At 45.0% G+C, this 144,179-nt stretch overlaps 3 protein-coding genes across 10 annotated transcripts in view; 2 read left to right on the forward strand and 1 right to left on the reverse strand.

Annotated features, from left to right (window-relative positions):
* Window positions 1-767: 767 nt before the first annotated feature.
* On the forward strand, window positions 768-99,334 carry DDC (dopa decarboxylase). 3 transcript variants are annotated; one of them, XM_054991480.1, is made up of 14 exons: window positions 768-865; window positions 29,401-29,620; window positions 32,394-32,507; window positions 33,987-34,106; window positions 39,732-39,866; window positions 55,007-55,150; window positions 60,027-60,093; window positions 64,438-64,532; window positions 66,775-66,842; window positions 67,296-67,372; window positions 81,859-81,878; window positions 83,279-83,377; window positions 89,217-89,318; window positions 96,446-99,334. In XM_054991480.1, exons 2-14 carry the CDS (start codon window positions 29,420-29,422, stop codon window positions 96,650-96,652), a joined length of 1,449 nt encoding a protein of 482 aa, XP_054847455.1. In that variant the 5' UTR covers window positions 768-865; window positions 29,401-29,419; the 3' UTR covers window positions 96,653-99,334. The 3 variants fall into 3 exon arrangements, with proteins under 3 accessions (XP_054847455.1, XP_054847457.1, XP_054847456.1); XM_054991482.1 differs by having other exon boundaries at window positions 29,401-29,605; XM_054991481.1 differs by lacking the exon at window positions 768-865 and adding an exon at window positions 16,850-16,895.
* A 7,463-nt stretch (window positions 99,335-106,797) lies between these two features.
* Window positions 106,798-110,649, forward strand: FIGNL1 (fidgetin like 1). Of its 3 annotated transcripts, none has more exons than XM_054991521.1 (2): window positions 106,798-106,804; window positions 108,549-110,649. In XM_054991521.1, the coding sequence occupies exon 2, from the start codon at window positions 108,552-108,554 to the stop codon at window positions 110,583-110,585; it is 2,034 nt and encodes a 677-aa protein (XP_054847496.1). In that variant the 5' UTR covers window positions 106,798-106,804; window positions 108,549-108,551; the 3' UTR covers window positions 110,586-110,649. The 3 variants fall into 3 exon arrangements, with proteins under 3 accessions (XP_054847496.1, XP_054847495.1, XP_054847494.1); XM_054991520.1 differs by lacking the exon at window positions 106,798-106,804 and adding an exon at window positions 106,867-106,944; XM_054991519.1 differs by lacking the exon at window positions 106,798-106,804 and adding an exon at window positions 106,891-107,163.
* Window positions 110,650-141,394: 30,745 nt separating this feature from the next.
* The window catches only part of IKZF1 (IKAROS family zinc finger 1), a 92,865-nt gene continuing 90,080 nt past the window's right edge, over window positions 141,395-144,179 (reverse strand). For all 4 annotated transcript variants that reach the window (XM_054991927.1, XM_054991926.1, XM_054991924.1 and 1 more), the window contains one exon: window positions 141,395-143,307. In XM_054991927.1, coding sequence (XP_054847902.1) covers window positions 142,601-143,307 — 707 coding nt within the window. In that variant the 3' untranslated portion in view covers window positions 141,395-142,600. The remainder of the gene's footprint in view (window positions 143,308-144,179) is intronic.

A 144,179-nucleotide genomic window follows, 5' to 3' on the forward strand; every position in this document is an offset into this window, starting at 1 on the left:
ATTTCTGCCTGAAACTGGGGGGCTGTGGGTGATAAAAGAGCCCTGTTTATATGTATTTTTCATTGACTTAATGATGATTTGTTTTGACTGTTAGTTGCCTTGGTGACCCTGACTGGGCAGAAAGGCAGTGTACAAATGTTGTAAAGAAAATGAATCAATGGGAAATGCTGTTTTAGGTATATGGGTTTTGAAATTAACCACAGGCGCAACTCCTGTCATAAGCCTTCAATTATTAATCTGTGCCCACCATACAAACGTGATTAGGACTCAGCTAATTTGCCAGAATTACAGATTCCCTCATGGTAAGAAGCTAAAGCGCTACTCCATACTGTTATGCCACATAGAAGGAAGCTACTCTAAATGGAGTTAAGACTAGAATTATGGTTTTAAACTGGAGATGAATGACATAATGCTTTCAGTACATTGGGAAAAACTGGCACGGTTTGTTACCCGTTTGTGTATCTATCCCACTATTCTCTGGTCAAAGAGTTTTGCAGGATTTTTCAATGTTTTAAAAACCTGTTGCATTGATTTGACCACAGATTACAGTAGCACAACAGGATTTAATACATGAACTCTGGGATCAATGATACCTTTGTCATGTCACTAAGTTACTCTGAAAACTATTTTCTATTTCCACCTTTGCTCTATCAACAACAGAATTTGGTGCTCTGTGTCTATAAATGCCAGGAAGGCGATTCTGGGTGCTGCAATAAGTTAATGATTGATGTCCAAAGCAGATTCCATTGAGTGGTTCTTCCCGCTGACCAAAATGTTGCCCGTTTCTTGACACTTGGCTTTTGTAGCTCAAGAACACTTCAGGAGACCAACCCAATCCTCCACTTCTGAAGGCTGTAAGAAAAAAGTAAGGAAAAGTGGATGGGAAACTGGAATGTGTATCTGAGCATTATCAGTGAACCTTTGTACCATTCTTTCGTAGTTAAGGCTAATTCAGCACTTTATATTGAATTGGTTTAATACAGTGTTTTCAATATTGCTGTTTTATACAGGGCTTTTTTTCTGGGAAAAGAGGTGGTGGAACTCAGTGGTGGAACTCAGGACCGCACAATGACATCACTTTGGGTCAGCTGGAACAAGGGGGGAGTTTTTTTAAAGTTTAAATTGCCCTCGGCAAAAATGGTCACATGACCAGTAGCCCCCCCCCCCCGATCTTCAGACAGAGGGGAGTTTAGATTGGCGCAAAGGGCAATCTAAACTCCTCTGTCTGGAGATCGGGGGTGGGGCCACTGGCCATGTGACCATTTTCAAGAGGTGCCGGAACTCTGTCCCACCACGTTCCAGCTGAAAAAAAGCCATGGTTTTATATAAGAATTTATTAAATATATTTTGGTATTTTTTAAACATGATGTATTTAAACTGCCCAGTTCCAGATATTTTCCACAATAGCCCTCACCCATAATAACTAGCTTGTCCTTTTAAATCAAATCACTTGAAAGCATAAATGTGTACATAGATAATGCTGCATTTATTTGCAAGGAACTGATCTCTTTACACTTGGGCCGTTTCCAGACGGCCCCCCGCCTCGCGAAACGTCGCGCGTCGTCGCGCGTCGTTGCGCAGAAAACGCGAAATATCGCGTTTTCTCGCGCGAGTTTTGCGCGACATCGCGCAAAACTCGCGCGAGAAAACGCGATATTTCGCGTTTTCTGCGCAACGACGCGCGACGACGCGCGACGTTTCGCGAGGCGGGGGGCCGTCTGGAAACGGCCTTGATCTTAGCCAAAAGGCCAAGAAGAAAGGCTGCATGTGCGGGATGGGAACTGATGAAACGTTCGAACATGTTATTTTTGAATGCAGCCTATATCAAAATATTAGGGAAACTAATTGTCAGTTCTTATCTTGGTCGCAGCAGAATGAAACTTCTGTCAATTATGCTTGCAGGTGATAATCAAACGCTGACTAAGATGGTCGCCAAATATGGTTGGTTGGCTTACCAAATTAGGGAACAGACAAAGAAGCACAGATAGGGTCATTTGACATTTGATATTAACTTTTAGATCTTAGAATTTTAAACTCTTATGTACAATTTTAGATGGTATTCTATTTTATAATTGTATTTTTTTTACTCATTCTTTTTTTTATTAAAAATTTTTATTGGTGAGTACATAGTTATTACATACACTCCCCATCATACCTAATTTATTTCAACCCCCACCCTTTCCCTCCCCCCTCCTTATAGACTTCCAACATCTTCCCAACCCTTAACCTATCTTATTACTTAACTTATTTTCCATTAAATTCTTCTAAATCATATATGTATTATATCTCTTACTCTAAGCATATTCAAATTCTCTTATATATACTCTATCAAATCCACTAATATATCCATTCTCTACATCACTGTTTAAACTGTATATTTTTGATAAAGTCTCTTAATAGTAATACTAGCTTAGGTTAATTAATAGCTAAATTTTCCCATTAATGGTAAAGTTACTTCTCTCTTCTATTTAAGAAATCACAAATTAATAGTTCTCAAACTGCCACAGTCCTCCTTTCACATCCCTTTTTTTTCTAGATATTGTTTCAATTTCCCCCAATCTGCAATATATTCTCCTGGATCAAGGTCTTTGAATTTTCTTGTCATTTTGTCCATCTCAGTCATGTACAGCAATTTGTAAATCCAATCTTCTGTAGTTGGTATTTCTTGTACTTTCCATTTCTGCGCATATAAAAGTCTTGCTGCTGTAGTCATGTAAAATAACAATGTTCTGTACTGCATTGGAACATCTTCCATTCCCAAGTTCAGTAGCAGCAATTCTGGGTTCTTATTTATTTGGGTTTGCAAAACCTCATTAATTACTTCAATTATATCTCCCCAGTATTGCTTAGCTACCTCACAAGTCCACCACATGTGGTATAACGAGCCTTCATGCTTTTTACATTTCCAGCATCTGTCTGACATATTAGTATTTCCTCGCGCAATTTTCTTTGGTGTTAGATACCACCTGTACACCATTTTATATACATTCTCTTTAATATTTGTACAAGTTGAAATCTTCAGTGTATTTTCCCACAAATGCTCCCAAGCTTCCATTGTTATTTCTTTATGAAAATTTATTGCCCATTTCACCATCTGGACTTTAACTGTTTCGTCTTCCGTGTGCCATTTTAGAAGTATTTTATAAATTTTCGAGATTTCTTTTTTACCTTCTTGTAAAATCACTTCTTCTAATTCCGACTTTTCCAATCTTATTCCTCCTTTTGAACAGTCCGAGTTGTAAAGATCTCTGATTTGCCTATATTGAAACCATCCATAATGAGGAGATAACTCTTCTTGCGTTTTTATTTTTAACCTTTTATGTTCCATTATTGTTATCTCTTTATAAGTTAAACATTGTTGTTCATTATAAACAGCTCTCGGATCTATTACTTCGTATGGTACCACCCATGAGGGGATACCATCTTCCATATAGTCCTTGTATTTCTTCCAGATTGTGAAAAGGCTTCTTCTAATATAATGATGCAAAAACATAGAGTCCGCTTTTACTTTGTCATACCACAGATATGCGTGCCATCCAAACAGTTTTTTATGTCCCTCCAAAGCCAGCAATTTACGGTCTTCTAGCATTATCCAGTCTTTTAACCATACCAAACATATTGCTTCGTAGTATAATCTTATATTTGGCAGTTGCGGTCCACCTCTTTCTTTCGAATCTTGTAATACTTTCATTTTCACACGGGGTTTCTTGCCTGCCCACACAAAGTCTGAGATTTTCCTTTGCCATTTATCAAATTGTTTGAAGTCTCGGATAATTGGGATTGTTTGCAACAAAAACATCACACGTGGTAACACATTCATCTTGATTGCTGCTATTCTTCCCAACCATGACAAGTTTAATTTATTCCATTTTATCAAATCTCTTTCTATTTGTAGCCACAGTTTCTCATAATTATTTTTAAATAAGTCTATATTTTTCGCAGTCAGCTCAATACCTAGATACTTCACTGTATTGGTTACCTCACAATCCGTTATCTCCATTAGTTCTTGCTGTTTTTGCTTTGTCATATTCTTACACAATATCTTTGACTTCTTTTTATTCACATAAAATCCAGCCAAGTCTCCAAATTCCTTTATTTTATCTATTATTTTTGGCATGTTGTCTATTGGATCTTCTACTATTACCATTACATCATCCGCAAATGCTCTGACTTTGTAGGAAAATTCCTTTATTTTTATGCCTCGAATTGTATCGTCCTCTCGTATTTGAATCAACAATATTTCCAAAATCAGAATAAACAACAATGGAGACAAAGGGCAGCCCTGTCTTGTACCTTTGCTTATTTTCAGTTTTTTGGTCAAATCATCATTCACTACAATCGCTGCACACTGGTCTTTATAAATTTCTTTCACTGCTTGTATGAACTTTTCTCCCATTTGCAGCTTTTCCATAGTGGCAAACATAAAGTCCCAACTCAGATTGTCAAATGCTTTTTCCGTGTCCATGAAGAAGAAACCAACTTCCCTATCACAATGCTTGTCATATTATTCAATAGCGTTTATTACTGTCCTTAGGTTATCCTTAATTTGTCTATTAGGTAAAAATCCAGCCTGTTCTTCTGCAATAAATTCCGACATCCATCCCTTTAACCTCTCCACCAAAATTTTTGCAAATATCTTGTAATCATTATTCAACAACGAAATTGGCCGATAATTTTTAACATTAGTCAGATCTTGTCCGTCCTTCGGAATCAACGATATGTTGGCTTCGTTCCATGAGTCAGGAATCCTTTGGCCTTGCAAGATTTCATTCATTACCTCTCTTTAAAAAGGTGCCAATTCATTAGCCATCATTTTATAGAACTTTGCCGTTATTCCATCCGGACCTGGTGCTTTCCCTAATTTAGTTGATTGTATAGCTTCTTTTATTTCTTCCTCTGTCACTTCTCTGTTTAACTTCTCTTTCCATTCCTCTGACATCATTGGAAGCTTCATTTTCTCCAAATATTCCGCTATTGAATCTCTGTTCACCTCCTTTTTTTGGTACAATTTTGCATAGAATTTAAAAAAAGCTTTACTAATAGCTGGTTGATCCAACAGTATTTTATCCTCTTCTCAGATTTTAATTATAGTTTTCTTCTCTTTTTTCTTTTTTAATTGCCAAGCTAGATATATCCCAGGTTTGTTTGCACCCTCAAATAGTTTTTGATTCATTTTTTTCAAATTCCACTCCAATTCTTTATTATTCATTGCCATCAGTTGTTGCAGAATTTTTATGTCCTGGTATATTTTCTTCTTCCCTGGTCTTTTCTTAAGTTGTATCTCTTTGGGTTTAATTTTTTCCATAATTTCATCTCTTTTCTTCCTTTCTCCTTCTGTCTCTTGCATTTAAGTCCATTAATATTCCTCTTGTCACAGCTTTGTATGTGTCCCATACCTTGTGAGTTGGCACATCCTTATTCATGTTATATTGTATAAAGAACTTGGTCTCTCCTCGTAGCAACGCCATATTATCTTCTATCTGCAGCAAATCCTCATTTATCCTCCATCTTCTTCTTTTAGTATTTTTCCCAAATTTCCACATAACTGGATTGTGATCTGAGCCTACCTTGGGCATTATCTCCACATCCTTAGTCCATAATGCCAGTTCCTTGGAGGCCCAGATCATGTCAATTCTTGATAATGTAAAGTGTCTTATTGAATAAAATGTATATTGTCTATTTTGGGGGGTTTGTCTCCTCCATACATCCTCCAGACTTTCTTGTTCTTTAAGCGCAAAAAAAGATTTTGGCAAAAGTCCTCTTTTTTTGTGCACTTTTAGATTTCTTGTCTTCTTCCAAGTTTGTAACTCCATTGAAGTCACCTGCCAGAATTATTTGATCATAGGTCAGTTCGTTTAACTGTTTCTGTAAATCTTTGAAAAAAATTTCTTTTGCACCGTTAGGTGCATAAATTCCAATCACCAAGGTCTTCTTTGAATTCCAAATTATTTCCACTGCTATAAACCTGGCTTCTGTATCACATAAAACTAATTTAGGCTGCAGCTCTTCCTTTATATACAATACAACTCCCCTCTTCTTCTTTTTGGAAGCCGCTGCAAATTCGTTTCCAAGTTTTGCAAGTTTTAAATATTTTACATCCTGCTTTTTAATATGTGTCTCTTGCAAACACACTATATTACATTTTTGTTTTAAAAGCCAGTGGAATATAATCTTGCGTTTAGAAGGTGAATTTAGTCCATTTACATTCCAAGATATAATTTTACACTCCATGATCAAATTTTAGCACTCTTTGGTAAGTCTTTTTCATTGTCTTTAATAAACGTTTCCATCTCCTGACCAGATCTGATATTCCTCCTAGTTCCACCAAATTCGAAAGCCAGCCCTTCAGGTATTTCCCATCTATATCTAATTTTCAAGTCTTTTAACATCTGGACCAGCTCTCTGTACTTTTTCCTCTCCAGCAACACCGATCTGGGCAGCTCTTTCATAATTCTCACCGCTTTCCCGTCGACTTCTAATGGATCTTGAAATTGTTTACTCACGATTGACTCTCTGATGCTTCTAGTTGTAAATTGCACAATCATATCTCTTGGTAGGTTCTTTTGAGCCGCAAATTTTGAGTTAATCCTGTATGCCACATCCAGAAGAGCTGCTATTTCCACTTCCTCTTTGTCCAGGTAACCTGCCAAAATTTCTGTAATATGCTCTTGGGTTGATTTTTCCAAAACTTCCGGGATTCCACGAAATCTGAGTTGTTTTTCCATTTGTTTACATTCAGCTACGGCCATTCTTCCCTTCACTCCTCTCATCTCCATTCTGTGCACATCTGCCAAAGTATCAGCCGCGTTTTCTACTGCATTAACTCTCTGCTGTGTGACTTGTAGGTCTTTTGGGACTTGGTCCATGTTTTTAAATAGCTCTGCCATCTCCGATTTAAATGCCTCTTTAAAGTCCTTCAAATTTTTTGCCATCTCTTGCATCATATCTTTAAGCTCTTTATTTCCTTCCATGACTTTTTTCTCCATCTCTTTTTTTTTACTCATTATTCAATACTTTTATTGTACTGTTTGCTGGTCTCGGGCCATGACAATACATCTAAAACTAAATTGATCCCCTTTGTCTGCCTTGTCCTTAACTGTTTTACTAAAGTAGGAGATACAAACAGGCAGAAAGGTAATTTATTTAAATTCTTTCTACCCTGCCTTTCCCTATATGGGCACAAGGCAGATAAATTATGATGGGGAAATCTGTGCTTTTTACCTGATGCTTGTTTAACCTGATGCTTGTTTAACCTGATGCTTATTTAAGTTGGACAGAAATCTGGCATGCCTGCTGTCTTCTCCATTCCTCATACATGGAACAAGATTGAGGACTTCCTTGATTTGGAAGTCACCTATCCAGTTTTCTATGAATACAGGTGCCTGGACAGATTGTAGTTAGTTTCTTTCTCATAGATCAGTATTCTAAACACTCATTAAGTAGGTGATAGGGTTGCCAACGTGGCTTTGCAAATTCCTGGAGATTTGTGGGTGGTAGTGCCTAAGCTGGGTAGAGTTTGGGATGAGGAGGAGCTCAGCAGGGATATAATTCGATAGAGTCCACCCTCCAAAACTGCTGTACCCTCCAGGGTTAATGATTGACCTAGTTGTAATGCAAGGAAACGCCAGGCGCCTCCTGGAGGTTGGCAAGCCTACCAGTTGTCCATATTCCAATATCATGACAAATTGGATTATTTCTCACACCAGGGCTTTCTTTCTGGGAAAAGAGGTGGTAGGAATTCAGTGGGTTGACCTCGGAGAAAATGGTCACATGGCTGGTAGCCCCACCCCCTGATCTCCAGACAGAGGGGAGTTTAGATTGCCCTCCGCACCGCTGGAGCGGTGTGGAGGGCAATCTAAACTCCCCTCTGTCTGGAGATCAGGGGGCAGGGCCACCAGCCATGTGACCATTTTCAAGAGGTTCCGGAACTCTGTTCCACTGCGTTCCAGCTGAAAAAAAGCCCTGTCTCGCACCAAGGTAAGCAGGGCAGCATGCACAAGCCAAGATCAGGCTCCTCGTGAATAAAACCTCAGTGTTTGGGGGATTGTTATTTTGTGTTGTCTGAATAGTGGGAATGAAGGATGCAAGGGAAGTACATGTTTTCCAGGGTTTTGACAAAAGAATAGGAAAAAATTACTTGGGGCTTGAGATGGCACATTTCTTTGTCTCTTATCATTTGATGGGTGTTTCGTTTATGTCACCTCAGGGACTGGCTATAAGACTAAAGGGAACCCTGAGGAGGCCACAGCCTGATACAAGACAGAAGCAATGGACAGACATGAGGGCTTGGAGTGTTTTAATTGTACCTGCTGATTCAAAAGAACACAGATTAATCGTTTCAGCAAATCAGGTTTTTACTGAGTACGGTATGGGATGGGCTGCTGAGCGACTGCTGGTTTCTGGCCCCTTTTATCGATCTCGGATTTCTCCTCCCTCCATTCTTGGAGCAGCCTTGGCCATTTTCACACGTCTTACTGGCTGCGCAAAATCGTGCAAAACTCCCGGAACGATGGCGTCTTCCTGGCACGATTTCCCGTCATGACTCTAGTTTGTGGTGCGAATTGGAGGAGCCTTGTCCATTTTCACATGTCTTGCCGGCTTGGCCATTTTCACACATCTTACTGGCTGCACAAAATCGCGCAAAACTCCCAGAACGACGGCGTCTTCCTGGCACGATTTCCTGTCATGACACCGGTTTGTGACGCGAATCACACCACAAACCAGAGTTATGATGGGAAATCGCGCCAGGAAGACACTGTCATTCCAGAAGTTTTGCACGATTTTGTGCAGCCAGTAAGATGTGTGAAAACGGCCCTCTTCTCCTGTCCCTTACTTCACAAATCTGGCGTGATCTTTGCTGAACATCCTTGCTGATGTGGGAGGATGATATGACTGTAGATTTGGATGCATTATTGCCCTGGCAGGTAATGCTTAATTAGTTAGGAACCACAGCTTCACAATCCTAAACACAATTATATGCTTCTCAGCTCAATGGGCTTAGAGGGTATAACTTTGTTAAGGACTGTACTATAGTGCAAGCCAGAGATGAAGCCGTGGGAGGAAACATAAGAGAGATTAATTAAATGTATAATAATGACACTAAATACACAAATCAAATCAAAGGAATGCCTGAGAACGATGGAGGGATGAACCTTGAAATGGCTAAAATCAGTAAGTAAAAGTTGTATTGCTTTGAAATGTAGAATGAGACAGGTAACAGATTTAAATGGTCAAGAGGAGCGTAGTGGTAGTGGAGAGATTAACCGTATGCATTTCAAATAAATCTACTAGACAAATCATGCAATGAAAATCAAACTCTGTCTCCAAATCACCTCCTGCCCTCCCAGGCATGATAGCCATCAGGGCTGGACTGTGAGGCAAACATTTGGGGGCTCAGTTCACAAGCACAGCAAAGAGAAGCAAAAAGCAAGCTGTAGCCTTCCCATTTGAAGGACACGTCATTTCAAAAGGGGTCCCGAGTATCAAAGGACTGGATTAACAAAGACGGCCAAGAGAGAAGCAGCCGGCTGAGGAAAGGAAGTGTGTAGACATGAGGAGCTAAGGGAAGCTTGAGTGGCCATGCACTTCCCCACCATTTGGGCACTTTGCCAGTAATAAGCCAATTTCATTCCTCTGCAACACGCTTGCCCGATTTCTAAGGAACAAAAAAAGAATAACAAGTGGTATTTCAAAATAAATATAGCAGCAATAACTACCTATGTGCCTTACTAACAACCACAATGGTGTATTTAATCATACAGTTACATAAACCACATTACACAGTAAACACATATACAATAAAACAACTATTAATACAAATGATTCTACACTTCACATATGGAAAACCATTAATACGATTGCTAAAATACAGGTACCTCAGGATAATAAAGTGCTGGTGCTACAATTTGCTACATGAATTCATTGCATGTATAATTATTAAAGTGCAAGTGCATAGTTACAACTCAGCATATTCTATTTCATAGTAACAACTCAGCATGTTCTATTTCTATATTCTATTCTATTCCTGGATAGCAATAGTCCAATTGGTGAGTGAGAATATCCAGTAAAATAAAGTCAATTCTTGTTGTGTATCATTTCATAATAGCTGTGTGGAATCCAAAAACAAGATCTGGTCCTCCGACGGGTTATCTAGATGCGACCCGTTTCATATAAATCTTTGTCAAAGAGCACACAGTAGTTAAAAGTTCATCAATCTTATTCATAAGTACTTATTCACAAAAATCATTCAATAATTGCTGATCACTGCAGTGCTGATCACTGCAGTGTTCAGCACCTCGGAGGGAGAGTGCATTTCTTACATTTTCGGTAGCTGATCTATCCCTCCTCCCTTTCTAACATCCTGAGAGGGCCTACAGCCCTTTATACTAGGATGGTTCAATCTGCATTTTTACTCAGAAGTCCCACTTTATTTAACGGGGCCTCCTGCTAGGTAGATTTGCACAGGGTTGTCACCATAATATCTTTGCTGAAGTAGCACTCGAGTGCATAGATTATAGTAGCATGACATTATTGCACTCACCGTAAGTGGCAATAGAGATAAGATGAGGGGGGCGAACCTTTGGCTGTGTAAAGGGTTGAGAATATCTATTCGCGAGCGGTTGAACTTTGGTACTGTTCCTGGAAAATCCTTGTTATGTAAAGTTGCTCTAAGAGCCGAAACAGATGTTACATGCAGAAATGTGTAACTTAACCCAGTGCCCTTTTCTGGATTGAAAAAGCCACCTGGGGAGTGACTTAGAACAGGAGGGTGAAGTGCTTATTCATTTTGGTGGAGAAAGTGTCTAACTGCTGCTTTATTGCTTTTGGTTGCCCCTGCACCAAGCAGCCCTTCAAAGGAACAGGTGGTCTACAGTGGTATACATGAGTGTGTGATTTGTGATCTTACTGCTGGAGAAACTCATTGGATCCTAATTGCTATAGGAAATAATGGACCCCATTTCTATAGCAAAGGCATTAACAGGGACACTGTCCGAGGTGTACATCTTGCAGACAGGTGTACATCTTCACTGCAAGAAATACTGGCATAATATCAGTGTTTCTTCCAGCAGTCGTAATATGTAGAGTGGGCCTTATGAAGAGTAAACAGTGTCCTCGATAGGCTGTGTGTGTGTTTAAGGCACCATCAAGCCACAGCTGTCTTATGGCAAACTTTTGTGGGATTATTTATTTATTTTATTAAATTTGTATTCCGCTCTCCCCACAAGCAGGCTCAGACAGTATACAATAATAAAATATACAATAATAAAGCTTGGCAGCATAAATATAGAATCAGCAATTAGCAATACAGTTTATAAGACATCCACGCACATATTGCACTACCCATTCAGCCTAAACAAAGCCATGGGTAGGATGGCCGGTTATAGATGGATACATAGTCAGGGGGGATACCCCTCATGGCAGGAAGCCAGTGTGGACAGTTTAGATAGCTCACTTGTCTCAATCACCGAATGCCTGGCAGAACATCTCTGTCTTGCAGGCCTGGCGGAAAGATAGCAAATCCGAATAAGCCCGGGTTGCCAAAGACAGAGAGTTCCATCAGGTTGGTGGCGGGTCTGAGAAAGCCTGGTCTCGGCTTGAGGCACGGTGAACCTCCTTGGACCTGGGGACCACCAGTAGATGTTTCTCTGCCAAGTGAAGCAGCCTACGGGGAACATATGGTGAAAGCCACTCCCGCAGGTATGCAGGTCCCAGTCCTCTAAGGGCCTTAAAGGTTAGAACCAAAACCTTGAACCTGATCTGGAATTCCACTGGGAGCCAGTGCAGCTGGTGCAAAACCGATGTTATATGGGACCCGAATCAGTTGTCTCTTCTGGTGCAGACTCCAGGGCAGCCCAGCGTATAGCGAATTGCAGTAGTCCAAGGCAAGAGATGAACAGAGGTAGTTTACCATTGCCTGCCTCTGCATGGTGACCTTGGACTTCCTTGCTATTTTGCATGGTTAGTCCCATCCAAGGACTAACCAGTGTGGATGCTGCTTAGCTTCTGAAATCAGATGGGATTGGCTAGCCTGCAACATCCAGGTCAGGGTTAGGGGTGCCAGACCCCCAGTGGGGGCGGGGAATCCCCTGCCCTCGCCCCCACACCCTGCCCCCACTTACCTGGCCAGCAGGGGGGGCGCACCCTGTGTGTGCACTCCCCTGCGGAGCTGCGCACTCCCATGGATCGGCCCCGTTTTGGAGTGCTGTGGCATGCAAGAGCTCTCCTGTGCACTACAGTGCCTCAAAACGGGGCTGTTTTGGCCCGGATTGGGCCCGTTTGGAGGCGCTGCAGAGCACAGCACCCCAAAACGGGCCCAGTCCGTGCCGCAGCACCCCAAAACAGGACCAATCCACGCCAAAACAGCCATGGATTGGGCCCATTTTGAGGCGCTGCAGAGCGTAGGAGCGCTGTGCATTCACTTGCGCCTGTTGGCACAGCCGCCAACAGTCTGGGTGATGGAGGGAAGGAACGCTTTATAAGAATCATAGCGGAAAATGACGCCCCTGAGGAAGTGGAGACACGAAATCTGAGTTTTTGAGCCGGCCCCAGATAGGGCGTGGAACTGTATTCCATCCGTTCCATTTTCTGTCGTTTAAAGGATAAGAAAAAGAGAAAAGAAGACACATCACTGAAAAAGATCTTTCTCTGGCCTTTATTGCCGTTCCCGGTTGGGTTACTTCCATACATCCATATGAGTGTTTACAAGAAGGCAAAAGAAGTTATATACTGAAGGAGATCCTCTTTGGACTTTATTGCCCATCTTGTTTGGGTTATTCTTGTATATATATATGAATGATTGTATATGGATATATATTTATTGGATATGAATTTGATGTATGATTATAGCACATTGCACTTTTGAAATAATTGTGATAAGTTGCAAGGTTGTGGTTGATTTCTCCCGAGAGTTTTCTCTCTGGTAGTTCTGGGGGGTTACAGACACGGCACCTCACGCTGTCGGGAGTTGCTTGCTATGACTTCCATAAAATGAAAGTATGCCATACCTCTAGTAATTTTTACATCTCATCTTGGTCTTGATTTTTATCTCAGATCCTAACCATCTCTTCGAGTCTTCTGTTTGTCCCCCTCCCTCACCCTAATTTTTTAATTTTGTTCTAGTGAGTTTCTTCTCCCTGGCATGATCCAGTTTTTCTTCATTATCCCTTCATCCCTCTTAGGAAATATATATTTCAGGAAATACATATTTCATGCTGGCATCCATCCATGATTCTTTCTTTCTTTCTAAGGAAAAACAGACATAGTCAATAATTTAGTAAAGTTTCTCTTCTCATGCTTCAGATCCCAAATGAATACATGGCCGTTTTCATACTACTAACCTCCTTCCGTAACGTTGCGCAAAAACTGCAGAAGATAGTGTCTTCTCGTGAGAGTTTTGCACGATGTTGCGTAAAACTCTCGCGAGAAGACGCTGTCTTCCGTGTTTTTTGCACAACATTACAGAAGCAGGTTAGTAGTGTGAAAACGGCCCATGTTGCAATTTCAAACAAGCATGAGTTTTTGTGTGTGTCAGGTTCCTTTAGCAATTCTGGCTCTCCCCGTATCTGTCCTCTACTGCATATAAAGATGCCAACTTGCTTATTCTTGTTACAGTTTGGTGTAGTGGTCTGGAGATCAGGGGGCAGGGCCACCAGCCATGTGACCATTTTCTAGAGGTGCCGGAACTCCGTTCCACCGCATTCCAGCTGAAAAAAAGCCCTGCTTATAGGAAACCTTCTGAACTTTCTTGGGGGTTTTCCACATTGCATTATTGCATTGCTTCTGGCCCCATACTACTTCAGTTTATTCCCTGTCTTCCACACGTTCTCTTGAGGCATTAGCTTTCACCTTGCATTTTTTTCTGGTTCTTTTGGGACCACTTTTACCCTGACCTTTTCCTAGCAATCAAGGTTGAGTTGCATTTATTCACATGTGTACTGTTTCTTGTGCTTTCGTTGCTTCTGCCCACTTCCTGCCCACTTTCCACTTTCCACAGACTGGACTGTGACTGTGGGACAACTGGGCCCTGTGCTGTCTTTCCCATGCCTCAGTACCAAAGAACTTTTATCCCTTGTGTGGGTAAATTTTCAAGTATTTTTTTAAATACATGGTGGGCTGTACTGTAGGGAGCTAATCTCAAAGAGATGCTTCTGTAACACGTTAAGGACCATAAGCTTCACCACCATGTTGCCTTACGCCATATCTGTTGCTTTAAGTATGTGCTCCTATGTACTACTAGTTGCATGACCTGTGTGACAGACTGCACTTTTTAAAAGCTTAAAAGCTCTGTACAAACAGCTGAAGGACTGTTAAGTGTTAATTCTTCACAGAGAGCCTTGAGTGACGGGCTACTCTAAGGAATCCGACTGGGTAGCATGAGCTGAACTAAGGGCCAAGCTACAAGTGACGAATGACACTTGAACGGCAAGTGGATTGAGTGGAGGGCAAGTGAACAGGGAGAAATACACTTGCCGTTCAAGTGTCATTTGTCACTTGTAGCTTGGCCCTGGGAAAGACTTCTGAACAGGATGCTGGAAAGAGAGGCGTCTGATTTCAGCCCTAGGTGAGTGGTGGGGGGGTCGAATACTGACAGTTTGGAGTTTCAGCCCTGACTGACAGCAGTTTAACAGACAGGAGAACTGGGGGGAAATTGGCAAGGAAGTTTGGGAAGTAGGTAAAGACCTCCATTCCGGTCAAAGAAAGGGGATAGATTTTCTAGTGAGAGGAGAATTTCTCTACCTCATCAAACGGGGAGGTAGCTCTGGAGAGTGAAGAGCTGTGGAGAGTGAAGAGACTCCTGGTCGGGTGTGGTAATAGAAACTGCCTATGGAGACCTTAAAATTCAGTTAAAAACTGAAGATGACTACTGATGTTTCAAGAGAAGGGGTTTGGGTGATGGAAAGAGGGTACCAGCCTTCTTAAAACCAAAAGAGTAAGAGATTGGGAAAATATTGGGACAAAAGCATCTCAACATGAAGATTTAAGTAACTGTGAAGAGCTTAAGAAACGCTCATCAGTCTGAACATTAGAACTAAAGTCTGTGCACGTACTGATTTTACCTCAGAGTTATCTATATTGAGTTAACTTAGAAATGTTCAATCCCTGATTTCATCTGGCCTTTCCCTTCTATGTTAAATAAAATATTTAGTTATTTTTAAATTTTAAAACACCTTTCATGCCATTTAAGTTGTTTAAGACCGGGGCGGGGGGGTCATAACCTGCCTCATGATTTTATCCGTCTCTAGAATTGTATGCCTCTTTCTACAGGCATCAAGGAAGGCCCACTCCATAGTCTGAGAAACACTGCATCATTTATCTTCTGCTTTAAAATGCAGTCAAAATCAACAAATTAATTACAAATGGCCATAACAACAACAACAACAACAACAACAACAACAACAACAACAACAACAACAACAGTCGGTTTATATACCGCCCTTCAGGATGACTTAACACCCACTCAGAGCAGTTTACAAAGTATGTTATTATCTTCACAACAACAATCAGCCTGTGAGGTGGGTGGGGCTGAGAGAACAAGAAGCTGTGACTGACCGAAGGTCACCCAGCTGGCTTCAAGGGGAGGAGTGGGGAATCAAACCTGGTTCTCCAGATTAGAGTCCTGCCCTCTTAACCACTACACCAAACTGGCTCTCATAAGTGCGTTATGTCAAATGACTGCTTGTGTCCAATATTGTAGCAATTCTTAATGTTGCAAGTATTATACAGTATCTTGCTTCTCAAGGGTCTTCTTTGGCTGGTTGGTTGCACCTTCAGAATTGTTTGCAACCTGCAGATGCCCTCCTCTCCAGGAGCTTCCTAAACTAGATGGCAGAGAAGCTGTGAACTCCAAATCTTCTTTCTAACCCAGCAGAGATTGGAACAGCTTCCATACATGTTGGATAATGCACTTTCAATGCTCTTTAGTGATCATTTGGAACTGGGTTTTCGTGTGTGAAACAAAAAATCCACTTCCAAAGGATTTCTAAAGTGCATTGAAAGTGCATTATTCAACGTGTGTGGAAATGGCCACAACAGTCTCCCCAATTCAAGTCCTACACTTATACCTTGCAAGCACTCTTTCTCATAGTTTTCTTCACACAACAGTAATAGTAGTCTTTGGGGTCAAAGTACCCTTTGAGGTAGAGGATTGATAAGTGGACTTAAGCCAACCTAGAGATAATTACTGGAGGCATTCTCTCCCCCACGCCCATGCTTCCACAGAGAGACAGAGGTAAGTGATATTTGAAGACCCAAAGGAAGGGAGGAAATAATCCACAAGGTGACAAAAAGGGGTTGAATTGTCTGCTTGCTTCTTGTTTTCTTGTCGCAGTGTTTCCATGTGTATACAGTGGATTTAGAAAAGAGAAGCAGCTCTTATAAAGCTCAGCGCATGAGTTACTTGCGTTAATCCTCTACACACAGATACTGATGTGTACCTGGACAAGTGTAAGGAGAGAAATTCCACGCCGTCTCAAACCTCTGTTAGTGCTGCAATAACTTTGGCTATATCAATTACTCCTCTAATTGTGAGGTGTAAAGAAAAATACGTGTTAGAGACAACCACAGTGATGAAAGTCTGTGTCAATATATCGAGGGAGAAGGCTGCATTTAGCCAAGCACGAATATTCAGCTGTTTTTAAGACCGGGGTTATCTTGTGGGGAGGGGATGGAACTGTGGTTTCTTTCTAGATATATTTAAAGTGGTGTGTGTGAATGGAAAGGGGGAGTGTGACTGTGACGTGCAGAATGTTAAAATGCAAAGCACCTTTTTCTGATTGGCTACCGGGAAGTGGATACTCTTTATATAAATGGCAATTGCATCCTCTGTTCCTCGCAACTGCCACAAAGAAAGCAAGAGAGGAAAAAAGACGAAGAGAGAGGAAGGCATCTCAACAACAGTGAGTAAGGAAGTCGTGATGTTCTCAGTTTTGTGATTATATTAATATCATACTAATGCAATAGTTGGTTACACTGTACTAGAACTTTACTAATATATTCAGCAGGTAGCAAAATTTCTGGACAATTTCTGGACATGTGCACAGGCAAGTCAATATTTAATGTAGGGGCCTCCTTGGTGTCATTTAATATATATGCAAATACATGGGGTATCATAGGACAAAATGAACTTGAAACCTTCTCGTTCTATATACATTATATGAATGAAAGTGTTATTAAAACAAACACCAGTGTAGTTTTGGGGGGATTTGGATAGCAATATTGGCTATATACAAGACCACACGTTTATAAGTAAAAAACAAAATTATTGCTGATTTAGTTACAACAGCACTAGAAATTAAGGACAGAGTTAAAACAAACATGGAATTATCAGTTCTGTCTCTCCAGTAATAAAATCTCTTGTTTATTCCTGTATGAAATGACCTGAAAGACCTGTGCTGAAGGAACGTAAGCAGAGTATGTGGTCCATCCAAAGAAGCTGTTAAAATGGCACAGCAAAACTTTAAAAGATTAAGCTAGTTGAATTAGTATTAATTTAGTGTTTGTTTCAACAAATCTTATAGGGCTACCCGAAGCAGAATTAGGTCCTTGTAAGTCCATTTAAGTCAATGGGTTTGGAAGGATGGAGCTTGGGAGGGCATGGACAGACATTATCAAGTTGCTTTTCCTTTAAATGTATTTTTATTATCTTAATTTTAAAAATGAATTTGACTATGTACGACAGTTACGATTGATTACAAGAAGTAAAAATATTTGTATGTGTTTGAATATTATCTTGAAATTTGCTATGCTGATGCAAAATGTAATCCATTTAAAATAATTCTATCTGAATATAATTTTTCTCTTCCTTTCCTGTAATATATTAGTCTGATCAGAAGAGCAATAGCTGAGAATAATTTTTCTGGTCTCTTGGATTTTCAGTAAGAAGTAAAATTTAGATCTGATGTTGATCGTAAGCAAGTGATTAGTTCAAGGCAATCATAAATATTTCAAAAGTGCTGATTTTGGGTTGGAGGGAATACCTGTCATATTTTACTTATTTCTAAAAACACTTTCACAAAAACATCCTCAAAGTGTGTAAAATGTCCAGAATATATTAGGTAAATGGCATCCCTAAGGGTTATCCTGTACATACATAAACAGTCATCAATATTAGGGGCAACTGTAAAAGTTTTCTTTCAAATTAACATCAGTTAACATCAATCAGCTGTCTATATTCTTTTGATCATATATAGGAGATAGGTGGCTCCATAATAGTTTTTTATTTTAATTGACAACTTAGATGCTGCTATATTAAATTGCAACCAAAGTGTATATGATCCCCCCTCCCCACAAAGACCTCTAATTTTAGTTGAGCTTAGTAAAAGGGGAATGTAAATGTGCTACTGATATCAATGGGACTGTTTAAAAGAGTTTAACTTTAGTTGCAACATGCTCTTAATTTTTAATTCCTATATTATTATTTTAATTTGACCATTCTGTATAATGCTTTTAATATGCATATGTAACCCTGGCCACAAAAACAAATTTATGAAAGAAAAAATATGCCCCAAAGGATAGCATGCTAAGGGCATCTAGGTTTAGGATTAAAGCATTTGCGGAACATTAATTTCTTTAGAATAGGAGCGGGGGTTAGAGATGAGTGCTGATAATACCTAGCATCGAACTGACATTTTAAAAACATTTCTAGCTAATCATAAAACAGGAGCACTGAGAGTGGCTCCCTGTTTGACCAAGCCTTTAATTGCTGGTAGTTGGAGCGCCGTCCTGTCAATTTATTCATGCACACAGTTTGAGTTAGAGTTTTTGTGCACATTGCGATGTTTCTATCCAGAGATAAAATCCATGCAAGAAAAACTTGCTTGCCACGAGACGTGCAATGTGGCATGAGTAAGGTTAGGTATTTCCTCCCCCCCCCCGCCCCCATGCAGTGAGAATATCGGTCTGCTGCCACTGTACTTGCTAGCCTGCAGTCAAAGGCCCAGACAACCTGTTCTGCTTAGAGTTGCCAACCTCCAGGTGGTGGCTGGATATCTCCCATAATTACAACTGATCTCCAGGCCACAGAGATCAGGGTCGTTTTCACACGTCTTACTGACCGTGCAAAACTCCCAGAACGATGGCGTCTTCCTGGCACAATTTCCCATCATGACTCTGTGGCGCAAAATTGCACCACAAACCAGAGTCGTGAGTGACAGGTAATCATGCCAGGAAGAAGCCATTGTTCCGGGAGTTTTGTGCAAATTTGCGTGGCTGGTAAAACGTGTGAAAACAGTCCCGTTTCTTGGAGAAAATGTCTGCTTTGGAGGGTGGACTGTATGTCATTATACTCTGCTGAGGCCCCTCCCCTGCCCAAACCCCACCCACTTCAGCTCTACCCCCCCAAATCCCAGGAATTTTCCAATCTGTAGCTGGCAACCCCAGGTCTGCTGGTTCAAAGGCTGAAGGCTCCTTATACAGCAGCTATATCTGAGACTGAAGGGAATATCCTAAGCAGCTTGTGGTATGACTTTGGGTGGGTGGATCTGTTGTTCCTGGCCAAGGGTTGCCTGGATATGGTATTTATAATTTTTCACAGCATGTACTCTGCCTTGTCAGTGGCTGCTATAGTGCTGGAGGGGAAGGTAGAACTGGCCGTCAGTGGGCAAAGGGTTCCCCATGGGCCAGCACAGGGGTCTAGTACCCCATTGATTTAATCTTACTTAAAACCTTTTCATTCCACCTTTCCTGAAAAGATCCAAGATGGTTCACAGCAAATGCCTTCAAGACGGAAAAAAATTCGTAACCTGGAGTTGGCAATTGTAGACCACAAACAAGAACCGTTGGAGGCAATGTAACTGGTGCACAAGTTCATACAGGGAGAGGCAGTTCTTCAGATAGGAGGGTCTTGGATTGGGAAGGACTTTAAAGGTTCGAAACAACTCCTTAAACTGCACCTGGAAACAGAGTTGTTCAAACAAAGGCGTAATATATTAATAGAGGATTATCCCAGTCCAAAGGTACATGGCTGAACAATTTATGCACTGTATGCCATGTATAAAATGGGAGCCTTACATTTTAAAATATGTATTTAAAAATTAAAGAAAAAATACACATTCAAGGACTTTGAAGTATTTAAGCTTTGGTGGTCCTTTATGAGCAAGACTGTACCAAGGACTTTACAGACTGGGTGAATTCAGTGGACCAGAATATTAAGTTTACTTATCAAGGGAGCCAGCAATCTGTAACATTCCTGGACGTTGTAGTGTATAAACAGACACCGACTAAATTGGGGGTAAGACCCTTCCGAAAAAATTTAGACCATAGCACTTATTTAGAATATTCATCCTATCACAGGAGTAATTTAAAGAGAAATATACTGTACAGTCAATTTCTTCGCTTGAAACGCAACTCTTCCTTACAATCTGATTACATTAGGGAATCCAATAAATTGAGCAGCTTTTTTGTATCTCGCAGGTATCCAGCACACATGCCAGGGATAGAGCCAGTAAAATTCTGAGGAGGGCTTTATTACAACCAAAGAATAAAAATCAAAATAATATGAACAGGGAGATTTCATGAGCATTGGATTTTTCTCCTCTATCAGGAGAAATAGTGCAGATTATAAGAACTAATTGGCATATTATTCAAGATTTACCTGGCTGTAATGCTTTACCCAAAATTGGCTATAGGAGAACTAAAAGCTTACTAGATAAGGGCCGTTTCCAGATGGCTTACCTGCACCCGGAACGTCGTGCCATGTTGCGGGGAAAATGCGAAATATCGCATTTTCTTGCGCGAGTTTTGCGCGACATCGTGCAAAACTCGTGCGAGAAAACGCGATATTTCGTGTTTTTCCCGCAACGTGGCGCGACGTTCCGGGTGCAGGTAAGCCATCTGGAAACGGCCTTTCTGGTACACTTGGATTTAAAGATACAACATCCACAAGGAAATCTGCTGCTTTGCCGTTATGCAGGCGACCATTGTAACGTTTGCTCATTAAGCACTAATATAAATTCATTCAAACATCCATACATGGGTTCCCCTCTCTACTCTAAAATTTTTTCAACATGTGCTACCTCCAATGTTGTTTACATCATTGAATGCACTTGCACTTTATTATACATCGGAAGCACTACACGCCCGATCCATACCCATATCCAGGAACATATCTCTAAGATTCGGACTAAAATCAGAGAAGCACCCCTTGCAAAACATTTTGAGTTACATCATAGAAATAACGTGAATTCAGTTATTCTGTATTAGAGGTTATTAAATCAACTGACAATATCACCAAAACATTACAACAGGCTGAAGCCCAATGGATTTTTAGAATGGACAGTCTTGCTCCTAAGGGTCTTAACAATGAAATTGATTTTATGGTATTTTTGTAAATTTTTATTTATATGGAAAATGACTTATTTACATGAATTGGCTCCTTAAATTATTTTGAATTTGTACATCTTAACAGTTCTTATGTACAATTGGTCTTTTACAAATGTGTATATTTCTTTAAATCAGTGAGTAATGTTAATGAACGTGAGGTTATATACCAATTAGCCCACGGGGCCGTATACATCAGATAGATGGATGGCTACCAATGTGATGTGTATAATGGATAACCAATGAAGGCACCAGTAAGTCTGTTTTATATTAATTTTATTAATTTTATTATATTGATAAGAGTATGGTTAATAAGTGGACAAGAGTATGGTTAATAAGTGGACAATTGTGATTTGTAGAATAAATATTGGCCAGGAAGAAGAGACTTCGAAACGAGCAGGATTACAAACTGGCAGGCTCGTTACATATTGGAGCTTTTGGCTGCCAGGCTAACCAACCAAATTGAAGCCTTGTTTCACTGACAATACGCCCAGGGCTTTTTTTCTGGGAAAAGAGGTGGTGGAACTCAGTGGGTTGCCATCGGAGAAAATGGTCACATGGCTGGTGGCCCCACCCCCTGATCTCCAGACAGAGGGGAGTTGAGATTGCCCTCCGCACTGCTGGAGTGGTGTGGAGGGCAATCTAAACTCCCCTCTGTCTAAAGATCAGGGGGCGGGGCCACCAGCCATGTGACCATTTTCAAGAGGTTCCGGAACTCCATTCCACTGCGTTCCAGCTGAAAAAAAGCCCTGGATACACCTATCAAATCTCTGCTGGCGTCCATCTCTTACTTACCTATTTAAAAGAAATCAGAAAATTGACGTTAGAGACTGAATACTGACTTATCTTGGACTTACCTTGTTATATTGTGTAATGTTTATTCTTGTAATCATTGGATATTATTATTATCAATAGAGTTTCACTGTTAGGTTACACTATTCAGCACTTGCACTTTAACTAATATAGATACTTCTGATTAACACCTGGTAGTGTTTTGGGTCTCCTTGGGCAGTTCCCAGTCAGTATCAGTTTTTATACAAAAGAAAACCAAAGGGAGAAAAATACAACCACATATTCCTCCCCCTCGAATATACTATTGCTGGTTCTCAAGTTGCAGTTTAACTCTGTATATTTACATACTATTCATATATGTTGTAGAATATCACTCTTCCATTTTCCTCTAGTTTAACCTTGTTCCGATATTGAATATAGGGTTGCTGTATTTTGATAAAGTTATCTTGGGCAAACCGTTTCCTTTCCCCCATTTGCTTGTATACAGTAATGTTTTCCATATGCATAATGAACCAGTATTTGTTTCCAATATTGTGCTATATAATAATAATCTCACTGCAACTAGTAACCTAATGGCATGGACAACCAGTCTCCTCCCCTCCAAAAAAAAACTTAAAAGAGCAACCTTGGGACCATACAGGATTTTCTCTTCTGCTCAGCAGATTTGCACACAATACCACCAGTGGCGGACCTACGTTTTTGGGACCCTGAAGCTTGAACTGCAATGGGGCCCCCTTCTCAACAGCAACTATAGGGCAACAGCTGGGGATTTGGGTGCTGCAAGCCCCCGAGAAAATTTTGAAATTTCACCAATTACAGGGGCATTTTGAAGCCATATGAAATGGTTATTAGAGCATAGTCTAAGGTCAATAGTAAGTACTTGAACCCATTGACTTATAATGATCCTGTCACTAAAATAGCCTTATTTTAATAACACTTAAAAAAAACCTCCATCAATTTTGTTGAAAAATTCACTCATTAAAAAAAAAGTTGCTTCAGGGCCCTGAAGCTTAAGCTTTATTAGTTCCATAGTAGATCCACCCCTGTACACCACTGTAAACTGCTGGGGAAAGATCCAGTTGTGCATCCCAGTAACAACGTTGTCAATCTGCCGTGCGATTTTCCTTATTAGAATCCACATGCCTTGACTTCCCAAGAATTTCTCCTGTGGACACACCCCTCCAGCTAGTCTATCATCTAAGTTATTGATCTGCCTGAGAGTGAAGAAGCAAAGAACAAAGACATTATTAGGCGATCACTATATCTAATAGTGAAGGTCTGTCCCCATGTAGATAACCGAATCCCCACACTGGAGTCAGCTCAGACTATCGCTCGGCCCTCTGCAAATCTGGTTTCTAGAAATGTCTTTGTTTAAAAGATCAACTGGGGGGGTAAACCCCTCCTCCCAAAACACTTCCCAGCAACATTTGTGCACTTACAAGCAACATACAAAAAGAAAGCCCTGAAGTACGGCTGCCATCGTGGGTTGCTGTGGCACTCCAAAAAGCCACCCAAAAATGTAGTACTGTTGAGGAGGTGGCGGAGGGAATGAGATTTCCTCTCCCCTCCTGGGTCCAAGCGACTTTGATACTTCAATTACATTTTGATTCAACTTTCAGGAAAAGCGGATCCCTCCACAGAAGTCAGTGGTCCAGAAAACAGGAGAAAGATAACCCAAATACTGAAATTAGTCCTTGTGTTAAATTTTCATTGACCGTTATTGCCTTGGAAGGAAAAAGATATGATTATTTCAAAAACTGAAAGGTTGTACTGTTTGTTAACCTGCCTTGGCCAGTGTTACACTGCTGTAGGGCCGCATCAGTGCAGGAAGCAAAGCTGAGATTAGGAAAACAGATTCAGCACGGAAGGGTTAAATCCCCTCTTCCCTTTCAGTACAGCTCCAAGCCAAATCGGAGCTGTGTGCACATCCACCATTTGTCTTTAACAGACTGCTGGAGATCGACAAGTTCCTTCCCATCCATTTTTCCCCTCAGCAACATCCAGATCACATGACTGGAAGATGCGCTACGTGAAGCTGCCTTTTCCTTAAAAACACACCGTACACAGTGACAGGGCAGCTGGAGTTCACTGCACAGAGTTGGGCATATTGCTCTAGTACTGTTCAGTCTTCATTGGTTGCCACGCCCAGTTTGAAGCACTTGTTTAAAGACCTATGCCAGGCGTCTGTTTTTCCCCTGGACAGTTTGGGTTTTTGTTGGACTGTCTGGGGGAAACAGAGGTCAAATCCACATTACTCATTCTAAGTCGCATGTTCCCCGCATTCCCCACGCAATCCCGAGTGCCGGTCACATTACTTCATTAAACAGACGCATTTCATTCGCATTTCTCCTGAATATGTGGTCACAGGTTTTCAACGGAAGTTTCACGGTGGCCGTGAACGGGCCAATGCACAATTTACGTGTTTTTTTTAAAAACCACCCCCCTTCCTGTCTCTCCGGCCGTTCCGAGAGTTCCTATTGGCTGATTCAACTTGCAAGTGCTCCGTAGTCTGCAAAAGACTGTTTTTGACTTCATAGCATTGGATTTATTGATTATGCTGTTTCTGAATCAAATCTGGTAGTTTGAAAAATCATTTTGGGGTGAATCCATCCTCAGAATGGACTTGCAAAACTTCCTTTTTAACTGTTTTTTATTTTTTTTATTTTATATTACTGTAATATTGACATTATGAAATATCGAAATAATGACACTCCAAGGAAGTGAAACTTCAGTAAAATTCAGGCACTGAACTGTCCTGCATAGGAAATGCCCACAAAAGCTTCCCACATGCTTCCAAATTTCCAAAAAAAGGGAGAGAGCCATCAGTGCTGTCAGTGGGGGAAAGAGAGGCATCATTATCTTCAATGATGTTTCTTTATAAGGCAAGATCGAAATAACAGAAAAGTGCGCTCAAAATTTTTTTAAAAAATGGGTGGGAAAAAAGGTCCCGCCCAAAAAAGCGGTTTTCGAGCGGCCGTGTGACCGGAGGGACGTGCGAGAAAGACGGATTGGAAGCAGGAATGTGAACGAAGAGGAAAAAATCGCGGATTGGAGGCAAACGGAAGATATCCGATAAACATGCGAGTAATGGGTGAATGTGGATTCCACCAGAGTTAAAATACTGGAAACCTGCCAGCCTATCTTCCCAGCTTCTTGCAGGCTGGGTAGAGATGGGCACGAACAGAAAAAAACCCGAACATGATGTTTGTTGTTCGTTGCCATCCACGAACAGGGACTCACGGACAACCATGAACATGGCCCTGTTCACAAACATGTTCGTGGTTGGCTGTTCATGGGGCTATTCCTCCAGCCATTATCCAAGTCAAGATCCCTACTGCACCACTCCCAGAAACCTTACCTGAGCAGGCACCAGGAAAGGTACCAATAATAAATAATAGCTTGGCCCAGAGCCTAGCAGCAGCCCTGGAACTTAAAGGGGTAGGTCCCTACTGCACCACTCCCAGAAACTTGACCTGAGCAGGCAGCAGGAAAAGTACCAATAATAAATAATAGCTTGGCCCAGAGCCTGGCAGCAGCCCTGGAATTTGAAGGGGTAGATCCCTATCCCACTACACACAAAGAAAGTTCAAGCTCCAATGCACTCTATCAAAATGCCAACAGCAACTGTCTCTCCTTCTCCACTGTCTGCAAAATCAGACCAGGGAGCCCCCCTCCCCCCTGGTCTTTGCTTCCTTGTAACAAATTTGGAGCTCCACACTTAAAAGGAAGACCTGCCTATCAAGCTAAATTGGGCTTAGATTGGGGTTTCCAGGGCAACAGCAGGAGTTAAGACAGAGTTCAGACAATCCCTGCCTACGTTGCCAAGGGAATTGATTGCAGGTGCCAGACTGTCTGGCTTGATGAACAACAAGATGAACAGCAACGAATGTGGCTTGCAACAACCACCTATTCATTTAGAATGGGGCCTCGCGAACAGCTTGTTTGTGAACAGCAGATTGGGCTGTTCGTGGCTTTTTTTTGTTCGTATTGCTGTTCGGGCCCATCTCTAATGCCAGGAAGCGGCTGTTCCACTTGCTCATGTGGTCTTTTATGCTCTAGAGAAGCTGCCAGCTAGCCCACTTGCCCAACCTCCTGCTCACTAGCTATGATGTCACTTCCAGAAGTGACATCATCACACTGGGGCTGGGAGTGTGTGCACATTAAATAAAGGTAGGTGCCAAGGCCCCCATCCTGTTTGTTCGGGGAAGCCATCGGACAACCCTATGTGAGGAAGGTGGAGTTTCAGGAGGAAGTGACATCTAAAAAGCCTATAATAAAAAGGAAAAATGATTACATATATGTTTGAGGTAGTCCAATTCTGAAGCATATGGGGTGGGACTTTGAATCAGATAAGAGTTGGTTTCACATTTTGGCCTGTGCCTGTTTGTAGGGAACCAACTCAGAGAGCAGGAGAGGGGGGGGAGAGGGGAGAGAGAGTCTTTTTGCAAGTTTTCTTGTGCCAAAGTATAGTGTGGTATTTTATACTTTATTATCCCTTGAATATGTTTTGTTCTGTTTTGTCTATGTTGTGTGTGTGCTGTCTTCTTTCTTAAGTACTTTACTGTTTTTACTTCTGGTTTGCTCCCCCCCCCTCCTTCTTCCCTTTATTGTTTGCCTGGATTTCTGTCAATCTTTCTGCTGTCATTTCTGGCTCTTTGGAAGGCAATTTTTTTAATTTAATCCCCTCTCAGTCCGATTTGTTTCCATTAGTTCTTTATTAATGTGTGACTTGCTGTGTTGCCCGATTGTGTACTGAGTATGTACTGAACTCTTTTGATTTCTAATTGTGCCCCCCCTCCACTGAAGCTGCTGCGGTTCTTTAGGAATTACAATTAATTTGGGACTTGTCTGTCTTGTGTAACTCAGTCTGTGTTGTATATCTGGGTGTCCTAAGTGTAACCCAACCACAACACTTTTACTTGTTAATTTTATCAGGCACAGTCTAGTAAATAAAGTACATACATTTCATACACACATTACAGCATGTCATCTGACATCTGTGCACAAACTCAGCACATCACGACTGTCAGGTGGGAGCAGATCTGGCAGAGGGAGGAGAGGAAGAGGTGATTTGGAAAAAGCAGCAGCAGCCAACAGTAATAGAAGCCTAATTCCGCACACGTTGGATAATGCACTTTCAATGCACATTATCAATCGTTTGAGGTGGAGTTTTTGTTCCACACACAAAAAAATCTGTTCCAAATGTTCTATAAAGAGGATTGGAAGTGCATTATCCAACGTGTGCGGAATCACTCGGTGTCTCTACCCAGCACTGGAAGTCCTCCCTGCAAGTTTAAGTTGCTGTTCTTCAAGCTAAGCAGCTGCAGTGCCAATTCCTCAAGCTGCTTTATGTGTTACTGTTTCCTATCAATTCTCCCATAGACTTTAATGGTAAACTTGTGCATTTATTCATTGCCTCAAAAAGGAGGAACTCTTTATTCTAGCTGTCTGATATTTGGTGATGTCCTAGTGGAGTAATAATAATAAAAACATTCGATTTATATACTGCCTTTCAGGACAACTTAACAACCACTCAAAGCGGTTTACAAAGTATGTTATTGTTATCCCCACAACAATCACCCGTGAGGCGGGTGAAGCTGAGAGAGTTCTGGAAGAGCTGTGACTGACCCAAGGTCAGCCAGCTGGCTTCAGGAGGAGGAGTTGGGGGAATCAAACCTGGCTCTCCAGATGAGAGTCCTGCCGCTCTTAACCTCTTAACCAAGCTTGCTCTCAATACTGCAATCCCCTTTAGTTTTGTCCAGTTCAGATAGAAACCCAGGAAGGCAGAAACCCAAGAATGGGGTGTTGGGGGGTGTGTGTCTTCCATTGAAACTAATGGGAAATAATAATGAAATAGAATTCTAAAAGCAAAACAATAACAAAAGAGACAATAACAAAACAAAGCAGTATGAAACAGTCCAATAATGAAACAGTCCCTATGGGAATTAATAATAAAAATGAAAGAAAAGAAACAAACTCGCCATGTACAAGTTACCTGGGAAAAAAAGTATCGAGAGGAAGGGAAACAAAAACAGGTGAGCTGTTCTAATCCATGCTGTGTGGTTGGAAGCTCCAACTGTGATTTTGGTCTAATTAATGGTTAGTGCCAATTATAATTTTATATGATGTCTGAACTGAAAATGTGTTTCTGAGGCCAGTGAATGAGATGAAACATCAAAGCCTTTGGGCATTGTTTTATTGAATTACTTCCCATAAAAATGATGCTCAAGGCTTACAGAAAAAAACAAATACAAAATAAAACCAGTGCCACTGTGTGGGAACAGCTGTACAGCGACTTGATACGTGGTCCTGGTGGTTGTATCCATAGCTTTGGAAACTAAGATTTTGCCATCTCCTGCTTGGGAAATTCCTGGAGATTTGGGGGATAGATCCTGGGGAGGGCAAGGTTAGGGGAGGGATCTCAACCGCGTATAATACCATAGAATCCATCCTCCAAAGTAGCTGTTTTCTCCAGGGGAACTGATCTCTGTAGTCTGGAGATCAGTTGTAATTCCAGGGGATCTCCATGCTGCTCCTGGAAGGTAGCAATCTTATTGCAAACCATGAAAACGAGGTCTTCAGAATCAATGTGGCAATCTGCCATGCAGAGCAGCAGGACCAGGGCTTTTTTTCTGGGAAAAGAGGTGGTGGAACTCAGTGGTGGAACTCAAGACCGCACAATGACATTACTTTGGGTCAGCTGGAACAAGGGGGGGAGTTTTTTAAAGTTTAAATTGTCCTCGGCGAAAACGGTCGCATAGCCGGTGGCCCTGCCCCCTGATCTCCAGACAGAGGGGAGTTTAGATTGCCCTCTGTGCTGCTGGAGCAGCGCGGAGGGCAATCTAAACTCCCCTCTGTCTGGAGATCAGGGGGCGGGGCCACCGGCCATGTGACCATTTTCAAGAGGTGGCGGAACTCCGTTCCACTGCGTTCCCGCTGAAAAAAAGCCCTGAGCAGGACTCCAGAGAGCCAGGTTTGGTTCCTCACTCCTCCACTTGAAGCCAGCTCGGTGACTTAGAGTCAGTCACAGCTCTCTTGGAGCTCTCTCAGCCCCAGCCACCTCACAGGATGATTGTTGAGAGGAGTGGTTTACACTTTGTAAACCACTCTGAGTGGGTATTAAGTTGTGCTGAAGGGCTGTATACAAATCAAATTTTGTTGTTGTTGCTATTATTCCAAGAAGCTGTACTATCTTTGTTGCTGTACCTCAGGCTTTACTTGTGAGGAAAATAGACCCATTTTCAGATTTCTTCTGTTCTTCCCCTCCCCTCCAATACTGTCTCTTTCTTTTAGGTTGATCTGAAATCTGAATATGGATACCATAGAGTTCCGAAAAAGAGGGAAAGAGATGGTCGATTATATTGCAGATTATCTCGAGCAGATAGAGAAGAGGCAGGTGTATCCTGATGTGGAGCCAGGCTATCTGAGGCCCCTCATCCCAGATTCTGCCCCCGAAGATCCAGAAAGCTTTGAAGACATCCTTCAAGATGTTGAAAGGGTCATTATGCCAGGGGTAATAACTGAAGATAAGCTTTGAAGAATATATGCTTTTTAAAAAAGTGATATAATTCTTATCTGCGGTGATTTGACCAGGAGAGAAGAGCTCAGCCCTGTTCTCATCTATTTCTGAATTTTTATGAACAGCCATTGCATATGAAATGCACAGAACCCCTTTACATTTGGGATTTGAGGTCTAACAATCAGTGCACAGGCTTGACATTTGGACTTGGATATGTTTCACCACCATATATAGGAAACATAACCTGCACTGGTCTAGACTCAGAAGGTCATTCTAAATGTTACTTCCTTCACGAGTTCTCTACGGCAGGGGTCCCCAACCCCTGGGTCGCAGACCAGTACCGGTCCGCGGCCTGTTAGCAATCGGGCCGCACCAGCGGTGTAGTGTAGTCTACTCTATGGCAGCACTGGTGAAGGGGCGGGAAGGTGAGCAGCGAGGCAGCTCGCTTCCCCGCTTGCCGCACCACGGCATCATTAGATAATGATAATGATAATGATAATGATAATGATAATGATAATGATAATGATAATGATAATGATAATGATAATGATAATGATGATAGAAATAAAGTGCGCAATTGTATCATCCCGAAACCATCCCCCCCCCCAGTCCATGGAAAAATTGTCTTCCACAAAACCGGTCCCTGGTGCCAAGAAGGCTGGGGACCACTGCTCTACGGAGCCAATATGGTCTGGCACAGACACACGTCAGCTTTGGGCAATGACTTGCATAAAAAAGGGGAGCCCAAACGGGCTCCGAAAGCTGCTGCTGGCAGAGGGAAAGCACCTGCCTTTCTCCCAAGCTTTTTTCCCTGTGAAAAAGCATGTGAGCGAGAGAGTTTCCCATTTCGTCTGCTCCACTGAAGGTATCTTGTACACATGAGGCAGCAGAAATGAGACAACTGTCCCCCCCTTGCTATTTTGCATGGGGAAAAAATATTTGCGAGAACTGCAGAAGCTCTTCTTCTCCCGGTAGCTGCTTCCCAAGCCCGTTTGGGCTCTCCTTTTTTAATGCAAGCCATTCCCGAAAGCTGTCGCGTGTCTGTGTGAGCTCGAGCTGGCTCTGTGGTGAACTCGTGAAAGAAGTAACATTTAGAATGACCCAAAGACACACCACCAGTATTAAAATAATTGGGTCATTGGCTTTCTTTGCCATGTGCTCTTTCTCTTTGTTTCATCAAGCAAATAGCCTACAGGAGAGTGGCAATTTAACTTGATTAATCCTCGATTTAAGCATAGGATTAATCAAGCTCTGATGCTAAGCACTTTCCTCCGCGAGTTCTGACTCATCAGCAATGCCATCCTGATGAATCGGAAGGATCTATGGCCATTCTCTGATTCCGTACAGACTTGTCCTGGGTTTCTTGTCTTAATTGCCCTTTGCCCATAAACATCAAGAGTGCAAGAGTGAAGACTTGCAGTCCCCAATCCCTCAAAAAGAGCCCAATCCATCCCAAATATCATTAAGTTATAAATTGAGCCATTTGCTTTGCACTGTGGGCGTCAAATAGGAACTAGCCACAAGTATGTTTAATGTCTCGGGGCAGATTTTACTCAGAATATTCGTGATGGATATCCCTTCTTCTTCTGCACATTGCTTTAATGTCATTTTTTTAAAAAGAAAAATCTGTAACCTTTTCTTCAGGTCAATTCTATTTCTAAATCATCTTATCATTTATTTCTTTTGTGACATGTTCAGAGACAAGTTGTTCCTGTTTATAATTAGACTATTGTTAAAGGAGCCGACCTATCACTGGCTGTTTTCTCACTTGCTGATTCGGGGCAAAGTGATCAGAGAATGCTCTTGGATTACTATAAAGTGCTCTGCAGGGGACTTCCCTTGTAGACAATTTAGAAACTGCACTTAATATGGAACGCAGCAGTCTGTTGACCGTATCAAATTGTTCTACGCATTTGGTATCTACGCATTGGTGTTTTTCGCTTACAGTTCAGAGACCTTCACCATTGATCTCTGCATCCCGTCTTGGATTATGTTTAGTATTCAACCATCTTAAACAATTACAATATTTCTGTAGCAAACTGGCTTGGGTTTAGAGAGCAGCCAAGTTGGGCAGGGCTGGCAGAGACCTCCCAGTTTCACTACTGCTGCAGCAACCGGGTGTGCTGCTGATTCTGAGGCTACAGACTCATTCTCAGAAATTAGAGCGTTCTGCTGAAACTGCACAATCGGTTTCAGTGAGAACCCGTGTTTGTAAGTGAGGGAAAGGGTTACCAGCCCCTGAGTGGGGTCTGGAGTTCTCTCAGAATTACATCTGATCTCCACGCTGCAGAGATCTTATTCCCTGGAGCCAGTTTGGTGTAGTGGTTAAGAGAGCGGCAGGACTCTAATCTGGAGAGCCAGGTTTGATTCCCCACTCCTCCACTTGAAGCCAGCTGGGTGACCTTGGGGCAGTCACAGCTCTTCCAGAGCTCTCTCAGCCGCACCCCCCTCACAGGGCGATTGATATGGAGATAATAATAACACACTTTGAAAACTGCTCTGAGTGTGGCATTGTGTTGTCCTGAACAGCAGTATATAAATAGAATGTTGTTGCAGCTGCTGCTGTTATTTCAGACAGCAAACTCTATGGTATTGCACCCCCACAGAGGTCCTCCCCTCTCCAAACTTTGTTCTCCCCAGGCCCTGCCACCAAATCTCCAAGAATTTCCCAAGCCCTAAAGGATGTTTGATAGGTGTCAGGTTGCATATTTTCTGCACTGCTAACCTCTGGATCCTCACAAACATTTCCTTTTCTTCATTGCTGCAGGTAACTCATTGGCACAGCCCTCGCTTCTTTGCTTATTTCCCCACAGCTAGCTCTTTCCCAGCTCTTCTGGCAGACATGCTGTCTGGGGGCATAGGATGCATGGGCTTTTCTTGGGTAAGTTTCTCATCGGCCTGCAGCTGGGAAGATTGAGCCAGGCAACAGAATAGTCAGTTTGAGCTTGTGGCTTCAGAGCAGGGTTGCCAGGCAACCAGAGGACGGGTTAGGGGCGGGGACATGATGGGAGGGTGGCAGAACAATTGTGCTGATGCCACTTCCTGGTAAAATCATAGAGTTTCCAGTGTTTTCTACAGTTACCACCACGGTTGTTGGGATTTTTCCTGGAAGTGACATCATCATACAATGGTGAGGGTTTTTTTTAAACCCCGCTGCTTGGAGATACCCTGCCTCCACAGCAACCTTGACCTGGGACACCTTAAAGAAAGAAAAAAAGAAATTGATTTTCTAGTTCAGACACATCTGCTGACCACGTTCTGGAAGGCTTTTGGAACTTGTGTTCAAAGACAAGCGTAATGAAAGGGCAGTTTGGGAGTTTTAAAATTTATATTAGTAACCTGAGATTTTTTTTTAAAGTCTTAATTTTCACTTTGGGCGGTGGTAGCATTTCCAGTTGAGGGTAGACGTTCACATGACTGAATCCACACTCAAAAATTACTTGCACATAGAAAACAAAACCACGTTTTCCCACAGTTTGAAATGTGACAGCCCAGGTACAGGTTCATCGCCTCAAGTGAGGCCAGATGCAGCCTCCCTAACCGATCTATAGCAAAAATGTTGACCAGCTACTGAGTCTGGCTTAACTCTTTACTTTCTCACAATCAAGGGAAGAACTTCTGTTGTATAGCACATTTTAATCCAGATCTTACTCCAAGGAGCCCAGGATGACACACAAAGTTTTCCCACAGCTATTTTATCCTCACAACAATCCTGTAAGGTAGGCTAGATAAGGCCATTCAAAAACAACTGAACAGACTAAGAAATGCTCACTTAGCACATTTTTAATACCATAGGTCCATAAATCATGCCTGTTAGCTTCATAGCAAGCCATTTTAGTCAGGTTTAAGATCTAATCCCATTTACAATATCATTGTAACAGTAAGATCATTCCTAAAATATTAGTACCTTCTACTGTGTTAATAAAAGGCAAGTAATTTTTGTAACTTAATTTTTTTGTAAACAATAGGAGTTTGTGTTGATTATTGTATACCCATGGTGGGCAAATTTCAGGTTTTGATTTGGTTTTAAGTTTTTTTGGGGTCGGTGGGGAGGTTAACTAATTCATTTCTACATTATCAATATATTTAAGGGTGTGATGTACTAGGAGGCCCACGGCTACCATCATTTGGGCATGAAGAAATCTTTTAAGGCAAACTTTCAGTTATTTTGGTTGTTGTGGGTTTTCTGGGCTGTATTTCAGTTATTTTGTCTGTCTTTCTAGAAGTGAGCTGTGACTCACGAAAGCTCATCCCCTACCGCAAAGTTTGTTAGTCTTAGAGGTGCTCCTGGACTCTTGCTCTTTTCCACTGCTACAGACAGACTACCACGGCTGCCCATCTTGTTCTTTCTTCTTTCTAGGCGTCTAGCCCAGCGTGCACAGAACTGGAGACAGTGATGCTGGACTGGCTAGGAAAGATGATCAATCTGCCTCCACAATTTTTGTCTGGGAAAGATGGAGAGGGAGGTGGGGTGATCCAGGTAAGCTAGAACAAAGGAATATCTAGTTGTGACCATTTTGTGTTCTTAGCTACTGCTTGCTGCATATTCTGTTCCCACTTCATAATCAGCAAAATTGCTTATCTTTAAGTGTGCTTAGTATGGGCAACCAGTTCCACAGATGCTTGCACAAGATGAGTATTTATCAACAGGAACTTAGCTAAAGAAAGGAAGAGAAAGGCCCGTTCCTTCTTCCATTGGTGCACAGCCAGATACATTTCAGCTGATGTTTCAGGTAGTCACAATTAATTTCAAAGTAACCGTTGTGCTGTGAATGCTCCTCTGATTTGTCATTTGCATGTTGTAATATGTCATCATGTGAGAATCCTTACAGGAGGGGCTGTGACTCAGTGGTAGAGCATCCGAAGGTTCCTGGTTCGATTCCCAGCACCTCCAGTTAAAATTGTATGTGACATGAAAGACCTCTGCCTGAGAGCAGAGCAAAACGGGATGGCACGGGGTTCTACCTCTGTCAGCTGATGCCAAAATTCATTTATAATCTTTTAACACAGAGCCACGTGAGGCACCCTCCAGAACAGGCTTGGAGCGAGGCAACTCTAGCGTGGGAGCTCACTGGCCGGCCAGCTAGCCCAGAGGTCTGGCGTCACCACCCCTGGGCCAAGATTGGGGGGGGGGGAGGGACTGCCCCTCAGTGCTCTACTCGGCTGCAAGAGCAGGAAGAAGGGGGTGGCAGGCCGTGCAGACTGGCCAGCCAGGTCACCGTCGTTCTCCTGTGAAAGGTGAAAGCGGGAGGAAAGCGGCACCGAGGCAGCTGGGTCCCCCAGACACTCTGGCTGGTTTACTGTCTTTCTCCCGCTGCCTCTTCTGCCAGTATTAGGAAGCTTTGCAGAGCCTGCATTCTGTTTTTAAAGATTTGTTCGTTCAACACTAATCCAAGCACCAACTTACTGCTTTTCATGTCAGAGCTAGATCTTCACAGCATTTTAAAAAGGGCAATGGCAGCCATACAGGGCCCTGATTCAAGTCAGAGACATTGTATATAGCAGGGAGGGGATTTTGCATCTTTGCATGGCTTTCTTCATTGAGATCTACTATCAAACTGGAGTAGTGGTTAAGAGCAGCGGGACTCTAATCTGGAGAGCCGGGTTTGTTTCCCCGCTCCTCTGCTTGAAGCCAGCTGGGTGACCTTGGGTCAGTCACAGCTCTCTCAGAGCTCTCTCAGCCCCACCCACCTCACAGGGTGTTTGCTGCTGTGAAGATAATAATAACATACTTTGTAAACTGCTCTGAGTGGGTGTTAAGTCAGCCTGAAGGGCGGTATATAAATCTAATGTTATTGTTATTGTTATTATTATTATTATCTCGAGTGTTTATTATTCCTGTAAGACAGGGAGACAGGTGCCCTCTCTTTGACTGCCCCCCCATCATGCAGTGCTGATAACATTAGTGGCATACACAGAACCAGAATCGTTTCCCTTTTAAGAGCACTGGAGAGGCCCGTTCACAGATATCCTGGTGTCATATTTGTTTGGGCAACGGTGCCACTGGTCGGGTTGCCATCTTTCTCCTGCTACTTGTTCACCCAGCTCCCCCTCTTCCCTACACTTGATATGGCAGTGCAGTGGCAGCCGCTCATCTAGGGGTACAGGCAGCTAAGTGCTGCCACCACTTCTCTCCTGCTGTTGCGTCCTTTCGCAGGAGAAAGATGGCCAGGTGGCAGGTCCAGGCCAGCAAGCTCACGCACTAGAACTGCATGCCTGTTTTGCGCCTCTATGTTAAAAAACTACTAATCAATTAAAAATGGCATCAGCGGACACAGGTACAAATGCATGCCAGACATCATGTCTGGCTCTGCTCTGAGACTCTGGAAAGCTCTGCCTGACAAAGCAGACTACATAAACAACAACAACAACATTTATTCATTGCCTGAAAAAGGAGAAGCTCTTCATTCTAGCTGTGTGATATTTGGTGATGTCCTAGTGGAGTAATAATAATAAAAACATTCAATTTATATACTGTCCTTCAGGACAACTTAATGCCCATTCAGAGCAGTTTACAAAGTATGTTATTATTATCCTCACAACAATCACCCTGTGAGGTGGTGGGGCTGAGAGAGCTCTGAGAGGGCTGTGTCACCCAGCTGGCTTCAAGCGGAGGAGTGGGGAATCAAACCCGGTTCTCTAATCTGTCCTACCACTGTTAACCACTACACCAAACTGGCTCTTGTAGATGAACAGGCTAACTCAGCATAAGGCAGTTTCATGTTCTTGTGTCTGTGTTTTTGAGCAGAACCACAAGTGACAAAAGGCACAGATTGGACACTTGATGCTTCCCTCAAGTTTTGATGGGAAATGTAGGCAGCTTGGCGGAATGTTGGACAAGTGACAGTTGAAAAGTCCATTGGACAGCAGTCGGAGAGCCAAGCTGCGAGACCAGGATGCCTACATTTCCCATCAAAACTTGAGGGAAGCAGACAAGTGTCCAACCTGTGCCTTTTGTCACTTGTGGTTCTGCTCTTTGTCTCCCAAGCTATTTCTTTAGTGTCTATGAGCATCCCGACAAGCTGCAGTGGGTTCAAGCAGCTCCACACAGCTTTGTGTTGTGAGTGTGAAAATAACAGTCACAACTCTAACTCATTTATCAGCCTGTTGAAATCAGTAGGTGTAAGTGCGCTGAACTTCTGGATGGATTGTGGCCAACATGTTTCTAAAGATAGTGGCTTAGTTCAGATATCATGCCAATTCATTATAAAAAAAGATTAAGCTATTTCTTTTTTTAAAATCTGGAATAATTTTTTTTCACCTGCATTGTTAAAGAAGAATTTTTTCCCAGACGGCATAGTACCAGTTTGGGGCTGATAACAGTGGGAAATTGTGTCCATTTACCATCTGGAAATGTCGCCTTTCTAAATTAATAAATCATTCATAATTTTGGAAGACACCAATAATTGTTCTGTTTAGAGACTGGAGGGTGGAAGACGGACTCTAGGCAGCTGGTAGAAATGAGGCAATTTGTCTCGTTCCTCTCACCTCCCACTTTTAACCAGAATGATAAGAACACGGACATGAACGAGACGGGCTTTATATTAGACTGGTAGTCATTCCGGGATTGAACACCAAACGAATATTGCGGCATTGGCCTGCGGAAATTGGTTCTTAATTACCTTTGAAAGACAAAATCAATATGAAGCCCTTTATTGCCAATTCAAAAGTGACAACAGAAAATTTTTGAAAAATGAAAGAAAATTTGCGCTTGAGGCTGTGGTGGATACAGGCAGCCGTTCTCACCAATAATTTCTGCCTGCTCTTGGAGCCACCTCACCATGGTAACCTTTGTTTGCTTGCAGTGAAGAGGAAAGGCTCATAGCCAGTTCACTTAGTATGTGTGTCCTAAAAACCAACTTTCTCTCCGGAGTTTTCAATATGTGCACTTCATGGTTTCCCCCCCCTTCCTTTTGCTCTTTATCATTTCATTAGAGTTGAATTAAGTTACATTAAAGCATGTGAGATCTATGGATTCTAATAGGAAATACTTATACACAGGGCTTTTTTTCTGGGGAAAGAGATGGTGGAACTCAGTGGGTTGCTCTCGGAGAAAATGGTCACATGGCTGGTGGCCCCGCCCCCCTGATCTCCAGGCAGAGGGGAGTTGAGATTGCCCTCCGCGCTGCTTGGCGGTGCGGAGGGCAATCTCAACTCCCCTCTGCCTGGAGATCAGGGGACGGGGCCACCAGCCATGTGACCATTTTCAAGAGGGACCGGAACTCCATTCCCCCGCGTTCCCCCTGAAAAAAAGCCCTGCTTATACAAGTGCTTAATTCACCAACTGAGATCAGTTTAAGAGTGCTTTACTTTGACCGAATTGTGCCTTTAATTTACCAAGCTATGTGTAAAATGACCCCGTCTGTCTACCTTCTCCTCTTGAAGGAGCGTCCACATAAATACATTTGCAGATGATTGGCTCTCTACATCAGAGCACTGATAATCTGCAAGATGCATTTTGAGGTGTATGTGGAGTTGCCAGCCTCCAGGTGGGCTTAAAGATCTAGAAATACACTTGATCTCCAGACCATAGAGATCCATTCGCTATGGTCTCTCCTGGAGAGCCAGTTTGGTGTAGTGGTTAAGAGTGTGGGACTCTAATCTAGAGAGTCGGGTTTGATTCCCCACTCCTCCACTTGAAGCCAGCTGGGTGACCTTGGGTCAGTCACGGCTCTCTCAGAGCTCTCTCAGCCCCACCCACCTCAAAGGGTGTTTTGTTGTGGGGATAATAATGACATACGTTGTAAACCACTCTGAGTGGGCATTAAGTTGCCCTGAAGGGTGGTATATAAATCAAATGTTGTTGTTGTTGTTGTTGTTGTTGTTGTTGTTATTCCCCTGGAGAAAATTGCTGCTTCAGAAGGTGGATTCTATGGCATTATACGCTGCTGAGGCCCCTCCCCTCCACAAACCATGCCCTCCTGAGGTTCTCCTCCCCCCCACCAAATCTCCAGGAATTTCCCAGCCTAGAGATGGCAACCCATGCAAGTGTATATAAAATGGCTATTCAGATCCTGTTAGACCACATGAACTAGCAAGATTACGTTGTTTGTATTTGATGTGTTTATTAAGCTGTTGCTGTTGCGTTCTCTAATTTTATAATCCAGTTTTTAAGCATTGCTTTTTTAATTGTGCAAGTCTCTTGAAGTCACAGTGAGAAAGGTTGATTGTTGTCAGTCTCTGAATGATGAAATACAGCAGACAGATCCCTGGTTCATTGTAGCTAGACACATGTTCTTGGTTAAATGACTTTTATTCAGAAATCAGTTCTTTCCATATTCAGATCCAAAGGTCTACTTAGAAGTAAGGTAAGCAACTAAGCAGTTCTAGCAAAAAGTTGACCAGAATGACTACACAGGAAAAGTACATCCCTTTTCTACCCCTGTTCCTTCCTGCTCCCAATTTCCAAACAACCTAGTGTTTTTTCTGTGTGAGAACAGTATGCATATTTGTGCTATCAGGCTACATGGAGAGAAGACATATCACAGTCAGGAAGAAGGCTTCAAACTGGTAAACACCCGGCTACCTGGGAACGTGTGAGAACTCACTGGAATGTTAGCAAGAAGAATATATCTAGCAATACAACATGGAGCCACCCTTGACAGAATAAAGCATACACTTGACAGCAAAAATTATTGGCATGAATGAATGGGCACAGTCAGACATGACAATTATAAATGAAGCAAGCAAGCAAACAAATAAATAAATAAATAAAGGGACATAAGAGAGGTGGTAGTTTTGTTACAAGAAGTACCTCTTCAGTGAGGTACTTACCATTGCCCTGTTTGGAGAAGGGTGTGGCCTAGATATCTCCCAAAGTTACAATTGATCTCTAGGCTACAGAGATCAGTTCCCCTGGAGGAAATGGCTGCTTTGGAGGGTGGGCTGTATGGCATTACACCCCCTGAAGTCCCTCCTCTCCCCATACTCTGCCGTCCTCAGGATCCATCCTGTAATCTCCAGGAATTTATCAACTTTGAGCTGACTCCAAAATGATCCTCGTTCTTTAGCGTATTCATCAGTGCAATTATGAGTACCACTGTTTAGAGACATTTTCCATTGGATTACAACCAATGTGGCTAAACGTGTCTCTTCTTCACTACAGAGCACTGCCAGTGAAGCTACCTTGGTTGCCCTGCTTGCAGCTAGAACCAAAGCAATCCATCGAGTCCAGTCAGAAAACTCAGAATTGACTCAAGGAGACATCCTTAGCCGCTTGGTGGCTTATACGTCTGATCAAGTGAGTACTGCTACTTGTTGGAGTACGGATTTGGAGAACAGTTATACTCACGGGACAAAAATATTATGGCAATCAGCTTAGCAAAGGGGCAAAACTCACAAAAATAAAGTATGCAAATGCTTTTTGCACGATAATTAACTTCTGGGGTCTAATTGATTATCCTACCGCAGTTTCTTCTATTCAGTTATTTGAATCTGTGGAGTCTTAGCTGAGGTTTATAACTTGTATATCTCTTTGAAAGTATACTACACCTATATAGTTATGTGAATAAGTGTAGTACTAGCTTAGGTTTAGTGTTTTTCACCAAGCTGCTTCTTTTTGTATCTATGAAGCAGTAAACTAACCTTGCAGTATAATTGTTTATAGAAATAATATATAGGATAAACTTGAAGCTCTATAGGAACTATTTGACCTATTGGAAGTTAAGCATTGTACCTGTTTAAGTTGAACTTTAGGGATTGGACAGTGGAAATATATATATAGAAATAAGATCAATAATGCCAAGGAAAAAAATCTCAATCTCCAGAACACGTAGTAATGGATTCCCCCTCAGTAACCTTGACTAGTATCTGCCAGTTACTTGAAAGCAAGTTTTGGATTTTTGAAGATAATATATCACAGAAATCGGAGGAAATGAGTAGATTTTGAAACGAAACGTACTATCTTAGAAAAAAGGGTACAAAATAATGAAAAAAATCAGGAGACATTTTAAGATCATTGCAAGAAGTAAACGAATTCAAGCTATCTATAGACAAAAAGATAGGAATAATAGATCTGAAAAGCAAGATCAATTAAGCTCAGGTATTACAAACAGAAGAAACACTTCCAGCGCAATCCTAGGCAGAGTTACACCAGTCTAAGCCCATTGAAATCAATGGGCTTAGACTGGAGTAACTCTGCATAGGATTGCACTGTTCATGATCTTGAGGATAAAGATTTGGACAATAAGAACCATAGATATGGAGTTAAAATTCGAGGCCTAAAAGAAAAAATAGAGGTGGATAACTTAGCCTAGTATTTGGAAGATTTATTTACTGACACCCTTGGTGCAGATTTTGATGAACTTGTGGTAACAGAGAAAACTTTGTGTTAATTTTGAATTTACGCATAGTAGAGATGTGATTGCAACATTCGAAAAACTATACATTTGAGATCTAGTGTTGACCGATATTCAAAATCACCCTAAGAATATTAATGGCGATTTATTACAAATATTCCCAGATCATCCCCATTTACCCTGCAGATGTGATATAACTTAAAATTCTTTACAGAACAACTGAGAAATAAAAACATAGACTATAGGTGGGGCACCCCCTAAGGCTGCGGTGAGAAGTGTTCACTGAGCTTGTTTTTGATTGTGTCGAATGCCGTACTTTGCAGCTGGACGGGCGCCATTAGAGCCCGGGCAATGTCAAATGTGGACCACCCACAGACGCTGAAGAACGTCACTCTCGCGAGATCTGCGTCTTCTACTTTGTTCGCTTCGAGGTAGAACTCAAACTGTGTGATGTAGGACTCCCAGTCCTTGGCGTTGGAGTCGAACGGCTCAAATTGGCCCTTGGTAGCCATGTCTACCCACTGGGATGGAGTGAACGGGTGCCGGGTGGTTGAGGTGACAATTCCTCCTCAGCAAGTGATTCCGCTCTACTTCTTGGGGATGCCTACCCAAACTTAGTAGTTCAGTTCTGGTCTCGAGGCTGCATACCCAAGCACCTGTTAGTGATTTCGCTCTGATTGTGGGGCTGCTTACCCACTCCGAAATCCCATCCTCGTCGCCAGTGTTAATTAGTGGGTTCAGACTCTAAAGTGATTTCAACAAGCTCTTTATTCAGCAGGAACATCTCTGAAACACAGGCAGCAAGCTGCAAATATTTATAAACAACTTCAACCCCCAAACCATGCCCCAGCTTTGTTAACACCCAATAAGAATCACCTAACTAGAAGCCCTTGTTTGCATCAACTACATACATTGTAACTTATTTGCAGCATAGCGATTGGTCTTTATTGTGCTGTTATGATTGGCTGCTGCCAGCACTAAACAACCAATGAAAATGCAAACTTCAGTAGCCTTGTTTGTGATAAACGCTTGACCAATACATAACAATTAGGACTCCAGAAGAAGTGGAAGAATTTGTGGCTCAGTTTTTCTGTGAAAAGAAAAATGAAGATTATCTAATAAAGCTTTAATATTTAAATTATAATATATCTTCTCTGAAAATACTATATTGGAATGGTAACGGCTTGAATGAACTTTGCAAAAAGAAGAGCGTTCATAATTTTATTTATTTATGTTTATTTATTTATATCATTTGTAGTCCACCAGATTACACAATGTGAGTCAGTACAGTCAAATTCAAAGACATTTCAGTAAACAATGTAATAGGACAAATTTGCAGAGATTTAAAGCCAGCAGAAATCCAACACAGTTCAAGAACTGCTGAACAGAGCATAAGCAGTTCTAAGACTGACCTAGTAAACAACAAAGAAATTACCCAGTAGGATACTTACAGCAACTTACAGCAACAGATAGTACATAGTAGTGAAATCTATAGTCCCTGTCTCTTTACTGACGTATCTCTTTGAGACCACTTCCTTATAGTACATCTCTCCTATCTGAATAAAATGCCCTCTTGAATAATAATTTTGCGTAGCTTGCAGAAAGCCAGAACAATGGGAGCTTTCCCGACCTCTTTAGGTAGGCCATTTGATAAGGTGTGGGCACAGAGAATGCACATGTATGGGCAGCTGTTGATTCTGACCACGTGCAAGGGGCACCTACAGAATGTCTTGTTCAGATGAGTTTAATTTAATTTAATTTATTATATTTATATTCCGCCCTCCCCGCTTTCGCAGGCTCAGGGCGGATAACAAATACAAACACCATTAAAAACATTTAAAAACATTTAAAAACATTAAATAATACATTTAAAAACATTTAAAAACATTAAGTATTACAGTTCATGCTGCATAGTGGTTCATACATGCCTCTGTGTTCGCATAGGGGTGATGGTTTAACCCCCCCTTCACGGGGGGGCAGGCACTGCCTGGCGTCAGCCATATGCCTGGCGGAATAGCTCTGTCTTACAGGCCCGGTGAAATGCAAGCAAATCTTGCCGGGCCCTTGTCTCGCAAGACAGAGCATTCCACCAGGTCGGGGCCAGGACCGAAAAGGTCTTCCCAACCAGCATCACTGCCATCTTGTCCGGGTTCAATTTCAATCTGTTTGCTTTCAGCTACTTGACCACAGCTGTCAGGCAGCAACGATCTCTACTGCATCCTGTGTTTTTGGATAATGAGATGTAGAGCTGGGTGTTATCTGCATATTAATGACATCCATGGCTATGAATTAGTTCTCCTAAAGGCTTTACATATAGGCTGAATAACATGCTCCTGGTAAAATGCAAACATCATATTATTACAAGTAACACATATAAAGACCTCTCCGTCACTTACTGCAATATACCAAATTAGGCGTGGTATAGTATATTCACCTTCTTTTAATTGCAAATCAAAAAGGGATACCATTTATGTTAAGAATGTGCACTATCAAATCAAGGCTGGTTTATCTAAAAGATATCTTTAGTAATCAGCTACTAACTATAGTAGACTCTGGAAAGCTGCTGCCTGACAGAGCAGACTACATAGACGAGGACAACAACAACATTCGATATCAATACTGCCCTTCAGGACAACTTAATGCCCACTCAGAGCGGTTTACAAAGTGAGTTATTATTATCCTCACAACAATCACCCTGTGAGGTGGGTGGGGCTGAGAGAGCTCTGGAAGAGCTGTGACTGACCTAAGGTCACCCTGCTGGCTTCAAGTGAAGGAGTGGGGAATCAAACCTGGCTCTCCAGATTAGAGTCCTGCTGCTCTTAACCACTACACCAAACTGTATGCTGCTTTAAGATCACCGAAGGGAGACTGGGATAAAACTATAATAGGTAGACACCCCAACATCTCCATAATACACACAACTTCCTATTCTATCACCAGTTGCTTTTTTCCAGCTGATTCTTTATCTCCCCTGTTACGACCCTTTCTTTCTCTTGGGTAGATTTGGTCTTTAAGCCTTTTATTCTTGCCCCCTCTTGGTAGATTGCTGCCACCAGGAATTAAATTCCAGAATAACTTAAATATGTCCTTTTAGTAGCGTGACCAAGGGACAGGCTTTTCGTGGTACTATGTGACCCTGAGGAAAGGAATGGGATACAGGAATAACTCTGGGATGAAAAAAAACAAAATAAATTTTTATTTTTATAAGAAGCGTATCAGTTTCATATTATTTCTAAAACTTGATGGTTTCAAAAGAGTAGTTCTCCATTCTTAAAGTTACTTTACTTAAACTCAGTCACACAGATCTTCTCTCAGGCTTCACACACAGATTGCCTGCTTTTGATATTAATTTCTCTCTGTTACAAGTAAGACCTTTTCTCAGGCTGCACACAGCCTGCTTTCTCCAGACTGAATCTTTTCTCTCCCACAGTAACTAAAAACTGCATTCACTCCGCCCACCCTCTCAGTCATCAGCCAGTCATCTCAGAGCGGAACTACAAGTGACAAAAGGCACAGGTTGGACACTTGTCAGCTTCCCTCAAGTTTTGATGGGAAATGTAGGCAGCTTGGCGGAATGTTGGACAAGTGACAGTTGAAAAGTCCATTGGACAGCAGTCGGAGAGCGAAGCTGCGAGACCAGGATGCCTACATTTCCCATCAAAACTTGAGGGAAGCTGACAAGTGTCCAACCTGTGCCTTCTGTCACTTGTAGTTCCGCTCTCACTCACTCATCCCTCTCTTTCACCCCCTACACGTCATCTGTATCACAGTAAGCATTAAAGACACACACACACACACACCGCTTGGCACCGATCCAATCCGGGCCGTTTTGGCCCCAATTGAGGCTGAAACGGCCCAAAATGGCCTCAAGTCAGGTGGGTGAGGCCACCTGACTGTTGGAGGAACTGCCGAAACGGCGTTCCAGCGTGTTCCCCCTCCAAATGAGCCCTGGTTAGTCTTATAGGTGCTACAGGACTCTTGCTCTTTTCTGTTGCTAAAAGGAGATGACATTTCAGACATATGAAACATCATCTCCTTATAGCCTGTTAAGCTTTGATCAGTACAATCTAACCCCATATAGTGTAGTGTTTGTTTATGGCAATTCTGGGCAGCAAGTAACATATCCGCTGGTGCCAATATCATTTGATGTAAACCGGCCTCATTTTGTATCAGAGCAAATCCTATTTCCTTCAATACGATTAGCATTTAGCCACAACTTGGTGTTGTGTACAAAGTCTCAGTAGGGTTGGGATCAGGAAATGTTTTGAACAAAAGCAAACTTAACCTTGTACTTTTACCTTTTCGATATGGAAAGATTTTAATCCTACCTGAGGAAGCCTGTGACCATGGCATCTTCCAACAAAGCTGACATTTTATTATCCAAATGTCAGTGAAATGGCAGAAGTGTTTCTTTCGTTTGAGATTTTGATTTTTTTCCCCTAAACAGCCCCCTGGTTCTGCAGCCTCTGATGACATGCTTTCAGACAGACACAACCATCTTTTCCTCTTTTTAAACCTTTAAAAAATGTAAAAGCCAGAGAGCCAGTTTGGTATCATGGTTAAGAGCAGCAGGACTCTAATCTGGAGAGCCAGGATTGATTCCCCCACTTGAAGCCAGCTGGGTGATCTGGAGCTCTCTCAGCCCCACCCATCTCACAAGGCGATTGTTGTGGGGATAATATTAACACACTTTGTAAACCACTGAGTGGGAGTTAATTTGTCCTGAAGGGCAGTATTGAAATCGAATGTTGTTATTAATAATAATAATAAAAAAATATTTTGAATTTTGGCAGTGAGCATAAATCAAATGTTCAAAAGTGCATACAAGACAAGGATCAGTACAAGCAAGGTAGTACTTTCCCCTTGAAACTCAGAACCAAAAAGAAAATCTTGACCAGGGAAATATATCAGACCCAATCTCTTTGCATATTAACAGATATCATAGTTGTGCTTCAGATGTCAGCGAATTTTGTCATTGGCAAATGATTGAGCTCAGAATCTGAAAACATAATCTTGGAACACTTCAGAACAGAATGTAGCATAGATTAGATTAAAGGATTTTTTCAACTAAATGTGACGTGTTATTTATCCTACATTCAAACTCTGCTACTCAATACCCACAGGCAGGGCTGGCACCACCATTGAGGTGCTGAGGCGGCCGCCGCAGGTGCTGGGGTGCCAGAGGGGGCGCCGGGGGTGGAGGCGCATGCTCACAGAGCTGGTGTGGTTGGGCCACAGCTGCTGCAGCCAGCCAGCCCTGCGCCGCTGCCACACGCCCCCGGCCGGGCGCAGCAGCTGTGGACCGCGGCCTACGTGTGGAACGTGGACAGCCTCCACGTGCCACCTCAGCCACCCGCTGGCCAATGGGCCCGGCTCATGCTGCATGATGACATCATCACGTGGTGATGTCATCACACACAATATTTTTGTATTGAACTCTTGATTCGCATACTCTTTATATATTAATTGTTGTTAATGATTTTTCATTGTGGGTTTCAGTTTCACTCCCTGGGAAGTCTTTTGGGTATTCTAGTATATTTTCCCTTTGGGAATGCCTCTGTAGTTTGGTATAATTATCCAGTTCAGGCAGGTTCCATCGCTTGCTCTGGCCATTACCTTGAAAAGAAGGATGATTGCAAGAGGGAAGGGGATTGCACAGGAAATTTTGTGTGCTGCCATCTTGAGACAGAGAATTTAATGCTGGCTGAGATGACTGGTCAGTCAACTGGCTGCTGGGTGGACGCACAGAGAGGAGAAGGGAGGAGGCAGGGTGGTGTGGCCGGAGTCCTGATCTCCTCGGTGAGAGCCTGCCCTTGCCCACCCCTCCTACCAGACGCTGAGACACTAGCCATCCTGTCAGTCCCTGGCAGGTATATCCCTCAAGCCCAACTGTAGTGAACACACGTTGGTTCCAAAAGAAGTAGTTTTTATTAGAATCCATACAGTTCAGGTCTGCACTCCATCACGGAGTTTGACAGAAGTGGCCATTCAAATCAGGCAATCTCTGTTGTACTTCATTTTCCCACGCGCACGCTTACACAAGTTCTGTGAGAATCAACTTAGTTATGCCTATGAATCAGATAGACAACAACTTATTCCCAGCATCTGGGGATAGTAGCTGAAATTGGCATTTAGATACTTCAAGGTTACAGCTAGCCGAGACTCGCGTATTTCTCTAAGATAAGGGAGAGGCCCTTGCTTGGGTCTTCAGTAACATCTGCACTACAGCTATGCAGGAAGAGAGAGAGAGAGAGAGAGAGTGCATATTAATTAATACACATTAATACAGTAGCATGACTTTAGCATAATGTCAGCAGCAGTAAACAATAATTATCAGCAACACAATGATGGCATGTGTGTAGACAGACAGACATGACACAGCCACATGGTAGCAACCTGCTGGCACCACCGGCTGCCACAAGAATCCTTGCACGCCCAGGCACAGCAGCAGCTGGTGCCGCTGCTTATCTTGCTTGCCTTGGCTGCACCTCTTCCCCACTGCATGAAAATACAGGACATTTAAACGTCCTATTTTTTTTCTGAAATTTTTCCGGACAGTCCAAGAGAATACTAGACTGTCCGGAGGAAAACCAAACGCTTGTCAACCCTAACTCTTAACAGTAATTCTTCAGCATTTGAGTCAGAAGTTTAACAGGATTTTGAAATGAACATATTGTTTAAAAATATTTTCTTGCATACATACAGCTTACCTTCAGTCACACAGTGAAGATCTTTGTACTGTGGTGGCAGCTGATGCTGAAGCAATTTTTTTTAATTTACACAACCAATCACATGTCCAATGGTCAGACAGAAATCCCCCTGGGCAACAGCTTCATCTGGCCCTGCCCACTTTTCTAAGAAACACTTTGTGGGTACCAGGAGTGGTGTCCGCAGATACCATGGTGCCTACAGTTACCACTTTGGGGACCCCTGATCTCAGCTTTAACAGGCATCCGATTCAATCAGCATTTTTTTAAAAAAATGCCACCATATCTCATTGACTTATGTGTAATGTACGGATTTGTCTCACAAGCCCCTGTTCAAAAGCTTGTTCGATGTGTAGAAGGTAGGGGGATACATAGCACAAGCAGGAACTCAGAGAAGTAATTTGGGGGCTAGAGCTAAATGTAGCTTTGGGACAAGGCTCCTACACATACACCCAAATGCTGATGGTACATTACAAGGTATATTTATGCACATGGATTAATGTCATAACAGATGTATTATATCTTTTAACTAGCAACAGTTGTGTGGAAAAATACAACAGACTCTAGAAAAGTGATTCGGTGGAGCCCCATCATGGGGCCTTGGGAGGGCTGCACAGCTGCACTGGGCCCTCCCAAGGCTCCTCAGAGGCTGTGCCTTCCCACCACTGTAGTGGACTCCTCAGGGCCTCTGAGGCAAGCCATGTTGCTGACCACTCACTTTTGATCCCAGCGGAGGGGCCTGCAAGTGTGCCTGTGTGGGGATAAAAAGTGAGTCGTCACCAATACGGCCTGCCTTTTATATAGTAGGATATGCAGTAGTTAATGAGGATAAATTTGTTAATAATCATGAATTTACTAGACAGGCCAATAGACTTCCAATTTGACTCTGAAAGTCCACTGTCCTGAAGGTCAAAGTTGGACTGGTGCTAACCATAGCCAATGTGGGCTAATACATTGGGGAACCCTCATCCCTGTGAGACTCCATGGCACTTTGCCCTTAATCTAGGCTTGCCAGGTGCCCACTTACGGCAGGCAATCTCCCGGAAATTGTTAATGAATTGGCAGTAGAGTTTTTTAGGAATGCCAGAGTGTCCCCGGTGATGCATCAATATCATTTATGAGCGCATGGAGAGTGACATCAGCACATTACCAGGAGGTCAGAATAGAGTTTTCATGTGCACAACTATGTGGATGTGTACTGGGCAAACTGGACCTTTAACTTCACAGAGATGTTCCAGGTGGGCTGTTTGCCTGGAGGTGACAGGCAACTAGGATCAAATGGAGCCCACAGTGTCACAGGGTCTACTCAGCCCAGTCTGGCTGTGACTGTGAAGGCAAAGAGGCCCAAGAGGTCCAAACTAAGTGGATCCTGTACTGCTGTCAACACTCTAAGTTCCACTTGTCTTCACTTGCTCTAGGACTGTTTTAACATCCCAATAAAACATGGCCATTTTCACACGTCTTACCGGCCACGCAAAATTGCTCAGAACTCCCGGAATGACAGCGTCTTCCTGGCATGATTTCCCGTCATGACTCCGGTTTGTGGTGGGAAATCGTGCCCGGAAGATGCTGTCGTTCTGGGAGTTTTGAACGATTTTGCGCAGCTGGGAAGATGTGTGAAAACGGCCCATGATACACAGAGAGAAGATTGCACATGTAATCCTGCTCCTACAGGCATGCCATTTTGCCTCCTTGCAACAGGTAACCCGCCTCCCTATCCTCAGCCCCATTCATGAGCCCTTGACAAACTGAGAAGCACGAGAAAAAGTCGTTGGGGAATGGCCTCCATATTGACACTCTAGGAAGTTCTCCTTGTCTCTATGGCAAAGGCGATAGGGGAAATTCCTGGAGTGTCCTCCAGAAGTGATATCACCTCATCCCCAAACTCCACCGCACCTCGAGCACCACCCTCAAAATTTCCCAGCATTTTCTAAGACAGGGCTGTCAACCTTGCATTCCCCACCTTCCAAGTATTGAAAGAAAATACGAAAGACTCGCTTTCAAGGAAATTGCTTTTCTTTTTTCCTCCTTAGGTCAGGCTTCTTCACCAACAGATATTTCCTTTTGAATATTTTTAGAGCCCATGCCATGGGGTACGACAAAGCAGTTAATTTGGGTTTAATATTACAGAACAAGTACATTAATAATAATAAGCCCCCAAGCATTTCAGTTGGCCTGTCTGGAGTCTCCGAATTCCTGTTGTGTGCCTGTTGCTTCCCACTCACCACCTCCACTTTGGGTTGCGTCCGATTTTCAATGAGGAATGAAAGCCCTTTATGTCTCTTGAAGGTCAGTGGATTTTCTGTCTGCACAAGGATTCGCCTTAAGACGTTTCTGACCTTTCAGAGCAGCCGGTGGCTGAGCTTCCTCCTGCATTAAGTTCATAGCTGGGTGACTCAGTAATCCAAAAAGAGACAGAGAGAAAATCCAGGCTAAAGAGAAGGATCAGATTCAAAGATGGATCATGCTGGCTCGGACAGTAAATGGCAAAGGGTTTATGTATTTATTTATTTTACGACATTTAAATCTGGCTTTTCTGCCCAAGCCAGGTCACCAAGGCGGCTAACAATAAAGCGAGCATAATAAAAATACGTCAGAACAACCAACTTAAAAACACAAAGCAGTACTGTTCGAAAACGAAAAGGTCTTCACCTGCTGGTGGAAGACAATGATAGAGAAGGACAGATGACTATACCTAGGGAGTCCCATAATTTTGGTGTCATGACCAAGGAAGCCATCTCTCAGGTGGCCTTTGTCCTTCTCATTCCCTCCAAAGGTAATTTTTGTCTATTGTTAAAATGGGCAACACTGATAAAAATGAGAAAAGTAAGTATGATGATCAGCTACTTGGCTTTGTAGAGATCTTCCAGGAGTCTGCTCTAACATACTTGGAATCTGCATTCTCTAAAACATCGAAATTGTTTAGCAGCAAGCCTCCCCACCCTAGGCCAATTTGGGCCCATTTAGGGCCTGTTTCAGCCATTTTGGGCCTGTTTTGGCTCAATTCAGGCCTGAAGAGGCCAGGATCAGGATGCTACTGGGCAGCGGAGTGTTCCCCCGCTTGGCAGCAGCCCAATCCTGGCGGTTTAGGGCCCGATCCTCGCCATTTGGGGCCTGTTTTGGCCATCTTGGACCCCAGACGACCAGGATTGCACCCAAAACGGCCAGGAGTATTCCCCCACCTGGCAGTGGCCCGATTATGGATGTTTGGGGTCTGATCCAGCAGTTCTTAAAACTGCCCCTCCCCGTTCCTGTCCATTTTGGGCCAGAAATGGGCCCAAAGTGGCTAGGATCGGGCCTGAATGGGCCAGGATCGGGGTGCTGCTGGGCAGGGGAGTGCTCAGTGGTCCATTCCAGGCCAAATTGGGCCTGATCCTGGTCATTTCAGGCCCATTTCTGGCCCAAAACTGCCAGGAATGGGGTGGGGCAGTTTTAAGAACTGCTGGAATGCTATTCCGGAGTGTTCTGGCAGAAAAAAAGTCCTGGATGGACCATTGTTAAGGTTCCTTAACAATATCTTGGAAACTCTGAGATGTGTGTCAGGAATAGCTTTGAGAGCCGAGACTGAAGAGATGTTTTATGAAGCAAAGGCATGGTGGAGAGCATTTAACTTAAAAATTAGGATTTTGAAATCAAATTTAGAACTAAGTCTCCTTGGATTAGTTATGCTGGATCATTGTACAAATAATTGGGATATATATTTGGAATCCAAATGATCATGTTTGGACATCACCCATGATATGATAGAAACTATGAGTACTAGTTAATCAAAGGATGTTTGAGATCTTGATTATAATAGCATGTTGGTTAGAGCTTGCAGAGTATGCTCTTCTCTTTCAGTTGTCATTCTTCCTCCCAAAAATGCCAAATTATTTGTCTGAGTTAACTCTCCCAAAGTATAGAAGGGCATTTATGTTTGTGCATTTGAACACCTTGCCATCGGCTGTGTTGTTTGGACGGTTTTATGGTATTCCATGTTCTTAACAGACTCTGTAGATGTATTACTAACCACATTGATACTATAGATTGTACCAGGGGTGGCCAAACTTGCTTAATGTAAGAGCCACATAGAATAAACGTCAGAGGTTTGAGATCCACAAGACATGGTGCATTGAAATGACTTCAGATGAAGAGGTGGGTTTGGTGGGAGTGTCTTGAAATTGACATCACAGGAAGGGGTGGGGTTTTGGCACAGTATGCTGGAAGTGACATCATCGGAAGTGTTGGAGCTTGGGAAGAGCCATCACCTGACCTTTGACTTGGAAGTGATATCACAATAGTGATGCCATGTCTTTGCTAGGCTTCACCCCCAAAGTCCCCAGGTATTTTCCGAGTCAGACCTGGCAACCCCAACATTTTTATAGAAAATATGAAAGACATGGAAAGAAAGGAGGAAAAGGGAGGGAAAGACATGGAAAGAAAGAAGGAAAGAAGGAAAGGGAGAGTGGAAAAGACATGGAAAGAAAGGAGGAAAGGGAGGGAGAGAGGGAAATAAACTAAACTAAAATGTATGGCCACAGCAATAGAGACCTCTGGGAGCCGCTCAATAGGTCTAGAAGAGCCACATGTGGCTCCTGAGCTGCAGTTTGGCCACCCCTGGATTATACTATTTTGAAGTGTCCTGAACTTTTAGATTGGAGAGGTAAACTTATTCTTCTTCCATTTAAGAAGGATTTTATTTCACTTGAAGCGAAATCTTCTTGGCTATTAAGCAATGAAGATAAGCAAGTAACTTTGTATGTGGCAAAATTTTTGGCAGCTGTAGTAAAGCCATGTTGTAACTCTGGCAGTCAACTCTAGGTTTCCCTTTTAGTAGGTGATGGCTTGTTGTTTATGACTTTTTGTCATGAGAACAGTAATTAAGAAGAACAACCAGCCGCAACCCTGAATATCCCACCACCATCCTACTAGCATCAGGGAGGAAGTAAAGGAGACAGATATGCTAAATGACTAATATGGTCTACAACCTGGGTGGGCAGCAGTTTTCTAAGAGGGATCATGTTTGGATTAAAAAGGGACAGAAGGACAAGCCATAGCGCCTGCTGATTCACTTCCCACACAATGATTCGTCTACATGCTCTTCCCTGCTGCAAACAGTGACAGAAGCATTAGCAAAATCCTCCTTTTGGGCTTCTCAGCTTTTCACTATCATTTATTGGTGTTACACCTGCAGAAAGTAGTGAGCAAATGAAGTGCATAAAGGGAATGCTCCCATAGTGCTGACACAGTGACGAACACGTGTTGGGAGAGGCAATGGTAGCTGGGAAGGGTAGTTTAACAAGACAGAGCTGGCGGCAGGGCAAGGGCTTTGCTATACACTGGAGCTGTGTGAAGGGGCTGTGAAATACCAGAAGGGAAACTTCAGCTATTATAACCTCTCCAGGTCCAAGCCCGGCTCTATAAGGCAGCTCCAGCCCATGTCCATTCCTTGCTGCCCTCTGGTTGCAATCCCACACAGTTTTAGACTGGAGAGGTGAAATTGAGAGCTTTCAGGAGACAAAGATGAAATTAACAAACCCTCTGAGGAGCGATCTCTGCAGGCTGTTTTTTTTTTAAACTATGCTTCCTACACTTGACAAACATGTGCCAAGGCGTCTCATGTAGAGAGGCTCTGACTCTGCTTTGGCAAAAGTACATGAGTGTGTGTGTGTGTGTGTGTATCCTTAAGGCTAGGGGCTATGTAGAAAGCAAGTGTTGTTGCTGGGAGATCCAGGATTAAATCTTCCCAGCGTCTTTAAACAGTTGTGCAGGTCACAGTTGTGTAGGTCAGAGGTGTGGTGCAGGATAAAAGAGCTATATTCAGTAGTTCAGTTCAGAGTGCTGTTTGTACCATCACTACCTGGGCCTTGCATACGGGAAGAACTGTCTATCCCAGAATGAACCCATGTGGCAACTTGGATCAGTTGTCATCTTCCCATCTGCTCCTGCCACTGCTCTATCCTGAGCTTTTTCATTGGCGGCTCCTACACTGTGGAACAACCTCTCTGAATTTGTTAGTTCCACACCCACTCTTTTAAATTCTAGACATTTCTAGAAGCCAGAACTGTTTGCCAGGGCCTGCCCTGCCAGTCTCATGTCACTGCTGCTGCATTTTAAAAACAACCTGTTATACCTCAGTCATAACCTGTTTCCAATCTACTTGATAATAATTCGAGGAATTTTTTTGTGAGCTTGTGGATAGCAGACTGAAGGAGACTGTTAAAATGTGGTCGGAAATTAGCCTGTGAGAGGCACAGAGAACCAGGGCTTTTTTTCAGCAGGAACGCGGTGGAACGGAGTTCCAGAACCTCTTGAAAACGGTCACATGGCCGGTGGCCCCGCCCCCTGATCTCCAGACAGAGGGGAGTTTAGATTGCCCTCCACGCCACAGCGCGGAGGGCAATCTACACTCCCTTCTGTCTGGAGATCAGGAGGTGGGGCCACCACCCATGTGACCATTTTCTCCGAGAGTAACCGACTGAGTTCCACCACCTCTTTTCCCAGGAAAAAAGTCCTGCAGAGAACCAATATTTATTTCCATAGGAAAACAAAAATATTATGAGATTATTAAAGGACAAACCAAAGCCAGTGATGCTGCAAAAGAAAATGACCTATTAGAATGGGCATCTAGCTTTAGTCCTGAGCAAGTTGCCTTTTATTTCATTTAAGCTTGGGCTTTCCACAGGCACCTGAGCTCTGGATACTGCACACTTTCACTTTGTTGAGTTTTGTACAGGCAAAGTTCTGAAAATGTGATCTTACAGCAAATCTTCCCTTCCAGCAGTGCAGCAGAGTTCTATTCAGTGAAAGGTCATTTTGGGAGCAATCCTAAGGAGATAATTGAGTGTTAATAGTAAGAAAATGTTCTTAGGATTGTGACCTTGGAAACCTGACCTGCTCTTATATTCTGATCCATATGGAGGAGGGTAGAGAGACCCCGAAGGACTAGGCAACTGGAAGAATGCTTCCCGTGATGCAGGGCTTTTTTTCAGCTGGAACGTGGTGGAACGGAGTTCCGGCACCTCTTGAAAATGGTCACGTGGCCGGTGGCCCCGCCCCCTGATCTCCAGGCAGAGGGGAGTTTAGCGGTGTGGAGGGCAATCTAAACTCCCCTCTGTCTGGAGATCAGGGGGCGGGGCTACTGGCCATGTGACCATTTTCGCCAAGGCGATTTAAACTTTAAAAAACTCCCTTGTTCCAGCTGACCCAAAGTGACGTCATTGTGCGGTCCTGAGTTCCATCACCTCTTTTCCCAGAAAAAAAGCCCTGCCATGATGATACACAAAGGACTAGTACACTTAGACCGCACAGCCAAGATTTTGTTGCATTCAAATAAAGGCAGGGTAGTTTCCAGGAGATAGCATTTTTTGGATGAAGTTCTTCCTGTTCACTTGCAGGCTCATTTTTCTGTAGAAAAGGCTGGATTAATTGCCGGAGTGCGGATCAAGGAAGTCCCCACCGATGACAAGTTTGCTGTACGTGGATCAGCTCTAAGGAGAGTTCTGGATCAAGACAAAGCTGCTGGTCTTATCCCGTTCTTTGTAAGTACCAACCGTCTTAGGATGCTGGGAGGTCTATGATTAGATTTCCCCTGCATCTTTAAAAGCTCAATAGCTGTCTAGGCTCCTAATCCAAATCAGATATGTTGTGCAGGATGGGGGAAAGGTTATAACCGTTACACTATTGCATACTTTCATGAATTGAAATTAATCGCCCCTATGCTGTTTCAGCCTTGGACAAGAAAAAGACAGGCACACATGGCCTGTCTTTTTTCCTGTTCCAAAGGTAATTACAGCCCTGCACAGTCAGCATAGATTGGCCAATGGTGCAGGATAAGGATAGTTAAACTCCTTTTCCTATGCTACCTATCCCATTGAAGTGGGGCCTCGTATAGTTTAGGAAAAACAGAGAAGATCTGATCATGCATCTCTTGATGGCTGGTCTCGTTTACATACAAGTTTTCATTAACGGTTCTGAAAGTCAATGAGCAAGTGACTGGCAGGCTGCTCTGTGTCGTTAGAAGCCGTTGGATATTCAGCAGCCATATTTATTGCCATGCTCCAAAAAACTGCTAATTCCTATAGATAAAGCCCTTTTCCCAGTCGAAAAGGTGGGAACCGAACATACAACTCTGCTTCCTTTCTTATTAGCTTGCACTAATTTTCATCAGGACCACCACTTGCTACCTGCTCTGCCAAAACCAGATATAAACAAGTTGGATCCGAACCTGAGGTTACCCAGTACTATTTAATAAAAGGAATGTGTGATAGGATGTCATCCAGCATTTTCCTGATCTTTTCCTGTTGGATACGGATTATGGATCCGTTTTGCAGAAGGCAGGAAAATGGTCTCAAAACCATTCTCAAAACCATTTTGGTTCTGCTGTGCTCTGCTCTTATCAAATGTGATGCCGGAGAATAAGGGTGGGGTTGGCAATAGCTACGTGCAAAATGTAAAACTAGCCCAAACGGCTAGTTTAAAAAACATTTCTATCCACTCTTCCCTTGACCTCGCATGGCCTATTTAAAGGCTCTCCTAGCATCAGGGCTTTTTTTCAGCTGGAACGTGGTGGAATGGAGTTCCGGAACCTCTTGAAAATGGTCACATGGCCGGTGGCCCCGCCCCCTGATCTCCAGACAGAGGGGAGTTGAGATTGCCCTCCACAATCTAAACTCCCCTCTGTCTGGAGATTAGGGGGCGGGGCCACCGGCCAAGTGACCATTTTCAGGAGGGCAATTTAAACTGTAAAAAACTCCCCCTTTGTTCCAGCTGACCCAAAGCGACATCATTGTGCAGTCCTGAGAGCATACACACACTTTGCACGCGTGCATGTGGTACCAGGGGCACCACCTCCCACCAGGAGTCGCCCCCTGTGCTGGCAACCCAATGAGTTCCACCACCTGTTTCCCGTGCCCCCCAAAAGCTCTGCCTAGCATTAACTGGAATACAGTTCTGTGATTTGTACCAAGTCTTCTGTTTACAGAAATGTGTCAGCTAAGATCCAAGTAGGTAACATTATCTTTCCTTTTAATGGCAAGGAGTCCTAATTCTGCAGCATGCTGATTCATTGGTCTTGTATGGATTTACAAAGATAAGGACTTACATCCCCAGAAGATTTCGACAGCTTTGCCTCAGGATTTCTGCTCAAATAACTTTCATGCCACATTTTTAAAAAAACCAGGGGTGGGGTTTTGGCACGCAATCTTGGCTGGAGAAATCAGTACTCTCCGCTTTGCTTCGTTCCCGGGTCTCCTCCTCCTCCTCCCCTCTCCGTAGGGTTGCCATCCCTTTTCTTGCCCCCCCCCTTTTTGTAACAGCTGCCCGATGTGCAAAAATGTTACATGTGATGCACGGCTTTTCTAAGCACAGAGAAGCAAAGATGGACAACAGGCGGCATGATGGCATGTCGGCCTTTGGATTTCTGCCTGTTGCAATCCAGCTAAAGGAACAGGATCCTCAGAAGAATATCAGTCATCCGGACTTGTCAGGGGTGGGGTTGGTTTACAGGTTCTGGATCCCAAGCTGTTTTTTCAGGCACGTTTGGGCGTCTGGTTCCAAGACCTGAAGCACCGTGAAACAATTTTTTTTTTATTTTACCTCATTTACATCCTACTTTCATTCCCAATGAAGACCCAAAGTGGCTGATATCGTTCTCCGCGCCTCCATTTTATTCTCACAACAACCCTGTAAGGTAGGTTAGGCTGAGTGTGTGACTGACCCAAGGTCACTCAGCGAGTTTCCATGGCAGACCAAAATAGTAAAGAGTCCAGTAGCACCTTTAAGACTAACCATCTGACAAAGAGAGCTGTGGTTCTCGAAAGCTTATGCTACAATAAAGTTGGTTAGTCTTAAAAATGCCACTGGGCTCTTTACTATTTTGCAGCTACAGACTAACACGGCTAACGGGGTGGGTGATTTCTACCAATTCTCCTTCCTGCTGCAGTCCACCGGGTCTGCTGAAATTTTGTTCCTGTGGGTCAGCAGGGGGCGGGGACTGAAATGGGAGGGGGAATGGTTGGAATTTGCTGCTCTTTCTTAAGAAAAATCTTCTGAATATGTGGTTGGTTACATGCCACCAAGGGATCTCTACTTTGCCCACAGGTGCCTTAGGAAATGGTGGGGCGGGATGTTGTGCTAGTGCACCGCTGACATCACCTCTGGTAAAAGTAAGAAGTGACATCATGGACGCTCTAGAGTTTACGAAAAACTCTGTGGTAAAACCATAGAGTTTGTGTAAATTCTAGAGCATCTAGAGGTCCTGCCCCAGCTGCAGCCTGGCAACTCTAATGCCAGTATAAATATATGTGAAGCTATAGGTGTGAGGCGGATCTGTGAAGGCTCCCCCCACAGATGCTTTCCCTGAATTTTCAGCTTCCATTATTTTCAAAAGCCAAAGCAGGCTGTGTTGTGTAGTGGTTAAAGGGTCCAGCTAGGATAAGGGATTCCTGGGTTCAAATCCTCACACTGCCACGAGGTTCATTGAGTGACCTTGGGTCAGTTACACACAGGGTTGTTGTGAGGATAAAATGTGGAAAGGAGAACTATGTATGCTGTCCTGAGCTCTTTGGAGGAAGGGTGGGATAAAAACGCAGTATACTGATAATGTGAGTACCCACACTGTTCCTCTAAGGAAACATGCTGGCAGATGCCTGCCCAATTATTCATCCAGAGGCACACCAGTCCTGGATTCAGAAGCTCGGACTGCTGAATCAAAGCGCTTTACACTCGTTTGTAAAACGTCTTATTTAATTAAAACGACAACATTAATGAAATAAATATAATTATTAAACTGTCTCTCTTTTGGTGCTTTGCATTGACTTGGGGTTATAGTTACCAACTCCAGCTTGGGAAATTCCTGGAGATTTGGAGTGGTGCCTGTGGAAGGGGGATTTGGGTGCGGATTTCTCTGAGAATCTATGGTATACCACAGGGTTTTTGTCCTCGGCAGCGGAACTGATCCCTGTAGTTTGGAGATCACTCTCACGGGATGCAACTCAGTATACTCCTTCTGGCAATGGGGCCCGGCAGATGTGCAGGCCAAGCCCTGTGTACAAGCAAGAGAGATTACCTGTCCAATGCAAACGTCTGACTCTTTTGCATCCAGAATCGGAGCAGCTGCAGGAGGCGGCTGTATTTAAATGCTACCATCTGAGGAGGGCCCTGCCTGGGGGTTCCTCTGTCCTGTCAGCTCCATTTGCGAGAGACAGCCTGTCCCTGCTCCAAATGTGATTACAAGGCTCTAATATGGCTTACAAATTGGGTTAGAGTTATTGGCTGGCCCTGGCAAAGCAGGGGACAAACCCCCCACCAGCCACCCCAAAGGCCAACAGATGCTACCAGCTGGAATGGCTTTTGGGAACTGATACCAGGGGCTTTGAGGCCACTTAGACACCTACAGGAAAGCCTGCCAGACCAGTGGCATACAGCTGAACTTTGTCACGTAAACACACTCTCGTCCGAGGGCCTGAACTGATTACAGAAGGCTGCATGCTGCTGCTTTTAAAAGGATTATTTATAGCAGGATGCTGCTTTCATTGGGATGCTAATGTCCCTGCTAAGTAGGCTTGCCAACCTCCAGGTGGATCCTGGAAATCTGGAATGACAACTGACTGCAGGACTACAGAGATCCGTTCCCCTGGAGAAAATGGCTGCTTTGGAGAGAGGAGCATTGTATGGTGTTTGTACCCTGCTGAGGTCCCTCTCCTCCCAAACCCCTTCCTCTCCAAGCTCCTCTCCCAAATAGCCAGGAATTTCCCAGTCCCAAGATGGCAACCCGACAGCTAAAACTGGGGTTTGTTTCTGCTTCTGCCCAGCTGCAAAGACCGCTTGTTACAGCAGCATAGCAGTAAGTTCGTGCAGAAGGGGCAGTATTAACTTTGGGTGTGTGACCTTTTTTATTAATTAAATGGGCCGATTCAAACATTAAGGTCTTACCCAGGTTGTGTCTGCATTCCACCGTTCTCTTTCAGTTAGGTGGCTTCCCTCAACTCCCAGTCATGTGTGTAGGAAATGAGGGGGAATGTGCAAATCACCTTGGACTGAAATAACAGATAATCCAGCCACAACCATAACACATGCAAGCCATAACAAGTAGTATACAGGTTGTGTTCAGTGGGCTGCAGGTCTTTATCCAACAGATCTCTGGTTCGTAGAGCTGCTTGTGCATTTCACAACTGTTAGTGGGAAGGGAGCTTCTCTGAGTTCACCTGAAAGTATCTGCTCCTTGTAAGACAAATGCCCACAAGTTCCACAGAAGATATCCTAGGGAATGGCTGCTTGCAACTGGCTCACACAAGCTGTTCACGTTGCTTATCACAGCCAGTTTTGTGCCACCCAGAAGGATGCCACAAGCGGCTTGCCGACTCTTAATTCAGTTGGATTTATTTTTCAATGGCTGCTTTTGGTTTTTTCCGACAGTTTTGTGCAACGCTAGGAACCACGACATGCTGCTCATTTGACCGACTGCTGGAACTGGGCCCGATTTGTAAGTCTGTTGATTTGGTTCCGAGTTGACTGTCTGTCACCAGGCCTGCCATGGAGCAGCTGCCCCTTTGTATCTCATGAGGCCCACAGGGTCCTGATACCATTTCAGTGGGACATACGAACTTCCGGGTGGTGAATTTCAGCAGGATAAAGGGTCCTCCTGAGCCAATTCTAATGTGATGAATGTTTGCTTATTACTCATGTGCTGCATCCAGTTCAAGCACCTTCCCTTAGGCTGGCAGGGCAATTGCGCTATAGGAATGATGGCTCAGGGGTAGCGTATCTGCTTGGCATACAGAAGGCCACAGGTTCAAGCCCCAGCATCTCCAGTTAGAAGGATCAGGCAGTAGTTGATGTGAAACTCTGGCCGTTTTCACGCGTCTTACCAGCTGCGCAAAACTGCTCAACACTCCTGGAATGACAGCATCTTCCTGGCGCGATTTCCCATCACGCCACAAACCAGAATCATGATGGGAAATCGTGCCAGGAAGACACCGTCGTTCCGGGAGTTTTGCGTGATTTTGCGCAGCCGGTAAGACGTGTGAAAACGGCCTCTGCCATCTGAGATGCCGGACAGATCCTGCCAGTTGGAGCAGACGATCCTTATCTTGATCGACCTGTTATCTGATTTGGTATAAGGCAGCATCTCAAGTCAGTCAGTCAATACCTTTATTGGCATAGAACAAAACTAAGCAAACCTGTATTTGGATATACAAAATACAACCAGAACTTATATCCTGTAGTCCCTAATTATGCAAAATAAGGTTAATTAAAACTTCCCATATTTGGATGTAAAATTCGCATCAGAGCAGAATATGAGCAATTGACTCTGGTTCCCTACTATTACATGGGCAGGTTCTTTCATGGTAGGGCAATCTGGCAAATTTTCCATAAAGAACTGCAGAGGGGAAAACATTACATCTTGCTAACATAAAGGCACAATGTAAGTGTGGGGTTGTGAGCTGTGTAAAATAAGTAGCTGGAAGCCCCTGTCTCGATGTTATAATAACCAGCAAAGGAGAACAGGTTTTGCCTATGTGAGACCAGAGAGGTTGTTTCTTGATGCACCTACTGAACATTGCCAGCACTGTGAATGCAAGGTCTGCTTCCCAGGCCTCATGATTGTAACTCATCTGCCCCTTCCTTCAATGTGACATTCATCTAGCCTTTAAAAAAGTCAAGAATGCTTGAAAAGCTGCAATGCTCCATCTTTTTGTGAATCTTTTGCTTTTTAAATTTTAATAAAAAACCATCTCTTTGAAGGCTGTGAACGCTCCCTTTCCAGCACAGGAGCACTCATGTGCTCTGATGAATTTTTTCTAAACGAGAGGGTTATATAGCAGTATGATCGTTTTATCCCCCCTACCCCAACTTATATGGAGGTTGGATATTTTACCATTGTCTTTGAATTAATTATTAGAAGAGTATCCATGTTAGTCTTAGATCCAGAGTTAAGCCGTGTTAGTCTGTAGTAGCAAAATAGAAAAGAGTCTAGTAGCACCTTTAAGACTAACCAACTTTACTGTAGCATAAGCTTTCGAGAGTCACAGTTCTCTTCGTCAGATGCATGGAGGGTTTGAAGAAACTGGCCAGAGATATAGAGGAGGGGAGGGGAGGGAGAAGTAGATGCAAACAGCTCCTTCTGATATGGAGATCAGTTTGCTTCTGTTAAGGAAGTCAGTTACTTCTGATAATGAGATAACCATTCATAGTCTCTATTCAATCCCAGCCTGACTGAGTCAAATTTACATATGAATTCCAATTCAGCAGCTTCCTGCTGGATTCTGTTTTGAAAGGTTTCTGTTGAACTACAGTGACCTTTTAGTCCTTGATGGAATGTTCTGATAGATTGTAGTGTTCTCCCACTGGTTTCTGGATGTTGCCATTTTTAATGTCAGATTTGTGTCCATTTATTCTTTTGCGCAGAGGTTGGCTGGTTTGTCCAATGTACAGAGCAGATGGGCATCGTTGGCACATGAGGGCATATATCATGTTGGAGGATGAGCAGCTGTAAGAGCCAGAGATAGTGTAGTTGACGCCATTGGGTCCTGTACTTTTATTTCCTGGGTAGATCTGAGGACAGAGCTGGCATCTGGGTCTGTTGCAGGGCCTGGTACCTGTGCTGGTGACTCTGCTTGCTGATTCATGATTGTAAGTGAGAAGTCGTTTAAGGTTGGGGGGCTGTCTGTAGGCAAGGAGAGGTCTTCCACCCAGGGCTTGTGAGAGAGAGGCATCATTTTCCAGGATGGGTTGTAGATCACTGATGATACGTTGGATGGGTTTGAGCTGGGAACTATAGGTAACGACCAGTGGTGTTCTCTTGTTAGTTCCTTTAGAGCAGGCTGGAGCAGGCTGTTTCTGGGTACTAGTCTGGCCCTGTTGATTTGTTTCCTCACTTCATTTGGTGGGTACTGTAGCCCCAAAAATGCTTGTTGTAAATCTCTTAAGTGGGAGTCCCGATCAAGAGCATTGGAGCAGATATGATTGTAACATAAGGCTTGGCTGTAGAAAATCGACCGAGTGGTATGTTTAGGGTGGTAGCTGGAGACATGTAGAGGCATGGGTTTCCGGTATAAGGTGGTGTTTATCTGTCCATTATGTAGTTGTACAGTGATGTCCAGGAAGTGTACCTGTTGTGTAGAGTGGTCCAGGCTCAGGTTGATAGTAGGGTGAAAGTTGTTGAAGTCCTGATGAAATCTCTCAAGGGCTTCCTTCCCATGGGTCCAAATGATGATGTCATCCAAGAATCTTAAGTACAGGAGTGATTTCAGTGGATGGGAGCTGAGGAAGCATTGCTCCAAGTCCGCCATGAATATGTTAGCATATTGTGGTGCCATGCGTGTGCCCATGGCTGTGCCATTAACCTGTAGATATAAGCTGTCCCCAAATCTGAAGTAATTATGAGTGAGTACGAAGTGGCAAAGTGTGCTGTGGTTTTGTCCGGGATAATATTCCTGATGGCTTGCAGTCCATCTGCATGTGGGATATTGGTGTACAGAGCATATTAGTCTCTCGCTCAAAACTAGCAGAGAACCTTGGGGCATTAGCTTTTGTGGGCTTGAAGTTCAAGCCGCATTAAATATGTCCAGTCTCTGATCTGCCCTTTCTGGGCAAAGTGATTGAAAGAGCAGTAGCAGACCAGCCCCAAGTCTTCTTAAATAACTCACGTGCTCTGGACCCTTTTTAGGCTGGTTTCAGGCTGGGCTATGGGATGGAGATAGCTCTGGTGGCTTTAGCTGAGGACTTCCATCTGAATATAGTAAAGAGTCCAGTAGCACCTTTAAGACTAACCAACTTTATTGTAGCATAAGCTTTCAAGAGCCACAACTCTCATTGTCAGATCACCCTACTTTGAAGCTGTTAACTCAAGAACTGGACTTTGTAAGATGACCCAGTGTAGGTCCACTTAGAGGGCTGAGTCTGCTGAATCTGGAGGTGTATGATATGTGCCCCTACAAACTTAATTTTGGGATGCAGAGCTTTTCAATTTCCCCACAATATTTGTCTTTGACTTTCCGAATAAGGAACTAGGAACTGTGAATAAGGAACTGGGAACCAACTTAAGCTTCATCACAGGGTGGTGGGTGCAACTACATAATGTCAGGTAATAACGTCATGCATAACTCTTATAGTAACTCTTGAGCATTTCTGGCAGAAGCTCTGCTGAATAGGAGAATAGGAAATCTTTTAAAAGGAACATATTGTTTAAAAATATTTTCTGCACACACACAGCTTATCTTCAGCCAAACAGTGAAGATCCTTGTGCTATGGTGGTCACTGCTAAAGCAACATTTTAAAAATCTGCACAAACGGTTAGCCACTCAGAAGTCCTGCTGGGCAAAAGCTCCACCTGGTCCCACCTGCTTTCTAAAAACACTTGATGGGTGTCGGAAAAGGTGTCAGCAGACCCCACGGTGCCCATGGGTGCCATGTTGGGGATCAGTCCTAAACTAGTCTAGTCAGAAGTAAGTCCCATTATATTCAGTGGTTCTTACTCCCAGGAAAGTGTTCTTAGGATGTGTCTTTGGCAGTGCAATCCTGAGCAAAGTTATTCCATTCTAAGCCCATTGATTTCAGTGGGCTTAGACTGGGGGTAACGCTGTTTAGGATTGCACTGTTAGTTTCAGCAGGGTTTTGTGGGTTTCTTGCATTGTGCAAGTGGGCCTGCATTCACTCAATACCCTGGTCTGGATGATCCCCCGCAGCTGCTTCCAGACATTGCAGATTAGCTACATGAGGCTGCAATGCAAAGTTGTTGTTTTTTAAACAGACCTTCTGCAGCAACCCCTCCTGCATGGCTAATTATTCAGCAAAGGATATTGTTTAAGCATTTTTCTCCTTACAGGTAATGCTGAGAATATGTGGATGCATATTGATGCTGCCTATGCTGGGAGTTCATTCATCTGTCCCGAATTCCGCTATCTTCTCAATGGAGTGGAAGTAAGGAACAATGCCCTCCAATCATTGGGTGTTTAGCACCCACTCCCCCACCCAGTTTCTACAGTGGTAGACCTAAAGCAGAGAGGAAGGGGAGAAAGAGAAATGCATGGTCAATGAGGGATGAGGATAAGTAACTGAAGAAGTTATGGGTACTTAAAGTGAAGAAGTTATAGGTACTTTCAGTTGCATGGGCAGAGGCAGGCCTGGAACAGTGGCTGCTGTTGGTGGGTGGACTTTGAGCCTGTTAGATTCTGTTGCTTGCACAGATTCATTATTCCTAACTGGACTGTCTTCCCCCAAAACAAAAACCTGTGGTGAATGATAGCTATAATGCAACATCGTGCACAATCCCAGGAAACAGCAGCCATGTGTAATGAAGTGGCAAGATGTTTCTTGCCTGCATTTATTTTGAAAATCAAGTACACACGTTTCAAAAATAGGATACGTTTAGTTACAGAACAAGGGAGTGATAATCTATCTAACCGATTACGTGCAATCGTTTAAAATATTCTGTTGACTTTCTTTTTCCAATATGCCAGGCTGCTTGGCACTTGGCTAGCCAGTTTGCTTGTTCAGATAAGGGCAGCGCAATTTCCTGACTCTCTCTCCAGGCCACTGGATACACTCCTCGTCTTCCATGTCAGGAGGGAGGAAATATTACTGTTTGGTGAAGGCCAAAACCTAAAGACTGCCAATGGGTGGGGGCTGATAAAGAAAATGCGGGGAGACAAAGCCCTGACCAATAAAGCATCCTTCTTTTTCATTTTTTATCAGCAAACAAAGCTTGCTGTAATTTCCTGTGTGGGTTTTATTGGCTCCTGAAGGAAATGAATCATCCAGCCACTGTTGCGGTCTAGCATCTTCCAGCGTAGCAACCGTTCAACAGGGTCTGAATACATTTCTTACCTTAGCCATATGGAGTTTTCCACCTCTCTAAATTCAGTGCTTTGTCACAAAAGAACTTAACAGGGAAGCTGATGCAGTTGGATTGCAGTTAGGGAAAGCAGAGAAAATCTGGTTTTCCAAGGCTTTGCGCCATTACTTGTTCAGGAATTTTCAGAAATTGCAAAAGCAACCCCAATCAGTTGCAAACTTGGGAGTTGCTTTAGAAAGCATGTGTTCACTGAAAAAACCCCAGATTGTTTGCTGTGGTGACACCCAGGAAACTTGTGAGGCTGTGCCTGTGGTAGGCAACCTTTTCATCCAAGTACCCCAAACTCCACAATGGCCTCTTCCATGTTGACAATATGCTCTGACCAAGCTATCAGACTGTGGGGTTTTCAGAGCATCCACGTGATGTCACCCTCCTTACATTCTCCCGCTGTTGTCTGCTGCAGTTACATGGGCGGTACAACGGCATCACTTGCAGAGGTGACGCTGTGCCGGTTGGGTGCATGCGCACGGCATGTGCTCCTAAGATGCCTGCCGGTGGCGGACAAGCTTCGGGAGCTTGCCTGCACCCACTGATCGCTGGGCAATCGGTGGACAAGGGGGCAAATCCCCGGGAGTTTGCCTGCCACCAGTGGACACCTGGGACTCTTATTTGGGGAGGGGATGAGCCTCGGGGTGTGTGTGTGGAATGCCATAGAATCCACCCTCCAAAGGCTCCACCCCCCCTCCCAAATCGCGAGAATTTCCCAAGCCAGAGTTGGCAATCCTAGCAGACGGAGATGAGTGTTATTGGCTAGACACACTGGGAGCAAGTGGAGCGGCCCGTGGCTCAGAAGCGTGCCTTGGGTGGAGAATTGGCCCTGTGGGCTGAGCAAAACGGTCAGGCAGGGTGCTGTTTGGCATGCATGCTGGGAGCTGCCTGTCCCTGGGCTATGCTGTATTTTTCAAGGAGCAAATAGTTTCAGCTAATAAGACCAGGATCCAAGTAGCTTTCCCCCCCTTTAAACAACAGATTTATCACAAAATGCGTTCGCAATCCCACTCAGTTTCAAAAGCTCTTTTACCCCACATAACAATGGAAAGATGGCTGCTGTTCAAAATATGGATGCTCCAACAGTATTGGACATGTGGAACGAGCTGCATGGATCTTTAGATCATGGCCCAAGACGTTAACCCTGGCCTGTTCCATATGTTGTGAGTATTTTGATGCTGAGTTTTGGAACATAAGTTGGAGGACTCACATTCAGTGCCCGTTAAATTTTACGAGATAATGTTGAAATATTTGTCCAAGAATTCTTTCTCTCTCAACTGATGAACGTGTAATTTTTAAAAACTCTCATCAATCTTTCAGTTTGCAGATTCATTTAACTTCAACCCACACAAATGGCTTCTGGTGAACTTTGACTGTTCTACTATGTGGTAAGCAAGCATGGAAGCTAGTCGCAGTCTCGTACATTTCTCACAAAGTCTTCAAGTTCTTTTTGAAGAAAGTGTGTGTTTGGGAGGAGGTTTGGAATTGAAAATCTGGTAATATTATGTAGGTGTGTCTTGTAGTTTTGTTAGAGCTAAAATATACTTGAGGGGAAACTAGCAAAGGATACAAGGAAAAGCTATTGTTAAGTATTTTTTCCTCATAAAATTTGGTTCTTGAAGGAGGGAGATGGGCTGTCTATGTGAGGTTCATGGAGGTGAGCCCTTTGGTTGTATCCATGGGTGTGTATAGAATCTGACTCTGTCCATCAGAGATTTACTTGACTAATCTACCGATTAAACTATTAAAATGTTCACCCCTCTTCTAACCGCCACTGAAGTAGTTGAATTCTTAGGTAAAGTGAGGCAATGGCAAACTGTTTTTCTTCAATGTTTGTTTAGGGTGAAGAAGAGAACAGATTTAACCTGTGCCTTTAAGATAGACCCTGTTTATCTGAAGCATGACCATCAAGAATCGGGTAAAATATCTTTGAAAGATTTCATCTTTGCCCTAATATGACAATAATATTGGCTGTCAGCACTTATTTTTAGGTTTATCTTTTCAAACGGATACTACTTTTCCTTATTATCCCATGCCAATCCCATCCCTCAGTACTCCGATATTACATGATCAGTTTTCTCACCCTTTCCATTGCTTGTCTTAAGAAATGGAAGCCGGCCATGCAAATGTAGTTTTTATTTTTCTGTTTGAGCAAATGTTAGAAGAAATCAGCGTGGCGTTACACTCCTGGAATCTCCCCCTCGAGTTCTGTATTGAGTCAGAAGATTCTATTGGCTGTCGTAACAGGCATAAGCATTTATAGAAAGAGTGATTAAGATCCACCTTGTTTGAGTATACAAGAGTAGGTAAAGCATGGGGAGTGGAAGTTAAGCAGAACAGTACGCTTCTAAGCCATTGGCTTTAATGGAATCAGGAGGCCTGTCTTGACCTGAATAGCCCAGGAGAGGCAGATCTCAGAAGCTAAGCAGGGTTGGCCTTGGTTAGTAATTGGATGGGAAACCTCCAATGAAGACTAGGGTTGCAGAGGTGGGCAGTGGCAAACCACCTCTGTTAGTCTCTTGCCATGAAAACCCCACTTGAGGTTGCCGTAAGTGAACTATGACTTGAGGGCACAATTTCATTTTTTTTTGAGGAGGGAGTAATTCTGTTTAGGGTGGCCGTGTAAAATTCTGATCTCAAGATCATTACACGGAGAGAAGTTATTTCATTTCAGAGGACTTGTTTCTTACAATGGCCCCAATTCAGAGATCCTCTTATGCAGCCAATAAACTTATCTTGCAGAGCTGAAATGGCCTTGGGGGATGCTTTTCACTCAGCTGCAAAAGGTACAGAAAAAGAAACCAGCATTCAGGGCACGTGCAGCTCCACAACACGGCAAAAAAGGGCCTGTGGGGCTGTTTCAGCTCAGGAAAATGGCGTGGGGGGTGGGGAAGCTGCTGCCCATCCCCAGCATCACATAGCGGGCGAGTGCGACGGCACTAGAGTTGCCCGATACAAGTTGGGAAATTCCTGGAGATTTGGGGGGGGTGTAGCCTGAGAGGGTGGGGTTTGAGGAGGGGAGGGGTCTCAGAAAGGTATAATGCCATAGAGTCCAACCTCCAAAGCAGCCATTTTCTCCAGGGGAATTGATCTCTGTCGTCTGGAGATTAATTGTAATTCCAGGAGATCTCCAGCCACCACCTGGAGGCTGGCAACCCTAGTAGGGTTGCCAGGTCCCCTTACCCTCCGGGTGGGAGGCAGAAGACCCGGCACTCACCTTTGCTGGTATCTTCATGTGCGCGCAAAGCACACGCACTCCCAGGCTGCACAATGACATCACTTCCAGGCAGTGACATCATCACGCAGGGCATCGTGCTGCTCCTGGGAGTGTCCCGTGCTCTGCAGTGGGCCGATTTTGGCCTGTTTGGGGCTGAATTGAGCCCACATGAGGCTGAAATTGGCCCACTGCAGCACACAGGAGTGCTGCCGGAAGGCCCTGGAGAGCACAGCAAGCCAATTTAGGCCCAAAACAGGCCTGATTCAGCTCCAAAGAGGCTGAAATCAGCTCACTGCAGAGTGCAGGAGAGCACTGCACTGCCCAGGAGTGTGCCCAGGACGTGTGTTTCCCCACCGTGTTCCCCCACCTTTCCCCCCACTGACCAGGTAAGCAGTGGCAGAGGGTGGGAGCAGGAAAACGTTAACCGTAGTGTGAATCCAAAGGCCATTACAAATGAACCATTAAAACACACAAGAACATGAGCAGACAGCAACGAATGATAAAACTATAATGCTAAAAGCACATAAAAGTGCATTAAAACACACAGCACCTTCATTATATACCCATGAAGGAGTCTCAGCCATTTAAAGACAGCTCAAACCCAGATTTTCTTAGCTTCCCGGGTGATCTGTGCTACTTTATAAGAAACGCACTGAGTTCTTGTCAATATTTCTTTTTCCTAGGAAAAAGCCTAGTGTTTAATTCATCCCAGCCCCTTCAGTAATAGTTCCCTTCCATTTATACCCCGTGATGAGAGATGGGAAATGTTTACAAAGCCTTGCTGGGTACGGCAGCAGAATCTGATTTTAGGTGCTAGATAATTTGAGGGCAGTGGTTGACGAAGCGGACATGTTGACAGCCATTCTTCTGTCACTCCAGATTGTAAACAAAAGTGGGGGTGGAGGTTGTCGGCCTGCTGGTACTATGCAGTTTTATAATTGCCTAGCAATTAACTTTGCTTGGGAAGGGATAAAAAATTCCATATTTTGTCTGGAACTATAATTTTGTGTCAATTTGCGTTCTCACATCAGGAAAATTGTACTTGACTTCCTGGCAGCCCAAAGATGACTGTCATTTGGCAGCATTGGAAGGATGCTCCTTTAGATCGCATTATAGATGCGGCACATGCTCTCTCAATTCAGTTTATCCAGAGATGAAAGTGTAAAGCTTATAATCATGGTGGTAAAGGACTAATAGCAGATTGCATTATGCCCTACAGCTTGTTTCCAAGGCATTACTAATAGATCATTAGATGCTCTTTATGGCAACATGCAATTTACTTACCCTTTGGCAGTTGCCTCAATTGCTTGCTCCGACCCAGAAGCCATTAAAGCAGCATTACCAGTGAGATGGAAAAGCACATGCTTCAGCTACTCCTCTGAGGGTCCAGTTCAGGTCCCAGTGAAGTCTCTTTGCATCAGTGCAATGGGTTATTTGCCACCCTAGTCGGAATGAAGAGGCAGACACCAAGTTTGGCTATAAAGGCCACTTTATTAACTTCATACAACTAGAACAAGCCAGAACAGTGGCAAGGGCCTAAAGCGGTACAGGTCAAGCCACGGGGTCCACCCTGGACCGCCGCCTTGCCCTGTCTGGGCGAGCCCCGAAGCCCCGGGTGTGACCCATCCATGGATGGTGCAGACCCAGCCGGCCAGGCAATTTGGTCACCCCCCTTTCAAGCTCCTGAACACCTCAGCCATACAGCAGTGAGGGAAGGACTTGTATGCGGGGGTTCCCGAAGGCAGCCTGCCCCTGCAGCTGGCAGCCGTCAAAGCAGTACCAGCACTTCAGGCAGACCCCTCTTCCAACCAATAGGGAAGCGCCAAGGTTGCTCACCAGCCCGCACCCTATCTCAAACTCAAACCTGCCAACGCCAGGGCCAAGCCTCTGCTTAGGCCCCAGCGACCCCACTGATAGCCTAAGGCTAACTGGAGCCCTTGCTGCAAATCCTCCATAAAAATTGTTATTGCCTGCTGAGGAAGATGTCTGTCAGGGCTTGCCGCGGCTGCCGCTGGGCGTGGCACTGGGCGGTCTGCTCCTGACGTCACAGGGGGGCCAGGGACTCTGCAGGACCCTGCTCTGTGGAAGGAGGGGCGGTATACCTCACCCAGACTCCCTCTCAGTCCACTCGCTGGCCTGCTCAACCTGGCCTGCTTACCCTCTGCGTCCTCCTTCATCTCCTCCTTCCAGAACTCTCCTCCAAGCCTCCACCCTTGCATTCTACTGCTCTCACTCCACATCATCACTCCTCACTCACACCCACCACCCCAGAGCTCTTCCCAGCCACCCTTTATAGGGTTTCCTCTCTCTGCCCCGCCCTCCTTCTAGGCTTGTTCCTTCTCCTGACCGGGCCCAGCTGTGCGTCCCTCCAGGTGTTTCCCCCCAACCACTAATCCCTCCTGGGCTCCTTTGCTTTGCTGGTAGGGTGGGGTTGAGTGCAAGCCATCCCCAGCTGAGGGCTCCTTGGCCTTGCTCACGAGGAGCTGCCCCAGCCAGCCTCTGTGCTATTGAGCTTGCCTGGCCTTGCTCACGAGGAGCTGCCCCAGCCAGCCTCCGTGCTATTGGGCTTGCCTGGCCTTGCTCATGAGGTGCTGCCTTAGCCAGCTTCTGCGCTGCCAGCTCAGCAATGCTGGGCGGGGCTACCCATCTCCTCCCCCAGAATGCCTGTGGCAGCCCCCCCTGGAGAGGCTTGGCTTCTAGCAACTCCTGAGCCAGGCTGCTGTCTTCTAGCCATGGTGTGGCTCTGGGCTGTAGAGGCTGCTTCCTCTCCCTGCCAGGTAAGGGCTCTGCTTGGGTTGCTGCTGCTGCTGCTGCTGCTGGTCCCACATTCCCCCTGCTGTGGCCCTTTCCCTCTGGCCTGCTTAACCCCCTTTCTTCCCCCTGGAAGGTGGGACTGGCTGGTCTCTCCTTGCCCCCTCCACCCCTCTGAGGTTCTGGCCTTTTACCCCTTCCCCCTGGAGTAGGTAGGTTCTGGCCCTGGTTGCCGGCTTGGGGGGTGGGGTTGCTGCCACCCTTTTGTCCCCTGCTGTTCCCTCTTGTCAAGTCTGGGGGCTGGGGCTCAGACCCCGGACACACCCCCCCTCTTAGCCTGGACGTTGGCTCGGAGGGGCCCGGCTCGAAGAGGCGGGACATGAAATCCGCATCCAGGTGGTTGGCCCCCCGGCGGTACACTACGGAGAATTGGAATGGCAGAAGGGAAAGGTACCACCGCAGGATGCGGGGGTTGTGCTCCTTCATCCTGTGCATCCACTGGAGTGGCGCGTGATCCGTCATTAGCGTGAACGGGTTGTTGGCTAGGTAATACCGTAGTGCTCCTATGGCCCATTTGATGGCGAGGGCTTCCCGTTCTACGGTGGCATACTTCTGCTCCGCGGGCTGGAGCTTGCGGCTTATGAACAGGATGGGTACCTTTATTCCTTCTTGCTCCTGCATTAGGACTGCCCCAAGGCCTGAGGCCGACGCATCGGTTGCCAATATGAAAGGCCGCTCAAAGTCCGGGTTCCACAGCTTTGTTGTGTCGGACAGGGCGGTGCGCAGGTCAGTGAAGGCAGCCACCTGTTCCGGGGTCCAGCTGAGACGATTGGGGCTGCCCTTCTTCAGACAGTCAGTCAGGGGGGCTGAGCGGGCCGCAAAATGTGGGATGAAGCGCCCATAATACCCCATGAGCCCCAGAAACCGCCTGAGCTGCCGCTTGGTTTGTGGTTGGGGCACGTCTGCGATGGAGGCCACCTTTTCAGGTGGTGGCCGGACCTGCCCTCCCCCTATCACAAAGCCCAGGTACCTGAGTTCCTGGAACCCCAAGTGGCTTTTCTTGGGATTGGCCTTCAGACCCGCTTTCTGTAGTGCCTTGAGGACCCTTTCCAGGTGCCGTAGGTGGGTGGGCCAGTCAGGGCTGAAGATGACGATGTCATCGATATAGGCCATCGCGAAGTCCCGACAGTCCCCCAGGACTTGGTCCACCAACCGCTGGAAGGTAGCTGCCGCCCCGTGGAGGCCGAAGGGCATGCGGCGGAACTGGAAGAGGCCCCGGGGGGTGGCAAAGGCGGTTTTCTCCCTATCCTCAGGGCGCACTGGTACCTGCCAATACCCCTTCGTCAGGTCGAGGGCCGACAGGTACCGGGCTGGCCCCAGCTGCCCGACCAGGACGTCCGCCCTGGGCATGGGGTAGGCATCGAACTTGGCCACTTTGTTCAGTTCCCGGTAGTCGATGCAGAAGCGGGTCGTCCCATCCGGCTTCGGCACCAACACTATAGGGCTGCGCCACTCACTCTGGGAGGGTTCAATGACCCCCATGCGCAGCATCTCCTCCGTCTCCTGGTTCACTGCCTCCCACTGCTTCCGGGGAATGGGGCGCCAGGTCGACCGGGCAGACTGCCCCGGCTGGGTTGGGATGGCATGGTGCACTAATTTTGTAACCCCGGGGCGTCTTGAAAAGACCCCGGGCACTCGCTTCCACAGGTCCTGCAGCTGGGCCTTTTGGGCAGGGTCGAGCTGAGGGTCCACCTGTGGTTCCTCGAACTCTGGGGCTTCAGCAGTCCATGGCAGCTCACTGTCAGGAAGCTCCAGGGGGTCCTCAGCCAGCCGGCACTCCTGGCTGTCCCGCTCATACCACCTCTTCAGCAGGTTCACGTGGAGCGTCTTCCTCTGACGTCGACGAGGCCCACACTGGACCTCATAGGTTGTGGGCCCTAATACTTTTGTCACCACATAGGGGCCTCGCCAGGGGTCCCCCTCCTCCCTGGGGAAAACTGTGCGGTGGACGAGGACCTTCTCCCCTAGCTGGAAGGTTCTCTGTCGCGTACCCCGGTCGTACGCAGCCTTCTGTTGTGTCTGGGCATGGGCCAGCTGTCGGCCTGCTTCCGCTTGAAACTGCTGCACCCGCTCGCGGAGTTGGCTCACATACTCCTGGACTGGGGGAGCTGGGGGGCTGGCTTGGGGACCCCATTGCTCCACCAGGCGGGAGAGCATTCCCCGTGGCTTCCGCCCGTACAGCAGTTCAAATGGGCTAAAGCCAGTGGAGGCCTGGGGGGTCTCTCGGAGGGCAAACATCAGGGGATCGATATACAGGTCCCACTGGTGAGGTTTGTCATGCGTCATCTTTTTCAGGGCCTCCTTAACCGTCTGATTCAGGCGCTCTGCCAATCCATCTGTTTGGGGGTGGTAGGCAGAGGCGAACACCTGCCGGATCCCCAAGTTCTGACAGAGCTGACGCATGGCCTTTGCTCGGAAGGGCCCTCCCCGGTCCGTCAAGATTTCGCTGGGCAGCCCCACCATCGCGAACAGCTTGGACAGCGCCCGGACCACCCCCGGGGTCTGCATAGTTTTCAAAGGAATGACCTCTGGGAAACGTGTGGCATAGTCCACGATCACCAGGGCAAAACGGTATCCCCGGGGTGTGCGCGGCAGTGGGCCGATGAAGTCCATCGCTATCCGCTGGAAGGGCACCCCCATCACTGGCAGCGGGGAAAGAGGGGCCTTTGGCGGGCGTCTCGCTGCCACCCTCTGGCAGGTGGGGCAGGAGCGGCAGTGTGCCTTCACGTCTGCGTTCACTGAGGGCCAGAAGAAACGCTCGAGGATCTTCCTCAGGGTCTTGTGGTGCCCCAGATGCCCGGCCCATGCATGCTCATGGGCCGTGCGGAGGACTTCGGCCCGGTAGGCTGCTGGCACCAATAGCTGGCGGACCTCCCCCTGGCCATTTGGGGCGCGAGCTATGCGAACCCAAACCCCTCCTTGCTTCTCGATGCGAGGGAGCCGTTGGGCCCTCCGCTCATCCCGCACCTGCTCCTCCTCCCGAGCTGCTGTCTCTCGTAAGTGCTGCAAGGACTCATCTGCCCCTTGGGCATCGCGGAATGGGCGGTCTGCCGGGGGTCCAGCTGGGTCTTCAGCCCGTGGTTCTGCCCCTGGTCTGACAGAGGGACCCTCGTCTGGGTCGGCGGCCTCCTCCACTTGCAGAACTGGGGCGACTCGTGGGCCTGCCACCCCCCCTGCTGCCTCTCTGAGCAGCCTGTAGAACTCCGGGGCATCTCTTCCCAGCAGCATTGGGTGGGGTAAGTGGGCTACCTTGACGACCTCTATGCGACGGATCGCCCCCAGGTATTCCACCATCACCCAGACCGCAGGATACGGCAGGGTGCGGCCCATCACATCCGTCACCGGGATCCAGCGGTGCACTGGGGTGGCAGCTGGGACGAGTTGGGTGTGGATCGCCGAGACTGCACTCCCTGAGTCCAACAGGGCCTGCAGGCTCTGCCGGCCTATCCTCACGGTGGCGCACAGACTCTGTACCCTCTTGCCAGCTGGCGGGTTAATTTCCCAAGCCAACGCACATACCACGGGCGAGGAGGCTGTGGGGGCGCAGGCTTGCATCCGCTGCTCTACGGCTTGCATTAGCTCTGCCTGAGCTGTTTGGAAGGCCGCCTCCAGCTTCCCCCGTATCCTGTCCAAGCGTTCCTCCAGCCACAGTCTGAGGTCTGCTGGGGCGTCGGCGTCGGGATACATCCCTTCGACTGGCGCCTGCGTCGGAACGACTTTCCCCGTACGGGCCACCAACTTGTCAGGGCTTGCCGCGGCTGCCGCTGGGCGTGGCACTGGGCGGTCTGCTCCTGACGTCACAGGGGGGCCAGGGACTCTGCAGGACCCTGCTCTGTGGAAGGAGGGGCGGTATACCTCACCCAGACTCCCTCTCAGTCCACTCGCTGGCCTGCTCAACCTGGCCTGCTTACCCTCTGCGTCCTCCTTCATCTCCTCCTTCCAGAACTCTCCTCCAAGCCTCCACCCTTGCATTCTACTGCTCTCACTCCACATCATCACTCCTCACTCACACCCACCACCCCAGAGCTCTTCCCAGCCACCCTTTATAGGGTTTCCTCTCTCTGCCCCGCCCTCCTTCTAGGCTTGTTCCTTCTCCTGACCGGGCCCAGCTGTGCGTCCCTCCAGGTGTTTCCCCCCAACCACTAATCCCTCCTGGGCTCCTTTGCTTTGCTGGTAGGGTGGGGTTGAGTGCAAGCCATCCCCAGCTGAGGGCTCCTTGGCCTTGCTCACGAGGAGCTGCCCCAGCCAGCCTCTGTGCTATTGAGCTTGCCTGGCCTTGCTCACGAGGAGCTGCCCCAGCCAGCCTCCGTGCTATTGGGCTTGCCTGGCCTTGCTCATGAGGTGCTGCCTTAGCCAGCTTCTGCGCTGCCAGCTCAGCAATGCTGGGCGGGGCTACCCATCTCCTCCCCCAGAATGCCTGTGGCAGCCCCCCCTGGAGAGGCTTGGCTTCTAGCAACTCCTGAGCCAGGCTGCTGTCTTCTAGCCATGGTGTGGCTCTGGGCTGTAGAGGCTGCTTCCTCTCCCTGCCAGGTAAGGGCTCTGCTTGGGTTGCTGCTGCTGCTGCTGCTGCTGGTCCCACATTCCCCCTGCTGTGGCCCTTTCCCTCTGGCCTGCTTAACCCCCTTTCTTCCCCCTGGAAGGTGGGACTGGCTGGTCTCTCCTTGCCCCCTCCACCCCTCTGAGGTTCTGGCCTTTTACCCCTTCCCCCTGGAGTAGGTAGGTTCTGGCCCTGGTTGCCGGCTTGGGGGGTGGGGTTGCTGCCACCCTTTTGTCCCCTGCTGTTCCCTCTTGTCAAGTCTGGGGGCTGGGGCTCAGACCCCGGACAATGTCTTTGCCCTTAGTGGCCAGGTGAACCCCCATTACCTCGGTAGAGGTTGGCAAATTCAGCCTAGTATGTGGAGGTGTGGCAAATAAAGGCCCATACCATCCCCGAAAGCTTTCTCTATGGCTCCGTTAGCCTTTCGTCTAGCCATCTCAAGGACTAACGAGTCCCAAGCTTCCCACTGCACTGACACGGAAGCATTATGGACCAATCATCAACACACCAGGCCACTACTTGCCTATGCATTGCAAGTCTGTGTGAGGCTGTAATGAAAGGGCCATGCCCTGCAGCCAAGGTCATGCCCAGCAAACCAAGGTCATTACCACACGGTGAAGGACCAGAATGTGAGGCAGAGGACTGCACCTCCCCTCAAACCATCAGGCCACTACTTGCCTGGGTGCTGCAAGCCTGTGTGAGACTATAAGGAAAGGGCCATGCCCTGTGAGACAAGGTCATACCGCCCAAGTGAATGACCCGAACATGTAACGGAGGCTGCTCCTCCCCTACAGCTCATGAGGCCACCATGCTTATGTGTGCAAATCTGCCTGAGCCTATACCGGAACGGCCATGCCCCGCAGCCAAGGTCATTACAGCCCAAGTGAATGACCAGTATGTGAGGCGGAGGACTGCTCCTCCCCTTGAGCGCACTGGGCCACCTTGCCTATGCATGCACATCTGTGGGGCCCATAATGGAAGGGCTGTGCCCTTGGGAAGCCCAGCTTATTACTCCCAGGTGAATGACCAGGAGTGAGGCAAAGGACCCCACATCCCAACAAACAGAAGTAGCAGCTCGGCCATCACTTTCCCCGTGGCTAATGCAGAGTCAACCAGACCCTTCCTTAAGGGCTTGGGTCATCACTGCACTAACGCTCAGGATCTAACTCTCGTGCCCACCATTAATGTCATGTGACCCTGAAAACTGCCTGGGCTTACTGCAAACTTGGAGCTTTACTGGCGAACCAAAAGGTGCCTAAGCTGTTTGATGGCAGCCACTGGAATGTGAGGCAAGCCCCTTAACTTTCCACTCACCCATAATAATAAGTTCAATCCCGGTGGAAGCCAGGTTCAGGCAGCAGGCCCAAGGCTGACCCAGCCCCCCAGCTTCCCGAGGTCGGCAAAATGAGCAGCCAGCCCCCCGGGATCAAAGTGCAGGCAACTGAGGAAGGCAATGGCAAACCACCCCACACAAAGTCCACCAAGAAAACATCATGACGCGACGTCCCCCCATGGGTCAGCAATGACTCGGTGCTTGCACAGGGGACCACCCTTACCTTTTTTAAACAATAATAATAATAATAATAATAATAATAATAAATTTATATACCGCCCTTCAGGATGACTTAACCCCCACTCAGAGTGGTTTACAAAGCATGCCATTATTATCCCCACACAACAAACACCTTGTGAGGTGGGTGGGGCTGAAAGAGCTCCCCAAAGCTGTGACTGACCCAAGATCACCCAGTTGGCTTCAAGTGGAGGAGTGGGGAATCAAACCCGGTTCTCCAGCTTAGAGTCACACGCTCTTAACCACTACACCAAACTGTCTCTCACACCAAACTGGCTCACTGAAACTGTGGGAGAGATCTATCAGCTCAGGCAGAACTCCTACAGACCAACCGGTACCCCAGCCTAGAGACTGCTGGCCACTTGGTCATAGGTTCACCAGATGCTGGGGGTGATCATGCCTCTTGGATGAAAGAGGGTTAGGTATGGGCACCACTGCCTAATTGTATACATGAAGTGGGTTGAGGGGTTATCTAGTTCCCTCCCCCACAATCCAACTGCCACGAGGACTGGAAAATTCAAATCATATATGATTTATAGTTAGACTCCCATACTGAGTGGTAAATGGGCCACTTCTCAGCCTACCAGTCCCCTGAACTAAACCCAGAAGCCATTGGGCCCCAAGGCAGCAGAAACGCCAAGGAAACACCACTTCTAGGTGCCCATCCAGAAGCCATTGGGCCCCAAGGCAGCATAGACTCCAAGGAAACTCCTCTTCTAGGTGCCAACACCTTGGAGACAAGGCTCGGTGCCCCGCCAGCTGCTGGAGCTCCCATAAAGGCTGGCCAGCCGCCGACTGGCCCAGGTGCAGTGAACCTTCTTAAGTCTCATTTACTTGTCTCCCTCCTCAGGTCCACCTCATCCTTCTCCTCCACTTCCTGAAGAGGAAAGTTAACCCCCAACATGCTGCTCCCTTTATAGCTGTCCCTTTAGGACTGAGTCAAGTAACAACCCAATGGCTAAACTGCGAAACTCAAAGGCAAGACTCAAGATGGTACAACTCAGGAGTCTGAACATGGGAGTCAGGAGACTGTTGCCTGACCCGCTCCCCAATAGCCCCCACAGCCAAGCACTAGGGGCCAGTGGACCTTGTCAATCATCCACTGTCACCTCAACCTGACTGGATTACAGCAGCCCAGGCCAGATCCGCTACCGGCCGTCAATTGTGCTAACCTAGTAGAAAGATCAGAGAGATCAGAAAGGTCACTGCCAGAAAGATCAGACTTCAGTGCCCTGCGTGACGGTATTGCAGATTTCAGCAGATGCAATAACACGACATGTCATTAGGTGGCCTGAGTGACAAAACCTAAAAAACAGCTCTTTAGGCCCACCAAGGCTGCAAAATTGGGCAGGGAAAAAGGAGGAGGGGTTTAACCAGTCACCACCCTGGGACTGTATATCCTTGCTACACCAGTAGAAATCAAGTGTGCAGCAAACCACTCTTCAGATTATTGCAAGCCCCCACCCCTCCGGCCTCAGCTAGGCCTTCACTGCTGCTGCTGCTGTAAGTACACTCTCCAAATAAAGTGAAAACGGTTAGGGAGGCCTAGATAGGCAGGAGGCCTACAGGGGCTAGGCCTAACCCTGCTTCAGCCCTCCTGACTGATAGACATCAATAGGCCAGTATTTCCCTCCTCCCCTTGGCCACTTCATCATCCTCAAAGGAAGAGTCTGCAGGGCTGCTTTGCAGGAGGCCTATTTTCTGGCTGCTTGCCCTTAGCAGGGCTACTACCCTTTTTGGGTGGCATGATGGAAATATACAGTAATGTAATGTAATGTACTGTAAAATAACTGCTTTTAGAGCTTCAAAGACCAATAGGGGCACAGCACCCCCAAAATGGCAGCCCAAACACTGTGCAGCCTGTAGAGGCCTCTATAAAATGGCCACCAGTGCAAGGAGGCTAAGCAGGCCGCCGTGAGACACACTCAAAATGGTCGCTGCCAGCACAGGATAAGCTGCAAAAAGCCCACAAAAATGGCCACTACTGCCAGTAAGCAAAAGGCAAATCAGGCCACACAAAGCCCACAAACAAAATGGCCACCCCTGGTGCTATGCATAATATAGATGCCTTCACAACATGGCCGCCACTGCCAGGAAGCTAAGCAGAGGTGCCACTCTCAAAATGGCCACCCAACCACATGATAAGCTGCAAAAGCCCCACTAAAATGGCTGCTACTGCCAGTAAGCAGGAGGTAAATCAGGCAATACAAATGCCACACTCAAAATGGCTACCCCTGGTGCTGTGCATATTGCAGATGCCTTCACAACATGGCCACCATTGCCAGGAAGCTAAGCAGAGGTGCCACTCTCAAAATGGCCACCCTACCACATGATAAGCTGCAAAAGCCCCTCTAAAATGGCTGCTACTGCCAGTACGGAGGAGGCAAATCAGGCAACACAAATGCCACATTCAAAATGGCCACCCCCAGAGCTGTGCATAGTATAGATGCCTTCACAACATGGCCACCATTGCCAGGAAGCTACATGATAAGCTGCAAAAGCCCCACTAAAATGGCTGCTACTGCCAGTAAGCAGGAGGTAAATCAGGCCACACAAATGCCACACTCAAAATGGCCACGTCCCAGAGCTCTGCGTATTGTAGATGCCTTCACAACATGGCTGCCATTGCCAGGAGGCTAAGCAGGCCACCGGGTGCCACTCTCAAAATGGCTGCACCCAACTGAATAAACTGCCAAGCCCTCCCACAACATAGCCCCTGCTGCCTGGAGTCCTTAGGCCAAGCTATTGCCGCTGGCAATGCTCCCTCCCAAGTAAGTGTAACGGCAGGGGAGGGAAGAAACCTAGCCGGGGGGAGGGGGGGCTACCAGCATCCACTCTGCTAGGCCAGTAGCAATGAAGTACGATTAATCCACCCTTCAGATGGCTGCAACTCACCCCTGTGGCCCACAGCCAAGCCTATTGCTGCTGCCTGAAGTCCTCTCTCCCAACAAAGTAAAATGGTGGTGGGGGGGGGGAGAGGAGCCTAGGTAGGCCAGAGGCCTGCAAGGGCTGGGCCTCACCCTGCTTCAGCCCTCCTGACTGACAGACAACAGGTCCCAAATGTAAGTAAGAAAAAGCCTCTGCCAAACCCCTGAGCCTGGCGCTGGGCCCTGGCTCTCCTCCTGGAGTTTGAAGGTAGCAAGCAGGGGAATATCGCAGCTTCTCTAAGGCAGCTCTCCCTGCATAACCAGGAGGGCCTTCGGTAAAAGAGCCTCGGGGAGCTCGGCTGAGAGAGCTTGAGATGTGCTCTGCTCAGGCTGAGCAACTTGAAGGAAGGGGGGGGGTGCTGCCTCCCTCCTTCCAGGGCGGCAACTAATGGCCCCCAGCTTTAGCAGCGTAGCTGCATGCCGGGAAGGGGCCATATTATCATATGTACTGTCATTCATGCTAATCCACTGGGGTCATTTTAAAAAATGGATAAGTGAACTATGTACATAGGACAGTATAGAGGGTGAACTATATATTGTTTTAGCAAATATGATCTCAGCTTCCTGCTAAGAGAATGGGGGAGCATTTATGGGGGTCAGTAAGGGGAAGGAGGGTTACCAGATTCTTTTTATAGGGGAAGGAGGAATGTTGAAGATTTTCCCCTGCCAGCGCCCAGATATTTTCTCCTAGCCAGCCTGTTTGGGGATGGGGGCAAATTGGAGGGAGATTTGCAAATGAGAATTCCTGAATCAGTATTACATAATAATGGAAAGGGGTAACAAAGTGGGTTTGGTATTGGGACTCCTGTAGTTCCAGATGCAGAGGAAAAATAGGCCCCTCATTGCCTTGAAAGCCACTTGGGTTTGGCTGTTTCTGGACTGCTTCTATTATGCGCAAATTCTTACCTGGAAATTATGCACCGCTTGTGTCCCATGCATCGATCACGCAAGTGTCTGTTTTTCTGTCTCTCTGTGTATAAGTCTCAAATGGCTTTGCTTTTCACCAAGGATGTACACCTCAAAATGCACAAGAGTGAGGTTGTTACAAGTGTACCAGTTACGCGTTGTTCCCTACAGGGAGAACACTGTTGTATAGGAAGCAATGCTTTCCATGGAGAGCTTTGGCACATGTGGAGCAGCTCTTAAAAGTTAGTTAATTGCAGAAGGAGAGTTCTAGTGAGAGTGTTACCAAATGTCTATCCCAGGGAAGACCGTTCCACACTTCTCGCAGACTTCTGCTAGCCCAAGTGTTTTAAGGACTGGGTTGCCTGAAGCGTGGCATACTAATCACTCTACGTTTATATATGTTATCACATTACCTTTTTTATTGTTTTACTTGCAGGACTTATCACAGATTATAGGGTAAGTATAGTGTTCTCAGTAATACCTCGTCATGCTTTCATTGTCCAACCATCAGAACAATTCAGTAGCTGTTGGGTTGGCTTCAAGGTACTGGAGGAGATCCAGCCGCTCTTCCAACAGAAGAGCCACTGAAGTTGGAAGGAAGCTGCTTGGGCTGGAGGAAGGCTTCCAACTTTGCTGAGCAGAGTGGCTGGATGCATCCCACTGTTGCTCAGGAACCGCGAATGGCATTAAATGGTCCCACCTCCACCTTTTGCTGCAACCTACTGAGCTTCTCAAACTGCTGATTGGCGGGGGCGGGGAACCACAGGAGCAGAATTGGGAGATGAAGTAGGGGCTTGCAATCGGTGAGGAGAATCCATGAAAATTACTCTACTCTTCTGTTGAAAGAAATGACTTTTGGATCCAACCCATTGTAAATAGTAGGAGGGGTAGTGATTATCTAGACCTTTGAGTGCTGGGAAGATGGCATCAGGCACTAGATTTGGTGCCTTTGATATCAGTGATGAGGTAGAATGCATGATATGGAAGCTGTGGCAAAATAGTTAAGCTAGATAGAAACAATCTGTATAGAATCATTAGACCATACTAAGATATAGCAGTTAGCAGGGATTTTTTTCCGTAGGAATGCAGTGGAACAGAGTTCCGGCACCTCTTAAAAATGGTCACATGGCCGGTGGCCCCGCCCCCTGATCTCCAGATAGAGGGGAGTTTAGATTGCCCTCTGCGCCACTGGTGCAGAGGGCAATCTAAACTCCCCTCTGTCTGGAGATCAGGGGGCGGGGCCACCGGCCATGTGAACATTTTCGCTGACGGCAATTTAAACTTTGAAAAACTCCCCCCTTGTTCCAGCTGACCCAAAGTGACATCATTGTGCGGTCTTGAGTTCCACCACCTCTTTTCCCAGAAAAAAAGCCCTAGCAGTTAGAATGTACAGGGAGACCACTTGTTTTGACCTTTAGTTGATCTAAAATTGAATACTGTGTAGGAAAAAGATCATGTTTAGTTTGAGAAGACACACAGGGGTTGGAATAGGAGATATGGGCCGTTTCCAGATGGCTTACCTGAAGCCGCTCCATGCCGCAATGTTGTGGATCGTGCCGGGGAAAACGCGATATTTCGCGTTTTCCCCGGCACGATCCACAACATTGCGGCATGGAGCGGCTTCAGGTAAGCCATCTGGAAACGGCCCTCATATTGACGAACTCTGATTAAGGTATGCTTTGAGTACTCTGTATTTTATTATTACAACTCTTGAAGTGCAAAATCTTAATGTTCCTCTGACCCTGTTATTCCCCTTTCTTCTTTTGTACCCCTCTTTGTTCTGAAAATAAAAAAAAGAAAATGTGTGAGCATTTAAAAAAATAAATGCAATAAATAGTTTGTGCTTTTACCTCCAGCACTGGCAAATCCCTCTGGGTCGGCGGTTCCGTTCCTTGAAAATGTGGTTTGTCTTTCGAATGTATGGTGTGAAGGGGCTCCAGGAATACATCCGCAAGGTGAACATATTTTATGTTGTTGCTGAATTATTAGGAAGAATGAGAGAAGAGGGTTTCATTCGTATTGGTATGTATAGGCTGACAGACACGCAGGCTCGTTTAAAATCACAAGTATTCAAGTAATGTATTATTTTTTAAAAGCTCATGACAATTTGCTTATTGCAGAGCTGTGTGACATGTGACCTCAAGGAACGTGGCACAGCACCCTGCTTTCCTTTTTCAATAATGCTCATGTGCTGCGTAGGTATGACCTACTGCTAGAAAAGGGGCTAGGCCCTGCCTTCCTTGTCCCTGCACATGTGTGAGAATGGCATGATTGTCATGAAGAAATGCCCTCCACTTTGAGGTTCACCCCAATATTTGGACGTTTGGGGCTGCAAATCGATTTTTAAAAGATCTCCTGTCAGCAAACATCAGGCAAGTGCAGGGGAGTCCATTGCTCACCCATCTAGTCAATTGCTTTCAAGTAGCAAGTACATAATGTTTAGTCACATAAATGCCTCAAGCAGGCTGAGAACAAGGAAGCGGGCCAGCGGGCTGTTCCGAAACATCCCCACCAGAATCAAGAGATGAATTCCCCCTCAACATAAAATATCAAATTCCCATGAAAAAAAAACCTAGTAAAGGGGGGTGCTGGATATCAAGACATACAGGAAGAGCAATGATTATTTCTGTGCCACCTTCTAATTCTATAACCTTATCAGGCAAGTTTTTTTTAAAATTAATACTTGAAAATTTGCTGATGCAAGGGATAAAATTCCTTTTTTTAGGACAGGTGGAGAAGGGGAGCACATGGCCCATAGTCATGGACCTGTCAGTGGAAAGTGGGCAGGAGTAGGAGAAACCAACAAAAGGGGTAGGAAACCTTACACTCAGGAAAAAGTGTGACTCAGGGCCAAGCTACAAGTGACAAATGACACTTGAACGGCAAGTGGTGATCGAGTGGAGCGCAAGTGAACAGGGAGGAATACACGTGAGTCTGTTCACTTGCCGCTCAAGTAGCTTGGCTCTCAGAATTGGTTGTTAGAACAAGATCAGGGTAATAGTCTAAAGAACTTAAGCCTGAGAAGAATGTGCAGAAGACCAGGGATAAACCATAGTGATTTGGAGGCCAGAACTGACGCAGTAACGCTGTGTGGAAATGCCCTGTAGTTTAAAGTGGGGATATGAGGCGTATAAGGAGGGCCCTGATGGATGAGGTGAAAGGTCCTTTTAGTTCAGCATCCTCTTCCAAACAGTGGCCACCTAATGCTTCTGGGAAGCTGGGCATTCATTGTTTGTCCCCAGAACCTGGTATTCAGAGGTATTTATTTAGAAGTATACTGTTTTTGTGGATTGCTGTGAGTTATTTAGAGTTGTACTGCAGGTTATTTAGAAGTATACTATCATGGACCCTGGATGGCGCATTGAGTAGCTGTTGGTCAACTGTTGATGTGGCCAATGGCCGTCCTCACATTTTGTGGTAATGATTACCACAAATTAACAATATGTTATCTAAGAACTACTTTCCTTCATCTGTACCTCCTAGGGCTTTTTTCCAGCTGGAACGTGGTGGAATGGAGTTCCGGTACCTCTTGAAAATGGTCACATGGCTGGTGGCCCCGCCCCCTGATCTCCAGACAGAGGGGAGTTTAGATTGCCCTCCACGCCGCTCCAGCAGCGTGGAGGGCAATCTAAACTCCCTTCTGTCTGGAGATCAGGGGGTGGGGCCACTGGCCATGTGACCATTTTCACCTAGGGCGATTTAAGCTTTAAAAAACTCGCTTGTTCCAGCTGACCCCCACCTCAAGAGAAGACACCCACACATTAAAATGTATCTTTATGTAGAAGGAATATGAGCAACAGATTGCAAAGTCAAAAACCCAGGAACCAAAGGATTTAATTATGGTATAATAACTCTAGTCAGAAGTTGGCAGAATTGCACAGGACCAAAACATGGTGGGACGTGGGATTTGCACCTTCTCGTCTCGTGCACCCACCACCTCCTCTCTGTGCCTGCTTTGCCTGTTTTCAGGGAGGCGGACCTGGAGTGGGGCTGGGATTGCCAACTCCAGACTGGGAAATTTCTGGAGATTCCGTGGCAGACTGTAGGGAGGCTGGAGGGAGCTCAGTAGAGATGTGTTGCCATGAAGTCTACTTTCTGTAGGGAAACTCATCTCTGTAATCTGGAGATCAGCTGTAATTCCAGAAGAACTCCAGCCTCCACCTGGATATTGGCAACCATAGGTGGGGCAGGTATGTGGCATTGCACTGTGTATTTCTTTTTACTGGAAACATAATAAACTATATGCAATTAAGGTCAGATCTATAAGTGTACATATGTACAACAACAAATTAGATACACACACACACACTTTTCATTGGGGCAAGCAAAAGCATAGCAAGACAACAGGTTTTCCAGTAGCTCTTTCTTTTATATCATTACAAAAATCTTGACTTCTCCTGTGCTATCCCTTAAACATTCAGCATTTTACTCTTATAGATTATATTTCATTCTCCATCATCAACATTCTCTGCTGTTGATCTGAATGTCACCATTATTCAATGAAAGAACTAACATGGTAGCTTAGTTTCATTGAACAAATGGGCCTGCCTTCTGAGTCAACCTATGCTGCCTATGGAGAAAGCCTACACTGTGAAAAGTCTTTGGCGCCCTCTAGTGGTTGTATTAAATACTGTTCATTATACATGTGGTATACAGATACCAGATACACTGGTATCTAAAGAAGTGAGCTGTGGCTCACAAAAGCTCATACCCTACCATAAATGAAGAAAGTATTATTTCTGTATAAAACAAATGCAGGAATTTCAAATGGTTCCTTTGTGGTTTAAACAATTTGCTGCAAAAAGATACCATCAGACATTCTGGATTTTTGAAGCAATCTGGATTTAAACAAATTAATATACTAACTTGATATCCATGCTTTGCTACGGTATTCAGGAGTCTTGTACCATCTTTCTTCAACTGTCTACATTTTCCTTGACCTGTTTTTTACCTCAGAGTTCCACAGCTGACCAATCAGAGAGAGTGGGATGCAAGCAGGCAGGAGCCTGCTAGCCTCACAGGAAAGCCAGGCCTCACAGGGAGATTGGCAACCCTAGTGAACTTTTAGGAGAAGACTGGGAGGTGCATTTGACCTCAGGACCCATTCAATGACTCCCAATAGCAACTGCATACTGCTTAGAATGTGGGGGTGAGGACTAATCAGGCAGCATATGCAAATGAACTTGAAAGGCTGGCCCAATCAGGGAAGAGTGGCCAAGCTGGCAGTGGGCAGGGGTGCAAGCAGGCAGCAGCCTGCCAGCCACACAGGGAAGCTGCATCCCTTTGGGAAAACACATTTTACCCCTTTTAACCCCTTTAGAGAGCGAATTTCTTAAAATCCCTTCTTAGTGGGTGTTTACATCATGAAAGGAATGTTCTCCCCAAATTTCATGTTTCTAGGTTCAGAGGTTTGGCCTGGGCATTGATGAGTCAGTCAGGACAATTGTCTTTATATATATATAGACTAGCTTGATGCCTGTGCTTCGCAACGGTATTTAACTACTTTAAATCCAGTTATAATATTTATGGTTATGTAACATTTTTTGGTTGGGGGGGGGGATTGAGTTGGCTTTGTAGTATAATAGCATAGTACCCAAGCTTCACAAAAGTGTTTGAATAAAGTGAAGCCTCTTGATGCCTAAAACTGATGAAGTGAATTTTGAAATGTAACATTCATTGAAGAGATTTTTAAAACAAAAACATTGTAGTGCAGTAAATAAAGTGAAAAATACGTACAACCTTATTTTTCTACTGAAGATCCTCTTTGTAGACCTCATTGGTGGTTTTCCCCACTATGGAGCCCCCACTTTGAGGAGAAGTTTGTGGGCTGGGAAGCCAGGAGGGTTGAGTATGCTGAGGAACTCCACAGGATAGTGGACCGCATCATTCATTTGCATCACTGAGTCCACAGATCTGTACTCCATTTCTGCCCCTTCGAGGGAGTTGTGTTTCATTAGTGATGGCAGCCTTGTTGTTCTTGGGGGTCAGAATGGCATGCTTGCACAGCTCATCCATGGACTTCTCCGTGATAATGACAGTATCAGGGTATATCGGGGCTGTTAGGTCTGCTAGGGTCGTCACTACTGTGCCCAGGCCTGCAGGGATGGTCACCTTTCCCTTGGACTTGGGACTTGCTGGTACTTGGCCACTGCTGCTCAATGCACCGTAGGAGTACGGTGTGCATATTTCTTTGCTGCATCCCTAAGTTGCTTCTTCCTTTTAGCATCGGTATATCTTACACAATGTCTGCCAGGAGGCTTCTTGGGGGCAGTAAGAAGAGATGGCTGCAAGAGGTGTGAGGTGGAGTTGGACTGAGGGAGGGGTGGTGTGGTGGGCACTTCGGCAGGTTCATGTGAGAGGTTTGCATTGAAATGGCCCCCAGAAAGGTCGTACACCATCTTCCCATGAACATTTAAAAACTCAGTTGCCATACTGACTTTTAAATAAAATCCATTTCCAGGAGTCTTATACTGTCTTTCTTTAACTGTCTGCAGTTTCCTTGATCTAATTTTTACCTCAGAACACAGTTCCACAGCTGACCCATCAGAGGGGGGGGGGGTGCAAGCAGGCAGGCCTCACAGTAGGGTTCCCAGGTCCAGGTTGGATAGAGTGGGGTTTGGGGAGGGTCCTCAGAGTGGTATGATACCATAGAGTCCACTCCCCAAAGCAGCCATTTTCTCCAGGGGAACTAATCTCTGTTACGTGGAGATCAGTTGTAATTCTGGGAGATCTCCAGCCACTACCTGGAGGCTGGCAACCCTACATCACAGGGAGATTGGCAACCCTAGTGAACTTTTGGGGGAAGATTGGAAGGTGCATTTTACCTCAGGACACGTTCACTGACTCCCTTAGCAACTGTTTAGAATATTGGCCCCATATGCAAATGACCTTGAAAGCTAGCCCAATCAGGGCAGAGTGGCTGAGCTGGCAGTTGGCAGGGTGGGGGATGAGCAGCCTGCCAACCACACAGGGAAGCTGTATCCGTATGGGAAAACACATTTTACCCCCTTAGGGGGCGAATTTCTTAAAATCTCCTCTTAGTGAGCCTCTACGTCACAAGAAGAACGTTTTTCCCAAATTTCAAGTTTCTAGATCCAGGGGTTTGGGCTGGGCGTTGATGAGTCAGTCAGGACACTTGTCTTTATATATATAGATTAATAATCTAACATTTCACATATAGAATTTATATACAGGACTTTGTTAAGGCCTAGCTGTTGATATGTCACAAACTGATCACACAAAATACATGTGGGAAAGCAGGATAGTAAGAGTTATTGTGGTCCTAATACCTTAATGCATTTCTTATCAAGGCTGAATATCCGTAATATTACATTACCTATTTGGGAGGGAAGGCGGCATGGTATAGCTCAATCTTGTCAGATCTTGGAAGCTAAGCAGGGTCAGTACTTCAATGGGGGAACCACCAAGGAAGACTCTGAAGAGGAAGGCAATGGCAAACCACTTCTGCTTCTCACTTGCCTTGAAAGCCCCAGACTTTTTTACACACACACACACACACACACACACACACACACACACACACACACACACACACACACACACACACACACACACACACACACACACACACACAGAGAGAGAGAGAGAGAGAGAGAGAGAGAGAGAGCTATGGGCAAGTTGGAAGGTGGGACTAAGATCAGATAACAATCACATTTAAACTTTCTAGCTCTATAACTGTGCAATCCTAAACAGAATTACACCCTTCTGTGTCCATTTGAAGTCTGTAATCCTATTGGTCTGGATGTATTAAATAACTTCTGCTTATTATTTCAGCATATTAAGCTTGCTCACGAATTTAAGAACCTGGTACTTCAGGACGATCGATTTGAGGTCTGTGCTGATGTTGTATTGGGACTGGTGTGCTTCCGACTAAAGGTAAATTTTTTAATTCTCAGGGCTTTTTTTCAGCTGGAACATGGCGGAATGCCATTCCAGCACCTCTAGAAAATGATCATGTGACAATTAAACTTTAAAATCCCTCTCTTGCTCCAACTGACTGCCGACAGTCAGCTGGAGCAAGGGAGGGAGTTTAGAGCCAGTTTGGTGTAGTGGTTAAGAGCATGGGACTCTAATCTGGTGAGCTGGGTTTGATTCCCCACTCCTCCACTTGAAGCCAGCTGGGTGACCGTGGGCTAGTCACAGCTCTCTGGAGCTCTCTCAGCCCCACCCACCTCGCAGGGTGATTACTGTTGTGGGGATAATAATGACACACTTTGTAAACCACTCTGAGTGGGCATTAAGTTGTCCTGAAGGATGGTATATAAATCGAATGCTGTTGTTATTATTATTAAAATCTTCCCCCTTGTCCAACTGACTGCCGATAGTCAGCTAGAGCAAGGGAGGGAGTTTAGAGGTTAAAGTTTAAACTTTAAAATCCCCCCACCCTTGCTCCATCTGACACAGGGGTTTATATGGCGCTTTCCATGCTGTTGCTGCTCAAGCAACATGGGAAAGGGCATTTTAACCCAGCCCGCTGGCTTCTGCTGCCTGGCCAGCAAAAGAGAAAAGGGGAGGGGGCATAATGGGGGAAAGAGACTGAATGGGCTAGGAGCAGGGAGGAAAAGAGATGGAGAATGAATGGGTGGGTGGTTTAAGAGGGAAAGAGTGTTACAGGAGGTGGAGGAAAGGGAGAAAGAGTGAAGGGGTGGAAGAAAGAGACAAGGGGGAAGGAGAGAGAATGTATTGAGTAGAGGGAGGAAACGAGATGGAGAATGGGTGTGTGGATTAAAAACGGGAGGAGTGATTGGAGGGGAAAGAGAGATAATGGACTGGAAGCAAGGAAGTTAAAAGATGGAGAATGGGTTAAGAGGGGAAGAGTGAAGAGGGGTAAGGGTGGAAAGAGACAGAAGGCAAGGGGCAAGGAGGCAAGGAGTGGGTAAGGAGTCAGAAGGTGTGAGTGGATTGATTAAGAAGGAAAGAGTGACAGGAAGGGTGGAGAGGGGGAAAGGGTGGAGGAAAGAGAGAAAGGGTGTTAAAGTGGACAAGAAATAGAAAAGGTTAGGAGGAGGGACACTCCCAAACAAGTCTGTCGCTTTCCTCCTCTAACACCCCTTCTCTCTTTCCTCCACTCCACCACTCTTTCCCCCTCTCTTTTCCCCCTCACTTTCTGTCACTCTTCCCCTCTTAACTGACCCACTCATTCTCCATCTCTGTATCCCCCTGCCCCAAACTCATTCTGTCTCTTAATTCCTTTAAAACCCTTTCTCTCTTCACTCCTTTACTCTTTCCCCCTGTCCACCACCTCCTGTCACTCTTACCTTCTTAACCCACCCATCCATTCTCCATGTCTTTACCTCTCTCTTCCTAGCCCATTCAGTCTGTTTCCCCCATTAACTCTCCTTTGTCCCCTTCCCATCTTCTCTCTGCCCCTTCACTCTTACCCCTCTTTGCCACCTCCTCTCACCCTTTCTCTCTTATTCCATCCACCCATTTGCCATCTCTTTACCTCCCTGCTCCCAGTCCATTCTGTCTCCCCCCCCATTAACCCTCCCTTGTCCCCTTCTTGTCTTCTCTCCACCCCTTCACTCTTCCCCCTCTCCGCCACTCCTCTCTTAATCCACCCACCCATTCCCATCTCTTTTCCTCCCTCTCCCCAATCCATTCTGTCTCCTTCCTCCTTGTCTCTTCCCTTCACCCTTTCTCCCTTTCCTCCACCTCCTGTCACACTTGCCCTCTTAACCCACCCACCCATTCTCCATTTTTACCTCCCTGCTCCCAGCCCATTCAGACTTTCCTCCATTATGCCCCTCCCATTGTCTCTTCCCTCCACCCCTTCACTCTTACCCCTCTGCCACTTCCTCTCACTCTTTCCCTCTTATCCCCCCACCATTCTCCATCTCTTTACCTCCCTGCTCCCAGTCCATTCTGTCTCTTTCCCCATTAACCATTCCTTGTCCCCCTCTCCTCCTTTCCACTCCTTCGCTTGTTCCCCCTCTCCACCACCTCCTCTCACTCGTTCCCTCTTAACCCCCCCCACCCATTCTCCATCTTTTTTCTTCGCTGCTCCCAACCTATTCCGTCTCTTTCCCCCATTATGTCCCCTCCTCTTCCCTCTTCCCTCCATCCCTTCAGTCTTTCTCCCTCTCTGTGCAGCGGCACGGAAAGGGGCATTTAAACCCAGCCGGCTTGCTTCTAATTCTTTAGAGCAGGGGTGGGCAAATTGCGGCCCGCGGGCCACATGCAGCCTGCTACAGAGTTTTTTGTGGCCCGCCAAGACAGTCAGAAAAATCCGCCCTGAACTGAGATTTCCTTCCCGTGCAGGCTGTGATGAGAATCTCAACAAGCAATCTCACTCCTGATTTCAAAAAAATTGTAGAAAAGTGTGATAGGGTACATTTGTCTCATTAAACTGATTCTAAATTTAAATGTGCTTGCAGCTATAGATGATATGAAATTAGCACAATAAATAAATTGAATAAAACTACCACTATTTTATTTAATTTATATTTATTGATTTTTATGATACAATTTATACCTTTTCTGAAATGCAAAATTAACTAATGAATGCAATCATTTTAAAAGGTGCGGCCCTCTGCTAACCTCCGCTCCCACAAAGTGGCCCCCGAGCCAAAACAATTGCCCACCCCTGCTTTAGAGCTAAGCCTGGCCTCCTTATCTTTTGTTTTTATATCCTCTGGGGGTGATTCCGCCCTCTGTGATGATGTCATTTCCTGGAAGTGATGTCATTGTGTGGTCCTGGGAGTGCACGCGCACGCTTCATGTGCACACATATGGTACCAGTGAGTTCCACCACCTCTTTTTGTGGAAAAAAAGCCTTGTTAGTTCTTATGTTATAGAACAGATATTGTTATGATTTAACATCTGGTTTTCTAACTATGATGAACATTTAAAGTTAAAATTAAAGGAATGACAGTCTGTATTTGAAAACAACATGTTAAAAGGGCAACTTGGTTTTTATAACTTCCTAGGGCCATTATCCTACAACAAACAAATGTTTCCACTTATTAGAAAGGTAAAGAAAATGTGCAATTCAGTCATGAGGCATTGATATTCTGGGATTGATTAAATGTTTGGGGTTTATTTTTTAAAAAAATATCCATGTATATTGTCTTAAATGTTCATTAAAGTGCTATGAAAATTTTTGTTAGTCTGCTAGAGACCCTTGAGACTTTGTTTTGTGGGGAAAGGCAGCCTAGAAATAGTTTAATAAACTGTTAAATCCCCCAGATCTTTTGTTGGGGGCTGGGACTTCCAAAGGTGAAATCTGATAGATATAAGGGGTTGGGAACCCGGGAGCCCATGAAATTGATATTAACGATGATGATCCTTCTCCTGTAGCTTTGAGATGCGAATAGCCAAAGCTGATTGAGTTGTCCCCATTAACACTGTTCTTTCAGTTCTTGTTGGGAAATTACCAGCTTTTTTCATACTGATCGTCAGCTGCTATGACAAGGGAAGCAAAACGTAACCCTTAGTCATATTAACCCTCCGAATTGCTTTCTTTGATATTTGGAAAGATCACACTGTGCAATATCAAGAGATCATTAGCTTACCGCTTGAGCAGATGCCGAGAGTGAGGCTCTGAGACTTAAGGGGTGTGATTAAGCAGGAGAAAACAGTTTACTAAAAAGCAAAGAAATTGAAAAAATTAACCTTTGGACTCGCCCTCATTACCAAGCGGAGCAGCCATTTCTCTTTCCGGCATGCTTCATGGCCTTCTCCCACACGCCGTTCTGTCCAATTTCAAGGAAAAAGAACGTGAAAAAAATTACTTGAAAAACAGAAAGTTAGTTCAAAAACAAACAACCCATATCTCAATAGTATGCTTCTGAAATTATTCAGAATGTTAAGGACAGAGCTATACATAGCAAGGGACATGGAACTGCCATAGAAAATGGCAGCCCCGTGTTGATTTTCCCTGCTCCATAATGTCTTTTACAATTTACCCTGTGCTCTGAATATGCCAAGGGCTGAACCTAGAAGATGTTTCACTGCAGAGCCGTGGCCCATCTCCCTATAACAGAGGTGTTAACTCTGTCATCAGCTGCAATGTAATCCTGGACTATTGGGGTGGGTAGGGGACTGGAATGCACAGTACATGGCTTATATACACTTCTAGTTTATCCTCATGCCGTGAGTTGGACCACATTTAAGGTGCATGGTGTCTTAGGTGCCAGCCTGGTGGGCTCTCTCCCCTCAGGCTCCGATGACCCCGGCGCTGAGGCTGACACATGGGAAGAAATTGTCAGAGATTCTATGGGATGCAGTGCTGGGAGAGAATGTCTCAGGGCCAAACTACAAGTGACGAATGACACTTGAACGGCAAGTGCATTCCTCCCCGTTCACTTGCCCTCCACTTGCTCTCCACTCCATCCACTTGCTGTTCAAGTGTCATTCGTCACTTGTAGCTTGGCCCTCAGATAATAACAGTTATTTTGTATGCCAGATTAGTGCCCACTCAGAGTGGTGAACAAGGTCAGTGTTGTTATTCTCTTCACAATACAGCTGGGGAGCTGGGGCAGAGAGTCTATTCACATGAGACATCTGACACGCGAAGAATACATGTTGGGAAATGCAATGTTAGGGAAGGGTAGTTTTTTTTCCCTCTTGGGTAGATTTTTCCTTTAATCTTTCTCTTACACCCTCTAGGTTGATTGCTGCCACCAGGAATATTATATTCCAAGATATTTTATTTGTATTTCCCCTTTAGTAACGTGCCCAAGCTTCAGGCTCCTTTGTGGTTCTATGTGTCCCTGAGGATAGGAATGGGATATAGGAATGACAGATACTCTGGGATATTAAAAAAACCCAAACTTTTATTTTTATAAGAAGCGTATTGGTTTCATATTATTTCTAAAACCTGATGGTTTCAAAAGAGTAGTTCTCCATTCTTAAAGTTACTTTACTTAAACCCAGTCACACCAATCTTCTCTCAGGCTTCACACACAGTTTGCCTGCTTTTGATATTAATTTCTCTCTCAATTACAAGTAAGACCTTTTCTCAGGCCCACACACAGCTGGCCTGCTTTCTCCTGACTGAATGTTCTTTCTCAAACACACAGTTCAGGTTTCCACACAGGTTATATTTCTCTCACACAACATAAGCAAGCTCAGGCTACACACAGCTTGCCTGCTTTCTCCTGACTAAATATTTCTCTCAGAACTGCTTAAATACGCTCAGGCTGCACACAACTTGCCTGCTAAAACCAGACTCAATATTTTTCACAGCAATGCTTAAACATGCTAAGGCTGCACTCAGCTTGCCTCTCTTGCCCTGACTGACTCTTTTTTCCTCCACTCTCAGGGCCAAGCTACACATGACGAATGACACTTGAACGGCAAGTGTATTTCTCCCTGTTCACTTGCCCTCCACTCAATCCACTTGCCGTTCAAGTGTCATTCGTCATGTGTAGCTTGGCCCTCAGTCTCAAACTGCCTTCACTCTGCCCACCCTCTCAGTCATCAACCAATCATCTCCCTCGCTCATCCCTCTCTTTCACCCCCACACTTCATCTATAATACTCCAAGCATTGAAAGACACATACACTTTACATTACAGGTAGTTTAAAAAGATAAGAGCTGGTGGCAGGGCAAAGGCTTTGCTATACACTGGAGCTGTGTGGAGGGGCTGTGAAATGCCAGAAGGGAAACTTCAGCCCATTATAACCTCTCCAGGTCCAAGTCCAGCTCTGGAAGGCCGCTCCAGCCCATTTCCATTCCTCATTGCCCTCTAGTTGTGATCCCATAGTTTTAGACTGAAAATTGACAGAGCCTTAGGGGAAGAGAAGATGAAATTAACAAGCGATCTCCACCTGCTCTTTCTTTAAACTATGCTTCCTAGCTAACATTGCATCTCCTTACACTTGAGAAGACAGACTCTGAGAGGAGCAGCTCACCCAAGGCCACCTGCTAAGCTCATGGCAGTAGTGAGAATCAACAATAAGGTTGTATAGGTAATAGGGAGTATATACGATATTTTAGTGATGTAATAGAAGCAATAGATTTATAATATAGATAATAGGTATTTAAGGATTAGTATATTATATATATATATATATATATTTCTTCTAGTTAGTATATGTACCTATTATATACTTATATATATTTTTATACTCTTAATTTAGATAAGTATTATATTAAGATAGTTAATACAACTAAATAGACTAGATTAGTATGTATTATATATATATTATATATACTATTATACATTTTAAGAATTTATAGTATATATTCTTTAGGTTAAGTTGGGTATGGAAAACTGTTGGGAGTCATTAGAAAAGGGAGGGGGGAAAGGATGCGGAAAATGCAATGGCGAAAATGATAATGATTATTATGTTTGTTTGTAAACCCATCCAATAAAAATTCTTAAAAAAAAAAAGCAGTAGTGAGAATCAAACCAGTGGAGTGGTGCATTGCAGCTCAGTTACTTAACCACTACACTACACCAGATTTCAACAAAGGAGTGGACGGGGAAGTTCAGGAGGGTGCAAGATTACCTGCAAAAAGTAAAAGTCTTGATTTTGATATACTCCATATTAAAGTGTATGTAGAAAGAGAGGAATTTATTTTTGTATTGTCTAACTATAGCAATGTTATCAACCCAGGTCAAACAGTCACCCTTTGAACCTTTGGCAGGTGTACTTAATACAGTGATCTACTTAATAGTTCTGTTGTTTATAGGAATCAAAGGGTAGAGCCAGTGAACTGGCTAGAAATGTAGATGTTCTCAGGGAATGTTGTCTGAAAGCCCCTTTCTCGAAACACTGCCCTGGGTAATTTTCACACGTCTTACCAGCTGCGCAAAACTCCCGGAACGACAGTGTCTTCCTGGCGTGATTTCCCATCGTGACTCTGGTTTGCGGTGCCACAAACGGGAGTCATAACGGGAAATTGCGCCAGGAAGATGTTGTCATTCTGGGAGTTCTGCGCGATTTTGCGCGGCTGGTGAGACGTATGAAAACAGCCTTGGCCAAACTCCTGGGAAGGGTTTTCACGTGGGACGTTAATGACCCTTGTTTGTGTTTGTTTTGTCATTTCTGTAGGGCACTAATGAACTCAACGAGGCCCTGCTTAAGAGCATAAATGAGGCGCGGAAGATCCATCTTGTTCCATGTCGCCTGAGAGGGAAATTTGTGCTGCGTTTTTCAATTTGCTCTCGCACTGTGGAATCTGCCCATGTCCAGTTTGCCTGGAAGCACATTGTGCAACTGGCGAGTGAACTTCTGAAAGCACAGAGACAGCAACAGTGACAGACTTCGTTGACTGGATAATTTAGGGAATGACAAAGGGCCAGTGGTAGCAGTGAATTATGGGGTCTCCCAGCATATCTGATATCTGCCAAACTACTCACGGCAAACTGTGCTAGAACCAAATACGTAGGTAAGAGCCTACGAGTCCTGTCTTATTGACCACAATCCATCCTGCCCTGCTCAGAGCAGTACCTGTGTCTGTCTGTATCTGCAAAATGCTGTTTCTTCATGCCTATCCCTGCCCTCTCCAGCTTGGGGACACCTTCTCCAAGCTTTGATGGATGCTTAGACAGAGCCATTTTATACAACTAAGGGAACAGCTCACCAGTTTTCTACCCTAAGCTCTGGCTCTCTCCTAAGCCTGCCACTTTAGGCCATACCCATAGGACACAGCCATTCACAGTAACTACATTCCCAACAATAAATCAAATGCAGCTCTCTCTGGGTTGGGTCCAGACTAACTTTTCCAAGGGTAAAGAGGTCTGCAGATTGAAGGGGTAATTGGTGGAAATTGCCAGTTTAATCTGGATCCAACCCTCTAGAACTAGAATTAATTGGTGTTTGGACAACTACCCTTTTGGTCAGTGAAGCAAAATTAATGATAGGATTTTCCAAGGTATCGAATCAATCGGGAAGTTCCCGATGGTTTCATAATTAGGGTTTCCTGGGTTGTTTCCCGAGCTGTTCAATCAGGGCTCCAGTGAGCTTTGCTTAGTTTACTCTTACATACTTGACCCATCATTGGCTGATTTCGCACACGTTGGATAATGCACTTCCAATCCTCTTTAGAGATCATTTGGAACTGAATTTTTCGTGTGTGAAACAAAAAATCCACTTCCAAACGATTGCTAAAGTGCATTGAAAGTGCATTATCCAACGTGTGCCGAATCAGCTATTGCATCCAAGAATACTGAGCGTAATATTGTTTACTCAGCCTTTGATTCCAAGAAGCAAAGAAAGACACTCCTGCCCATAGCTGGAGTCTATTTTCTTTGCTCTCTGCTCACTGTCACCTCTTTGCATAAACAGAGGAATGACTGAGGCACAAAATGAGATTGTTATCTCAGAACAATTTCCTTAGTTAAAGCCCCTTTTCGATTATGCTGTAATTTGCAAAAGGGGGTTAATTTACGTGAGCGGTTGGGGAACTAGAAAATGAGGCATGTGGTGGCACAAAATTCCTGTTGTTTCCCTTCCACAACAGTCCATGAGCCTAGAAAATTATATCTGCAGCTTTGTAATTTCTTTAAGAAGTCATTACTTGGTCATAAGTGAACATGGAGAAAACAGTCATTGTATAGCACAGAGCCATACCTGGCCATACAGTCCTTTGCCAATGTGGTAGTTTTTCTAGTATCGGCAATACAAAACCAGAGTGAGAAAAACAGAAGACCTGAATCAGTCTAAAACCTTCGCATTACGGAGAACCAAGCCTTGTATATTTCAGCGTACCTTTCGGTGAAGTCACTGTGCTTGGAATCACAGCCTCATTGTTACAGGTTTTGATTTAGAGCCCCATCACCACCATCAGATGTGCTAAAGTGTTGTGGCATTTCTACACTGTGAAATGCTGGCTGTTCATTCTATGTCTAGGTAGACTTGTGTCCTGACTAGATCCAAAAAAAAATTTCCGATCCAGCTGATTGTGGATTGGTGCCAGTGATGATCCCGACTAAACGATCCACACCGATCATCTCCCGTTCCCGATCCGTGGATCGTGGATCGTGGAGGCCAAAGCAGGGCGCGCTGCTATTCCCAGCTATGTGGGAAGGTGTTGGTGGCAGCCACCGGGCATGGGGAGATGGTGATGAGCCGCCTCCCCTCAGGGGGCAGGGGGTCTGGCCGCTCGCTGGCGGCACCCCCCATGTGCCCGCCCACCAGGCCAAAAGGGAGCGCGCTGGGGAGAAAAGAATGGTGGGTGATGCCGGCTGCATCTGTGTTTGTGTTTGGCCTTCTGTGTTTGGCCGTCAGAGCTGCCTATCAGGGTTTGCAGGGATGAGATTGGAGTGCCCATGGCTACAGAACACCCCCTTCCCCCTCCCTCCCCTGGGTGTCTTCTCCCAACTGGTGACTGCTTTGTTGCTCTGTGGTTGGAAGGAAGCCCTGCTGATCAAGGAAAACTGGGCTTCCATTTGGGTTTCCAGGGTGACAGAAGGAGGGGAAACACAGCTCAGGCATTCCCCTGGTTCCGTTGCCCTGGGAATAGATTACTGGTGCCTGAGTGTCTGGCTTCCCGATCCGAGCACGATCCAGCCCCGATCCAGCCCCCCTCCCGATCGCTGGATCGTTGGCCGTGGCCGATCACGATCCGCTGAGTCACGATCGCATGATTGCCATTATCGCGGGGTTTTTTGGATCGTAATGAGGATCGTGCCCATCTCTAGTCCTGACTTCTTCCATGATGCTCACATGTGCTAAAGGTAACCAAGTAATGCTTAATATGCAGTCAAAAACCTGGATCTAGTTCTTACTGGGATGCTAAATCTGTGTCTGGGCCACATAATTTTTACCTGTGAATGCTTTTTGCTGACACCTTGACTGTTTCCACACACCCTTAAAGGGATGGCCCACTCACCGAACGCTGGCAGCTTTTCCTCATGAATCCAGATGCCTCCATTTGCAAAACGGTTGCGGGCCGTCTGGCTTCCATTTTATCAGAGCCTTTTTTGGGAATGCACTTTCCGCAGTCCCAGAAAAGACACCAAAAAAATGGAAGCCAAATGGCCCGCATCCGTTTTGCAGAGACGTCACCAGCATTCCATTAGTGCGCTGTCCCTTTAAGGGCGTGTGGAAACAGTCCTTGTTTTCTTCGCAGAGGGAATTTTTTTGTATGAAGAAACATTTGATTGTATGAGAGCCAAGCTACAAGTGACGCTTGACACAGGTTGGACACTTGTCAGCTTACCGCAAGTTTTGATGGGAAATGTAGGCATCCTGGTCTTACAGCTTGGCTCTCCATTTAATTGAAGTTTACAGACACCCCCCCCCCCACACACACACACACCCAACCAGGGCTTTTTTTCTGCGAAAAGAGGTGGTGGAACTCAGTGGGTTGCCCTCGGAGAAAATGGTCACATGGCTGGTGGCCCCGTCCCCTGATCTCTATAAGAGGGGAGTTGAGATTGCCCTCTGCACCGTTGAGCGGCGCAGAGGGCAATCTAAACTCCCCTCTGTCTGGAGATCAGGGGGCGAGGCCACCAGCCATGTGACCATTTTCAAGAGGTTCTGGAACTCTGTTCCACCACGTTCCTGCTGAAAAAAAGCCCTGCACCCAACGGAGTGGCAGGGGGGCACCTGGCGAGAGCCCAACACCTGCACTCTCCTCCCGTCCACATGTTCTCCTTCCCATAGACTGCCACTCTGTAAACTTCAATTAAATGGAGAGCCAAGCTACAAGATCAGAACGCCTACATTTCCCATCAAAACTTGAGGGAAGCTGACAAGTGTCCAACCTGTGTCAGACATCGCTTGTAGCTTGGCTCTGAGTCTTACCTGCAGCCTGGAATGTGATATGGCTCAAACATGGCTTTACCTTCCCAATGAATTCTCTAGGCCCTAGTTAAGCAAGGAAATGTGCACAATAACAGGCTTTGGTTTATTATGACCAGATGCAATGGATGTGCCTTTGGTAGTTATACAAACAAGGGCTAGTGCAGATTCTCCCATGACAAGCTGCACTTCCCAGAATTCCCTCTCTTCCTTAGTTGTAGGAATCCTTTAGTTCAGAAGACAAAAAATAGAAGCATTTGATATTTCATTAAGTCTCCCATCTCTGACCAAATACAAATTACTAAAACGACTGGGATTTGGAGTTGTCAATTAAAAAAAAAATTCTAGCACATCAAGCCGATGCTTCTCTGCTCCAAGAGAGGAAACATTTTCTCCTCCAAATACAATCCATAGGCAAAATACCTCTAAGCATGTGCAAAGTTATAAAGGCAACCACATTCTGTTTTCAAAAATGGATAAATGGACACAGTTCTTCTAAAACATACAAGAGGAAAGGTTGAAAGAGCTTGGTATGTTTAGGCTGGAGAGTGGCTGACCGAGAGGTGATATGATAACCATCTTCAAGTACTTGAAGGGCTGTCATATAGAGGATGGCGCGGAGTTGTTTTCCGTTGCCCCAGAAGGTCAGACCAGAACCAATGGCTTGAAATTAAATCAAGTTTTCAGCTAAACAGTAGGAAGAACTTCCTGACATAGTTGTGAATTTCCTGCATTGTACAGGAGGTTGGACTAGATGACCCTTGAGGCCCCTTACAACCCTGTGATTCTGTGATTCTAAGACTGCCTTGCTTCTCTGGCAGGACACAGCTTTTGGGACGGGGAAAAGTAAAAATTCATTATATTAGAAATGGGGGGACAGTAATGAAAAGTCGAACACATTTTTGTTTACTTTCTCCTTTTTGGAGGCTGGCCAGGCCAGTGTAATTCTGGCTGGTATCAGGACAGAAGCTTGCAATAGGTCCTGAACATAAAAGATGTTAAGCAGCCATTCAGTTATTTACATCACTTGCCATCTCTGCAGGTGAATGGATCTTCCCTGTCCTACAGAAGCATCAAAGCAAAGCTTACCCATTCAGGTGAGCAACAAGAGAATTCTGTAGTTGTGTGCCCTGTAGGCTCCTCACATTTCGCATCCCTCACACATTAGCTGCTAAACAGTAAAGAGTCGTAGATCCAGAGGAGTTAGCTGTGTTAGTCTGTAGTTGCAAAACAGTAAAAAGTCCCGTAGCTCCAAGAGCCGTGGTTCTTGAAAGCTTGTGCTACAATCAAGTTGGTTAGTCTTAAAGGTGCTACACGGGGCTTTTTTTTCCTGGGAAAATAGGTGGTGGAACTCAGGACCGCACAAGGACGTCACTTTGGGTTAGCTGGAACAAGGGGGGAGTTTTTTAAAGTTTAAATCGCCCTAGGTGAAAATGGTCACATGGCTGGTGGCCCTGCCCCCTGATCTCCAGACAGAGGGGAGTTTAGATTGCCCTCTGCGCTGCAGCAGTGTAGAGGGCAATCTAAACTCTCCTCTGTCGGGAGATCAGGGGGCGGGGCCACCGGCCATGTGACCATTTTCAAGAAGTGCCGCAACTCCATTCCATCGCGTTCCAGCTGAAAAAAAGCCCCGGTGCTACAGGACTCTTTACTGTTTTGCAATTACAGATTAACACGGCTAACTTCTCTGGATCTATGACATTAGCTTTTGTACTTGTATGAGGAAGACAATTTTTAAAATATGAAAATAATATGCCCTTCCACACAGAGATCCATGTGGCCAAGGCACACTCTACATTGCATCTCTGGAAATGTTTGCAGGTATCAGGCAAACAGAATTAGCTAGTTCAGCACCCATGGCCAAAAGGGATGGCGGGATCAATTCAGCTGCAAAATTGCCCCCAGAAGTGTCCAGTCTTGTACATGCCTCAGACACGTTTCTGCATGTTCCAGGATGAGGTTTGGCTCTGAAACATTCTGGAGTTAATCCCTGGAAATTCATGGCTGAGGTCGTCTACCAATATTGGTGTTAAGAACCTGTATCATACAACATTGCAAAGGAGAATGTTTGAATTGCCAAAGAGATTCCTGATTGTAGAAGTAGTGTGGATGGTAAGCATTTACATTAAAAATGGGATTTCTGAACTGTTACTCCACTAGCAGTATTCCTCATTAACCTATGAAGGTTGAACATGGTAAAGCTTCATGAATTTTCTGGGATTACCAAGCGACTTGCACTTCTTTGGTCTGAGTGGGGATCCTATAAATTCCAGATGATTGTCCTAAATCACCGAGTCCCTTCTGTCTTATGCTGTATCTGTATCTAGGTGTAGATCTCTATCTATACACACATTCTATAAAAATCCGGTTGCATTCACATTTGGAGTTTTCCTGTATTTTATAACATTAGCTGTGAACGATGTTTTGTAACATAGTACTGTAATGTTTTAAAAATCTGTCCGTCTCCACGGTGTGCTTGAACCTTTCTGATCTGACAATGTAGTGAATGCCATTTGTTAAATATCCCTCCTGGAACTCATCATGCAAAATAAAGTTACCATTTTCTGGCAGGACATCTGTGCTTTTTATAGCAGTGCGGCAATTAGAAATTCAGCAGCTGATGCTTTTCCTATCACAGAGTTTCCGCATAGGAACTATGCCTATGGGCAGAGCAGCCCTCTGGTTCCATTTCATTATAATGTTGGTGAAATGTACCTGAGGTTCTATGCACTTCATGCAAGAAAGTAGACATTAAATCATTTGATTTTAAGCCAGAGATAAGGCAACAATGCTTTCACGCCATTCATGGCAACACCGCCACCAACTACTGATTGGGGCCTGGCACACTGACATTCCCCATGGCAACACCCTGTCCAACACATACACAAAACACAGCTACAAAATTACTACACATCTCAGTGCACACCACTACGGCGCAGCAGCCCAGCATCTAGCACACACCAGGGCTTTCTGCAGATGGGGGTTCATGAAGGTTCCAGGTTTAGGATGCATGTGGTCTCAGTTCTGAAATGTAAGGAGGGTCTCCCACTAGCAAAGGCTGGGCAAGGCCTGCAAAGAGGCATTTGAGAAAGCTCAATATAAGAGCCCATTGAAGTGGCGTGTTGACCAACTGCTCCGGGTAGGTGATTGACTCAGAGCCAAACTACAAGTGACGCCTTACACAGGTTGGACACTTGTCAGCTTCTCTCAAGTTTTGATGGGAAATGTAGGCACCCTGGTTTTACAGCTTGGCTCTCCATTACAGCTGCAAGACCAGGATGCCTACATTTCCCATCAAAACTTGAGGGAACCCAACTAGTGTCCAACCTGTGTAAGACGTCACTTGTAGTTTGGCTCTCAGTACAGCAAATACGTTGTATGCAGGTCACAAGCATCTCAGGCGGCAAGTGCTGAGAGACTTCCCTGCCTGAGACCCCCAAAGAGCCTCTGCCAATTTCAGTAGACAATACGGAGTTAGATGACTCAGACCCAGCACAGAGCAGCTCTTGTGTGTTCATAACTTTCAGGCCTCAGGATGCCCCAGAAAGTGTGTTATTAAATAGGAGAGTCCAGTAGCACCTTTAAGACTAACCAACTTCATTGTAGCATAAGCTTTGGAGAACCACAGCTCTCTTCGTAATGTTGCATCTGACAAAGAGAGCTGTGGTCCTTGAAAGCTTATGCTACAATAAAGTTGGTTAGTCTTAAAGGTGCGACTGGATTCTTTAATACTGATATTGTCATGTAAGCTGCCTCAAGCAGGTCTCCAGAGAGAGGGCATATAAATTTACTAGAATTAATTTCATAAACAAAAATATACACCACCCTTTGACTGCATACATATAAAACACTAAAACAGTTAAATGATACTTACAAAAGTGGATCTGGTTCTTTGGAACTTTCATTCTGCAGTCATTTATTTTTCAGTATGTATGTACTTAAAGAAGAGAGATTTAAACTACATACAAGAAAGCAAGGTTTTATCATACCGTCTGCTGTTTGTGGGAACTAGACTCAAGTCTCCCTATTTTAAGATTTCAGAATAATTTTCTTCACCTCAGGTCTTGATATTTTGACCAATTTATGTGTGCCTTCTGCCAGTTTATACGTTTTTACATTTGCTTATTTTTCTGAAGTATTTCAGAGGCACAACTTTGCAATAAACAGGTTTCCAGAGACAGTCATTATTGTCTCTTTGACCTGAGGGCCAAAATACACAATACTTGTGACGAGAGTCCGGTCACAAGTGCCCAACCTGACTTGAAGTCATATCTATCATCTGCAGCATTATGCTAAATATAAACATTTTGCACTAAAGCTGGGAAATTTGCGTAGGTTATTTGTGGCAAGGGGTGCAATCGCCACACACATGAAGGAAAAAATCATACTACTTAAAAGAAAATATGCAAAAAATAAAAAAAAATACTGTATGATGGGAGCACCACGTTATGGGACTGCCTGGGGCCATATCTTTTACTTTGCACTGTAAAGAAGAGCACAGATGTATGTTAGATTTTGAAGTGGAAAAAGCCAATGCAGTGTAGCAACTAGACTAGAATCTTGAAAATCCAGTCTCAAGTCCCCACTCTGTCTTGAAACTGTTTGGGGGACCTTGACTCCGTCATTCTCACCTTACCTTACCTCACAAGGTTGTTGTGAGGAGAAAAAATAGAGACGATTCTTGCATACTGCTTTGAAGAGAGGGCTAAAATGTATTAAACAGATAATAACTGTGCTTATACACCACTCTTCCAGACAGCTTAGTGCCACAATGAGGGTCTCTCTACACGAGATGCCTTGGCGTCCGCTCAAGTGTAGGAAGACGCAATGTTAGCTGGGAAGGGTAGTTTAAAAACACAGAGCCTTCAGAGATTGCTCCTCAGAGGGTTTGTTAATTTCATCTTCGCCTCTGAAGGCTGTCAATTTCACCTCTCCAGTCTAAAATTGTGAGATTGCAACCAGAGGGCAGCAAGGAATGGAAATGGGCTGGAGTTGCCTTCCAGAGCCAGGCTTGGACCTGGAGAGGTTATAATGGGTTGAAGTTTCCTTTCTGGCATTTCACAGTCCCTTCACATAGTTCCAGTGTATAGAAAAGTCCTTCCTCTGGCTCTGCCTTTTTAAACTACCCTTCCCAGCTACTATTGCATCTCCTGACACATGTTCTTCAAGTGTCAGACGTCTCATGTAGGTGGTGAACGAAGTCAGTGTTATTATCAAACCCACAATACAGCTGGGGAACTGGGCTGAGAGGAGTGGCTGACCCAAGGCCACCTGCTGACCTCATAGCAGGAGTGGGGTTTAAGCCAGCAAAGTGCTGATTCTCAGCCCAGCCACATAACTACTAGACTATCCTTCCCCCCCTAACATATCTTTCCATTCCACCGCAATCCACTTCATCTCAGCTTATTCTCTTTCTCTTCTGTCCAGATTGCATCCTTCTTATTCCCTTCCCCCGTTCTAAAAACGTATGGTGGTAACAGTAAGAGCAGGAGTCCTGGAGCAGCACTGTCTCCCTGCAGGTGTGTGTCATGTTTCTCAAACTGCTCCTGTTTGCGCCAAAGCGGCCTATTATAAGGTTGCCAACCTCCAGGTGGGGCCTGGAGATCTGAAATTTCAATGGAGATCAGGTCCCCTGGAGAAAATTTGTGGTAGGGTAGGAGCTTCTGTGAGTCACAGCTCACTTTTTCAGATACCTGAAGAAGTGAGATGTGATTTTCAAAAATTTTGTTAGTCTTACAGGTGCTACTGGACTCGATCTTTTCTACTGCTATTAGGGTTGCCAGCTCCAGGTTGGGAAATTCTTGGAGGTTTCAGGGGTGGAGCCTAGAGAGGGCAGGTTTTAGTGAGGTATAATGCCATAATAGCCATTTTCTCCAGGCGAACTGATCTCTGTGACCAGGTGATCAGTTGTAATTCCTGGTCATCTCCACCCACCCCCTGGAGGCTGGCAAGCCTAGCTACAAATAGTCTAACAGAGCTACCCATCTCGATATATTTCCCTGGAGAAAATAACTCTGAAGGCTGGACTGTAGGGCATTGTGTCTACTATGGTTGCCAACTCCAGGCTTAGAAATTCCTGAAGATTTGGGGAGGAGAGAGTCTGGAGAGGACGAGCTTTGGAAAAGGGAGGGACTTCAGTGGAGTATAACGCCATAGAGTCCACCTTCCAAAGAAGCCATTTTCCCCCGGGGACCTGATCTCCGTTTCTTGGAGATCAGATATAATTCCGGGAGATCTCCAGCCACCACCTGGAGGTTGGCAACCCTATGCATGGCTGAGCCCCCCCCCCCTTCAGGCTCCGCCCCCAGCTCGGAGATGGCAAGCCTCGGATGCCGTCCCGGATGAAGGACAGAGATTTTTTAAAAACAGAGAGCCCGACAAGGTCGCCAGAGCAGCAGCAGCAGCCCCGGCGGCGGGGCCTGAGGGGCGGGGCCTCCCTCCTTCCCCGCTTCGCCCCTCCCTCAGTCCCAAGGCGCGGCGCGCGATTCAGAAGTCCCTCCTCGGCGGAGCTTTTCCCGCGGAGGGTTTTGGAGCGGCAGATTGGCCGATGGCTGAAAAGGGGCGTGGTCTGGGCGACCGTTTCTGTTTCGGCGCGCGACTGAGGAGGCGGGGCCTGGCTGAGGCGACTCTCTGAGGGCGGGAAGCGGCGGCGGCGGCGGCGGGGTGGGTGGAGGCGGCCCCCTCCGTGGGGCGATAGCGGGGCCCGGGGGCGGCTGGGTGGCTGGGTGGGGAGCAGGCCGTTTCGCCTCCTTCTCCCTGCTCATGCCCTGCCGCTGGAGAGTCTCGCTGGCTTCCCCTCAGGGGTGGGTGCCGAGCCAGACTTGAAAGGCTGGAGCCTCTAGGCCTCTTTAGAGCGGGGCGGCCGTTCCTTCTGAGGGGTGGACTAGAGGCGAGGGCCGGCGGCGTCTCCGGTTTGGGACTGGAGAGGGAGCCCTTGGGACCGGGACCCTGGCGCCGAGAGAAGGGGTGGTTGGGTTAACCCTTTCCACCCCGATGTAATTTGATCTTTACATCATTATTAGGTAGGGATTCGGGTTGCCAGCTCCAGGTTGGGAAATTCCTGGAGATTTAGGGGGGTGGAGCTTGGAGAAGGCGGGGTTTGGGGAGGGACGGCAGCAAGGAGCATTGGGTGGGAGCTAGTTTGGTGCAGTGGTTAAGAGAGGCAGGACTGTGGAGAAGCGAGTTTGATTCCCCACTGCTCTGCTTGAAGTCAGCAGGGTGACCTTGGGCCAGTCACAGCTCTTTCAGAGCTCTCTCTCAGACCCGCCTCACAGGGTGATTGTTGTGGGGATAATAATGACATACTCCGTAGATCACTCTGACTGGGTGTTAAGTTGTCCTGAAGGGTGGGTAGCATATAAATTGAATGTTATTATTAGGTATAATGCCATAGTGACCACTGTCCAGAGCAGCCATTTTCTCCAGGGGAATTGATCTATGTGACCTGGAAATCAGTTTTACTTCCAGGAGATCTCCAGCCACCACCTGGAGGCTTACAACCCTATGATGCCAACCTCCACCTAAGTCCTGGAGATCTCCTGGAATTACAGCTAGTCTCCAGATGGAAGAGAGTGGTTCCCCTTGAGGAAATAGCTGCTTTGGAGGGTGGGCTCTGTGGCATTATAACCCATTGAGGTCTCCCTACCCCCCCCCCCCCCAAGCTCAGCCCCCTCCAGGCTTCACCACCAAAATTTTCAGGAATTCCCCCAAACCGGGACTGCTGTCTGGATTATCTCTTAAGTATATTTTTCCAAATTAAGCAGTAGTTGTGGTTGTAGCCTATAGACAGTAGTACCTGTTGTATTATTTGGTCTAACGTGGCGGTGGAGCAAGATTGTCCTTGCAGATTTGCATTGAAATTGAGTGTACTAATCTCTCACTATGTAATCTGCCTTGAGTCTCAGTGAGAAAGGCAGATTATAAATGACATCGATAAAATAAATAAATAAACCCCAGAAGAGAGGAACAGCTGAACCATCAGTAACTGTCCTAAAAAGATGATACATCCGTCTAAATAGACTGAAGTCAATGGTTTTAGAAGGGTATAACTGTTTAGGATTGCACCATAAAGTTCAACACTTGGTATAGATGTTTAGAACTGCTTTAGAAATGGAAGGTGTTTCTGTTGAATGGTGAATTATAGGAGAGGACATTGAGGCCTCTACTATTGAAGGGAGAGATTCATGCCCACTCCAATAGTACCATCAAATGTTTGAACTCCATAAATCTATTTTATCTGAGAAATGTGAAATTATTTTTCTAGCTGTCTGAAATACTTGACGCTACTTAACTATTGTCAAGTGAAATTATGAATGAGAGAAGTATTGACACTTAACTGTATTATCCATAACAAGAGTGAATGTTTTAGGTAAACTAAACACTAAATCTTTTGTTTGTTTCTCTGTAGATCATGCAGACTGCTAGTCCCAGTGACATACACCTGAGTGAATGGCAGAAGAATTTCTTTGCTGTCACCTCTGGCACCTGTACACCAGGACAGAAGGCAGATGCATACCGTGCACAGATTTTACGCATTCAGTATGCATGGGCAAACTCTGAGATCTCCCAGGTTTGTGCTGCCAGCCTGTTCAAAAAATATTCAGAAAAGTACTCTGCAATTATTGACTCTGACAACGCAGAGACTGGCTTGAATAACTATGCCGACAACATTTTGACTTTGGCAAGAAGTCAGCAAAATGACAGTGAAAAATGGCAATCTGCTTTGACAACAAGTAATGTGATGGAATTAGAGTGTGTGCAAGAGATGATGCGGACTGGCAAAAAGTTCCAGAGGTCTCTGATGGCCCAAGCAGATAAAGAGGTCAATGCCTCTGTTTCTTTGGGTCTTCCCAAACCAGCTCTGTACACTGGTGATGGAGAATCTGTGCTTGGAGTTGGCTCATCAAATTGTGTAAGTGAGGGACCAGACATCCTTGTGGGTGCCACTTCTCTGAAGTGTCATCAAAATGGCATGGCTTCCTCAGCCAAAATAGGAGTTGCACATGCTTTTTCATCTGTGCCTGTAAGTGAAGTGTCTGATATAGGATCTCGTGCAACCCCATTATTTGGAAATAGCGATTCAGCATTTAATAGTTCACTGAAATACGCTTCTGGTTTGGGACAAAATTTCTCATCTTCTACTCAATCTGCTTTTACTGCAGGGATGAGCAATCCAGGGAAAAGGAAAACCTTTTTTGCATTTAATGAAGAATGTAGTAACATAGCATATGGTCATAAGTCTGCAGTTAATACAGAAGGAAAGAATTCAGAGAGTGGAAGTAGAAATAATGAGAACAGAACATCCGGTTTCAAAACTGCAAAGGAGCAACTCTGGGTGGATCAACAGAAAAAATGCCAAAACCAACTCCCGCGTGCTCCGCTCTCATCTTACGGTGGTACAAAAAAGTCTTTGGGAGCTGGAAGGTCTCGGGGTCCATTTGGCAAGTTTGTCCCTCCAGTGCCAAAACAAGATGGAAGTGAACATATGGGAGTGCAGTGCAAACCTAGTGCGTCTGCAGAGTTACCTTGTCCTACAGATGAACGGTTAAAGAATATAGAACCGAAAATGATAGAACTTATTATGCATGAGATTATGGACCGTGGGCCTTCAGTCAACTGGGATGACATTGCAGGAGTTGAGTTTGCAAAAGCGACCATTAAAGAGATAGTAGTATGGCCTATGTTGAGGCCTGACATTTTTGTTGGCTTACGGGGCCCGCCAAAAGGAATTCTTCTATTTGGTCCCCCTGGGACAGGGAAGACACTCATTGGTAAATGCATTGCATGTCAGTCTGGTGCCACGTTTTTTAGCATCAGTGCTTCTTCGCTTACCTCTAAATGGGTAGGTGAAGGGGAAAAGATGGTCCGTGCATTGTTTGCTGTAGCACGTTGCCATCAGCCAGCAGTAATTTTTATTGATGAAATTGATTCTCTCTTGTCCCAGCGCGGAGATGGGGAACATGAGTCTTCTAGAAGAATAAAAACAGAATTTTTGGTTCAGCTAGATGGAGCAACAACTTCTTCTGAAGACCGCTTACTAGTTGTAGGAGCAACCAACCGTCCACAAGAGATTGATGAGGCCGCTAGGAGGAGGCTAGTGAAGAGATTATACATCCCACTTCCCGAAGCTTCTGCCAGAAAACAGATTGTGTCCCGTCTGATGTCAAAGGAACACTGTTCCCTTACTGAAGAGGAAGTGGAGCTCATTGTTAAAAAATCAGATGGGTTTTCTGGGGCTGATATGACTCAGCTTTGTCGAGAGGCTTCTCTAGGTCCCATTCGTAGCCTTCAATTTGTTGATATTGCAACTATCACACCTGAGCAAGTACGGCCTATTGTTTTTCAAGATTTTGATAATGCTTTAAGAACAGTGCGCCCTAGTGTATCCTCCAGAGATCTAGAATTGTACGACACCTGGAATCAAACATTTGGTTGCGGAAGATAAGAATAATGAATTAGGATCTATGGGAATTCCTATTTTTTATGTTTTTAAAAAAGTCTAAATTGTTCTAATAAATGTGAAGAAAATCCTAACTCATGTTGTTTGCTTTGTTGCCTGAACTAACATGTCCTTTGAGCAGATCAACTGCTTTGAAAGATGCATTATAGTTACGACAGGCTGTAGTCCTTGGCACACTAACAATGAAGCAAACTCCATTGAATTTACAGGATTTACTTAGGAGTAAACATGCATGCAGTTCAGTTGGTGTGAAAATACTTGAACTGTTCCACTGTACTAACCAAGACACAGTATCTATGGAAAGAGGCAGTAGTATTTTTTTGCTGTATAAGTCAAAAACTCGCCATCTTAAAGCTTTGGGGGCTGGGCATTCACCAGGGACATTGGGCATAAGGGTGTACAATCTGGATCTGAAAACCCACCACAAAAGCTGGATTTATGCCAATCCAGCATAATCTGGCTATGCCAGTTCTCCAGGTTGAACCCTGGATCAGATCTGGGTTCTCAGAACCACTGGGCCAGATTATCTGGTGGTAGGCAGCAGCCATGGCAGAAGTGGAGCAGCAGTGGTGGTGAGAGAGCAGTGACACAAACAGCCAAGCTCCATGCTGCTATGACTTGAGGGTACTCTTCACCACCAAATATGAGATAGATTCTCTAACCTAGATTAGAGAATCTTATCTGGATTTCAGGGATCCTGGATTTTTTAAATCTCTGAAACCTGGATCTGGACTACCTGGATTTGTTAGGGGTGGACATCCCTGAAAATGCAATCCTGTCCTCAAGTCATATTTGAATTATGGTGACCCCTGGTGGGGTTTTAATGGCAAGAGACTAGCAGAGGTGGTTTGCCATTGCCTGCCTCTGCAACCCTGGTCTTAGTTGGAGGTCTCCCATCCAGTTACTAACCAAGGCCAACGTTGCTTGGCTTCCAAGATCTGATGAGATCAGGTTCTCCCCTAGCATCCTTTAAAGTTCTCAGTGCTCTTGTTTCTTCCACTCAGACTTGAAGCCTGCCTAACTAAGCCCCCTTTCCCTTCGTTGCGTGTAGCATGCTGCAGAATGAGGAGGCGTGTGCTGAAGTGATAGAATTTCAGACTGTGGAAGAAAGATGGTATTTTTCAAAAATTACCCTACATTAATAGTTCCTTAAAGGAAGGTAGGTGTTTTCTCAGATTTATTAATTAAAATGTTTCTGCCCTTGTCCGAAGATTCAAACCACATACCAAAATGCCAAAAGGCAAAAAAGTAAACCAGAGAACATAAATTCCCCTAATAATTGGAACTCCACAATGACAAGTTGGTCTGACCGGAACTGTTACAGAACACAATCTACATAATACTTTTTGTTAGGACCGACCCACCAAATGACACAACAGCGTGCCACCAGAACTCTTCACCAGTCTTGATATTACTGAGGGTGTTGGCCATTGTGATGTTGACAGTGAATTCATGCAGCCGTTTGAAGTAAAGGTCTGCTGAAATCAAAATGTTTATGCATTGCTTCTGAAGAGGCAATGATAAGGGTGTACCTCAGACTTCCTCCAGCATACTGTGCCACAGGTTTGGACTAACGACTGAGAAGGTCCTGAACTGAGCTGGGGAGACAGGTGCAGATCTATGAGAGAGCAACTGTCTAGAGGAGCCCAGCTGATAGAATTGCTACATTGCCAGCATATAGGCACCTGTTTGGTAATTGATAAAGTTAAGCAAGGAGAAAGGAAAGGGCACAGGGGAGTAACCTCCCTCCCCAAATCTCAAATAGAGGATCTTGTCAACAGTTCACTTTTGTTCATCCTGAGTCTCCTTTGATCTCAAAAGATGACGTTAGAAGGTGGATCATTGCTACGAGGGTAGAAAATTCAGAATCTGAAAATGCACAGGGAATTCCCATTCCAGCCATTTCTTCAAAAGAGGGTGCATGTCCACATGGTTCCTTCAGCAGGATTTTAATCCAGTGGCACTTTAGAAACCTGTTCCTTGAGCTGATTTCCTTCAATTGAAAACACGCTTTGGAGATTTAGGTCCATTTTCACCTCACAAGGAGTTGCAAGAGGTATACTCTCATAGGAGGGCCTTTCTTCCCTAGCCACCTCACCCACTTTTCTCTGTCCACAACCTTTATTTTATGTACCCTGCCTTACCTCCTAAGACTCAAAAGTGGTTTAATTGCAGCAAGTCCATCGTGACACAGGTGCCTACGTTGTGTGAGCATGTTTCAGGTAGGTTTAATGGCAAAAGAAAAAAATAGCCTGGTAGGAACTGATTTGTCCAATGCAGAGGGTAGAAGGGTATTGCTGACATGTGATGGCATAAATCACATTAGAGGATGAGAAGGAATATGAACTGGTACCAAGGCCCGCAAGGCCTAGATGCCAACTTTGCTCCCATATAGATCCTAGCAACATCAGCCGTACCTTCTCAGGTTCATATTCCTGCTCATTCTCTAATTGTCATTTGACTTACGAAATCACTCTCCAAGAAATATGGACAGATGGACTCACATTCTAGCTGTATCTAAAGAAGTGAGCTAGCAATTTGGAAATAATTCAAATTTTTTTCATGAGGCGTGTTCTAGCCCTGCCAAAAGGGACACCAGCTGCCTTGCTACGGGCAGAACTCGGTCTCCCCTCAATCAGAGCATGTGCCCATTTAGCGATTCTCAAATTGCAGAAAAAATACCAACTAACGAACCCTGGTTCCTTCAGTAATTTGAGTTATTTGACCTATCACCAGCTGCAAAACGGATAAAACCCGGTCGACCTTCCTTAATGGCATCGCATCTCGATAGACCATCCCAGATGAATTACTCCAACCTTTGGGAAGCAATGTTGACTTAAGGGAATGGGTATACAAAGAGGATGCCCTAATTGACAATTTTTTAATCAGTAAAACAAAATTTGCCCCAAGGTACAAAACCATCAAAAAAAGACCACATTAAAGCATGTTATCTGACTGATATCACAGTCTATAAGCTTAGGGTAGCATTTACGTCATTACACTTCCAGTCTATGCCAACTGACATGCTATTCGGGCGATTCCAAAAAAATCCCATCAATCAGCGGATATGTATCTGTGGAACCTCAATTGAGGACTTACCACACTATGTTTTAAATTGTCCCTTATACCAGGAACCAAGGGGAAAATTTCTCGCGAATATTTTATCTAGTCTCCATCTTCTGTCTGACTTTGATAAATTTTATTCTTTCAGATACAGACCCTTTTATTTCGAATAGGATGGCCCTCTATACCCTGGCTGCTAGGAAAATAAGGGCAAATGTGGTAGCCAGGAGAGTAAACACCTGACATAGATTAGAAACTGTTTGGTTTTAATGTTGTTTAATGTTTACATTTTAGGCAAAATGCATTTTATAGTAATGTTATTTATATATATGTAACTATATCTGTATTCTTGCATTTTTGTTCTGTTTTTAATGAATGATTTTAGATTGTGAAGGCCTATGACCACAGACAATAAATTCGCAATACAATACAATAAAGAAGTGAGCTGTGGCTCATGAAAGCTCGTACCCTACCACAAATTTTGTTAGTCTTATAGGTGCTATGGGACTCTTGCTCTTTTCTACTGCTAAACCACTTGGCAAACCTATGCTTGCTCTTTAGATCTTACTAGAAAAAGTTGTATAGCAAAAACAATGACAAGATTCACGTAACAGCTTTTATTAGGACCAACCAAACGGGCACAAAACATGCAAGCTTTCAATCTCATTTCAGGTATTTATTTAGAAGGGCAGAAGGCAGAATTCTCACACTATGATCTTAAAGTCTCATCTTGTAGGCCTCCTTTGTTCTGATCTTAGCCACTGTGTATTATTGTTGCACTGAAAGAAAAGTTAGTTTGGGAACAAAGAAAAATACATGTTAAAACTTGACTCTGCTATCAGTATTGAATTTTTACTGTTTCTTCTATACAGACACTTCATTCATGCAGTAAAAAAATAAAATAAATGTGGCATTTATGGTGAAATTGCCTTCTCTGATGACTTTCTTTCATTGGCGTGCAGTTTGCATATTTATCCCACCATCGTGCAGGAATCCTGATCATTACTGAAAATTGTGGATCCATTGAAGCCGGTGGGGGTAGGTGATTGTCTAATATACTTATATGTCCCATAATCTCCTATTAAAATGCTACCTCAAATGAAAAATAACATAATTTCACAAAATATAGACAATTGCAACAAAGCAAGGCATGATTGCAATTTAAAGGAAATGATGCAGATAAATCCACTTTAATGGATATGTTCAGTAGATGCAAAAATATAATACTCTGTTATTTCTTCTTTTTTGGCTGGTTGAACTTGGTGAACACAACCCTTCTTCTGTTATGTGGTTCAGCAACAGCAAGCAGTCTCTCTTCCTTTCTCCTAAATTGTAGCAAGTAATTTCTGCAGTCTTGGAAAGGTGAGCCTTTATTAACAATTAAGGTAGTTCAATTTTTTTTTCATTTTCTCCGTGCATTTTCCTCATCTGAGTTAGCTAAATTACATTGGCATATTTTGAAATTTCCATTTAAAGCAGTCTCAGGACACTGAAGTTGATGAGATGGATAATGATTGCTACTTTAATAAAAATAACCTCAGTAAAAAGACAATGCGGACAATATGGTCTTCAATTAGACTGAAATATTCAAATGAGGAACATGTTTGGTTCTTAAAAGACAAATAATTTTTTCCCACAGCACACTTTCCCTCCCTCTGCCCATTGTGTGACATTTCCGCAAACAGTTTTTTTAAAAATAGAAGTTTGCAACTCTGTAACTGCATTCAGCATAAAGTATACTCAGAAATTTCAAAGGTTTTACCTGGACTGGTGAGAACCTGGTGAGTTTTTGTCTTTCAATGTAGCTGTTAAAGGCATAGAATTCCTGTTACATAAAAAATGGCCCCCTTCATGATTTTTTAAAAACTATGTCTTACGCTCAAAATTTGGCAAGCTGTGTAGAACATCCCTTCTTCTCACAGTTCGGGCACAAATTATATCCACCCAGCCCTTTGGAGACTCTGGAAAACATCCTTTATAAATGTATATATACTTAAATCAGTAAAATAAAAAATAAATTTCAATTTCCACGGTCAATGACCCTCAGTTAACAAAGACACCAATAAAAGGTACCACAGAAGAAAATAAAACATCAATAAAAACATTCACAATACTTGGGTAAAATCATTCATAATACAATAGTATAAACTTTAAAATTCTTGGTGGTACAATAAAATTATTCACTTAGCCACTAAGGATTTCCTGATCCTTGAAGCAATCCAACCAAATCTGGCTACCTGAAATGTGATCCCAGGGTGTCTATCTGAAAAGAAACCCCTCAGAATGCATATCCTTCGGCTACGGGTAAGGTGCAAAGTTGAAAAAAGAGGAAGAGATTTGCGAAGATTGCTATACACCTTGCAATCAAATATAATGTGTTCTAATGATTCTATCCCTTCCTCACAGCAGGGGCAAATCCTTTCCTCATAAGAGATCTTTTTAAACTTCCCTCCAAGGACAGCCGAGGGAAAAACATCCAGTCGCATTAGTGTAAAAATTCGTCTGTACTCCTGGTTTGATAGGTTGAGGAGATAAGGCATAGGTGTTACCCTATTGGGGGGCTCCAAAAGATCTCGCCATTTCTCTATTCTGATTATGTCATGTTGTCTTGCAATATCTAATTAATCAGTAAAAACCATTTTAGTTTCCATTTATTTCTATCAAAAATCACACTACGCACAAACACAAGATACAGACAATAAAATCACCTTTAAAATACATCACCATTACATCAATACATCACCTTTAAAACTTTTGGATTTACTAACAGAGACCAGGACAAATCGGGCTGCAGGTTTTAAAAATATATATATATATTAAAAAAATTTACAAAAACGGAGTGGAGGCTTAGTCTTAGAAGAGGCACACCATATTCCCTCTTGCAAAGTGGAATGTGCCTTTTCTGTGCAGGTGTCTTCTGTAATATATGTATGCATCCGTTCTAAAAACAAAGTACGTTCCCACCCAATTGTTTTGCTTGTATGTAGATTTAACCGAATGGTTAACTGACTGAAGCTCTTCCCACTTGTTGAGAAAGATTTCTTTAACTGATAGCAGCCCTCATGCATTTATTTATGTCTATTTTCCTTTTTATCCCAGTAGTATCACCAAGATGGACTTGCCCAAAATAAAACAACAACAACAACACAGTGGCTTGTATCTGACCATCCCACTCAACCTAGTATGACTCCTTTCAGATTAATAATATGGAACTGGCCATTTTTCCATTGGAAGAGTCATTTCTGTTAAAGGTTGGAGGCAGGCTTCAACCTTGGCTGAGGGGAGTGGTTGGATATGTCAGGAAATCTGGGGGTGCTTCCAGCCCTTCTCGCCCAAACCGGAGCTTTCATTAAGCCCTTCTGTTTGTTTCCAGCCTCTTTCATCTAGACACAATTGTCTAGTAAATGCACAGTGGTTTAACATTTAAAAAATTAGACTGTATAAAAAAAGTTTTATCCAATCTACCACCAGATGGAGATATTTTCTCAAAGAAATGATGGCAGGTGCTTAAGGGACAGTCTCAGATGGATAGACATGCTTTTGTCCTTTCTGTTTTCTAACCTAAAAATAGAGGTAGAGGAATGGAAGGGGCGGGGAAGATATGCTACCTTTCCTAGAACACCTGTGCAAATGAAAAAAGAACATCATCCCAGGAAATTAAGAAGCAAGACTACTGTCAGTCCTTGGCAAGTAAATCTCCAAGTTCTCCACAGCAATCACACAGATGATTTGGTTGAAGTAACTTTTATTAGAGATCTGTCAGGTTCAACGTGCTCATATAGTGGAATGGCAGAAGTGACGTATTGAGGGAAATCATCGTTAGTTACATAAACTGATGCAATAATTCTTTATAAAGTAGGATTATCGCTCCACCCCTGCAGTTAAACAGCCACAGAACTTTCTTCTGGTCAGGACAGGAGTTGAAAAAAACTTTGGTTAATTTTGGACGCTACATAGGATCCAAAATTTTCCCTGGTTCCTACTGCTGATTGACCCCTCCTCCCACCAACACACACACTGCTTTGGATGCCCCCTTCAGGGTTGCACAAGATGCTTTGAAAAGGACGGATCATAAAAATGCTGTATTGTCACCATTTTGGATTTCATCCTTGCCTCTTTTACCAACTTTCCTTGATGTCCAAGAATAATATTCTGGATTTCTGCTTAATGAAACTACTTAAAACAAAGGGAAAAGGGTTTAACAACTCAACCCAAAATACAGACTGAACTAGGAGGGTCAAGCTACCATATAAAAATGTTAAAAATTATTTATTACAAGTTGTGTACACAAACTAAGGACTAAAAGTAAAAATATCAAAACTCCTAATAAATGCATACAAGATTAAAAATTCCGTACAAAGTAATGGAGAATCCAATGACCGCTGGAATTAATTATTCCAATGATAATTACAATTCAATTAAAATGATAAATATATATTTATTTTCAGAATAACATTGAAGGCCTTGTCAGATGTGTAGTGAAACAACCATGAGGGTTTTTCCATGGTATTATGTGTAAATTTTAACAACTACACATTATGCAAGGTGTTAAATTTGGGATGTTAAATTTTGACAAGTGTCAGTGATGCATATATAATAATTCTGGTTTTATTTTTCTTTTGTAGTTATTTTAACAGCAACACCTGGTTTTTAATTCATTTTAATTGAATTGTATTTACTATTGGAATAATTAATTCCTGGATGTGTGTCATTGTACGTAGCATTTTAATGACCACTGAGGAAGGCCGGTTTGGGCCGAAACATGTCTGGTCAGTTTATTTTTAGATACTATAATAAGTATTTTGATATAGTATTTATTTTGATGCATGTATTATGGTAATTGGATTCTCCATCACGTTGTATGGAATTTTTAATCTTGTATGCATTTACTTTTAGTCCTTTATATTTTTAATGGTGTTTGTGTACACAACTTGTAATAAATAATTTTTAACATTTTTCTATGGTAGCTTGACCCTCCTAGTTCAGTCTGTATTTTGGGTTGAGTTGTTAAACCCTTTCCCCTTTGTTTTAAGTAGTTTCATTAAGCAGAAATCCAGAATATTATATCCACCTGTATCTCCCTTTGTGCATTACAAATGGTAGTCAAAATGCAGTCAATGAGAAGACATTTAGCTTCCATAGTATCTTGGAATTTTTCAGTGCATTTCAACAAACCAGTGACAACACTGAGTTGCCAACATTTTAAAGAAGAGATCCCCAATGTGGTACCCACCAATGGGTTACCTGGTGCCCAGTTAGTTATCCCCAAAGCAGGGGCTAGTTTTGACTTTCCTCCACTGAAGCCCAGGGACCCAGAAACAACATAATAGTAGGATGATATTTGGATTGCAATTGGCCCCAGTATCCCATGGGAGCCATTGACTGATTGGCTGCAGCCTGCCACGGGAACCATTTTGGGTTGGCACCCATTCCTTGTCAAAATTCTAAAAATGTCTTCAGGTTCAACAAGATTGGAGACACCTGATTTTAAAGTCTGTATGGGTATATGTACACTCAATATCTTGAAAGTAATACTACTGTTCTAGCTAAGCAAAGAGATGAAAATCAATAGAAACACACGAAATGAAAGAGGGGACGGGCCACTAGCGACATCTACAGGTGAATAGCCCAGATTTGGAGAGATCAAGTCAGGAAAGCAAAAGCTCAGCATGAGTGGAAGCCTGGGGAAAAGATGCTCAGAGCAACAAAAGGGGCTTTTCCAGGTATATTTCAAAGAAGAGGAAGGAAAGAGTAAGCCTGCTGCTCATTGAGGATGGCGAAACGGTAATGGGTATCAAAGAGAACATGGAACTCTTTCACTCCTATTTTTGCCTCTGTCTTTGGGGAACTGTACAACAGAGTAAGAGTAGCGTGAATGATAAAGGGACAGAACCGGTACAGAGATGGTTAAGGAACTTAAAACATGGGCTAGATGATAGTCCCATCCAGGGCTTTTTTTCAGCTGGAACGCGGTGGTACGGAGTTCCGGCACCTCTTGAAAATGGTCACATGGCTGGTGGCCCCACCCCCTGATCTCCAGACAGAGGGGAGTTTAGATTGCCCTCTGTGCCGCTGAGCGGTGCGGTGGGCAATCTAAACTCCCCTCTGTCTGGAGATCAGGGGGCGGGGCCACCGGCCATGTGACCATTTTCACCGAGGGCGATTTAAACTTTTAAAAACTCCCCCCCTTGTTCCAGCTGACCCAAAGCGACGTCGTTGTGCGGTCCTGAGTTCCACCACTGAGTTCCACCACCTCTTTTCCCAGGAAAAAAGCCCTGGTCCCATCACATGGATTCGTAGCCGATTGGCAAACTGGAAGCAGAGAGTGCTTTATCAGTGGTTCTTCATCAATCCAGAGGTAGGTTTCTAGTGGGCTCTTGCAGGGCCCAACACTCTTCTACATTCTTCTTGATGACTTGGGTGGAGGGAATCCTTATCAAATGTGTAGATGACCCAGACCCGGGAGGGGTAACAGATGCCTTAGAAAACGGAAAATTCAAAATGACTTGGATAGGTTGATAGGCTGGAAAGCCAGGCTGAAACGAAAAGATGTCTGTTATACCTGGAGATTCAGCGGAGGCGAAATGCAAAGTACTGCATCTAGGCAAAAAGAAATGCGTAGGATTAGGATGGGGGATGCCTGGCTTCGCAGATCCATGTGAAAATTGTAGTGCGTTGAGGCAATTTAGGATGCATTAATAGTCTGCTATCTAAGAGTCTCTCTACACGAGACAGCTCGGTGCATGTTCATCCAGTGTAGGGAGATGCAATTTTAGCCAGGAGGGGTAGTTTAAAAAGACAAAGCCGGCAGAGATTGCTCCTCAATGGGGGTTTGTGTATTTCATCTTAGCCTCCCTGAAGGCTCTGTTGGTTTCACCTCTCCAGTCTAAAACTGTGTGGGATTGCAACCAGAGGGCAGTGAGGAATGGAAATGGGCTGGAACTACCTTCCAGAGCCAGGCTTGGAACTGGAGAGATTATAATGGGCTGAAGTTTCCCTCTTGGCAATTTACAGCTCCTTCATACAGCTCCAAAGCTTTTGCCCTGCTTCTGGCTCTGTCTTTTTAAACTACCCTTCCCAGCTAACATTGCATCTCCCAACATGAGTTCTTCGCATCTCAGATGTCTCCTATGGAGAGACTCTAAATGACAAGAAGTAATAGTTTCACTCTACTGTGTGCTACTGATCCAGAAAAGTTACCCATGTTAGTCTGTAGTTGCAAAATAGTAAAGAACCCAGTATGCATCTGATGAAGAAAGCTGTGTTTCTCGAAAGCTTATGCTACAATAAAGTTGGTCAGTCTTCAAGGTGTGTGCTACTGAGTTCTCATGTGGAGTACTGTGTCCTGTTGTGAGTGCCCCACGTTACAGATGTAGACAAACTGGAACAGGTTTGGAGGAAGGTGTCAAAGATAGGTATAGAAAACAATTCCTTTGAAGAAAGGCTGAAGGAGCTATGGAGAACTAGAGAAAGGATAAATATGGTGAGATGTGTTTGTTCTCTTCAAATACCTGCCACGTGGAAGAGGGGAAAGGTTTGTGGTGTGATGCTCCAGAAGGCAAAACTAGCTCTAATGGGTTTAAGAGACAGGAGGGTATATTTTGGATAGGAGACACTTCCTAGTGGCAGGAGCAGTTAGTAATGGAACCAATTACCTAAAGGCATGGTGGGTTTTCCCTCGGTGGAAATCTTCAAGAAGAGGCTAGACAGCCATCTGTTAGAAAAGCTCCAGTGTTGGGTTTCCTGTGTGGAGAAGGAAGTGTGTGTTTGTGTGTGTGGGGGGGGGGAGTTGGATTACATTGTCTATAGGACCCCTCCCCACTCCAAGATGTTGTGACTGAATTCCTACATCCATTCCCCGCCATTTTGTGGCCTTTTCCTTCATAAGAATTGACCGAGTGTTTATGCATAATAGGGAATGGGATATCGTCCCACAGATAGCGAATCAGAGCAAGTACTGGTAAAATACAGTATAACCTTTTGGGGGGCAGCTGTTCTTTGGAGAGGCCTTGCAAAGCCTGTTTGGTTATACCACAGATAAATAAAGAGCATGCCCTTTTTAAACTTTAATTGACACTAGTGAAAAGTTACAAAGGGCAATAGTTCTACATAGTGAAATCAGGAACTGGAACTTTTAACAGATGTTCAACGTACCAAGGGGGGGAAAAGTAATAATTTGCATCCTGAAAGAACAGGCCAGGCTACCAAGCAGTCAAAGCCCAGTGGGTCTAGAGCACAAATAATTGTCCTGGGAAAAGTGAAGTTGCTTGCAGAGCTCTGTGTCTTGTCAGTGAACAAAGCAACTGATATGTTTCAGCATAGAAGATGGAATGGAGCCAATAATCATGCCCAGTGAGCATCTGGAAGAAGACTGGAGCTCCTGAACCTAAATGGCTGTGAGACGAGGGAGAGGCAGCGTGGTGGAGTGGTTAGAGTTGAAATCCCAACACTTACATGAAGCTTACTGGATGACCGTGGGCCTGCTGTGCCTAACTGATGTGGTTGTCGGGCCCTGCCCCTGAGCTCCTGGAGGAAAACCTGAGCAAAGTAGATTTTTGCAAGAGTGTCTCTTGCAAAAATCTGCTCCACTCGGGTTTTCCTCCAGGAGCTCGGGGGCAGGGGGGAGGATGGTGGCATGTCCGAGCAGCAGCAGGGCCAGAAGGATGGGAGGGAAAGAGCGAGGGGAGCCCAAAGAGATACGATCCCGAAGCTGACAGGCAGCTAGCAGAGGCAGGATGCTCTCTTCAAGCTCCCCTCGCTGATTCCCTCCCATTCTTCTGGTCCTGCTGCTGCTCTGACATGCACCCCGCCCCCCCCTCAGCTCCGAGCTCCCAGAGGAAAACCCAAGTGGAGCGGATTTTCGCAAGATACGTTCTATCTGTTGCAAAAATCCGCTCTGCTTGGAGTTTCCTCAGGGAGCTTGGAGCCGAGGCCCGACTACACTTCCCAGGTAAGCTTGCAGGAACATGACATGTGTCAGGCGTCTCGTGTAGTTTCGCTCTGAGTCTCTCCACACAGGGATGCTCAAGTGACTTTCTGTGTGGTCTTATATTCAAGTGTGCTCCATCCTCTTAGCAGTACATGTGTATCCACAATGAGAGAACAAGTGTAAGATCTTTCACTTGAGCATCCCCATGTAAGAGGTCTTGTGTAGAGAGACTGTTTTTTAAAGGAAGATAAAAGGGAACCAACTGGAGTATCAGTTTCTGCCCTGACAGGAAGTGTAGTCATTAAGTTAGGCATCTTTGATTGTTCCAGAAGTCCCTTCTTGGACTAGATTAACTGCTACATTGAGTTATGGGCACACTGCTAGATATATTACCAATCAAAGGAACATAGCTATGCTGGCAAGGAGAGGGGAGCGTATTCCCCCTCAACCAGAGTGTTGATTCTGTGGTGTCAACACCCAGGGCTTTTTTTGAGCTGGAACGCGGTGGAACGGAGTTCCGGCACCTCTTGAAAATGGTCACATGGCTGGAAGCCCCGCCCTTGATCTCCAGATAGAGGGGAGTTTAGATTGCCCTCCACGCCGTTTGGTGCAGAGGGCAATCTAAACTCCCCTCTGTCTGGAGATCAGGGGGCGGGGCCACCGGCCATGTGACCATTTTCACCGAGGGCGATTTAAACTTTAAAAAACTCCCCCCTTGTTCCAGCTGACCCAAAGTGACGTCATTGTGCGGTCCTGAGTTCCACCACTGAGTTCTACCACCTCTTTTCCCAGAAAAAAAGCCCTGTCAACACCTCAAACTGGCACATAATCGAACAGTTTGTTTGTGCAGATGGAAGTCACAAATCCCTTGAGAGGTTTCAGTGAGAATCTCCGGTGCAGGAGTGGTTCTCTGGTCAAGCTGCCCGAACAACTGTGGTGGATGCCAGGGCTCGGCTTGTTCCCAATCGCAAGTGGCTCAGGAGATGATGGGCGTCCCTCCTGGCCTGTGCTACCACCAACTGGGGCCAAGCTAAGTCCAAAAGCCCCCACAGACTTACAGGGAGTTTGGGGAGGGGCTGAAAAACGAGACTCTTTAGCACTGGGCAGTTTTTGCAGAGCTGTGTAGCTCGCACTGGTTGCAGAGATTCTTGCCAAGATTGCAGGACTGGGTGAACCTTGGCCTGATGCAGTGAGACCCTTTTTACGTTCTTAAGCAAGAGTGCAAAAAATGGAGTCTCCTGGGCCTTAACCGTTAAGAACTCTGGCTGATTTTGTCATGCAAGCTGTTTTTCAAAGCAGTCCAGTTTTATTTTCCTGATCGGCTGGCACGCCTGTGGAGATCCAGTACAACCATTTTTGTCTTGACATACAGAATAAAGATCCAAGCTGAGGGTCCAGACAAAGCCTTTATTCCTGTCTACCAAGGAAATTTCGTCTAAATAACGACACTGTATCTGAAAACTAGCTAACATCTCTGCACTTTTCATTATGCTGTAATGGCTTCATTGATTCCAGTGGGTCACTGAATGAGCAATCCATCCTTTGCAGAAATGCAACCAGGAGAAGATCAGTGGATGGGAGGAAAGGGAGTCCTGGCTAAAAGTTGTACAAGATCAGCGACACGCACACCCCACAGGAAAGGCCTTGCACAACTGTCTTCCCTTTTTCTTTTTCTTTTAAAAAAGAGGTCACTTAAGGGTAGGATTGCAAGATTCCCGAGGGCTCCTATGTTTAGCAACAACATGCCATCTCCATTGTGGTAACTCCACCTGACAGAGTGCTGTCTTCTAAACAGCTCTTTAAAGGAACGGGCACTACCGATTAGGAAATCTTGCCACAAAGCTGGCCTGCGCTGCCTACATGACTACAGTTTCTCCAGCCAGTTTGGTGTAGTGGTTAAGAGTGGCAGGACTCTGATCTGGAGAACCGGGTTTGATTCCTCACTCCTCCGTTCAGGGCTGGCTCTTCCATTGAGGCAACCCTGGCGATCACCTCCCGTGTTGATGCACGGGAGGGGGGGCCGGGGTAGGGGCGTGTGCCACGGAGCTGATGGCAGCAGCTGGCGGGCGGCTGACTGGGAGGGATGGGAAGCTGCCCGCACGCCACCATGGCCATCTGCCACACCTGGCCCACAGCTACTGCAGCCTCCCAGCTTTCCTGCGCTGCCGCCGCCGCCGCCGCCACCAACACGCACCCCCGGCCGGGAGCAGCAGTCACAGGCCAGGTGCAGTAGGCGTCTAGTGCGGTGTGTGGAGCAATGGAGCAGGAGGGCTGGGTGGATGCACGTGCGCCTCCCCAGCCACCCGCCATGCCTGGCTGGGCTGGCAGCCTCTCAGCCCTCCTGCCGCCCCGGAGTCCAGGTGTGCGCGCGTGCAAGCACAAGGGGGCAGGAGCAGTTCTGAAGCTGACCCTCCATGCCTCAGGCACCAGAAACCCTGGTGCCGGCCCTGCCTCCGCTTGTGGCCAGCTGGGTGACCTTGGGTCACTCACAGCTCTCTTGGAGCTCTCTCAGCCCCACCACCTCACAGGATGATTGTTGTGGGGATAATAATGACACACTTTGTAAACTGCTCTGAGTGGGCCTTAAATTGACCTTAAGGGTCAATTGAATCTTGTTGCTATTTTCAGTAGGCTTCTAATACCCTGCTTGTACTCTCTCCTTGTAACTTGTAGGCCACAGGCAGCGAGATCCTAAGCTAGGCCACATCTCCTGCTTTCTCATCAGAAACATGATGGAATAAATATTTGGGGGGGAGCAGGGAGGTTGCACCACCAAAGAGAAGGTGATGGGCACAGCTGCTGGCTAGGAGCGCATGAAGCTGGCGTCGGAGCATGGGCAGCTGCCCGTGTGGGAGGGCTGGGAGGCTGCCCGCGCTGCCCATCTTGTGCCAATGGGGCGGCTGGCTCGCTGGGTGCCAAGCTGGCCCCCCAGTTCCTGCAGCGGCTGCTGGCCGGGAGTGCGCTGCCATGTAACGAACGGGGAGGCAAGTGGCCTGAATCATGGGAGCGCTCGCGGGGGGGTGGGCGCACCCTGCACGATGACATCACTTCAGTGACATCATCATGTGGTCCTGGGAGCATGTGTGCACTTTGCGCGTGCACATGTGTAGCGACAGGGGCCCCACCTGCCAGGAGTTGCCCCGGGTGCCCGCAACCCATGCTACGCCGCTGGTATAAAGCCATAAAGTCCACCCTCCAAAGCAGGCATTTTCTCCAGGGGAACTGGTGTCTATGGCCTGAAGATCCGTTGTAATTCCAGGAGTTGTAACTCCACCCCCTGGAGGCTCCTACTAAACCTGATAGAGGTAACCTGATAGAGGCTGGCAACCCTACTCCAACCCTCCCATTGGGAGGGCATAGGGATCTGGCAACCCTAAGCGCTGCCCATACCACCAATCTGTTTGCTCATGTTGCATGGTGGTTAGGCCCAAACCACAGAAGACTTTTTTTAACTAGTCAGGTCAGTGTCCGTGACCTGATTTTTTCCCTGCACAGCCACACAGCAGCTGCAGGGAATACCTGTTTAAAACTCTGTAGGCCCAATTCAGCTCAGGACCACGGCATGGGGGAGGGCTGTTTTCCTGAGCCGAACTGGCTGGGGGGTGGGGGCGGAGTTATTTCCCCAATGGAATACAGCCCTTCAGAGAATCTATGGGCCAAGCTACTGGTGAGGAATGACACTTGAACGGCAAGTGAACAGACGCAGGGCCAAGCTACAAGTGATGAATGACAAGGCACATGAACAGACTCAGGGCCAAGCTACAAGTGATGAATGACACTTGAACGGCAAGTGAACAGACTCACGTGCATTCCTCCCTGTTCACTTGCGCTCCACTTGATTTTTTGGACAAGATCTTGTCCAAAGGTTTCACAATTTCTGGAGAAGCTGGCATGCTCACGTCAATTCTTAAAGCTGAACGTGGCCTAGCTTTGACCAACAGTTGGACATATTTATCCGAGACGACACGCGTCCAGGTTTCTCTGTCGAAAACGTACATACCGTTCGGCGGGGGGGAGGCGGGAGGCGGGGATAATGGGTGGTTGAAAAGGAACATTTCTTTAATTTGAAGGAAATTGGGCAAGCAGTTTCATTAGGAGAAGTAGAAGCAAAGGGAAAGCCTCTTGGGCTATTTTGTCTCCCCCCCCCTCCCTCCCAGATCCTGCAGAACTTGACAAGCAGGGTGGAGCACGTTCTTCCCTATTTTCTGGAAATCCCACCCTCTTCCCCACAGTTTATCTTAAGCCTTCTTCTTCCTTTTTTTCCGCTGTTGGCATGTGTACAAATTCTTTCCCCTGCTCCCTTTTAAATGACCCCTTTTTCTGTGGCAAACTAGCACGCTTTGGAAAATGTACACAAAAGAAAAATAAATTCTTTATTAATAAGAAATGTAACCTTCCTGCCACACTCCCATGTATTAGAAGTGGTATTTTTCTCCTTTGGTGGTAAAAGAACAACATAAAGTCATGAGTGGGGCACAGAGAGAAACACGGTCTAGAGAGGTTTGGCTGCTTGTCTGTGTGTTTTTAGAGCGAAAAGATAATCCCAGTTGTGGTTGCTTCAGTAATTACAAAATTCCTACAAGGTAGGAAATTGCACATATCCCACAATGGTTTACATGCAGTGTTAACACAATTTCCTACACAAAAGTCACTTGCATTTAGGAATTTTGCAACACATGAAACATATTTCAGCTCCATGGTGGCAATTGAGTGTGTAATGCTAATACGAAGCCTGCATTAATTGGAATATTAATGCACGTTACATGCTTCTCTTCCACATGACCAATGATCAAGGCCGTTTTCACACTACTTACCGGCCACGGAACATCACACCGAGCTCCCATAATGACAGCATCTTCCTGGTGCAATTTCATGTGAGAACTGCCGTTCTCGCGTGAAATCGTGCCAGGAAGATGCTGTTGTTCTTGGAGCTCAGCGCTATGTTCCGCAGTCGGTAAGCAGTGTGAAAACGGCCCAAGCATCAAAACAAATAGCATGAGATAAACTCCGAAGCAATTTCAGCTTTGCAGGTGAAAAGGCCCATAGTATTTAAACAGTGAGGTGTGTTGTTGGCACCATACAGCATCTTTAGGGGTGGCTGCACCTCTTTTTATATACTAATCCTATGTTAAAGCTTTCTTTGGAGAGTAAGAGGTCCAGGAGCTCGCCAGTAAAACAGTAGTTAACCTTTCTGATCCTCAGAATCCCACTTTCATAAGCATGAAGAACTACCCCGTGTTTTAGAATTTAGAACCTGTATTCCAATTGTCCTGGTTAAAACAGACCATACTGTCAACTGTGGAATGTAAATTGCAGTCTTATGCAGCCTGGATTTGCCTTGGAGCTGTGCAGGGAAGAGGGGGAAAGTTAACCCTTCAACCTTCTCTTTGAGTCTCTCTACACGAGACGCCTCGACACATGTTCGTCAAGTGTAGGGAGGTGCAATGTTAGCCAGGAAGAGTAGTTTAAAAAGACAGAACTGGTGGAGATCGCTCCTCAGAGGGTTTGTTAATTTCATCTTTGCCTCCCGAAGGCTCTGTCAATTTCACCTCTCCAGTCTAAAACTGTGGGATGGCAACCAGAGGGCAGTGAGGAACAGAAAAGGGCTGGAGCTGCCTTCCAGAGCCTGGAGAGGTTATAATGGGCTGAAGTTTCCTTTCTGGCCTTTCGCAGCCTCTTCACACAGCTCCAATGTATAGCAAAGCTTTTGCCCTGCTGCCCTCTTTTTAAACTACCCTTCCCGGCTACCATGGCATCTTTCAACATGTTTCCTTCACTCTTTGTTTTGCTATTCAAAACAGACTCTTTGTTTTGCTATTCACAAGTGGCTTTCCTGTTCTGCTATTAGCTTTTTAAAGAAAAAGGCATCATATATCTTTCTCTTTACAATGCTGAGGGTGGGTTCTGAATAGTGAAGCCAAATGCAAGTTAAAGGATTAAATCCCTATCTGTCTTCCCTGCAAAAATCAAATTGAAGCTGCCCAAGTATGTAATCTGCATTTGAGAGATGGATCAAGATGCACGGCCTTTGTCTCATCTTTTTGAACCCTTACAGGATAGTCGATCTCTGTTTATTGTTTTGGAAGCTTGTTCCTACAGTTCAGGGCAAGTATCAGCCAGGGGTACAGAATCAGGGCCGATTCCAGATGGCCAGAAATAGCGTTTTTTTCCGCGTTAGTAATCACTTACCAGCCACGCGTGTATTTTCGCCTCCATCCACTTTGTCTCGTCTTCATCCGCTTTGTGCTGTGCCGTCCCGCTTCCGCATGTTTGCACGGCCAAGTGAGGGACCCGGGATTGGTTCTCTCCTCCCCGCCACAACTGACGTGAGGGGCCTTCATTTGTTCGCATCTCGTTTTTTTTAAAAAAAAATTTCTTGTTTTGCGCAAACGCGCAGGTGAGCGAATACGCGTCGTCGTCGATGCGGTCGATGATTGGTCCGGGGGATTCTCGCAAAGTACATTGTTTTTTATGAGAGGTGACCAAGTTAGCACGTGCACTTTCTGTGTTGTCAAGTAAAATCTAAATGCACCATTGATCAGAAATAGAATAGAATGCAAATTCTATTGAAAATTCTTCTCTTCCATTTCTGCACATTTGTAATATTTGCAGGGGACATGTTTCAGATTAAAAGGTCAAGTTAGGCTCAATTAAAACATTATGCTACCGGCATAGTAGGTAAAGGTAGTCCCCTGTGCAAGCACCGAGTCATTACTGACCCATGAGGGGGGTGTCACATCACGGTGTTTACTTGGCAGACTTTGTAGTAGTCACCTGAAAATGGAGCCACGTGGTCGCTGCTCCATGTAAGAAATAGTATGGCCCATTTCAATTGTTCTAGAGTGTCCTTTCTTTCTCAGTGTAAGGAAGATGAGCATTCAGGAGATGTGGGGTATAAATATTCCATTTAGAACCAGCCAAACTGTCAACGAAGCCCTTACATCAATCCCTCACCCACCCAAGGTTCCTCAGTAAGAAGATGAGTTTTCTCACGTATTGATTGGAATACATAGGGTGGAAATACACATTACTAAGTACCTGGGGATGCGCAAGTGAACCTCATGTCACGTGTCCCCCCGCTCCAACTTTCCAGGCACTCACTCTAACAGTCACACTTCAATTCTGTGTGAATACGTTCACACTTTCGATATCAGTTCCTCCACAACTGCTAAAATATCCCAGTTTCCCCCACTAAACTGTATTTGCTTTCGCTATCCATGTATTTGTCTTACAACATAAATATGAAAACCAAGAGATACACTTCTGCCACAGAGTCCACCTTCTGAAACAGCCATATTCTCCGGGGGAACTGATTTCTATGGCTCGGAGATAGCTGTAATTCCAGGAGAACTCCAGCCACCATCTGGAGGTTGGCAATCCCAAGCCCCTGCAAGGTTTCTGTCCATAGCTCCGTTTGCCTCAGAAAGCACTCGTGCTCTACAAACAAGTCTACAATACAGAAAAGAACATTACATACTATAAGGAATTCGTAGCATCGCTACTAATGGTTACGATACTAGACCAACTGCTTCCTTCTTCATCATGCCAAGGGACAAAAATTTGCCACTTTAAGGGTGGTTTTGTCAGAATGATCAACAAGGAGAAGGGAGGTAGGAAGACTCTCAGATCTACCGAGATAGTTGAACAGGATAGGGCAATATATATATTTCCCCATGTCCTTGTTCAGGGCTTTTTTTCTGGGAAAAGAGGTGGTGGAACTCAGTGGGTTGCCCTCAGAGAAAATGGTCACATGGCTGGTGGCCCCGCCCCCTGATCTCCAGACAGAGGGGAGTTTAGATTGCCCTCCACTCCGCTGGATTGCCCTCCACCTCTGCTGGAGCGGCACGGAGGGCAATCTAAACTCCCCTCTGTCTGGAGATCAGGGGGCGGGGCCACCAGCCATGTGACCATTTTCAAGAGGTTCTGGAACTCCGTTCCACCGCGTTCCAGCTGAAAAAAAGCCCTGTCCTTATTGAATGAGCAGTACAAAAGGACATGTATGACTATTTCAGCTGCCTGATCGACAGGGACAGATACACTGGAAGTATGGAGTACAAAAGCGCTCCAGAACGGCTGTTGGTTAAACAGTAAAGCAAGCCAAGGCAATGGCTCTACGGTATTGAGGGAATTTGAATCGAGGTAATCTGTCAAAGCAACATTTTTGCCGTTATTCTAGGATGCTGGTGCAGATTGGGCCCATGCTTTGTCAACGTGAAAGGCCGCATCCCATATTTGTTGTTTAATTATTCCCTTAGCTCCCAAGAAACCAAGAGGCTGTTGGGTTGGGAGACGGAAACCATAAAGTTGTGATTTCTCCTCAACAGCTCTCACCCACCCCGAGCAATTGTTACCTAGGAGAATTAATGAGGTTAATCTGGCGGGAGGGGTGAAAGGTAACTTGAGCCAGAAACATGTTGCTTGAAAGCCGCTGTAGGCTTCAAGTGGAACCGACACCAACTCTACTCTGAGACGGGTATTGGATATACAGAACTGGCAAAGATCTGGAAACTGGCAATCAGAATGGGCAACGGTGTCTTCCCGGCAAAGGCCAGATAAAAGTTTTTTTCCTTTTAGAAAAAAGACAGCGCATGGTAGAAAGTCACTCATTCCCACAGTTCCCTTCTGGAAAACTTTGTTTTGCAAGATGTAGCCACTGCGGGCTGCAGTTTTAAGGGAAAGACTAACGTGGGCGAAAGGGGCCCCTTTTCCCACTCTACTGGTTTCTTGTTGAAAATTATGACCCCAAACTGCTCTAATCCCCACACAGGAAAAGACATCTCACAAACACTTTTCCCAGCAGTGGTGAAAGTACCTTCTTGGGAGCAATTTTGAGGATTATAAAGAAAATAAGATGGATAAGAAGGAGATGTGATAGAGGCTTATGAATTTGCTCAGTGTGGAAAAAGTGAATAGCGAGGTCCCCCCCCCCTCTCTTTTGTATAATATCCATCCTGGAATGGGGAGAAGCCACTCTTCTTGCACACAAGATATCAATTTTCCAGCCAATTTTCCACTATTTTATTTCTTACTTGTATTCTCTACACTTCCACTACATTTCCTCTGCTTTGAATTGCCAAAATATTGCTCAGCCATTTGGAATTGGGAGCTACTCTGGACTCTCTTTCTCTCTCTCTCTCTTTTCCCTCTCTCATAGTTGGAGATTTTAAAAATTGCCACTAGTTCAATGATGTTGCTAAATCATTAATTTTTAAATAAATATTCTCCCACATTTCTTATACTGCAGATTTGCACTGGTTAAAATTTCTCTTCCCTCCAACATTTGAATTATGGGCATTCTGTAACGGGGACGAGAGATCCCTAACAGGTCATTCTCAGCGCCAAATTCCTATTTCCGACATTCTTTGGCTGAAGCCATTCCAATCAATCAGGAATAAACAATATAGTGTAAAAGGGCTAACTGATTCGATTCTGTTTAGTACAACTCTTGATAAATAGATCAACACTTTTATTATTGCTCCTGCTTCTTTAATATTTGCTTCGTCCGCCACACAAAAGCAAGTGACATTTCCTTAACCATCACTGTTCTCAAAGACAGGAAAGTTTCATCGGCTGCATTTCTGTATCTCAGGTTGCAATTAAAGGGAAAACGCTGACAAAACTAATCAAGTAGGGTAAAACTCATGAGGTTACTTAATGTCTTATTCTTTGGAATTTCATGGGTCTTAAAATAGCTAATTGGAAGATTTCCTTTTGTCTTGAAACAGGTCACATGTCGGCAAAGGCTTGTAATCTACTGTGCAATGCTCTCAGGCCACTGAAATCAATAGACTTAGGCCGTTTTCACACTGCTTACCGGCCACAGAACATCGCGCCAAGCTCCCGGAACGACAGCGTCTTCCTGGTGCGATTTTGCACGAGAACGGCCTTAGACAGGAGGAATTCTGGTAGGCATCTCTGTCTGGACTTCTGCCGGATATGCCAAGAAACCAGCATTTCATACGGCTGTTATCTTCAGCGTTGCTACCTTTGGAATATGGCTCCTTGCAGGGCCTCTATACCATAAACAGGCCAGCATTTTGTCAATTCTGTTGCCAAACCATAGAGGAGAGCTGTGCGAGTACCTGAATAGCAGCTGCGGGGTGGTCAAGGATAGGAATGCAAATCTTGAAAATAATCCAACTCGTCACAAAGGCAACTTTGAGAACTGCTGTTATAATCTTTGGTTACTTGCCTATCACCCAGCACACATACAAGGTATACTATCAGAGCTCATTTCGAGGGGGAATGTCCAGGAACGCAGTTCCGGCAGTTCCCCAAAGAGGTCACATGTCAGATGGCCTCGCCCACCTGACTCTCGGCCATTTTGGGCCCATTTCAGCCTCGATTGGGGCCAAAACAGCCCAGATCAGGCCTCTGACGGGTGGTGGATCACTCTCCCCCTCAGCAGCGGCCCGATCCTGACCATTTTGGGCCCCTTTTCGGTCATTTTCAGCCTTTTTTTGCCATTTTGGGCCCAATTTCGGCCCTGAATGGCCAGGATTGGGTCCAAAACAGCTAGGATAGGTGATGTCAGGGGGTGTGGCATATGCAAATCAGTAATGCTAATGACACACTTCTGGTGATGTCAAGGGGCGTGGCATATGCTAATGAGTTATGCTAATGAGTTCTTCCAGCTCTTTTTCTATGAAATGACCCTTGTATACTATTATGTATTTATTTATCTGACTTATACCCCACCCTTCCCGCGAGCGGGCTCAGGGTGGCTTCCAACAATATTCCAATAAAAATACAATAAAAAACATTAAAACCACTTAATCCAGATGACATGAAGAAAAGGTTCAGGCACCACTGATTTAATCAAGCTACTATAACCACTATAAACCACAGGCACTGCCATGATGTAAATCTGGGGTGATTGCAGAAGGAGGGCATGGTGGTCAGAAAGGAAGACACAAAGCTGGCCCCTAATCAAGGACCTGGCGGAACATCTCCATCTTGCAGGCCCTACAGAATTGCAATAGGTCCCGCAGGGCCTGGATCTCCAGTGGGAGAGTGTTCCACCAGGCCGGGGCCAGGGCAGAAAAACCCTGGCCCGAGTCTAGGCCAGCCAAATGTTGCTCGGGCCGGGGACCACCAGAAGCTGCTTATCCACAGAACACAAGGCCCTCCGGGGGACATAATGGAAGAGGTGGTTCCGCAGGTATGCAGGTTCCAGTCTGTGAAGGGCTTTGAATACTAGAACCAATACCTTGACTTGGATCCGGAACTCAACCGGGAGCCAGTGCAGCCAGCATAATGAAGGGTGGATGTATGCCCTAAACATTGTCACCATGAGGACACGTGCCACTATATTCTGGACCAGTTGTAACATCCAGGTCAAGCCACAGGTTGCCTAGCATAATGCAGGTTGCAGTAGTCTAGTCTAGAGGTGACCTTTGCCTGGATTAAAGAACCTTTTTGGCCGCTGGGATAGACACAGCCTAGATGGATGTGGGGTCTGATCCAATAGGACTTTTATGTGGATCAGCTCTGATAGCTACTGCATTGGTATCTGACGAAGGCAGTTCTGACTCTCAAAAGCTCATACCCTGGAAATCTAGTTTGTCTTGAAAGTGCCGCTGGATCCGAATCTTGCTTTTCTACTGCAGACCAACACGGCTACCCACCTGAAAGTATCTGCATTGATTAGTGCGCCATACACATTAGCAGGGCTTTTCTTCTGGGAAAAGAGATGGTGGAACTCAGTGGTGGAACTCAGGACCACACAATGATGTCACTTTGGGTCAGCTGGAACAAGGCGGGAGTTAAAGTTTAAATCGTCCTCGATGAAAATGGCCACATGGCTGGTGGCCCCGCCCCCTGATCTCCAGACAGAGGGGAGTTTAGATTGCCCTCCGCGCCAGTGACACGGAGGGCAATCTAAACTTCCCTCTGTCTGGAGATCAGGGGGCGGGGCCACCAGCCATGTGGCCATTTTCAAGAGGTGCCGGAACTCTGTTCCACTGCGTTCCAACTGAAAAAAAGCCCTGCGCATTAGGCTTCTGTATCATCTGTAAAAACATCCTCAGGTATGAGCTGAAGTACTCTCAAAGGTGAACCATGTACCAAATGATCACCTGGGTTCTCAGGTCAGATGTATTCATCCTCTTAACTGGAAACAGGGTTTGGATGGAGACTCTCTGCAGGCAAAGCAGGCGTACCATCGCTGAGCCACAGCCTAAAGCCAAAACCTCACTGTAGCTGTGCCTTTAAGAACAGCTCAAGGAGCAGGTGGTGTTTGTCTCCGAGCAGGTTTCTCAACCTCAGATTACTCTTCAAGGCAAAAGAGCGGGCCAGTTTTCTGGATGGTCCCAGCAACCAGGACAACGAGTGGGGATTCCCTTGATTGACCTTGGGGGGCAGTGAGAGATGTATGGGGATAACAAACAAAGAGCGCAGGATGTTGTTGGCCCCCCGTTTCTCACCTAGCACCGGAACTGTTGGCTTCCTCTCCCGATTGCTGCTAAACCTGGTGTCATGTATGCCTGCCTGCAGTAAATGCCACGCGTTTGTTATATGCAAACTATTGCCATGTGTATGTTATAGGCAACCTGCTGGTCCTCTGACTCTAGGCAGAGTTCTGAGTACCATTCAATGCCTGTTATTTGGAAGCTCAGTGTGTTCTCTCTGCTTTGAAGTTAAACACTTGTGCTTCTGTGGCCAACGGCCTTGAGACCAGATGCAGCCAGTCTGAAATGTATCTTCCTTGAGAACATGGATGATTTCATTCCCAGTTTGCTATTGTTGCTTGTCGTAGTCTAAACTACTTTTTGTCTCTGGCACTCATGCCAGAATTCCAACGGGCTACTAACCTGGGGGCGGGACATTAATCTTTAACTAACCATGCTTTTCAACAATACGTCACTTCTGCCAACTCCACTGTCTGGGCACCTTGAACCTGATAGATCTCTAATAAAAGTTACTTCAACCAATCCACCTGTGGGATTGCTGTGGAGAAAAGGGGATTTACTTGCCAAGGACTGACAGCTGGTTTCTCGTCCTCTGCAGCTTTGATCCTGTTCCACAATTCAGCCCTGGAAATATGAACTGCATGCATCTGTTAGGCCAAAGGCCTTATCTAGTGCTGACCACATGCTTGGTTGGTGCAAGTCATACAGGGGACCGACAAAACTAAACTGAGGCACAGGATCCCAGATGACACCGTCTTGGGGCCCTTAATTTGGGTGGAAAGGCAGCAGAAAAATGTTTTAAATAATTAAAGATTTCATGAATGCACAAAGAAGTTGGTCATCTGCCTCAGGTTCTTTTCTGCGCACAGGAAGAAAACTGTAAGCAGTTAGTAGAGTTATGGATCACATGATTTTCTTTCTGGGCACAGAAGAGAACCAGTGGAGGAAGACCCCGTAACTCATTGAATGTTTATAGTTTTCCACAGAGTTCCCCCATTGAAAAAGTGCTCCGATTTTGGAAAGCAGAGATTAGGATATTCCATTTGGATGGATATTGCTAAGGCTTAAATGGAGCCATTTCAGGGTCTGTTTTCAACCCCCCCCCCCCACCAAACAGGGCAATTATGTCTCCACGGCACAAAAGGCACTCATTTTTCTTGGCCCTTATCGGATTCCTCTACCTTAAAGCATGTTGGGAGTCCCTTTCTACTCCCCCGCCACCAAAGATGGGGGGCCGATCTTTCCTGGCCACTCGCCTCTCAAGTCTAATGTGCCCCCATTATTCCAGACTTAAGGCCGTTTGCATTCCCCGAACCAATTCGTTGTAGGGAAACCCACTCAGGCTGACTAGTCAATCTGGCCCAACGCAGACAGGGAAACAAGAAGTGAAAACAGCCAACTATACCCAGATCCATGCAGATCATTTCACGAGGGGTAGTTTTGATACCAAATTATCCCTGTTATGCAAATTTCCTCCCCAACTGGCTGGTTCCCAGTTATGCATGGGGAGAAGCGGTGGCCACATCTGCTTCCCGTTTTGCCATTTCAGAGGCCCACCATCTGTTTGGCCTCATCCCGAACAGCCTGCGCTGTGCTGATTAACTTCCTCACCCAGCCAGGCCGAGCCCCACTAGCTTCTGCAAGGTGTTGATGTAATTTTTTTTTCTGGCCTGCTTACAAACCAGAACCTCCACTTTTCTCCCAAGGGACAGGAAGGCGTTGGTTTGTGTGATTCGCAGCAGGGCTGGCATTAGCAGCTGTGTTCGGAGACCCACATGCACACATATGGCAGGGACAGATAAAAAGAAGAAGAAAACCCCTAGGATCCCACCTCTCTCTTGGGAGCCTTTGGCTGCGAGATCCTGGACAGGAATGCTGGAGACACACCCGTCGGTAACTGATGATCTATTTCTAAAAGTCATTTTATACATTGAGAACTAGTGAGTTGTTGGAGAGTTGGACTAGGAGCAGAGGAACCAGGATTTCAGTCACCACTATGGGATGAAACTTGGATTCAGAGGACTTCCTGTACCTTGGTTTAATCCCAGATACAGCACGAGAGAGGCTCAGAATTGAACCGTGTGAAAACACAACAAACGAACAGAAGGATTTGAGTCCAGTGGCATGTTAGAGACCAACAAGTTTTCCAGGGTATAAGCTTTTGAGAGCCAAACTTCCTTTCTTCAGATAAAAAGCTCATACCCTGGAAATCTTGTTGGTCTCTAAGGTGCCACTGGACTCAAATCCTGCTGTTCTCCTGCAGACCAACACAGTCTACACGAGACATCTGACACATGAAGAACACGTGTTGGGAGATGCAATGCTAGCCAGGAAGAGTAGTTTGAAAAGACAGAGCTGGTGTCAGGGCAAAGGCTTTGCTAGACACTGGAGCTGTATGAAGGGGCTGCGAAATGCCAGAAGGGAAACTTCAGGCCAATATAACCTCTCCAGATCCAAGCCCACCGCTGGAAGGCTGCTTCAGCCTATTTCTATTCCTCCATGGTTGTGATCCCAGAGTTTTAGATTGGAGAGATGAAACTGACAGAGCCTTTGGAGAGGCGAAGATGAAATTAACAAACCCTCTGAGCAGCAATCCCCACCAGCTCTGTCTTTTTAAACTACACTTCCGGGCTAACATTGCGTCTCTCTACACTTGACCGACTTACAACTACCTACCTGAAACTGTAAAAGAATATCTCTGAACATATGCAAAGCGTTTCTGGAAACTTACAGAGTATCATAACTGCAGCTTCAGGAATTAAGTAAGGGCTTATAAGGCAGAGGACTCAATTATCCAGGCATCCTTAAGCCACTATATTTTGGGCATTAAGCAATGTATACATTTACAACGGTTTTACAGAGTCATGGATCGTGGGCTGCTTATTTAAACTTGATGCATCTTGCTAAAGTTGAGCTTTGTCTCTAGGGTTGCTTTGTGTTTATGTCATTTTTGTGGCTAGTTAGTCGCTTCTAGGCCCATGATTCTCCAGAGTCATCCAAAGAATATTGGATTGGATGCAACCCGCTTTTCTAGTGGTAAAGAAGAGAGCACGAAAAAGGTTATGCTAGAGACCACAAGACCTGCATGGACAGAGATCATGTTTGATGGGAGCTTTAATAAGAAGGGGAATACGAAGATTGAATGTGAAAGTCAGCTGGATCCAACCCATTTTCTCCCTGTGCACGACATGTGTGATACACACTTCTATGAAGTCACATAACAAATGAGCAAAACCTGTTGAGTTCACTTGGTAAGTCAAATGGAGTGATGCCTCTCTGATCAGGCAACAATCAAATCAGAAACAAGATGGGGCTGTGTTCTGCATGTAAAACCAGACCAACTAATCATACCTTGAAATCAACTGACATGGAATTGACTTTCTACTTTGCAAATTAATATGGTGAAATTTCCAAAGCCTCCAGAGACTGCGCAGCTAGATCACAAGCTGTAGCGACCCACATTTCAGTAGTCTCCTTGCACTGGGGTGCGGGGAAGCTTAGCTCCTCTGCCTGATGTGCTAGCTTTCTACATGCAATGACCTTTTTCAAATTAATGCGGGGAAGCCATTCAACTATGCAACCCTTGTCTGGAGTATGAAGTGGTACTATGTGATTCTCCTGCTTGAGTAACGTAGAAGTCCGACAAATGGGATAAAACTGGTTTAAATCAAAATATTTTAGAATATGTTGTGAATTTGGCTGTCATTTTCAGTATCTGATTTGAGATATTTTTGTTTCCTTATGTCTTTGCATTATTCTCTCTCTCTTGCCCAGTCACCCACAATCCTAAATGAAGTTGCTTATGTTCCATCAGAAGAAATTCCAAGTACATTTTGTTACAAAATGATATTCTTCACTTTCAAAGAAAATTATACATACATTCTGATTATTTTTTTTATGAAATTTGCTTCCATTTTTTTAAAAAAAACGTACAATGGTCTGAAAGATAACTGAGATTACAATATAAAACCACAACAAAATGTGTTTAATACAAGTATAAAAAAGGCAGTGCCGAGCATGAGTTCTGAAAAGCATTTTCTTGTTCTGTTGCTATTTACAGCTGTGAAATATTATTTAATAATACATCTCAGTGTAAAAGAATTCAACCAGTTCACTCTTCTATGTTGCCCAGAACAGGAGTGACTCTCAGAGTCCTGTTTATCAGAACCATAAATTAAAAAAAAAATCAGTAGTACATTTTATTTTCAAATAAAACAAGACCCATTCTGTGAACTTAGCAGGGGGGGGGGCAGCAGCCCCATTTTATGCTTTCGGATACAGTGGCACTTACTAATATGCTAAATCACTAAATTGTATTTGCTTTCACTATCCATGTACTCGTCTTACAACATAAATATGAAAACCAAGAAATGCAATCACTCTGATAATGGCTTACTCAATATCTATACAAGTATAGCTATGATACATATAAAACCACAGACTGTGGTGAAGGTACGTTGGTTTGGGCAAGTACGGAGTACCAGTATGAAAGCGGCCTTCCAGCCTTTTGTTTAATACCCCCCGCTCCCCATGAGAGACAGTACTGGTATGAATTTTAAGTTCTCTCCCCTGCCACAGACCTTTGTGTGTACATGTGGGTGTCTTGGAGGTTCTGTGTGTGTACGTGTGAATATGTGCTGATGCCCTCTTGGCGCTCTTAATATGTGCACAGGCTGCCCACTTAATTTAATGGAAGGAGCAGAATTCTTTGTGCAAAGGAATGGCTCTGCTTCTTCCATTGAACTGAATGGATCAGGCACTGTGGACAGAGAAGCTCTGGGGGCGCACAGAAGCATCTGTGACTCAAAGAAACAGCTAGATAAGGGTGAGAGAGAGGGTTTCGGTAGAAACTAACCCGTGAGAATTAGAAAGCCTATATGATAAAAGCCTTAATCTTTCCAGTTATAACAGACAGATTAAATGCTGCTACAAATTAGCTTTACACCAAAGCTGCTGCCCTGACCTAGATAGCCCAGGTGAGCCTGATCTCATCAGATCTCAGAAGCTAAGCAGGGTCAGCCTTGGTCAGTAATTGGATGGGAGACCTCCAATGAAGACCAGGGTTGAAGAGGCAGGCAATAGCGAGCCATTTCTATTAGTCTCTGGCCATGAAAACCCCAACAGAGGTCAAGTCAGCTGTGACTTGAGCGCACTCTCCACCACCCTCAAAGCTGGTAGTAAAGGGATGAGGTGCACTGGTACAGCTTTGCACATTTCTGTTTCCTTAAAGGCAAAGGTCTTTTCACATATTACACTTTGAGGTGCAGATCCAAGAGTTATTTTAGGCATGCACCTAAAAGAGTAGTGTGGTTGTGATTACGGAGGGTTTGATAACATTTGCAAAATACGTGCGCATGTCTAAGAATCAGGACTGGTTTTAGCTCCCTAGTGAAGATATTTTGGGATCTATTGTGGTATAAGGTGTAACCAATATGCATGACAAACCGTCCGTCTGAGCTCAGGAAATATAGGAGAGGGCTTTTTTTAAAAAAGTAAAAGCCAAACTAGTATTTTCTAGTGTAAAATGGCTGCGCTTTTGCAGATGTGGTTTAGCCACATGATTTCATGTGCTTGTTACCCCAAAGCAAAAATGATCAAGAAAAAACCCCCACGCTTACTAATGTACTTTTCCTCATTTTTAATACATGCTTTATAAAAAGGGACTCTTGATTTTAGAAGTGGCTGATCATTGCTGAGACAGATGGAAAGTTTATTACCCATGAACTAAATCCATCGACTGAGCATGCGCAATCCCAATTTAGAGTATTTGTGTTATGCTAGAACTATTTAGGTGCTTGGAAAAGCTGATCCAATGCAGATGAACACAAATGGGCATATATTCGCATACACTATTCTTGTTTTATAGTTTTTATCATATATCTGACATTTTTAGGAACAAATGTATTCACATCAGCACATGCAAGAGATTGTGTATGCACAGTGAAGGATCAATGTACTTTTGTTGAATAGCTGCTCCCCCTCACAGCAGTAGAAGCTTCTTTGTGAACTTAAGAGGAGTTTAAACAGGACTTTGTGGTCAAGGGTAGGGCCTTAGAGTTTGGCAAAAGTAGATTGATGTCTGACTCTGTGAATTGTGCAGTCCCCAAGATTTGATGGAAATTTCCGCATGTCCTGCTTCAGAAATCACCAAGAAGCTTTTATCCGATATAACACCACAGTTTTCACGTGTGTGTGCCAGATTTCTTGTGGTAGCGCAAAGAATCCACAAGGAATGACTACAGAAGGTATTGGATATATAAGAGTTTCCCAAGTGGCGTATGTTTTATTTGCTCATCTTAAGCTTGGCTTTTAAATTTTAAATTGTATACTACTTTTGTAATTATTCCTACAAACCTATTTGAGTTGAGACACATGGAGGCATGAAATAAGAGTTCCTCAAGGCCTATGTTTTTACATGTCTATTCTGAGTCTCGTTTTAAATGTATAATGTTTTTATATGCATTTCTGTAAACTTATTTAGATTGGTATGTGCTGGTTATGAACTGTACTAAATACTGATGATGATGATGGTTTGCTGGAAAGGGCTCTTTCTTGTGATTCTACATCAGTGAGTTTTGCAACCAATTTACAATGGATCTAAATGAGGGTTCCCAGGATCTGAGTCATAATTTTCTGGGGCTTTTAATTTTGTGGCCTGCATTTCACCACAGCCACCCACAACCCCCCAAATTAACTGGCACAATCCTTGCAACTTTTGGGAATGTTTGGAATAATCCACAACATGACACCCATTATAAACACAATAACAGCCATTGTAACAATCGTCGCTGGTAGGGAGAAAACTTCTGATCAAGAATGCTCTGAGAAATTTATGATGGTACGAACTCATCTTACAAGAAACCTGCCCAGGAGGGGGTTTGTAGGGCTCAGATCACCAGCAAATGTAAGAGATTTTTAACCTATCGTAGATGTGTATTATAGCTCTTGATTAGCGAATGTGCCAAATAATTATAGGAATCTTGAAAATACATATGGTGTAAGAAGTGTCTTTTCAGAACAGCAACAGAGTCAGTGTTAATTTTATCTTTCTTGTTTTCAATCAAATTTGGATGAGTGCGTAGTTAATGGCTTAGCTGAAGGGGGAGGGACGTGGGGGTGGCTAAAAAGAATGGCTAGCAAGAAAGAATTTCCTCTACTTAACGAAAAAAGCTCCGACTTATTTTACTAAAGTTTTGGATGGCTTACATCTTTTTACTGTCTTCATTTATACCCCACATTTCTCCCCAGAAGATACTTAAAGGGGCCGACATCCTCCTCCTTGCCTTCATTTTATCCTCACAACAACCCTGTGAGGTAGGTTAGGCCGAGAGTGTGTGACTGCTCCAAGAGTGAAGATTTGAACGAAGGTCTCCCAGATCCTAGTTCAACACTCAAACCACTACATTAGGCTGGGGAAAAAAGCATCAGTATTAATAGTATAAAGCTGACTTGTGTGTTCATGCACGCTGCCAAGTGGAGTACATTTATGGGGACCCAACCTTCTGATTTTGATTAGATGTTGTCCTGTTGTGTGTATTTTGTTTTGTGTTTCTGGGGGTGTTGGTGTTGGTGAGAGGGGTTGCTGCCATCATACAGCTCTAACTCATGCGGAAACGGTGTTCCCCTCGGGTTATGTGAGAAGAGAATTCATACCTGTCCTGGCTGTGGTAGCCACACATGTTGCATTCAAAAGGATCACGGAACCCATGACAGCCCATGTGGATGGTGTACATGACATGATCTAAGAATAAGACTCTACAATGTTCACAGATGTAAACTTTCACTTGCTCTCCGTTGCCCCCAATGACTTTGAAAGCATCTTGGGAGCTGTCGCTGCCTGCCCTCAGGACGTCGTACTGCCGATGTTCTTCCTTAACAGACAGGCCGTTGCGCACATGGGGCGCTATGTGATTTGTTAGGTAAATTAAACCGCTGCGTTCCTCGTTGTTGCTCTCTGTGTCGGTGGAGTCGTGGCCGCTGTTGCTAGGGGAAGCGTCCCTTTCCGACGAGATCGATTTGACTTTGGAGAGAAGCAGCAAATTTTCCACCGCACTGTCCTGAGCGGCATGATGGGAGCGGATGTGGTTGTCTCCTGGGGGCTTGTGGAGCTGGTACATTGGGCTGATGCCAGGCACGACTTCAGAGCCCCCCGGGGGGGTTTGCACCAGGGGGCGCAAGGACTCCGCCCCTAGGTAGCTGATTGCATTGTTGATGGCCTGATCCATGACGTGGGTCTGCATCATCTCGTTCTCATTCTTGTAACTGATGGTTGCATCGTAAGGAACATCAGAGTCACATTTCTCGCCTGCAAACCAAAATAGTGAGAAGTTAAGCATGAGGCTGAAATACTCTTTAAACAGCCGCATTAGCCCATCATAAATGAAGCATGCTCTAAAACACATACAATATACACCTGATGCTGTTGCGAGAGGAACGGCTTCCAGTCACCGGTCCTGTATTTTGTGCTTTTTTGTCAGACAATATGCTCACGCGGTAAACATTTTGAAAGGAAAATTGAAAATTACAGCAGCAATATTGTACGACGGGCGGCCTCCATGCAATTCAGTGGTCTTATATTTTAACTGGTATGCTTTAATCACTGTAATCCATTTTAAAGGTATATTGTTGATCAACAAGAAGCCCCATCAATATTCAACTTAAAGTCAGTGTGTCATTCATAACATAAATGACACAAAACTGTTGTCTGCAGCCAGCTAAATTTCCTTCTCCATCATTTTATGTAGCAGAGTTTTTATTCCATATTCAGACCCTTCCTTGGAATTTCCTACAACAGACAGACAGTTTCAGGCTTTGCTTAGCTGTGAAGCTCTTGGGCTGGACTTTAAACAAGATACTCTTTTTTTAAAACCTATTTAATAGGATTAATAGAAAGCTAAAAAGCTGCTATGAAAAGCATATAAATGTAACTATAGACTTAATTCTTTGTTATATAAAAATGTACCTACACATTTAAACCTTTCCTCTACATGAAACAGATGGAAGTGACCTGATTAAGTATATTTCCCACTTCACTGAGTAACACATAGTGCACTCCTAAAAGGAGTTACGCTCTGTTGTGAAATGCCTTGCACCCCAGACTAATGCCAAAGAGTCTCTCTACATAAGACGTCTTACATGGGGATCCTCAAGTATAACGCAATGTTAGCCAGGAACCAC

This window comes from Eublepharis macularius, chromosome 11, assembly GCF_028583425.1.
Source record: "Eublepharis macularius isolate TG4126 chromosome 11, MPM_Emac_v1.0, whole genome shotgun sequence".
Lineage (NCBI taxonomy): Eukaryota > Metazoa > Chordata > Lepidosauria > Squamata > Eublepharidae > Eublepharis > Eublepharis macularius.

Coding starts and splice junctions, on each gene's coding strand:
- DDC (XM_054991480.1), top strand. CDS start 29,420: ATGGATACCATAGAGTTCCGAAAAAGAGGGAAAGAGATGGTCGATTAT. Junction 34,107..39,731: donor AGGGAGGTGGGGTGATCCAG/GTAAGCTAGAAC, acceptor TCTTCACTACAG/AGCACTGCCAGTGAAGCTAC. Junction 81,879..83,278: donor GACTTATCACAGATTATAGG/GTAAGTATAGTG, acceptor TTTTACCTCCAG/CACTGGCAAATCCCTCTGGG.
- FIGNL1 (XM_054991521.1), top strand. CDS start 108,552: ATGCAGACTGCTAGTCCCAGTGACATACACCTGAGTGAATGGCAGAAG.